At 39.2% G+C, this 144179-nt stretch overlaps 1 protein-coding gene across 1 annotated transcript; it reads right to left on the reverse strand.

The window, feature by feature from the left end:
* Positions 1-17438: 17438 nt before the first annotated feature.
* LOC149238287 (uncharacterized) lies at positions 17439-94327 on the reverse strand. The gene is made up of 4 exons (XM_089369520.1): positions 94110-94327; positions 19687-19892; positions 19462-19546; positions 17439-17519 (listed from the first exon to the last, which is right to left on the reverse strand). The coding sequence occupies exons 1-4, from the start codon at positions 94149-94151 to the stop codon at positions 17439-17441; spliced, it is 414 nt and encodes a 137-aa protein (XP_089225646.1). The 5' UTR covers positions 94152-94327.
* Between the last annotated feature and the right edge of the window lie 49852 nt (positions 94328-144179).

Consider the following 144179-nt stretch of genomic DNA (forward strand, 5'->3'; position numbering starts at 1 on the left):
AAGTCAAAGAGGAGGAAGATGTTGCCCTAGCATCTGAGGGAAAGCAAGAAAAGCGTAAAGAAGGATCTCTCCAAGATCAAGTGCTTCCACTGTGGAGAGCTGGGTCATTATGCGACCCAGTGTCCAAGGAAGAAGAGAAAGGGAGAGTCTTCCGAGACTAAGGCAGCGCCAGCAAGGGCAGAGAAGGAAGTGGAGACAGACGATGACTGTGCCATGAGTGCACATGCGCCACTTAAGAAGAAGTGGGGAGACATCAAGCTGTAGTCAAGCAGACTACAGGCGATGAGGGGCAGAATCCTCGAGGTACCCAGCCTCTTGGATTAGACCTTGCTACAGGAGCCTCGAAGAGAAGTAGCAGGACTGGCTGATGTGGGTAGAGATGGATACAGATGAAGCGGCAGAGAGAGCTATAGTGCAGGAGTCCGAGACAGCGCGAGGCTAGCAGGCTGCAGCAGTGCGAGAGGCACGGAGTGTTGCATTAGTGCAGGATGGCACAAAGAGGGGTGCAACAGTGCGAGATGCAGGGAGTTGTTGAAGCAGTGTAGAGGTCAGAGAGGGAGCACTTGTCAGCGGCAGAGGGAGCTTCAGCATCAGGAGGGTCTCTAACACAACAAAGAGGTCAAAGTTGGGAAATCAGTTACTTACTTCTCAGTAATTGAGTTGCAGTGCAGCAGTGGGCAGCACAATGCAGCATGATGAGAGGAGTTGCAGTGCGGATGCAATGTTGGGAGAAAGGACCAGCAGCAGCACAGATGCAGGAGCTGTCGTACAAATGCAGCAGTGGCAGTGGCAGAACCATGGGTAGCAGTACAGGATGCAATAGTGCAGAGGATGTTGGGCAGCAGGCCTAGCATCAGCACAGAGACCGATGTCGGATGATCAGAGTAATACTCAGTGAGGAGTATTGCTAGAGCACAGTCCTCGGTAAGAGGGAATGTTGATTTGTGGTAGCATTGGATGTGCTCTAGCCACGAAATTTGGTGGAGAGGTTGGGGCACATGAGATCTCCAATACCCAGAAAGGATTTGGGCAAATTCTAAACAGTTCAGGACATATTAAAATAATTAATATTTTTAATGGAGTCCCTAAGTCTAAAATTAGGGAAATTAAAATATTAATGTGGATTAATATAAAACTGTGTTAGAATGGTCCAAAAGACATGGATCAAGCCAGATGTAATCTTAGCCATTGATTAAGGACTTAATCTTGGTCGTTGATATGTCAACGAGAAAAGTATAAGAGGGCGCTTGAGGGTCACTTGGAGAGAACACCAAAGTGATCAATCATTCTATTCTCTAGAGCGGGGTTTGCCAAGAGAGATAGAATCAGTGATCGGAATTGCAGTTGAGGGGCATTGAGTACAGTGAGACAGAGAGGCAGAGATAGTACCGACGAGAGCAGCGCAGTAGCCAGAGAGAGTGACGCAGTAGCAGCCAGGGCTCATGCAGGGCCACGCTGAGGCAACTGGGAGCTGTGTAGAGCTTCAGAGAGAGACCAGCGTTGCTGATGACGCAGAGGGCCAAAAGGCTGACACAGGGCCTCCTAAGGCTAACGCAGACCCATTCAGGGTGACGCGGGGCCAGCGCTGGGCAGAGAGGGGCTAACGCAGTCCAGAAAGGACAGACGGGGTTTCTAGGGCAGATTGGAGCTGAGGAGCTGTCGGAAGGTTTATCTGGGGTTTCAGCTGGGACATTTGTCTCAGACTGAGAGGAACTACTGCCAAGGAAATTCTCTGTTGGGTAAGCCGGATTTGGCACCCAGATTATACTTTGAAATTTCTTAATAAGAAAACCCTCAGATAGCTGCACCGGTTTTCCCGCATTGGATTTTTCCAGGGACATTGGTCCAAAAATAACGGTGTCATTTGGTGTGATTGTTTCTGTTTCCTTCAGTTGCTGATCTGTAATATGTTGAGCATGCAATAGTGTTTATTTTCAGTATTTACATTGTAAATAACTTGTTAAATAACGAAACAAGTAGATAGGAATAAATCAGTAAAGTGCATGGAGGGTTTCTAACTAGTAGACTTAGAAACTTCAACAAGGTGTATATTCGACCTAAGGATTCTAGTACAACCAAGGTGATAAGAGTCAAAAAAGGTAACTTGTTCAAACTTTAGTTTGAACTAACACAAGCAATGTTGAGTGGCAGCCAAGAGTAGGGTGAGTTATGGCATACGAGGATGGCTCATTTGCATCATGGAGCACTCAATGTGCTCAAGGAAATTATGGCAAGACTGACATAGTTCAGGGTCAAGTAGCATGATGTGTGCGAGGGCTACTCATTAGAAAAAAAATGCCAAGACCACCTTTTTGAGCAGCGATACTAGGGCCAAGGGCATCCTGGGCATAATACGTTTAGATGTGTGGGGGCTCATGTCAGCAATGTCCTTAAGTGGATTCCATTATTATGTAACCTTCATAGATGACTTCTCTAGGAAGACTTGGATATACTTTTTGAAAAAGAAGGATGAGGCTTTTTGTTGGTTCAAGGAGTTTATAGCCCTTGTAGAGAACCAGAAATGGAGAAAGGTTAAAACACTCAGGACTAATAATGGAGGTGAATACACCTTGAACACCTTCAATGACTTTTGTGCACGTGAGGGTATCAGAAAAGAGATGACAATTGCATACAACCCTCAACAAAATGGGGTTGCAAAGCGAAAGAATAGGGCCATTATCGAAGTGGCCAAGGCTATGTTACGTGACCAGGAGTTGCCTATGTTTCTATGGGCAGAGGCTTGCAACATTGTCGTTTATTTGCAGAATCGGAATCCACATAAGATGTTTGACAAGTTGACACCTGAGGAGGCTTTTATAGGAAAGAAACCAGATTTGTCACACATTTGTATCTCTGGTTGTCTACTATACTGCCATGTTCCATCAAAAAAGAGAACCAAGTTAGAACCTACAGCGAAGAAGGGAATTCTTGTGGGGTACAACAAAACTTCAAAAGCCTATAGGATATACATTCTAGCACTTAGAAAAGCAGTGTTGTGGAGGGATGTGAGGTTTGAGGAGAACAAGGCTCTCAGGAGGTCTTGTAGTACAATGTCCTCTACAGTGGAGGTTTAGGAGCAAGTGACACCAAAAACAGAGATAGTGCACACACCCAAGGCTACTATGTCATAGACTAGTGTGCAAAGTGAGTAGGTTGATTAGGAGGAACACAACGAGGAGCAGAGTGCTCCTCTAACTCAGGCTCAAATTCCAACCACAGGGAGGAAGAGGGCCAAGTGGGCAGAGTAGACACTGAGAGATGCACAGGAGTACTCCTAGATATTCAGTCAGACAGAGAAAGGCACCACAAAGATATCCAGACAAATAATACTATATACATTTTATATATTAATAAAAATCCCTTTTTTAGGGGATTTTATTGTCAGTTATTTTTCCACCATATCATCCCTATTTATTATTACCTTGGTCTTATCATTTTTCCACATTTCATATTATCCTGAAGATGAACCACAGTTGAGGGTTTGAAACATCGATTATCTAACAAACATTATGCGATGGATCCCGAAAAATATTTGAAACGAGTGTGTTCATTTTTATTATTTAGTACAACTAAATTTGTAGGAAATAATATATGTATAATATTTCTTAGTTTATGATGGAATTGTCCGCTGCATAAGTGCACCATGGAACATTTTGTTTTATTTTACAGTGAAGAATTTTGGAGCTAGTGCACGGTGCACCTACTCCTATAGTTACCATACTTTATATTTTAAAGTTAGTCATGTGAACAACTATAAGATTGTTTTTCATTTTGAAATTTTTTAAATTTAGGATACTAAAGGATTTTTTGTAAAAGGATATAAATTTATGCTAAAGCACTATAGTGTGAGATAACCATTTATGAAAAAATGCATTTTTGCATGACTATTCGGTTTAAAACTGCCAATGTTTTTTACAACAATCTATACATTGCCAAGCCTACCCTAATCTATATGCTACCTCCAGTTATTTAGCATGATTCCTGCCTTAATTAACTAGTTAGATTAGGTAGATTAGGTACATAGTACAAATTTCAAACTTTAAAGTTCAAACATATATGGCATTTTTAATTTTAATTTTTTATTGTCTTCTACAAGAGCCAAATTAAATAGAAGGCACGACTCCAAATCTTAACAGAAGCCACAATTAAAACACAAATCCAAAACAACAACAATGTCGAGGGAGGACTTTGCTTGGGCTTATTGTGACACACTGACAAGATTTCCAGAGACCCCAAGCTCCTTTGTAAATTTTGCAAAGCGAAATGTAGTGGAGGCATTTATAGATTCAAATACCACCTTGCACAGATACTCGACCATGATATAGGTCTCTACAAAGACATTGACGAAAATGTCAAACACCAAGCAACCTTGGTCATTGATATGTTGAATCAGCTTAATGCCAAGAAAGCAAAGCAACAAAAAAGAAATAGGAACTCCTGGAATTGACGGTTTTTCTTCCACTACCCCCTTGTCATCTCCTTCTGTTGAATCCTCAATGTAGTTCCCAAGTTTCCCACACATGCCTCCAAGTCCAAGTCAAACTCAAGGCCAAATGAATCCTCTTGCATTCAACACTGGAGGTGGAAACATAAACACCTTTTTTGCTCCCCGCACAAAACTCGGTTCCCAACCTACCTTGGATGCCACTGGTTGGAAAAAAAATATCCATAGCCAGGCAAGGAAGGCCATTGCTAACTTTTGGTACTATTCTGACATACCTTTCCACTATGCCAAAAGTCCTTATTGGCAAGCTATGATTGATGCGATTGTTGTTGCGGGTCCAGGGTTCAAAGCCCCTTCATCAGATAGCCTTAGGGCAAATTTGTTGTTAGAGAGTGTTGAAGATGTCATGCTTGTGCTATCTGAGTTTCGTTCATGAGGGTAGAAACAGGGTGCACCATCATGAGTGATGGATGGACAGATCAAAGGAATAGAACTTTAATAAATTTCCTTGTATCTTGTCTAGCAGGCACAATGTTTCTCAAATCAGTGGATGCCTCAGACAAGGTTAAGACTGCCCAACTTATTTGTGAAATGATGGAGGAAGTTGTTCAAGAAGTGGGAGAAGAACATGTTGTACAAATTGTCACCGACAATGCAACTAATTATATGGTTGCTGGTAGACTTTTTGAGATTAGGCACCCCACTATTTTTTAGACCTCTTGTGTTGTCCATTACATAGATTTAATGCTTGAGGACATTGGTAAGCTTCATTGGATACATGAGGTTGTGGAGAAGGAAAAATCCATAACCAAATACCTATACAACCACACTATTTTCCTAAACACCATGAGAAAATACACTAAAGGTAAAGAAATTGTTTGACCTGCAGTGACTAGATTTGCAACAAATTTCATATCTTTGCAATATGTTGTTTAGCAAAAGATAAATCTGAAGAGGATGTTCTTGGGACCTAAGTGAATGGCATCTAAACATTCCAAGGCCCTTGAAGGCATTGAAATTGTTGATTTTATGTTTAATGACGGTTTCTAGAAAGATGTCGAAGAGATTATTGGTGTGACAGAATCCCTTGTTAGAGTTCTCAGGTACTTCAAGTCTTTTAACTTTTTCATTTTTAAGATTTCATTTCAAGTTTCTTTTTATTTTCAACGTTTCATATTTCCTTAAATTCGAAAGCTTAACTTTCAGGATGGTTGATGGTGACAAACCCGTTATGGGTTACATTTATGAGGCGATGGATCTCGCAAAGGAGGCCATCAGAAGAAGATATGGGGATGAGGAGGAAAAGTATATGCCTCTTTGGGACATTATTGATGCACGTTGGGATAGGCAATTGCATTCCCCCTTACATGCTATTGGGTAGTTCTTAAACCCACAGTGTTTTTATGATAAGAGCAAATTTAATGAGGATGGGAATGTTGGCAGAAGACTTATGACATGCATTGAAAGGTGCTTCCCTGATCCAGAATTTCAAAGTCGTGTCTTTACCCAACTACGGGATTATAGGGCGCCAACTAAATTATTTGCCTATACTAGTGTTATATGAAAAAGGTCTAAGATGTTGCCAGGACCCTTTGAGGCTTGAAGGCTTCATCAATTCATTAAATTTGTTTAAACTTTATTTTGTATGTTAAATATTTTATTAAATTTTGTTGTCTTTTTAAGTTTTTACTATTTGGTATTTAGTACTTCTACTCATGAACCCTTGCCACTTGCTAGGTATTTTGTGGCAAAACTTTGGCAGTGATACGCCATATTTGAAGAGATTCTCCATTTGAATCTTGAAACAAGGATGCAATGCTTCAGGTTGTGAGCGAAATTGGAGCATGTTTGAGAAAATACATTCTAAGAAGCATAATCGATTGACACAAAAGTGCTTAAATGACCTTGTATTTGTCCATTACAATCTACGACTTCGCAACAAGAAAATACTAGGTGAGAGCTTGAATTTGAAGGTTTCATAATCTGATTTAGACTTTAAAGTTTAAACTTTAAAGTTCAAACTTTAATTCACATTTCAATGTCTCATGATAATGACAGGTTTGGATCATTCACCAATCGACCTTGAAGAGATAGATTTACAAACTACAAATGCAACAGATTGGGTCCAATTAGAGGAGGCTCCTCTTTTAAGCCTACATGACTTGGAGAACTTTGAGAGTCGAGCAAGTGAAGGAGTGGGGGGAATCACTTCTAGTTCTCACTCTTGAGAGTCTTAGACTCTTAGTTACTGATTTTTGTCTTATTAGTATGCAGTTTTTTGTAAACATTTAGAAGCAAATGCTTCTGGTTCTATGTAGTCACTGGTTAGGAGTCAGGACTCGGTACTTTGGATCATGTTTGGACTCATAACATACATGAGATACTTAATTCATTAATGATATTTTGGACATCTATTGATATTATGTATTGTTTGTACATGGCTTTATTGAATATCAATGAAAAATGTTTTTTTAATTCAATATATGTGCATATTTTTATTTATTGAATTCATCGATTTTTTCCCGATTTTTTGCTGATTTTTTCCCGATCCGATTAAAACTCTTCGCTCTTTTGCCTCATTGATTTATTGTCGCTTCCGAGTCTGGTAACAATGCTTTGAATCATAGAGATTCTTGTTTGGGAGATTAATCATTAGATTGAATCCACCCTTATTAAAATCATTATGATTAAGGAACCCCAATAGGTTCTCTATAAAACCCTAGCCTAAGGGTATACTAATGTGAAATACCTAGTCTACTTAGGGTTACTGATAAAATTAAGAAAATACTATTCTTTTGATGTTTGGGGTTTTGATGAGAATGTCATTATTATGGAAACCCTAGTCCTTTAGGGTTGGATGGTAATGTGTTCCTAGACCTTGAGGTTTTGGTAAATTAGGGTTTATGAGTAAAACCCTTATATATCGAGAGTAAGCTCCTAAGAATGAATCCCTGGGTGTATGTTTGTATGTCTGATCAAAACCCTAGCCTAATCGAGATTGTTATATGTCTGACTTTAAATGTATTAATATTTGCGTCTTAGATTTACCTAATGGATATTGTTGTGATATGTTTGTGCATGATTATGAAATCCTAGATATATGTGCTAACCAAAATTGTTGGTGTTCATAAAGTTCTAGGGTTTGTAACTAAGCCCTAGTAGAAGTTTAATATTCTAGGATATGGCGATATTGTTTCCATTATGATAAAATATAGGCTTTACAAAAAACCCTAGTAGAAGTTGGTCATATCATTGAAACCTTAGACTGTGATGTGCTTGGTTTTATTTGTTGACATCTAAGGCTTAGTGTCTCATGTATGGAATCTAGTGTTTGCATTAAATCCTAGTAGAAGTCTATCATATGAATTCTAAAGTTGTTAGATGCATTGTAAATGTACTTGTTTGAATTGCTTCAAGGGTTTGCAATACATTGTAGTAGAGTATGTCATAATGAAGATTGTTATCCTGATTTAGTTGCTCAAATGTCTTAATGATGAAATCTAGGGTTTATGACAAAACCCTAGCAAGAAGTTGAAGTATAAAAGTATGTGTCTCTTGTTGTTTGTGAGCCTAACTAAGTTTAGGTATTTGTTGTCTGAAGTCTAATGCTTTCATTATTATATGATTCTGATATAGTTGAGTTCATGCTTCTATATATGTATCTGGTTGTACTTGCTATCTAAGTTGTGCAAGTACATAATCTTCAAGATGCTGAAGATATTCATAAGTAAAGTTGATTTGGTTGATAAGCATGATGATGATCAAGATGACTCTGATAAGAAGTATGGAAGCCAAGAAAGATTCTCCAATGTTATAAAAAGAAGTTAATCTCCTTAAGTGAAGAGGGAGACAAGATAAAAGGAAGGATATCTCCCAAGTTGAGAGGGAGGGCATATTATAGTCATGATGGATACCTTGAAGAAGAAAATGGAGAATGCATATTGAGGTGCTGCTGAAAGAAGGAAAACAAGATTTGATTGTTGCATTTGAAGTAGGAAAGGAAGTTTTAGACATCCCGAAGGTTTTTGTTTACTCATGAGTATTTGAAAGGTTGTTATTGGTTGGGGTTGTGACTGTTCAAGTAAATCTCTCGAATTTTTTTAAAAGCACACTTGAGGTTACAGAGATTTGATGTGTTGAGGCATTGTGTGTGTAAAATGCCTAGGAGGACATCTAGTCGGCATATGTGTTGATGTCTAGTTCCTGAAGTAGTAGGGAGAGTGGCGTTGGTCATAGAACTCTGACCTTACATTACGCACCTAGTTCCCTAGGTTGTTGATGGTTAGCAAGTAAGCCTAATGGTACCTAGAAAGGCTAAAAGCTTTAGCCCATCTTAGTCCCACCCGGATAGATTACCCTGGTTAGTAATCTAGTCTGTGGCACTGTAAGTGCCTAAACTCTTCATGGTTCATGTGTTTTGAGATCTTCCATGTACTTATATATATGAATACCTCCCTAGTTAAGAGGGAGTGTTGAAGAATGTAACTAGGTTCGGTCTTCATAATTGTATTTGAGTCATAATGAAATGTATTTATCAAAAGAAAGAAAAAAAAAGAAATTATTATTATTATGACTTATTAAAGCATGGGTTTCATGCTTGGGTCATCATGTTTTAGGTCAAAGTCCCCATTGAGGACTTCTAGGATTTATACTGAGTCATTAGAGTCATTGTCCATTTAAAGAGACCCTTCTTGGGATTTTGAATCATGTAAAAAGATTTATTATTGAGTCAAATAAGCTATTTGTCACCTCCACACCAAGTCAGCCTCAAGGAGATCAAGTCGGCCTCAAATAGGGTAATTCGACCTCACCAGAAGCCTATATATACAAGCAGTTCGAATTCATTTGGAGACACATCTCACACACAAGTTCGATATCCAAAAGGAGGCAAAAAAAGTGTGAAATTCCAAGAGAAGAAGGAGAATTGTTGGAAAGGACAAGATCGAAGTTTTTGGGTCATCTCTCTCTCACACGTGTGGATTTTTTGGTCTACTATTGGAGGGTCGAAGTGCTATTGTTGGACCAAAGTCTTTCTGTTGGGTCAAAGTATTTGTTGGGCTACTACTGGGTCGAAATTCCGCTGGGTCGAAATTTCGCTGGGTCGAAATTTCGCTAGGTCGAAGTTGTTGTTGCTAGGTCGAAGTTGTTGTTGCCAGTTGTTGTTGCTAAGTTAAAGTTGTTGTTGAAAGGGTTATCATCTATAGAAGGAAGAAAGGGCTGACTTGGTGTGGAGGAAGTTTGTGTCTAGGTCAAGAGTCTTGGATCATCTCGTGAAATTATTAAGGAAGAGTTGTTGACTGGGTTTTCCCCTATATAGGGGTTTTTCCTTGGTTGTCCGCCTACATCTGGTGTTTGTGATCTTTGTGTTATTGCTTTGGTAATTGCTTGATGAACTAAAGATAAAAGAAGAACTTAAAAAATATCACAAGTGATTATCAATATAAAGAAAATATTTTTGCCTTTCTGATTTTCTAACAGAGACAAGCAGTGCAAATAGCCAGCTTATCTAGTGTGAGTTGTCAGAGAGTGGTTTCAATTGCCAGTTATCGAAACAATTTCCCGGAGGCAATGCAAGTTGGTCAATCGAGTTGTTGGAGGCAGTATTACTCACAAGATTGATTTCCCAAAGGTAGTTCGAGTTGTTAAGAAGGACAGTTCGAATTTCAAGTTAGCCAGTGCATGTTGCAAGAGGAAGTGTGAATTGCCTAGGAGAGGCCAAGTTGGTTTGCAGAGGGAGATTCTTGATTTCCCAATTCAAATTGGTCAACTATAATGAAGAGAAAAATTGTCAGAGCTTTACCTGTAAAAGGCACGCAGTTTATGTAATCTGTGATTTGCTGAAGAAATAAAATAAACCCACATCTACAGAACTAGTTTTCCCCTCCTGAATCACCACAGAGTACTGTTGATGAAGGGTGTTGGAGCAACAGGTTCATTACATCTCTGGACCCTCTGGAGACAGTCAATCAAAGGTGTAGGCCGACTAGGGAAGTTAACTAAGAGGTCCACTGGGCAATTGACTAATCAACATGACTAACTAAAAGGTTGTCCCAACTCAATCCACTGGTGCACAGGTCGAGGCAAAAAAGATGGAGATCTAGGCACACTCAAGCTGATCAAAGGTGACTGTCTTACTTATTTTATGGCAGTTAGTTATACTTTGGATTATATATAGATAATCCATGGATTGGTATATGATGGTGAAAAATCAAGTTTTGGAGTATTATTCCATATAGTGAACTACGCTCCTTGTGCTTCAAATATAACAGTGTATATCGACACCACAGTCACCACCTCTTCTTGGAATTCCTTGTTATTCACTTCTGTAGTTCCTTGGTTCTCCAACACAAGGTTTAGAGATTATATCCTTCACTATGTAATATAGAAAATTGCCTTCTACAATGTAGAAAACCTATGTGTACAACAAGAGGTATCCAAATATTTTTGTTGTTCAATTTAACATTGTTAAGTTTAGGTATGTTCTATGCTAAAGCAATTTATTTCAATTTTCACGATTAGAAATCACATCAGTTTTAAAGTAAATTGCAGATAGAACATAAATATAAATTGCAGAAGACAAGCCAAGACAAGAGGACACAAGATGTGGTGCTAGCCAGGGACAAACCCCAATGTGGGGAAACCCTTGATCAATTCTTCTTTTATGTTCTTCAAAGTTCAGCAGAGAGAGAGAGATAGTACATTTACAACAGAAGTCAACACTTTGACTTTCTATATCTATAGGAGATCAGTTGAAGACATGTTGCTTCAACTGATTCTCCAAGGTGACTCCTTCTCCTATCATTTTGTTGTATCTTGTCCATGTGTTGTAGCTCACCATGTTACACTGTGATGCACCCATCATCACAATGCTGGTCTTCATGCAGCTGCTGTCCCAGTGTTCATCACTGATGTACATGGTTCCACTGCCGCACCATGCTTACTGCTGTCCCAATGTCCTTGTTGCACTGTACTTACTGTTGTCTATGCTTTACTAGTTACATAAATATCATTAATGCAACAACATTTAGGAGCAGACTTCAATGCTTTCTTTTACTGTATAACTGAGGCTTATCAAACAATCCTTAAGGCATATGATAAGTACCTTCTTTTATCACAGAAAACTAGCTGTCCTAAGGACTCCTACAAGTTGCCCATCAAGCTGTCTCAACACATACAAGATACACTTCAGAATATGTGCATTAGCTCACTGTTTGAGGGTAATTAGGCTGCTGCAATTCTGGACTGGTTAGGGCACCCAACCATAGTCCCTAACAACCCTTAAACTAACCCAGAATTGCTTCTTCTTACTGTGGTTGTCCTCCAATAACGTGCTGCCCTCCACGCTACTCTTTAAAGGCAGTTTCAAGCCCAACACACAAACCTTTCACCCCAAAAATGACTGCGGCATTCTCTTAACAGAACTGTTCACCCTTCAACAATGCTCTGAGACAGTCCTTTCATTCTCGGCATTCAAGATCAAGACTGCAACCCGCAAGACAACACCTTGGCCTGCCTGAAGGCTGAAACAGCGTTCCATTCCTCGTTGTCCTATCCTTTGCTTGTTGTGCGTATTAGGGTCTATTTGCTGCGGAATTAGAGCCTCCCTCTGGCTATGGATTAGAGCCTCTTAGATCTACGGCTAGGTCTTCTTTTGCTGTTCCCTTAGCTGTGTCTTTAGGGCTCTTCTAGAATTGCGGCTAGGGCTTCTTTTGCTGCGTATTAGGGTCTCCTCAATGGCTGCGGATCTAGCCTTACCCAAGCCTTCCTTTGTTGCGGATAGGGCCTTCCCTTTAGCTGCGTATGAGGCCTCCTTTACTACGGCGAGATCTTCTTCAATTGCATACAGGTGTCTCTCCCTTCAACTGCGGCTAAGTGACCTTAGTTGACTGCGTCTAGGGCTCTCTTAGAAGACCCTTTCCACTACGTCCTCCTTGAGAGAGGACAACCCAAACGAGTGGAGAAGAGAGATCACATGAAGAGTGTGTCTCAAATGACTTCAAGTCCTCTTCTATTTATACTAAAACGTGGAGGTTGAATAGACATGACTGTTGGGCTTCTAAGCCTACACAAGACGCTGGCCGACTTGACAATTTGTCATATAACACAAATAAATTCATAACTTCATAAATACTTGTCGGAATCGGATGATCTTTAGATCAATCCTACACCTCTCGATGAGAGGGATCCAAGAAAAATATCAGCTGTCATAATAAGATGACCCACATGGAGTTTGGCCCTAGTTGCCAATTTTAACACTCCCTCTCAACTAGGGAGAACTCCATCCGCTGATCCATATGTCCAACTGTATTATCTTTGTCATCAGTGCCCTGCACTGCTCTGCTCAGTTCTGCTCTGCTCAGCTCTGCTCTACTCAGCTCATCTCTGCTCTACTCAGCTCTGCTTAGCTCAGCTCTGCTCAACCATGAAGAAGAAGAATTGGTCGAGAATGTCTCATACCATTCTCCACTGACCCGAAGTCAGTCTCAGAGTGTGTACCACTAGTCCCAGACCAGTCCTTTACTGACCCGAAGTCAGTTTCAGAGTATGTACCACTCTCACTAGTCCCAGACCAGTATCATTGATCCCAGATCAATGAAGGTCATCCTAGCATAGGGAGTACGGTAGATACAACGATGCGTCCATCGGTACTACTATGGTCCCTATCCTCATTTCCCTGCTCATTGATCAGATGAGAGGTACTTCCCATGAGTCTCGGACTGCATGGGTAGGATGCCTCGACAGGAGAACTAATCATCCTATCCACAGGAGAGTGAATCATCCTATCCAGTGGATGCCACGGAGAACTAATCATCCTGGCCTACAGGAGAACGAATCATCCTGTTCCACAATCGCCATGGAGAACACATCATCTAAGCCCTCATGAGAACTAATCATCCTGTTCCATAGTTGCCACGGAGAACGAATCATCCTGGCCCACAGGAGAACTAATCATCTTGCTCCATAGTCGCCACAGGGTGTCACAGGGGAAGGTTTAACCTGTCATTCTGTACATAGCGCACCACCAGGGGAGGGTGAGTCGCCCTGTCATCATATGTTGCTCCAGTAAGTACCCCAAGCCCCCCAAAGCTCCCAGAGCTCAATACATGCAACATGCAGGACCCTTATAAGAAGGTCTCTCAACAACTCCAAGTCATTCGGGAAAGTCACAGATTTGAGCTTTCCCTGGGGCTTTGACAAAATGTCTATGACCTGTACATCATCTCAGTGTGATGGAGCCTCCTTGCTCATCGACTTACCATATCCCAGATAAGGCAGTATCTAATGTCTATCTGTTGGAGCAATCATCCAATACAGGATTCCTACAGTGGTATTCATCATGTGTACAAACAGCTCACTTAAGAGCTTCTGCAATGCAGCTTCACACGAGATCATACTCATAGCTATGTATTTGGTCTTGGCGGTGCTTATAGCAACCGACTTCTTCTTCCTGCTCATCCATGATATCGAAGTAGAATCCAAAGAAAACCAACTCTGAGAAGTGCTCTAGTGATCCTCCACACTACCTGCCCAGTCAGCATTCGAATAATCCGGCAGTGTATCCATGAGAGATTGTGCCCTGAAGATATCTCAAAATATTCTTGGCATCAATCCAGTGAGGCTCAATCAAATATGAGCTCACCATGCTGACTGCAAAACATATGTCTAGACGAAAGTTTACAAAGAACATCAACGCAAATGAGTTTATGAAATTCAAAGGCATTTCCCAAATCTGATCCGACATCACTACCACATAACTTCTGAAAGTTAAGATCCATGAGGCAGCCATATGCTTGCAGTTTATCATTCCACATCCAGAATCCAACTCCCTCTTACTTCTGCAAATGAGAGGGTTTGCACCTCTCAGAAATAGGTCGTCCTCATAAGGTGCCAGTATGAGAAGTCTATCATCCACAACCTTCAAACAATGGTTTGGATCGGCTTCATTGTTAATGAATCTCAGCTTCATCAGACAGTTATCAATCCTCTCATATTATGTCCGAGGTGTTTTACTTCAAGCCATAGTGGGCTTTCTTCCACCTGCACACATGAGATCCCCGATCATGAATCTCAAACTCCTCGGGTTGTTCCAAACCTATGGACCTGCTACATAAGGGGAATGGTCCCCTTGTAAGATTTTCCTTTGGTACATCTCAGACATGTATCTTCACGTTCTTCTTGAATTCAGGCATCTGAGTCACCTTCTGACTCACATCGGGTAGGGCCCCATAAGAACCATTTTGCAACTTGATACAAATTTCCAACCCTGAACTCAAGAGCATCTTAGAAAATTTTATTTTTAAACACATACCTTTCCATCGATGAGTGCCAGCCACCCTGAAACCTTTGACTTCCATTGCTGAAATGGACACCAAGTTCTTCTTGCGATCAGGTACATAAAAGAGATTTTGTAAATGAATCGAGTTACCCTCATTCAATTGAGGGGTAACATTCCCTACACCATTATCGGGATAGCTGGCATCGGCTCCAAGTATAATCCCACGATTGTTTCCATCTCTACCAAATTAAAGAGTGCACCCATCTATCCGATGAAGTGCCTTGAAGCACTACAATCAATAAGCGAGATTCCCAAAGAATCTGAAGGAGAGGGCCAATACAAGATAACGCTTCTTTATCTTATCAGAAACAACATTTGATTCTTCATACCTGGGGTTCCTTGCTTTCTATGAAGAGTCGGCCATTTCCTTGAAGACCTGCATTACCTGTCATTCCTTTGATCATTGAAGATGTCCCTGGAATGATTGTTATCTTCATCAAGAGATGTGTCTCTACCATTCGGACACTCCTTCGCATAATGGCCAAACTAGTTATCTGCCTTTCCTTCCACCCTGAGATCCGGTCTTCCAATGAAGTGATCTTTAGGTAGGCCATATTCCGCTGCGCCATTCTGATAATATTCTCTGCTTCAACTTCACCCTTGGTAAATTTGAAGAGGGATGAGGAATCCACTGATCCTTTTGTCCTTTCCCAACTGTCTTCAGTGATTGCTCTTTCACTCTTGCTTGGGCATTGTCTTCACCTCAGCTCTGATACCATGTTAAGTTTAGGTATGTTCTATGTTAGAGCAATTTATTTCAATTTTCACGATTAGCAATCACATCAGCATTAAAATAAACTGCAGATAGAACATAAATATAAATTGCAGAAGACAAGCCAAGACAAGAGGACACAAGATGTGGCGCTAGCCAGGGACAAACCCCAATGTGGGGAAACCCTTGATCAATTCTTCTTTTATGTTCTTCAAAGTTCAGCAGAGAGAGAGAGATAGTACATTTACGACAGAAGTCAACACTTTGACTTTCTATATCTATATGAGATCAATTGAAGACATGTTGCTTCAACTAATTCTCCAAGGTGACTCCTTCTCCTATCATTGTGTTGTATCTTGTCCATGTGCTATAGCTCACAGTGTTACACTGTAATGCACCCATCATCACAATGCTGGTCCTCATGCAGCTGCTGTCCCAGTGTTCATCATTGATGTACATGGTGCCACTGCTGCACCATGCTTACTGCTGTCCCAATGTCCTTGTTGCACTGTACTTGCTGCTGTCTATGCTTTACTAGTTACATAAACATCATTAATGCAACAACATTTAGGAGCAGACTTCAATGCTTTCTTTTACTGTATAACTGAGGCTTATCAAACAGTCCTTAAGGCATATGATAAGTACCTTCTTTTATCACAGCAAACTAGCTGTCCTAAGGACTCCTATAAGTTGCCCATCAAGCTGTCTCAACACATACAAGATACACTTCAGAATATGTGCATTAGCTCACTGTTTGAGGGTAATTAGGCTGCCGCAATTCTGGACTGGTTAGGGCACCCAACCATAGTCCCTAACAACCCTTAAACTAACCCAGAATTGCTTCTTCTTACTGCGGCTGTCCTCCAATAGGGTGCTGCCCTCCACGCTACTCTTTAAGGGCAGTTTCAAGCCCAACGCACAAACCTTTCACCCCAAAAATGACTGCGGCATTCTCTTAACAGAACTGTTCACCCTTCAACAATGCTCTGAGACAGTCCTTTCATTCTCGGCCTTCAAGATCAAGACTACAACCCGCAAGACAACACCTCGGCCTGCCTGAAACAGCGTTCCATTCCTCGCTGTCCTATCCTTTGCTTGCTGTGCGTATTAGGGTCTATTTGCTGCGGAAGTAGAGCCTCCCTCTGGCTATGGATTAGAGCCTCTTAGATCTGCGGGTAGGTCTTCTTTTGATGTTTTCTTAGCTGTGTCTTTAGGGCTCTTCTAGAATTGCGGCTAGGGCTTCTTTTGCTGCGTATTAGGGTCTCCTCAATGGCTGTGGATCTAGCCTTACCCAAGCCTTCCTTTGTTGCGGATAGGGCCTTCCCTTTAGCTGCATATGAGGCCTCCTTTACTGCGGCCAGATCTTCTTCAACTGCATACAGGTGTCTCTCCCTTCAACTGCGGCTAAGTGACCTTAGTTGACTGCGGCTAGGGCTCTCTTAGAAGACACTTTCCACTACGTCTTCCTTGAGAGAGGACAACCCAAACAAGTGGAGAAGAGAGATCGCATGAAGAGTGTGTCTCAAATGACTTCAAGTCCTCTTCTATTTATACTAAAACGTGGAGGTTGAATAGACATGACTGTTGGGCTTCTGAGCCTACACCAGATGCTGGCCGACTTGACAATTTGTCATATAACACAAATAAATTCATAACTTCATAAATACTTATCGGAATCCGATGATCTTTAGATCAATCCTACACCTCTTGATGAGAGGGATCCAAGAAAAATATCAGCTGTCATAAATAAGATGACCCACATGGAGTTTGGCCCTAGTTGCCAATTTTAACAAACATGAAAGGATAATACATTTTGAAAATATACTTTGCATAGAGACGATATGCAAAAACTAAATAGGAGAAAGGGATTCCAGATATAGGTCATCTTTTGAACAGAAAATGCAATCTGATTCTCTTAAGAAAATGCACTTTGGAAAGGGTGTTGTCTAATTACCCAAAGGATTGCACCAAAGGCCTGCAAGTGCATCAAGATACTTATTCCCATTAGTATCATATACAAAAACACCCTGCATACAGTTCAGCCATGGTATGCTTATATCAGTATAACAGTATTCTTAAAAAATTTCATTGCTATAACACTAAAATACATGTTAGCATAATTACCAAGAAATATCTCTTTGACTACCAACATATATCACTTCAACATGCATTCATTAGATGTTATTTTTTTTCCAGTATAACTGACCTGGAAGACTAAAATTACTATCATACATTTACTCAAAACACAAGGAATCTAATCCAGTCCACTATCATTCTTTGCAGATACAAAAAATCTAAACTTATGATAATTTCATTCTAATAGCGATGTCATGGAGGGTGCCAAGGGACCATGACATGTTTTTTGAAAGCTAGAAAAGACTCATCAGCTACAAGAGCTGCTATTATTAGAGCCATAGTAATCCTCTGCTACCATGTTGGTTTTCCTATAATGAATGGAATATAAATTAAATTAAGTAAAGACTACCCTTTTACAGAACGAAGGTGTATTATGTTATCCACATTGTAGTCCAGGTGAGCACCATATATATAACAGACTACAAAAGATAATGACAATCCATAGGTTTATTTTTGACTATTATCATTTTTGTTTCAGACAAGTGCTTTTCAGAGAAAAAAAAACTATTATTATTGGTGTTGCAAGACTTGCCGATTAGTCAGTATGTCAAATTCAAAACAATAAAATTGGCAATTTGTGAAAATTTTGGCAGACTCCCAAATTATTTGAAAAAATGGCGAGTTCACCAAGTCACTCCCAAAAATTTTCCAAAAACGTCTGATAGGGCAGAAATTAGTTTAAAAGTTTACTTTTGGCAGTTCATTCTGCAACTTTACCTCAGTGCTCCAGTAGAGAGGAAAGTGGTGCTTAATAAATGCACAGGTACTTTAATTTAGTTGAAAAAATATTAAATTTTCTTCATTTTTTTAATGTTCAAGAATATTTTGCCAAGTTTGACAATTTTTTCCAAAACGTTTCCAGAGTCAACTATTTGGGACCACAGACAATTTATTCCTGTGTCCAAGTTCAACACTGATTTATAACTGGAAGCAGATAATCTATAACATAAACAGAAGAATAAGTAGCCTAAAAAAGAAGATAATCAATAGCATCAATGGAACAGCAATGATTGAATTCCAGAATATGGTAAAATGTAAATAAGAGGTCCAGCAGAAGATTATCTATGTCGGGCACCCTTGGATAGTCTTCGTAAGATCAAAGCAAAGTCGGAAGATTTAGTACAAAAGGACCTACTTTTTGAACTCTATTCATCTCTTGCTCAACCCAAAACAGTCCAAAAGCCATACATCAAGACATGCACTAAAAATTTTGAAGTAGATAGCATTTATTATTAGAAGAGTGAACCTTACAACATCATGAAAATGAAGTTCAAATCTAAATGCAAAAACAGCTGGCCCAAACCGGCTCATCAAGTGAATGAAAGTGCAGCTGAATAGATTCATGGAATACACAGTTGAATTACAAAAAATCCACTAAAAATGACTGAGTTTGCCATTTATTACAAGCAATTAAGAACATGCCTATTGAAAAATATTTCTTGATTAATGATACATCACTTTTCCCATTGCAAACAAGTTAATAACTGAAGGGCTCGAAGCATATTGAATTTGAGCATTTCTTGTTATAACAAAATAGAGAGGAAATATATCAATGTTGCAAACATCGGCATCGGTATAAAATTGGCAAGGATCCGCAAAAACCAAAATATCGTGAAAATCGAGAAAATATCAGTAAAAATCGGCAAACAAAGGCAAAATTAAGATACCACCAGAATATCGGTAAAAATCGCCAAACATCAGCTAGGCCAAAAAATCACAATTTCGCAATTTTTTCGCTATAAAATTGGGATGTTTACAACAGTGAAATATATCACCACAAACAAGATATAAGCAGACATAATATAATGTGTTCATTGCATTCATCCTATATACCTCAGATTTGTCAATTATCAATGGATGTGTATCTGAACTCTGCCTCCCTGCGGTGAATGGGGAAAGCATGTGATGTCCTTTGTATCTGAAATAAACATCCAGGTCTAATGAGTTGAGAAATCCACCACACCATGAACATGAAAAAGAAAACAGTGTAGCTTAGCAGCATTCTTTTGAAAAAAAGAACTTCATTATTAACATCAAATAGTAATGGAGATTCCATACTTCTCTTTTGGAACCTTTTGCTCCATAGAATCCGAAACTTCCTTCTGTGCCTTGGCATCATTCAGTTCCAGAACAGGTGCACCAAGAGAGTCTATCACGCCCTCCTGTGCAGATGCCACTGAACTGTTCCATCTGGTAGCCACCTCAAATGTTTGTGACTCTACCTCTCGAGCACCAATCACAATTTGTCTTGTCAAGAAAGGTAACTGGACAATTCCAACAGAAAAAAGGTTCTCAAGATTACATTGAACAAAGAACTAAATATAAGCACATCAGAGTTATAATATGAAGCATAAAGTATATTTTTTTTCATACTTCAAAAGTAAAGTTCTAGCCTGATTTGAGGATGTCACTCCTGTTTGAAAAAATAAAAAGAAATTTTATCGTTTTATTGAAGCTGCAAAATAAGTGAAAGAAAGCTCCTTCAAGCTCATCATCATTCCTTCCAGATGCCTTAGCAAATTAACTTCTCTCTCCATGCAATAATGACAACAATACATTATGTATTTGAATGTTTTTACTTTTTTCATTCAAGCTTAAGAGATAAAAGTATTTTCAATATCCACTGATTCTTAATGGTAATTTTTTATAATTAGACTTTTCCTTCTCTTTGTACATAGAAATAAAAGGCGTAGCTTCTAATATTAGCAACAAAAAATATATTTTAAAATCAAAATTTGGTCTGAACCATATGAATTGCAGGATCAATAAACATGTTTTTGCACTAGTTAAAACTATAAAGGATAGTTTTGAAAACTCAATATTCATCTACTTTGTGGCAATGCTTTCTTCAGTGGAATAATTTTGAGCAATTTCTTGTTTGAGATTAGAGGATATTTGATTAATTCAAAATCAATAGGAACAAGATAAACAGAATATCTTTGAGCTTTTCCAGGTAGACCTTTTCCTTAATCATACCGCATGTTCTCTAACAGGGAAAATACAATAAACCCTTGTAAATCTTGACATGAAATGAAATTATATTAATGTCTACCAACGACCAAAATTGGTCAATAGGACTGGAAAGTACAAATTGCCAAAATGGGCAAGGGGGCGGCGCAAAAATCATCACTCAAGGATACAAAAGAAAAGAAAAGCTATACCTAGAAGATCAAGAAGAAGAATCGTATTTATTGTAGGAACCTGGCGCTAAATACAATCTCAAAGTAGTAGAGAAATAGACTATAAGTAAGAAGAGACAATGGCTATTGTCATTAGAGCCAGGAATGGGAATGTCCACCCTAAGAACCTATCTAATAATGTCCCCTGGAGAATGGCTTGGACTAGTGGGCCACAAGGGAGTGATTTGTAGTGGTTTCCTAAATGTGCCAGTGCGGGTAGGAGAAGAAACTAGAGATGAGGTGGAAGTGAGGATGGAAGCTTTCATATCATCCAAAGACAAGAAGGTCCTAGTAATAGATAAGATAATTTTATTAATGTCCAACGAATAACCACAAAAGTAGGTCAATGGGACTAAAGGGTACATCTAGTACGAGTACAATGAGGGAGTGCAAATGCAACTCCTAGAAAATGCCAAACCTAAATCTAGGATAAAATGAAGTAAAGAAGGATACAAAAATAGCACAGCCTCATAAACATGTATGTAACTGAATCAAAGGCCCACGATCATGTAGAAGACTAAGTGAATAAGTCCAAGGCTGGAGGTCAATGATGTCAAGAAAGCTTGAGTCTGATAGCCGACGACAAGGGGGCCGACAATGGCGTTGGCTTGTTATCGAAGTCCTTTGGATCCAACAAGGTGTCTAGTGGTTCGATCTTGGGGGGATGTAGGAGTGAGGGTTAACCCTAGCATCTGAGGCCGAAGGAAAGAAGCATGGATAAGTCTCTACCTGCTCTAATGGGGCTAGGGAGGAGTCCGTTGGGGAGGGGGCACCCTGCTCGGGAATCGTCTAGAACTAATCCCACTAATGCTTGGGGTGTGAGTGAATTGATGTGTTGTTCGGCGCCTCCACAATGGTCTCGAGGATACCGGGTGGCTTCACAAAGGGGGGACTGAGGGGAGACCCGAGGTCTCACTATTCTACTATCTAAAATACTTTGGAACTCAGCTCATCGCTTGTTGCTTCGATCAGGCGAATCAACCTAAAAGTATGATGTGATCATCTGAATCGCCCCCGAGTGAGGCGAGGTATGTAGGATCTATTAATTCATCCCTTTGTAGGAGAATTGCATTAGTATCCCTTCAACTCCAAACTTGACCTGGCTTGGAGGTCAAGCACAACATGTCAAGGAGCAATGTCAAATGGATTTGTGACTATCACACTAGGGAACTCCTTCACTGTTAAGTCATTCAAGATATACCAATAGCCCTGGATCTTAGAAAGGAAGATTTGAGCCCCTTTGTTATAAGGAAAGCAAGACAAGTCAAAACAATGGTGAGCACCAGGAAGTGAAGAGTTTAAAAATGTTAGTGAGAACCTAAGTTCAACGATCCATAGCAGCCCTAAACAATGAGAAACTTAACATTGAAATTAAATTAATTTTTTATTAATGTCCTCAAGTAATCAAAAAGAGATCAATCAGACCAGTAGACAAATAAACATATAAGATAAGATAATTATATTAATGTCCAACAAATGACCCTAAAGTAGGTCAATGGGACTGTTGAGTACAATGATATCAATACAAAGCAGGAGTACTAAAAAGTCTCTTATATAAAGAACAAGAAGTAAAGTAGAAACATGAAGTCTATATGTGAAAACATGAGAAAACCCTTGAATCCAAGTGCGGGGAGCCACAATGGAAGGGAGATGTGCAAAGGGAAAGGATCTAGGGACTAGGTCATGATCCACTAGATCTACCTCTCCTAACATCCAGGCCAAATGAAGAAAACTCAAGATAGAATGATGTCGGGAATATCTGGACCCTCCACTATGCTACTACTTGTCTACGATAACTCATTGTTGATGTCTAGGTTATATAATTTGCCTGCTAGTAAGGGATCTAGTCTGGCAATGTTTTTGAGGTCTCTAGGAAGGGGAAATGGTCACTCTGGTCCACACCAATCAAGAGCTAGAAGCAATGATATTATCAGATTGTCTCTTATTGCCCCTAGTTGATGGGAGCATCGTAAAGGAGGAGGTAATCCACTGAACAAGATCTGGCTTAAGAGGAGGTTGGAGAGTGTGGGTACGAAGTGTGAGGGCCTTCTACATGTAAAGGGCTAGACATCTTTGGTCTACATACTAGAAGAGACTAGAAAGGGTCCGCATCTTCCTAAATAGGCAATGAAATCTCCCATGGATCTCAATAGTAAATGGGGCAACAGAAGATGAGGTGTTCCTTTGACTCAATCTCTTGGAGATGTCATTGCTTTGAAATCTGTCTTCTGTATCCATCACATCAATATTTTAGTTGGTGATACGTTTCGAACCAACCACTATGGTTCATCTTCAGGACGAATAGATCTTGAAGATGGCATTGCTAGAAAATCTTGTCTAAACAATCTATCCGGTAGTCCATCTAATTCTACAGTTGATGAGATCCAACTCTAAACTATCCTAAGGGAATACAAAGGGCGTGCATCCAATGATGAAGCATGTAATGGTGATGAACAATGAATCCATCCCTCATCATCATGAAGTCTCAGCATAGAAGGCCATCTTCAGACATAACCCACCCTAACACAACCCACCCTAAAGGTTTATCCAAGTGATCTGCACATAGTTCCTATAGATATCCTCACAAATGATTATATTTGTCTCCTGTACGGTAAAATCAAAGAGAGTGCTTAATCCATCTATCAAGAAATATACATTTAGGATTTAAATTTAGAAGAATATAAGAGCAGAGATAAGAAAACAACAAAGAAATTACATTAATGTCCAAAAATGGGACTTGTTACCCCTCATTTTACATGAGGCCTACATTAGTAAAATTCTTCACTATTCTTATGATTTTCATTACAAATACAGGTTTACAGGTTGATCTTTGGATCACCTATGGGTTGTGTTTCCACTTGATGAGATTATTAGTCATGGATAGCTTGATAATATTGATGCTTTGGTTATCTTGATGATTTCTTTCCTTTCATGCTAGTAGACTTGGTTATGGAGCCTCTGTGATCTTGTCGATGGTTCATGATACATATTGATGTTTGACTCCCTTTATGAAACACTCTAGCACTATTGAGCTAAGCAAACATTGTATTAGCATCTTCGTGTGATTGGTTTCATGATGGCATAGAACACTTGGCATTCTCCCTTTGCTATTTGACATTCTTCTTCGAGTGATTTAATATGGTCTAGCATGGTGTGATGCTAATGAGGTGAACATCGTTGTCGATATTGAGAGTTTGTAAGCATATTATGGTGTGTTATGGTATACACTACACCCTCATGTGGAGCACTCCCCTCTTCTACATATTTTTATGCACTATTGCTCGATGGCGGACTCTACCATGGGGAACCCCAACCTTGTGGTATGTTTTTACACTTGTCAAACTCTTCCTAGAGGACATAATTATTTGGCAAAATCATTGATGGTGATACATGACTTATTTGACACATTCTTCCCTAAATTTAGCACTTGCACACATGTTGAGGGATTACCTTATTTTATTGGTTGATGACGAGTCGCCCCCTTTCCTTATGGACTGTTACTACTCAAACTAGCAGGGGACCTAAAAGGGGATCCTAAAAGGCCAACTGCTAGGTCAAGGGCAACAATGGAGACTTAGCCCACTATCACCTCAGCTAAGGCTCCCTAGTCTTTATGGATTTTCACCGATGGGAGGAGACCCGATATATAGAGAATCACTTATGCAAGGTAGATCAAGCAAAATGGATATGAAGTGACTTCAATGACCCCTTCCTAGGAGAAACTCAAGAATGGGACTTGCTTGCTTCTTAAGCAAGGTACAAGGTTTTCTAGGATAGGGGGATAGGAATTTGGGAGCTAGGTTAAAGGAATATGACTTGTAAAGGAGCTTCACAATCCCTAAAATCCTTGCAAAACTTGGATTCCCAAGCTGTTTTTGAAGAATTGACTTTGATGAGAAATGGGACCACACAGGACCAAGTGGACCAGGTTAGGTCAAGAGGAGGGAGTTTGGAAACCAATGATGGTCTTGACCTATACAAGGAGGAGAAGGGGATCAAAAAAATAATTTTCACTCAAAGGTGCCAAAATGATCCCTATGAGGTACTAGCCTAGGAGAACTTAGAGCAAAAACCGGTCTCAAGGCTAGGGCTTGGGATATCTCGCAATCCCACCATCGAAATCTCCTCAGATTTGGAGGGTACATAGGAGACACACCAGTGCAAGAGAGGCCAAGATATCAAATTTTTTCTACAAGTGGTTTGTCAAGAAAGTGATGCCCTAGGAGGCCTAATGTGGCTAGACCTAGAATAAAGGAGAAGATGTGAAGAAAAATGATTCTTTAAAATTATCACCTTATGGTAGACCAGTGCCTAATCCTTTGGGGAGATTGGAGTCAAGAAGAATATGAGAATGGACTTCGTTTCTAGGTCAAGGAGACTTTAAGGACAACTTCGCTTGTCATTGGGGCAAAGGAGAGTGACCTTAAAAGCTTTTATACTTCGTTTCGCAAGGTAAGATGGCTTGTCAAGATAAATTCAACCATAGAATTATCCCTAGGAGAATTCGTTCAACATACATGGCCCATACATAGAGAGATGTTATATAGAAATGTAATTCCATAATTTCGCAGTAAATGCATGCAACAATTAGCCCTAGTATAGTGAAAATCTCGTCATCAATGCATGTGACAAAGTAAAAGAAGAAATAGCATTAAATTTGTACTTACATGTAAGAGAATATATCCAACCATCAATAAACTTGCCAATCGAGAAGCTCCAAGATAAGAAAAGATAATCCAAACATCAAAATTCATCCATGCTCCAAAATTTCGTCCACCAAGAAGGAATAGCTAAAATATCTAGAGAGATACAAGTCCAAACCAAGTGATGATTCTAAATGAATTCACATCACTTCTATTTATACACTTCTAATGAGTTCGATTTAGCTACTTGAGCATACATTAGCCCTTAAAGTAAAATAATGTGTAAAATAACTAACTTTTGGTGACAAGCCCACCAAACTAGCTCATAAACAAAATGATAAGCCTCTCAAGAGGTCGAATGATCAACACTGCATGTCATTGGGCCTTCTAAGAAGCCTGTTGAAGTCCATAAGTGCCACAATGATGAATAGGACTCCCAAGAGTAGTGGATAAGGGGTTGGCCCCTTGTTCTCCAAATAATGAACCTGCGGTGCTCCCAATGGGTGTGAGGGCACGCAAGTAACCTCATGGGTGTCCAAGTAGGACGAAGATACCTGTAGACCATTTGTAAGGGCTCAGATGATGGTGTAAGTGATGCCACATCAACATACAAGTCCTGGGTCATCTGCCAAGTGCATGGTACAACTGTGGGGTCGACTAGGCATGGTGAACCAAGTGCATCTTCCTCGTCCAATAGGTGAATCTCAAGCAATCTCTAAACATCTCTAGGGATCCATGGAGTGTTGTCTATTGTCGTGGAGGTCCATGGCTCTCAACACACACCCTACATGTGCCAATGTAGCCCTCTGGAAGGTCAGGACACTGTATAGGGAGACCAAACACAAAATGGAAACCATTTGCAATCCTGCATAAGATCCAATGCGGCCCCTAGCCTTCTAGTACAACAAGTCATTTAAGGAAATCGAGTTAAATAACTTACAAACCATGGACAACAGGTGGGCACTTCATGATGGCATGCCCTTCCATAGTGGGCTTTGATATGTGCTAATGTCTCCAAGCTCCAAATGGCGTTAACCAGGTACTCTATTAGGTGGTTCTACCTTTAAAGGGGATAGTATGTCCAAGGTACATCCTTTAAAGGGTGGTGGCATGTGATAAAGAGATGAATGGAGTAGGGAATGAAAGGGGCAGCTCTAGGCCACATGCTTGGGTACAAGGGTGGCTAATAAAAGGGAATCCCACACTTGGGAATATAATGTATAGGAGGGAGCAATCGTGGTACATGAGGTGCCTCGGCCTTGATTTTTCCACCCTTCTTTATATGTCTTTTGCCTTTTATGATTTTTCTTTAATTAACTGCACGGGTTAACTGCACGGGGCTCAAGGAATAAGAGCATGATGTGTAAGATATAGTAGTGGATTCCTCCTTTAAGGTAGGGTGGTTCATAACTTCATTGCCTACCAAGGGTTGGGACAATCATGGGTTCCTAAATGATAAAGAAGGCTCATCTAGGGCCTATAGGAACCAGGGTGATGGCCATGATGATGGGGTGGAGCTCATGTATTGGCTTTTGCCCACGTGCTAAATGTTTTTTGTCCCAACCATCTTTTGCATTTTGTGGTACATCTTCCTGTTGAATGTGGCCATTTATGCTTTTACTTTTCTTTTCAGCTGCATAAACCTCTGGGGCATCATTCCAGGCCTGACCCAAGGTGTGGGCAAGGGGAAGGGGAAGGCTAACCCTATGTGGACCCGGGTGGGAAAAATGATGAATGGGGTTATAATGAGTGGGAGGGGAGTGATATATGTGGATGAGGGAGCGAGCCACGCAACCAAAATCAAGGTTTTCCATGTAATACCATCCCTAAAGCCCAAAGGTCAGTAAAAGAGATCCCACGGGACTAGGGTCCAAGGTTAACATCCAAAAGAGGTCTAGGAGACAAGAGCACAGACCTAGCCCACTCTTTCCATTGAATCCCCCCATTAATCCATGCCCAAAAGTGTCCATGATAAGCAAACTACAATACTCAATTACCAAATGAGAAGGCATACCTTTAGGTTCAGGAGGCCCACCTTCAAACATACAATCATAACAGATGGGTGAGGGACCACATGGTTGGCTCAGGTGGCGGAGAAATGGCACAATGAGCTAGTTGGTGGCTACAAGGGGTTATTGGCTGTCGGCTGAGGACCATGTTGGAGAAAAATGTTCTCCTAGAAATATCACCCACAAAATGGTGGGTAACATGGACTTAGTTGAGCATTGATTCTACATGTGTTCTTTGTTGATTTGGGGTAGCATCGAATGTTCTCTAGCCACGAAAATTGGTGGAGGGGCTAAAGCATATGAGATCTCCAAGACCCATAAATGGTTTGGGTAGAATCGAACCAATTTGGGAGATATTAAAATAATTAATATTTTTAATGGAGTCCCTAAGTCTAAACTTAGGGAAAATAAAATATTAATGTGAATTAATATAAAACTGAGTTAGAGTGGTCCAAAAGTCATGGATCAAGCCAAATCTAATCTTAGTCGTTGATTAGGGACTTAATCTCCGTCGTTGAATCATCAACGAGAAAAGTATAAGAAGAGGCTTGAGGGTTAGTTGGAGGACACACCGAGTTGATCAAGAATTCGATTTTCTGAGGCAGGGCTTGCTGAGGATATCAAAGGAGTGATCAGATTTGCAGCTGAGGGGCAGTGAATACAGTAACAGAGAGGCAGAGATAGTACAAGGAGCATCAGCGTAGAAGCCGGGAGAGGGTTGACGCAGAACCAGCTAGAGGCCACGCACAGGCAGCCAGGAGCTGCGCAGAGCCTGGGGAGTGCCAGCATGGGAGACACAGAGGCTCCAGAGGCTGACATGGAGCCCTGAGAGGCTGACGCTGGGCCAGAGAGGTTGACGTTGGGCTAGAGAGGCTAACGCAGACCCTAGAGGCTGACGCTGGGAGATTTTGTCGAGCAGATTGGAACTAAGAGTTGGATAGGGTGACGCAGTCCCTATCAGGGCGACAGAGAGCAGTAGAAGTGCTGCAGTGTTGTTGTAGGATCATTCATCTGGTGATTTAGCCGAAATATCTGTCTCCGACTGAGAGGTACTACTGCCGAGGGCATTCTCTGTTGGGTGAGCCATTTCTAACACCCAAATTGTATTCTGAAACTGCTTAATAATAAAACCCTCTAATAGTTACACCGATTTTCCCATATTGGGTTTTTCCAGGGACATTAGTCTAAAAATAACGGTGTCACTTGTGTGCTTGTTTCCTTTAGTTGTTGATCTGTATGTGTTGAGACTGAAATTGTATTTATTTTCAGTATTTACATGGTAAATAACTTGTTAATTAACAGAACAAGTAGGAAGAAATAGATCAGATAGTGCAGGAAGAATTTCTAATGGATAGACTTAGAAATTCCAACATTCTTCCTATACCTTGTTTCAAGGATCCACTTGCTTGGAAACTTATTTGAGGAGGATGTCCACCTTGGAAGACTCCTAATTGCACATTCTTCTATACCATTGATGAGAACGTCCACCTTGGATATGCCACACATACCACCTTCTGAGGGTTTTTACTTGGTCATTGGACTTTATTTCATGATTTTAGGAGGATAAATCACCATGAAGAGCCATATATCCGGTATTGGATGGTTTTACTTGAGCACTGCAATCATTTCCATGGCATTGATGAGGAAGTTTCACATAAAAGGAGATCTAGAAGGTTTTGAACCCTAGATCTAAGGTTTTGTTGCATACTTTCAAGGTGGCCTAGCTTTAGAAGTAGTTATCTTTTCACATAGTGGCCATATTTCCGTCAAACCAACGTCATTAGATGTAAACTGGCTGCAGGGTTTCCAAATTGAGGTCATAAAAGAAATTCCAATAAAAATTGACAAAGTTATGATGTTTTCGAAACTTGTTGCAAAATTCTTGCCGTATTTGACCATTGGTTTGAGGAGTACCCCACCTTTATTGCTTGAGTGCTTTAGTTATTTTGGGAGATCATTATTTGAGGTAGGCTGATAGTGAGGAGTGCCCTAGCTCTTGATGCCACATGACACACAATTTTATGCATTATTGATAGTAAATTTCATCTTGCAAAACACTATGGAGACTGTTGCATAACCAACTCCTTTATTTTATTATTGTTCACTCGTCTCATGGAGTTCAATACATGAGGGCATTGAATTGTTTTTCCTAGCATATTTTATTGATTCTTTTTGAAGAATAAAGTGGATCTTAACAAATCATTGCTACTTTTATTTATTGTATTCCTTGGAGAGATTAGGGGATCACGGAAAAAAATTACTATTTCATTGTAAAATGAGATGAAGCTAAACTCTATTCAAAGAGTAGCTCTCTCCATTTGTAATTATGGTTAGATTTTTGGAGTTTCCTCTCCCTAGAATTTAATGGATACATCTTTCTCAAATCAGATGTGATGTGTCAAGGTTTTCTCCTTTGAATGTGTGGCTTGTTGCCCACCAAAAGTGGGTACCCCTAGGAGAGCTTTTCTCCTATTCATCTTCTTCTAGTCGGCAGCCAGTAGCCCCTGACAGCCACCAAGTATCCAATGTGATGTGCCACATTATCTCTGCTCCCTTCATCAGTTGTATGTTTCCTCACCCATTTTTCAAGAGCATATGTTAAAAGGTGGGCAATCTGACCCAAAAGGTATGTTTTTCATTGTGCTTATACTTGTTTTTCATTTGGGAGTCTTGGGTATGGATTATTGGGTGACTTGGAAGGAGGAAGAGCTTGACTGTGATTTTGTTCCCTCACCCTAAATGGGGGGATTAATCTTCAATCATAGTCCTATGGGATCTCCCCTATTGGCCTATGGCTTTAGGAAGAGCACTACTTGGGAAACCTTGATTTTGGTAGTAGCATGGGCTCGTTGTCCCGTTCCACATTTTTCACTCCCCTTTACACATTACAAGCCCTATTTCACCATTTTCCTTCTTTGGGTCCACATGACCACTGGGTCCACAAAGCACTGGCACGACTCCTCCTCTTGTCCACATATCTGGGTCAAGCCTGGAAACGTTGCCCTGGAGGTTGATGCAGCTAAAAGAAAAAAGTATATCATGGCCACAAGCAAGAAACAAAAGAAAAAGAAAATCATAAAATGCAAAAAATGGTCGGGACTCGGGACATTTAATAATAGCACGTGGGCAAGAGTCCATGAGTGCCCATCACATCATTAAAGGAACCCATGCACGCCCCAACCCCTAGTGGGCGATGAACTGCCCCACCTTAAGGGGGTAATAACTGGTTTACAGCATTCACAGCATGCTCTCATTTCATGGAGCTTCGAGCAGTAATACAAAGAAAAAGCAAAATGCAAATAAAGAGGGGTGGAAAAACAAAGGTTGGGGTAACTCACGTAACCACAATTGCTCCCTCCTCACACTTGTATGCCGAATATGTGGACTTCCCTCATCATTGCTATCCTTGTATCCATGGCATTTGGCTTTGATACCCCTATATCCTCGTCCATTTCATCATTACTCATATGCCACCTAAGAAATCGGATTCGTCCTCCCCCCCCTTTCACGAATCCCACGTGTCGAACACGATTCTCAAGGGACACGTGTCTGATTCATGGCTCAAGTGTGTCCTGGCACGTGGGATTCATTGGGCACGTGAAATGGATTCAACGAGCCAATGAATCTCGATTTCGGGACATGTGTCCCTTTGAAAAGCGTGTTGTGCGACCTTTAAGCCTGATTTGGGCCCATTTCTCACTCATTCTTTAGTGTCTCTCTTGTTGTGGGTGTGTGGGAGTGACTAGCAAAGGGTTTGGGAGCATTTTGGAGGTGATTCAAGCAACAAGTATGTGCATTTTGCTTCTATTTTTTTTGCATTTTTGCTATAGCAATTTTTTTGTCCATTTTTTTTACATTTTTGTGCACTTTTTCTTTTTTTATAGAATCCATGGCTCAATCAAGGGCATCAGGGAAGGGGCAAAGGAAGGGGAAGAATGTCCCCATTGGAAATGCCCCTCCTGTTACAATTTCATCAGGGTCTGCAAGTGTTTCCTCTGTTGGAAGTGGGGCTGCAATAGCAGCTTCAAATGTTGAGGGCAGAATAAATTTAGAAAAATGGCAGGCTCAAGAAAGCAAATATCCCTTGTGGAAGTATGTCACAAAAGATCAAGGTCCGGGCAACAATTTGAAGGGGGGAGGCAATGTTTCTTGGACATGTAATAATTACAACAATCATTTCAAGAGCACTTATTTCCATGTCAAAGATCATTTGTTGGGCTTACCAGCATGTGGAACTAGAGCATGTGCAAATGTGTCTGTAGCTAAGAGGAAAGAAATGGAAAAAGAGGCCAATGTTGGTGTGGCAAGGGTGGTTGCATCATCTAAAAAAAAACAAGAATGAGGATCCCCTTCCATTCTTGAGGAAAAGCAACAACAAATTTCCATTTGAGAGTTTTGGTGGGGGTGTAGGTCAAGCAACAAAAAGAAAGGCAGTGGCACTTGGTCCAATGGACAAGATTTTTCAGAAAGAGAGACGAGAAGAGCTTGATATCACCATTGCCTTATTTTTCTATCTAAACTTCATATCCTTTAATGTTGCATGCTCACCTTTATTTCTTGATATGTGTCAAGCTCTAACTCAAGGGGGTCCATCAGGGTATGTGCCTCTTTGGTCAGAGAAGCTTAGAACCACATTGTTGACTAAGGCAAAGAAAGAGGTAGACAAAATGCTTGAGCCTAGTAAGTCAGCATGGCCAACATTTGGGGTTAGTATTGTTTCTGATGGATGGACAGATCCAGCATGCTGCCCACATATCAACTTCATGGTGTCTTCCTTGAATGGACTAGTTTTCTTGAAATCAATGGATGCACTTGGACAATACAAGGATGCACAATATATTGGCGAGTTGTTCATTAAAGTTATTGAAGATGTAGGTGTTGATTCTTGTGTGCAAATCATTACAGACAATACACTTGTTTGCAAGGTTGTTGGCATGACTGTGGAAGCTAAATATCCACAAGTATTTTGGACACCTTGCATTGTCCATTCCTTGAATTTAGCACATAAAACTATTGCTTTTGATGTGCCTTGGATTGGAAGTGTTATTGAGGATGCACGACATATCCGCAACTTTGTACAAAATCATAAAAATGCCCTCATAATCTACAAGGAGTACACTCATCTATTATTGTTGAAGATTGCAGATACACAGTTTGCCTCTTCATTCATCATGTTGAAGAGTTTGAGGGAGGTCAAGACCGCTCTTGGGGCCATGGTTATTTCATATTTTTGGTCTTTTTGGAGAAAGACAGATCAAGTAGCCTCAAAAAGAGTCAAGGACACAGTGTTAGATGATGCTTGGTCAGAGAGGGTAGATCTCACTAGTAAGATCATGGACCCTATCATTGCTTTGCTATGATTTGCAGATACAGACCAACCCATCCTAGGAGACGTTTATGAGGGACGGGATTCCATGATTGAGTCCGTGAGGACCATTATTTTACATAGTGAGTGCCCTGAGTATGAGACAACATGAAAGGCCTTCTTCACCACCATACAAGATATTCTTGTCAGCAGATGGGACAAGAATTACACACCTTTGCATTGTTTGGCTAACCCATTGAACCAAAAATACTACACCCATGAGTGGTTGAATGGTGGACCTTCCCGCAGATTCCCTCCTCACATGGATGGTGAAATTTCACAGGGGAGGAAGGATGCATTGAAGCGGATATTTCAGGATAGAGAATCCCTTGATGAGGTGGGGGATGGATTTGCAGAGCTTTCCACTAGCACTGGGCGATTTGCAGGCTATAATGTGATTAGAGATAGGGGGACTAAGAATCACTATTCTTGGTGGGCAACTCATGGGGCAGCAAGCCCTACTTTACAGCGGTTAGCCATGAGGCTCCTCTCTCAGGTGACTTCATCCTCTTGTTGCAAGAGGAATTGGAGCACATATGGGAATTTGTATAGTGTCAAGAAGAGCAGGGTTGAGCAGTCTAGGGCAGAGACAATGGTGTACGTGCACACCAACCTTCGTCTTATTTACAAGCAGAGGGATGAGTGGTTGAAGGGAAAGACAAATGTGGGATGTCTTTCCTGATGATGTGGGTTTGGACAACAGTGTTGAGTTGGCATTGGCCAACTTGGATCTTAATGACCCAGTGTTAGAGCCTGTCACTTTTGATGATGGTGATACTCTTAAGGGGTCATCCTCCACACTAGCAAATGTAGAGATTACATTGGATACAAAGGAGGAGGACGCAGCAGAGGAGAGCAGTGGTAACCATGACAGTGATGTTGATTTTGATGATGATGATTGATGAGCTACCTATTACCTTGTAGTTGTTTTGTATTTGCTATTTCTATTTGCCACTGGCATTGCTACTAGCTATGTAACACACATTTTGATTTTGATGGCTTAATGAGAAAATTGCAGTTTCTTGTCTTTCTCCTAGTGGATCATTGATGAATCTGTCACAATTGTATTTGTATGCATAATGTCACAGTGTACAACTTACAATTTTAGATTTATAATGTAGAATCTAGATCTATGTCTGAATTTATATCATGAATGAGAATTTGTGCAAGAAATATCTATTTAGTATCAATTTTTTATATATATATATTTAATAAAATATTATATAACGTGTCCTACGTGTCATGTTCCAGGGCGTTCTATGTGCCCCATGTCAGACACTCGAATTTGTGTGTCCTGCGTGTCCTGTGTCCCCGTGTCAGGTGACTTAGTATGCCACCTATTGATTGAAGGATGTACCAGGGACCTGTCTTTCCCCTTAGAGGCTGGGAGCACCTAATAGGATCCTCTATAGGCACTCCTACCTAGGGAGGTAACACTATTACGAGATCAAAACCCCGAATTTAGAAGGGAAGCCCCATATGAAGTCTCAATTTTCCCTTGACTAACAAGATTGGTTCACTTAGACCCACTAATGATTAATTATACCTGATGGTGAAGATGCAACACTAGACATTATATATGAATGGCACGTGGTTTTCATCATGGGTTGGGCAACTTAACTGGGGCCCAAGTCCACTAGAGGAGCATATGACACCCTACAGGTGAAGCGTTAAGAACCATGGGACTCCTATTGCATGCAAAGCATCATTCTATTCCATGGGCACCTACAGCAGTCTGCACTTTGCCCCACATTATAGTGTGCCCCAACTGGCTTAGCAGTGATCACATGGTTTGGTAGTTGATCCAAGGCCCAAATGAGGTTTGTCTCACCCCTTGAGACATGGGAGGGCTAGCACCATCCTCTGAGCCCTCAACATTGGAGCAAAATCAGGTAATTTTATCACTAGGAGACCCATGAGACCCATTTTGTGCCCCAAACACAAAATTGTGGTCCACACAATGATTTGCATAAAGATCTAGGGGCCAACCCCTAGAGGATGAATTTTGGAGCCCCGTTCACTCAACATGGCACCAAGAGTGCTCAACGCATGCCTCCAAGAGACTAACGCATGGATGACATCATCATTTCAGCCCTCTTGTGGGTATTTTCTTATGTTATTACATTGGCTATGAGGTTGGCTTGTAACCTCAATTATTTTTTTCCCATCATTTGACAATTAAGACAGGCTTTAGGCTAACATTAGACTTGATTGAAAATGTATAAATAGAAGAGACCTCATTTGAGTCTCTCATCATCATCACGCTTGAAATTCGACTTCTTAAGAAGAACTTACACTTGTTTCTTTTGGCTATTAGAGATCTTTTGGATGCATTTCGATGTTTGGAAGCTAATTCAATCTTGTCTTTGGAGCTACTTATTGAATTATGGATGGATATATAGAATGTTATCTTGTAAGTGCTTTATGTTGATGAGATTTTTCTCTTGAAAGTGTTTAATGTATGGAATTGTTGCTTCTAGAATATGCTAAAACGTGCCCTAACTGTTGAAAATCAATTTTTGAAAGGCTTTCTAGTTGAGTATTGCATATGTTATTCATTGTATGACATGTAATGAATGTTCCTAGTGGAGGAAATCCTTGAACTCTCCATCAAACTCCATTATCTCTTGAAGTGGGTAAATGCTAGGAATTGGTACCTAGGGCATCAATTCTAGGCCTCCTTGGAGACGATTTAGCTCATCTTGAGCCTCCTAAAACTCCATATGCCCAAAGGACAAGGCACTAATCCAAGTCCTTGGTGGTCAAACTCATTTCTTATCCATAAATTCTCTCTCTAAAATTTCAGTCCTCTTAAGGTAGGGCGGCTAACTAGGGCTTAGAGTGAATTGCTTAGGGAGAAGTGTTGTGGGAATCTAAGAGCCTAAACATCAAGCTTAGGGTCTTAACTGCTTAACCTCCAAGTTTGGTTGGCATCCACTTGGATTTTGTCCATAAAATCTCTTACCCTAGGTATCGCCCTAAGAAGGAAACCCTAGCTAGTTGTCCTCAACTTGGGGACTTCTTTGAGGGTTCTATGAGCTTAGTAATTGATGAAGTATATCATCAAAAGCCCTTTCTTCTCATTGCCTTGATCTTGGGAGTACATTTTATCCACGCAAATTCACAAAACCCTAGGTCTTGAGCAATCTATTTCCATATCTCTCATAGGAAGCAAAGCACCTTTTGAAGCCTTATATCACAACTACAAGTGTTCCTTGAGAGATCTTAATCCATCACCTTGCAGTGACTTGCACCTCTAACCCTAGAATATATTTTATATAGGTAATCCTAATCTTACCGAGACTCCTCCCATCGGTGAAAGTCTGTAAAAAGCAGGGGACCTTGGCTGTGGTGATAGTGGGCCATTGTCCCATTGTTAACACTTAGCCTAGTTATTTGTCTTGTAGGGTTTCCCTCCCCAAGGCCTACTATATTTTGGTGGTAACATGGTTTATGGTTCTAATGCTTCTAAATTGTTGCTTATGGTTATAGAGTTGCTAGAACTCGCTTTGTAGGGCCAAGAGAGAAGGGTGTATCGACCTTATTATAAGGGTTTTATGTGAGGATTTTTCTCCCTCTTTTTTCCTTTAAATTGTATTCACGAATGTATTATCCTAGTTGAATCATCTTCTAGAGTTGTTGCTTGTGATAGTTCATTGTGTAGGCAACGCCCCTTTAGCAATGTTTTGAAGTAACAATTTCAAGATCCTCCTACCACTTCTTCACTTCCATTCTTTAACAATGACAAGTTCTTGTGACATGCATGTTGTGGTCCTTATAATCTTAACCATTTGATGAGTTTTCCCTCTTGGATTGGCCTCTTGACTCCATTTGCCCTTGTTGGATTGGCACTGATCTCTTGATTTCTCCATCAGTATTTTACTTCTTAAAAAACTACAAAAACATCGTTTTACTAGAGATATCTCTTCAAATCACCTTTGAGCTTAATTAATTATAGCTTTAGTAATTCTACTACCTAAGGATGCCCCCCCACGAGTTGGAGAAAAGATAATGTAAAGTGAGAGGATAGGTTGATTAAGTGATAGTGGTGACCATCTTAGTAATTCTCTCTTGGGTTGCACCTTATGGATTAGGGTTTTTATCCAATGTTCCACAGGGACGCATTCCCTAGGGTGGGGTACATGCACCCCACACTTCCCACACACCTGAGACGGGGGGATGCCTAGGGAAACGTTTCCCCACGTCCCCCTTTTGGGGAGACGCAAGGGGAAGGGTTTCCCCGGTGTGGGGGATGCGTTTCCCCAAAAGGGGTGCTTCTGGGTGCACCCCCTCAAAAGGGGGACGCCCAAAAGCAATTCTTTTGAGTTTGAGTTAAATCAATTTCCTATTCTAATCTTCAGACTTCAATATCTACTATAGTCTATTTTTCTTAGTACTAATTAGATTCTAGAATGATGAATGATGAATTTAAATTTTAAATCAATTTACACTCTAGGATGATGAATGACGAATTTAATTTTTAAACCAATGTAGATTCTAGAATGATGAATGATGAATGACGAATATGGATCAATGTATTTCATTATTGAATCTCGTGGTGTATGGATGAATGATGAGTATGAATGATGTATGTATCAGTATGAATGATGAATATGGATTAGTGTATTTCATTACTCAATTCAATTATGTATGGATAAATATATTTATGATTTCATTATTGTATATGTATTTGAATTTGAATTTTATATATATATATATATATATATATACCCCGACATCTCCATGTTCCCCTTAAATTTTCCTAAAATTTGAGGGTACTCCAACACGTCCCCCTTGTGTGGCTCCCCGCACTCGTGTGCCTTCGTCCCAAAGCCTTGGTGGAACATTGCTTTTATCACTAAGTGTAAGTCGGGGGGGTAACAGGACTCAATAGCACAACTAGCCATAGTAACAATAAAAACAAAAATAAAAAGTACAGTGGGGTAAAACGAAGATCCCATGTGAGGAGAGAAGAAACACACTAATCAATACAAGAATCATGTGTCAACTAGCTCGATGCATCTCTCAAGAAATATATATTTAGGCTTTAATTTTAAAAGAATATAAGAGAAGAAATAAGAAAAAAAGAAAGAAATTACATTAATGTCCAAAAATGACCAAAATAGCTCAATGGGACTCAAAGGCACAACTAGTCATAGTAAGAATAAAAATTAACATAAAAGGGACAAAGGGACAAAATCAAGAGGTTGATCCTAGACGAAGTAGAGCAAGATCTCATATGAGAAGAGAAGAAACACACTAATCAATAGACGAATCATGTGTTGACTAAACCATATGACTATAACAAAGAAACAAACAATGCATTATACATTTTAGATAAACTCCCAAAGCTTATGTCAAAATTCTAAAACAACCTCTCTACCTATGTCATGGGGGTTGTCCTACTCATTTTTGGATGAATCCATTGTTTCCATGTCACCCTTGGTCCATAAGTGTCGCACATTCAGTACCTTCCCCTAGGTGCCCAAATAAGAAAATAGGTTTCTATGCCTTCTATTGTGATAGCAATTCTTCTAGATTTAACTTGGATATAGGAGTGATTCATCCTAGCATTGAAAATGTGGGCATAAAAAGTAGCATTATATTTATAAGCTTGTGCCTTGCTTGTCTGTATGAACTAGAAATAATGAATAACGTATGTTATGTTGATTTGGGGTGGCATCGGATGTGCTCTAGCCGGAGATTGGGGCACATGAGATCTCCAATACCCAAAAAGGGTTTGGGCAGATTCTAAACAGATCAAGAGATATTAAAATAATTAATATTTTTAATGGAGTCCCTAAGTATAAACTTAGGTAAAATAAAATATTAATGTGTATTAATATGAATATATGTTAGAGTGGTCCAAAAGACATGGATCAAGCCATATCTAATCTTAGCCATTAATTAGGGACTTAATCTCGGCCGTTGATATGTCAACAAGAAAAGTATAAGAGGAGGCTTGAGGGTCACTTGGAGAATACACCAAAGTAATCAATCATTCTATTCTCTAGAGCGAGGTTTGCTAAAAGAGATAGAATCAGTGATCAAGATAGCAGTTGAGGGACACTGAGTACAGAGAGACAGAGAGGCAGAGATAGTGTCGGGATAGCAGCAAAGTAGTGAGAGAGAGAGACGCAGGAGCAGCTAGTGCTCACATAGGGCCACGCAGAGGCAACTAAGTGCTATGCAGAGCACCAGAGGGGCCAGCGTAGCTGACGTAGAGGCTTAGAGAGTTGACGCAGAGCCTCCTGGGGCTGACGTAGGCCAAGATAGGCTGACGCAGTGCCAGTGCTGGGCTAGGAGAGGCTGAGGCAGTCCAGATTGGGCAGACGTTGGGGTTTCTGGGGCAGATTGGTGCTGAGTAGCTACCGGAAGGATTATCTGGGGTTTCAGCCAGTAGATTTGTCAAAAACCAAGAGGTATTACTGCTAAGGAAATTCTCTATTGGGTAGGCCAGTTTCGACACCCATATTGTACTCTGATATTGCTTAATAAGAAAACCCTCAAACAACTGCACCGGTTTTCCCACATTAGGTTTTTCCGGGGACATTAGTCCAAAAATAATGGTGTCATGTGGTGTGTTTGTTCTTGTTCTTTTAGTTGTTGATCTGTAATATGTTGAGCATGCACTAGTGTTTATTTTCAGTATTTACATTGTAAATAACTTGTTAAGGAAGATAACAAGTAGGTAGGAATAAATCAAATAAAGTGCATGGAGGGTTTCTAACTAAGTAAACTTAGAAACTTCAACATGTTAAGGTCTAATTCATCAGAAGATTTTTAGTATAGATAACCACATTGCTCATCAAAGATTCGACTATTTAGGATTAGCTTGAACCTTGATCCAATTGTCTTAGTAATGGTTTTCTATGAAGTATTGCAACGAAAAACTAGTCCAAAGGAGTAAAAGATAGAAGTTGTATTTTCATTACACCATATTTCACTACTCCACCTCCTACACAATACACACCAATACAAAAATCATACCGGACCTTTTTCGACTACAAGAAACACCCCTTCATAACATAGAGGAGATGAGAATTGTGTGTCTCACTTCACCACTCCCCCAAAGCTTTATGGAACACCATTTCTCCACATCACTCTAGCATAACAATTGATCTTGACCCTCATCCATTCAACCATATTTTTACACTTTAAGATTTCCTCAAACAACTCGTTGTCGTTGTCACCTCTTCATCATGCTCTTGCTACATATTCTACTACATGCATATAAGTCAGGTAATCTGGAAGACGGATACTAGCAAGGCTACTAATGAGGAGGGCTTCCGAGCAAATCTTTTCAAATATGGCACTCATTAACTAATGCATCACATTGTTGATTTATTTAACCATGTTATACATTCAAGGTTTCCACTAGATTGGCCCCACCATACATCCCCTCTATTTATAAATCAGGTTCTAATGTGGATTTGAATAATTACAAGGTGATTATGGTTGAAAATACATTCTCAAAGCTCTATGCCATGGCACTTCATTTGCAACCATTCAAGGAGCTCAAGAGGAAACACCTTTAGGGGGGTGTAATGTCCCCTTTATATATATATATATATATATATATATATTGATGGTCTTAAGGAACAATTTAATGTCCCTTTTCGAGGAGGAGAGTCAATGAATGGTGACAAGGTCAGATTTCTCGAGGACAAGTAAAGAGACTCTAGTAAGTTAATTATTTCATGTCATTTCTATAGCGATATTAAGTAATTAGATTAAAAAGTGGCTAATTAATTAAGGAATAAAACCTTATAAAGTCACTTTAATAAAAAAGGGGAAAAAGGCACCCATGGTATTCAGGTGACTCATGGTAATAACCAATGGTATTTTGATTACTCATGACATTAAAAGGAAGATTGGGGCCCACTCTTGGATATGTTGAATTGGTTATTGATTTGTTAATTGATTTGAAAGCTCGTGGAGCTTGAAGAAGGGTGAAAGCCTAGTGCGAGGAGGGTAGTTTCAGTGGTGTGAGATCCACCTTAACTTATCTGACCAAATTGGTTTCGTTGTTGCAACGATATAGCCTAGCCAATCGATAAGGATGGATTGCTTCAAATCACTCATTTATGCTTACATCGAAGGAGAAGGAGGAATCGTACAGATTCCTCACAGAAGCTCAACGGAAAAATTTATTTGTCAATGATCATGGGAGTTGGACTCAGAATTATTCATCACTGCAACAACTCTATTTAGTGGAGGCCGAGTATTTCTAGTTTTGGAGTCGAGTGCCCAAACTACAAGAAAACTCGTGAAGGGGGTGCAAGTAACTAGGGCCAAGTGCTCAAGCTGCAAGCTAATTCGTGAAGGAGGGGTGTCACCAAGGCCGAGTTAGAGGCTCGAACTAAGTAAGGGGGCATGGTTATTTCGTGAGGGTTGAATCGTGTAGAGAAAGTCGAGTTCGTTGGGCCACTTTGGATGAAGGTAACGAAGGCCAAACAATTGGGGTCAAGCTCCAAGTTTGTAATACATGCTCAAGCCCTAGTTGATTAATATTCCTTTTTATTTATTTAATTAAAATTCCCAAAAAATGTCTTCAGAATTTACAACATAAATTTTTGCCAAAACTATTAATGAAAAATGCAACTCGAAACCATAGAAATTGCAGATAAATTTACTACAAGAAACCCCAATAGTTTTATTAATAAATTCTAAGAGGAAATTACATCAATAATTGAGGAACCAACCTGGAAATATACCCTCAGTCCCTCGCTCTTTGATTCTACAATTCACCCCACCTCCTCCCCCCCCACAAGATGGCAATTCGAATTCCTGGGTTGTGTAATTCAACCCCCCTAATAAGGAAATTTGACTCTTCTAGAAAATAATTCTATGGCCTTCTTAAATTTGTCCCTCCGGCATATTGCAACTCTGCTTCTCCAATTTACCAATTCGTCCCTCCCAAATGCCACAAATTCAGCCCCTCTGGATTTATATAATTCAGCCCTCTTAGAAAGCCAATTTAGCTACTACTGAAAATTCGTCCCTTTTTAATAACCAATTCGACCTCCTCTTGTAATTGGAACTTGGCCTCCCTGGATCAGTAATTCAGCCTCCATCTATAATTAGGAATTTGGCCTCCCTGAGGAGACAATTCAGCCTCCTACCAAAACTGGTAATTCGGCCTCCCTGGGGAGATAATTTGGCCTCCTCCTGAACTGGTAAATCAACCTCCTTGGAAAATCAATTCGACCTTTTTGCAAATGATCAATCTCCAGATTAGCTAGGGTCGTTGTGCAACCACCGAAACCAATCACCACTGGCTAGGGTGTGTATTTCAACACCAAAACTGGGAATATTCAAGGGTTTATCCCTCACATAGTAGTTACTTGAGCTCCTTGTCAATTCATAAATAAAATCTCACATATATCTTTTCCTCAAGTCTCTTCTTCTTTTAAAACTTTTCCTCCAAAATACCATGGGTGGCATAATAATACCATGGGTCACTTATTTTTCTAAAGTGACTTTACCACCTTTAATTTAATTATTAAGATAACATCTACTAATTAACTTGTTGACCCCCTTTTTCTTGTCCATAACCTACAGGGATCATTGTAGGCTATGACTTCAACTCTCTCCGTAGTTACGAATTGGCAAGGGACATTACAGGAAGGAACTAGCAGGATTTAGACCAAGGTAACAAAATATGGATCATATCCTCATCCTATGGACCATTATTAAGGAGGCGAGCGCTGCTCTTCAAAAGTCTTACGCTACTTTATAGAATTTCAAAATGTCTTTGACCCAGTTTCAAGAGAGTTCATTTTCCAAAGTGTTTGAGACATTGGTACCTCAAAGATTTTCATTGTTGCTAGTACGCACCTCTATGAGGTCACTCTTGGTTGCCTCCATACAAAAAATGGGTTGTTAGAACTCATCAAGAGTGCAACTAGGGGGAAGCAAGGGTGCCCTCTCTCACCCACCTTCTTTCGGATCTACATACACACGCTACAATCATTCTTGCACAAGCACATCTAGCCTGTCTCCTCCACTGTGTCCTGATCTTCGTACTCCTTTTATTGAGAATGTAATCTTTTGAGCCTCCCCCATTAAGGGTCTATAGAGACAGTTGGATGCTCGAACAAGGCCCTCTCAAATTTTCACTTCTACATCATGGGGGAGGAGGTCGAAATTACCACAACATGTATCTATCTATGGGTTCAATTTTTAGGGCATAAGTTCAAGGTTGAGGCAATATCTCCAACACAAGTTAATGAGGGATATGGATCCCTTTCCTTTTTAGAGAGACTATGTTTCCCGCACCATTTTCAACATATCTTGTTCAAACTAGACCTCATAGACTCTATCAAGGTGCGTGATCCTAGCCTTCTTGATTTTATCAAGCCCATACCAAGAGAATTCAAACCCTCTTGCATCACCACATCATCAGATACAAGAGGTCATTTCCGCAGTGCATCATTCAAGCAGATTTTTCGACACCCCCTACATATCAAGATCAATCTTCAAACTAGTAGAATCATTTCATTGTCTCCAAATATTTACTACCTCGACTAGTAGTAGGGATCGATATCCAAATCATGCCTATCATTCTTTTGAGGCCACTCTCTAGACGCCTCCCCCCTGGCCAAACCCCTCAAGGAGAGTGCAACTTTAGTTCTCAAAGGTATCTTATTTCCTATAGCTAGTTATCATATCAATGGAGTGCCTTCCCTCACTCAAGTACTTTATGGATGCTCCTAGCCTACCTGATAACTAGGAGATGAATGGTATTATCAAGGAGAATATTTATAGGCAGTATGTCCACATCCCTTAGATCACCCCTCTTGGAGGGTTGAGACCCTAGATGGCCTTTTATGCAGAGTACTTCATGGAGTTAACAAATGACATCATAGTTCAACCCCGTTTACATTCTTTGACATTGGATGCATGGGCTCAGGATACCTTTGGGGGAAATTTTGAGTGGGCTCTAATCAACTTCAAGTGAAAGTTGAGCATTATTTTCCATAGGAAATAAATTATATCATATTTTCCATTGGCAGAAGACAAAGACAGAGGAGCACGTTATATCCAAAGTCCCCTAATTTTATGAGATACACAAGGTCGATTCCACAAAATGGTCAAAGAGACTCACAATTCACTCTCTACTTTTTTCCAATATTTAGATTAAATATGCCATGGCCCATGACGTTATATTAGGAAGATGCCCACGAGATCTTAGATATTACATCCTATAACCACCCCCTTAACCGATCATTATTATGAGTATCACATCTTTCTTCCCAGTGTTCCTCGTGGACAAGGGCATCAAGAGGAAGACAGAGTAAAACACCATTTTAGTGCTTAGATCCATCAAACTTGGAAGCAATTTGGCCCCTGATAGCAAGACCCCTACAAAAATGACGACTTAGATTGTAGAACAGTTTACACCAAACTACTAGGAAGACCCCCTTCACAAGTTCCCAATAGCGAGCCACCTCTTCTATAATGGGAACTATAGCTCAAACAAGAACTTCCACACGTGTACAGGGTGAATGTGTGAAAAGTAGTTCAATATTTTTTCGAAAAGTAATTCTATTTTATAATTCACTTTAGTTAAATATGTTAAAAGTTGTATTTTAGTTGTTAAGTCTAAAAACATGAATCTCATGCATGCATGATATAGATTGGGAGTAAATGCAAAAATAGATTAATGTTTTTGTTTCAGCTAAAAGTATAAAAACAAGTCAAGATAGAGGGTTTACATAAAGTTAAAAACTTGAACAATTGAGTAGGTTGAGAGAGAGAGAGCGAGGATTCAAGCAAAGGCGAACCTGGATAGTAGGCAAGGCCATATGGTATAGATTTGTACATCCCTATAGACAAAGTCATACAACTAGTGTGTATAATCCAAACAGTCGTACCACACAATTTCAGTGCAATTTATTCATCATGCAGCTACTAGTTTTAAGCAAACTATGGAGTTTTCCTTGGAAGTTTTTCGAAGGAATGAAAAGCTTATTTGAAGAAGAAATTACATGTGTATGCATGACACTATGTATTACCCCTTCTATTTAATCTCCAACTATTGTGTGAATGATGCCATGGTATAAACATAATTTTTGCATTAATTAAATTCAACAATTTACTTGTTTAATTGAGATCATAAGGACTTTAGTCACCTAGGCTTGGAAGTTTTTACATGGTATCAAAACTATTTCTTAGATTGAGATTCCCAAGGATTTGCAACAATAAATCAATTGCACGGAAGAAGGACCATCAAGTAGAGGATTTCAAAACTAACTTTCGAATTTGGGAGTTCCGTAGATCTCAAAAATGGCTTTAGCGAGACTTGGGTTTGAGGACATATTGGATGGTGCCTCGAATTTCTTATCATGGAAACTGAGGGTTACACTCTTACTAGAAGAGAATGATCTCTGATTTATTGTCAAAGATGTTATGCCTTCACCTACATATCCACAATAGTTGGCAACTCACAAAAAGAGGAAAGTAAAGGCCAAGTAGATGATCTTCGATGCAATAAAGGATCATTTGATCCCTCATATATATACGAAGAAGACAACAAAGGAAATGTTTGATACCTTTGTAAGTTTCTACTAAAACAAGAAGATAAACAAAAAGATGATTTTACAAAACAAACTTAGATCCATATAGATGACTAGATCAGACTCAATCACTAGTTACCTTATGAAATTTACACAGGTTTGTGGTCAACTTGCAACAATTGAGGAGAACGTTGAAGATGCAAAACTAGCAAACATTGCACTGAATGGTTTCCTACCTTCATGGGAACCACTTTTCAAAGGTATTTGTGCTCAAGAGAACCTTCCTAACTTTCAAAGGTTGTCAAATGACTATATCCAAGAGGAGACTCAGATGGAGCAAAAGACCCGCAAGAAGGGTGGTCATGAGAACCTAGCTCTATTTGGTCAGGCAAATAAGGGAAGAGGTAAAGGACCCAAAAATGGTAAGGGAAAGAATGAGGACTCAACCTCATAGCCAAGATAGAAGGACTTGTGTAAAATCAAGTGCTTCATTGGTCACAATCATAGTCATTATGCATCACTGTGTACGAACAAGAAGAAGAGCAAAGGGAAGCGGCAAAAAAAAAGCAGGGACATTATGCATCACTGTGTACAAAGAAGAAGAAGGGCAAAGGGAAGCAACAACAAAAGCATGTACTAGCCTCTAAAGAAACTCATATGAACGTTTTCTTCCAAGTTCAAGAAGGATTTCTCAATGATATCATGACTTTCTACAAGCACAATTCAAAGGGATGCACGGTATGTGGACAGTAAGGCATCTCGACATTAGCACGACAATGGTTTTCTAGTTTGAAGAAGTTAGACTTCGACGTACAGGTTGAGCTTGGTGAAGATGCCAAGTACCCACTAGCAAGAATTGGTATTATTCCCTTCCAGCTCAAGTTTTTGTAGATTTTAACGATGTCTTGTTTGTTCTAGGTCTCAATGAAAACTTGTGTTTAGTGTCGATCATGGAGGATAAGGGATTTGCGATTGAGTTCAAGAGCCAGCAAGTCGTCATCAAACCGAAAGAATCTAGCCCATATACAACTCAAATAAGAGGGGTTAAAGAAGGTAATTAGTATAGGTTGCAGCATGAACCTATTCAAGCCCTGGTGCATAATAATGACAGCTTGTGATAGTTGTGGCACAAGAGGATTGGGCACCTACATCACAAGATGTTGTCTCTTCTCAGGATGATAGTCAAAGGTTCTCCAAATTTCAGTACTAAGCAATATGGTGTATGTAGAGGGTGCAAGCTTGGAAAGCATGACAAGGTTGCTTTCCCAAGCAACGAGCATAGGTGTAAGGGAATTCTAGACCTGGTACATTCAAATGTCTATGGGCCAATGTCAATGGCATTAATTATAAGAAGCATGTACTATGTTTCTTTCACCAATGACTTCTCTCACAAAACATGGATCTTCTTCCTGAAGACCAAGGTTGGGGTCTGGGTCTTTAGCAAGTTTCAATGGTCAAAAGCTTTAGTTAAAAACTAAATAGAGAAGAAGATCAAAGTCTTCAAATCCAATAGTAGTTCGAGGGTTTATACAAGGAGGTGGTAATCAAAAGGGAGTTAATAGTTTTGTACACCATTGCCCTTCAGGTAACTCCCGTAAAGAAACACTCAATTGGTGTGTTGCTTTGACGAGATTTTTGCTTATCAGCCTGGACCCGCTAGTCCCCATCCATCAGTTGCATTCCTATGATCATCAGTCATTCACATGCAGTGGTGTATCACTTCTTATGCCCTTCATCTCTGATGTGCTAAATGATATTTCATGTTGCTGCAGTTACTAGTTGGTATGGTGTCATTGCTTAACTTCCTCACCTAGAAATGATGCTAAGGTTTTAATTTGTTGTTTATATGTTACCATTAAATGGATGTTTTATCACTTTTAACTTATTAAGATGTTACCTTTTTGCTATTTCCAACAATCTAGGACATAATTGCTTTTGGATAAGTCAATAGTGGGGGTGACTTCTCATAGAGACGAACCCCACTCCCTTGATTGATCAGCAAGATCAACTTAATAAGGTGCATATTTCACACTCCAGTGAGGGTGAAGTAAGTTTGGAACATGGTATTAATCCAACAACCACTTTATTCTTTTAAAAAATCCAAAACTTTTTATTTTTTGCATTACTTTAGGACCTTTTTCACTTGTTGATTTTAAATGATTTATCTTAGCAAGTTAAAACTCTTGGAGAAATTAAATTTTATTAATAGACCTAAGTCCAAGGGTAGATACATGTTTTATATGATATATTTTATACTTGTATCTAGCTGATATTTTGCAGATCTAAGTGTGTTTTGTTTGTTGTACCTGCATAAATCTGCAACAAAACCAGATATTTCTAGCGTTTTACGGGTAAGTCATACTCTAGCAATCTCTCTAGTCACTCTATTTGTTATTTGTAGAGTGATTTTTTTTTATTTCCACCTATATTTAAAGATTATTTTTAGATCAAGCCCACAAGGTGTAGAATATGTGAAAATTCAAACACTGGAATCCTATTGCAGCAACTAGAAATTATTCTTCTAATTGTTAATTAATTTAACAATTTATTTGCTACGAAAAACATTGAATAAATCACGCTGCAACCTTTACAAATAAAACTAAGAAATAAATAGCACTAGAAACCAAGAAATACTAGCGCACACAGTAAAAATGACACCGTTATTTTTGGACAAAGTCCCCGGAAAAACCTAACTTGGGAAAATCGGTGGAGCATCTGAGGGTTTTATTATTAAGCAGCAGTGAAAATCTGAGTACAATCTGGATGCACAAACTGGCAATCCACTACAGGAGAAAATGGCCACAAAAATTAGTGAGACAAATTTTGTCTCACCCGGCACTGATCCAACTCCAAAACTGGCTCTCAATGGGCTCCACGAAACCCCTATGTCAGCCTCTACGTCAAGCCTACGCAGCGATTGGTACGCTCTGCCTGGAACTGCAATTGATCAAGCCATTTACCCAATCCAGCCTCTGAAAATGACTCGTTGATCCCTTCCAGAAATCTTCTCAACCTTCATCAACTGAATCGACCATCTGTCTGGCCAAATCGAACTGTTGCCTCTGAAACTTTTGCACAGCCTCACTGAGGAAACTCAGCGCTCCTATAGCTGACTCTCCAGATCTAGAAAAATGTCCTCCGAACTCACTGTCCCTACCCCTCACTCACTGCTTCGATCTTTAGCTCTCCAGCAACTGACTATTTCTGCTCTGGAAATCGATCTGCCAAGGAAATCGAACTTCTGGTATTCTAGTGTGTCTTTTCCAAGTGCCCATCGACTTCCTCTTATAATCCATTGTTGGAGCACCAAAGGCCAAGATTAAAACTTAACCAATGGCTAGGATCATCTTGGAGTCTATCCGTGTGAGTTTCTAGATGATTCACACCTTGACTTAATTAATTTTGATTAATTAACCATATTCCCTAAGTTTAGACTTAGGAAACATTTAAAAACTGGTTAATAATCTAATTAAGCCATCTCTAGGTGGAATTTCCAAAAACGATTTTGGGTTTTGGAGATCTCATGTATTCTAGCCTCTCTACCAAATTTTGTGGCTAGAACACATCCGATGCTACAGAAACTAACACTCCCCCTTAGCGAGGATTGTGTTCTCTCCTAAGTGCTGCACATCCTGCCAAAGCACCCTGTCTCTGTATCACCTTTGTCACATTGTTGATGTCTGGCTGTTGCTGCCCACCAACTACTACGCAACTTTGATGATGCATCTATGCGGCTGATGACACTGCCATACTGTTGCCAACAATGCAACTCCCTCTCATTTGTTGTTGCTGCAACTGCAACTGCAACTACTGCAACTGAGAAGCATCTAAAATACTGAATCATTTGTGTTCAGTATGATGCATCTGTCTCCCGAGTCTCTGACTGCTACTAGCATCTACATTGTCATTGAAGACTCTGTGTTGCTGCCAACTCTGCATTGAGCCCCCTGCTCTGTTGTTAACACTGCATTGCGCTTGTCAGCATCTGACGCTACTAGTCTGCAACAATCACTCTAGTACTGACTGCATCAACTACCACTGATCCATACTGCTACTTAATATGGTGGGCCCCCGTAGCAAGGTAATGATCCATGAGGTGGACTCCTTAAGGACCCTGCCAAACTTTGTAGCTCTCTGGGGCTACAACTCCAAGTCACCCCACCTCACTCCTGGAGGTATGGCTGCCATCATCGCGAAGTCTTCCTCCAACCTGGAGGACAGCCTATCTATCTCAGCATGTGTTGTTGCCTGGTCCTGCTTCTCCTCCTTGTCCTTCTTTCTAAGAGGACACTAGGTACTGTAGTGGCCAAACTCGCCACACCTGAAGCACTTGACCTTAGATAGGTCCTTCTTCTTCCTTCTTTGTTCCCTCTGCCCCTTACTGGGACCCTTTGAAGTGAGGGCCAGATTTTCCTCCTCCTTCACCACCTTCGATCTGTTGTTACTGCTACCACTAATGGAGCTCTCTCTAACAGAGCTCACCTCAACTCTTCCTGTTGCAAGTTTGACCACATCCTGTCCCATTCTAGTAGCTTGTCTCTGCCCAATATACTTTGGACAAAAACCTATCATTCCTTAGAGACATTGTTCAGTGCCAATCTCACTAGCTTTGTTGGTTGAGGCGCTGCCCCAACAGCTACAAGCTAGTCTCGGACCTCCTGAATCCTGGTGAGGAAGGGATCTATGCCTTCCCCCTTCTGCATCCTGATGCATCTCAACTTTTCTTCCAAGAACATCTTTCGCTGCTCGGAAGTACCCTAGTATAGCATGGAGAGAGCATCCCATATCTCTTTGGCAGTATCCTTGCCAGCTATGTGTGAGACTATATGGTCCCGAACTCCATCCAGGATCAACAGCTTCGCCTTCACCACCTCCTTCCTAAATTCTTTTAGTTGATCCATATCCCGAGGAACTGCCACAATATTGTCTATGTAGAGCATCAGTCCATATTCATCCAATAGGAAGGACACTCTGGCCTTCCAGATGACATAGTTGGAGGAACCCTCCAACCTATCCTGATCACTGAGTCCAGTTGTGGCCATCTCAAAAACTGTTGAAAACTCCCTCTTTTCCTGTGCTTGGTTGTTGGTCTGCTACACACACTCCCTTCTGGAGCAAGAAAATCTGCACTCAGGTACTACTAATCTACTACTAGAAAAATCGAACTTCTGAGACTCTAAGTTCCCTAAGAGAAATTTTCCCTCTGTGTGTGCTTTTCTCTTCCACCCGACACTAGTTCTGCAGTTGCAAAACCCTCTGCGTCCAACCAAGGAAGCTACTTAGCGAAAATCTGAGCTGCAATTGCTCCCTCTGACTGCTGGAATCACTAACCCGGGCAACTTGACTTTTCTGCAACCCTACCACTGAAAATCGAATTCCTGCCCCAACAATTTGACCTGCCTGTCTGCTGCCTCTATAAGGATTTCAACCTACTACTCCCTCTGACCAACGAAATTCTTTACTTCTCTTATGACCTTCCCGACTGATCACTCACGCTCTGATACCATGTGAAAATTCCAAGACTGGAATCCTATTGCAGCAACTAGAAATTATTCTTATAATTGTTAATTAATTTAACAATTTATTTGCTACGAAAAATACTGAATAAATCACACTACAACCTTCACAAATAAAACTGTGGAAATAAATAGCGTTGGAAACTAAGAAAATACTAGCGCGCACACAATAAAAATGACACCGTTATTTTTGGACAAAGTCCCCGAAAAAACCCACCTTGGGAAAACTGATGCAACAGCTGAGGGTTTTATTATTAAGCAACAGTGAAAATCTTAGTACAATCTGGATGCACAAACTGGCAATCCACTACAGGAGAAACTGGCCACAAAAATTAGAGAGACAAAATTTTGTCTCACCCGACACTGATCCAGCTCCAAAACTGGCTCTAAATGGGCTCCATGAAACCCCTACGTCAAGCCTATGCAGCGATTGGTATGCTCTACCTGGAACTGCAACAGATCAAACCATCTTCCCAATCCAACCTCTGAGAATGACTTGTTGATCCCTTCCGGAAATCTTCACGGCCTTCAGTAACTAAATCGACTCTCTCTCTGGCCAAATTGAACTACTACCTCTGAAGCTTCTGCACAACCTCACTAACGAAACTAGGCCCTTCTGTAGTTGACTCTCTAGATTTGGAAAAATCTCCTATTGACTCATTGTCCCTGCCCCTCACTCACTGCTTCGATCTTTGGCTCACCGATAACTGAATGTTGCTACTCTGGAAATCAAGCTTCTTGTGCTCTGGTGTGTCTTCTCCAAGTGCCCATCGACTTCCTCTTATAATCCATTGTTGGAGCACCAACGGCCAAGATTAAAACGTAATCAATGGCTAGGATCATCTTGGAGTCGATCCATGTGAGTTTCTAGATGATTCGCACCTTGAATTAATTAATTCTGATTAACTAACCATATTGCCTAAGTTTAGACTTACGAAACATTTAAAAACTGGTTAATAATCTAATTAAGCCATCTCTATGTGGAATTTCCAGAAACGATTTATGGGTTTTGGATATCTCATGTATTATAGCCTCTCCACCAAATTTTGTGGCTAATAAACATCCAATGCTATAGAAACTAACAGAATAGACAGTGATGGGGTGTATTGTTAAGGCACTTCGTGATGTGAAGGTCACCAGTTCCAAACTCCGTGGGAAAAAATCCAGCCATGTCAAGGGTTGGTGATACCCAAGCCGGATGCAATCCTCGGGTGATTTTGACGGCTTAGATGCCCCTAGGCCATTGTTTCTCAAGCCAAAGGTTAAGCTTGCAGTCATCTCAGGACTCGCACAACACTCACACAACTTAGCAAACAACAAAAAATACTTTTAGATTTGAAATTCTTGGGTAACTTGCCCAACAGGGTTTTAGCCCATTTTTTGAAAAAGCAATTTCCAACTGTCTTTTTCAATTGTCATAGATTACGGAGAGGTCTCTCAAGCCTCAAATTATTTCCTCAAACCTTCCCACCCCTAGATATAACATATAGGAGTGTTGTAGCACTTATAGAGTGGCTGATTTGAGCTCTACAAGTTGTTTCCCTGTGTTTTACATAGACTTTTACAATCTAATTTACATGACAAGAAGTTTTCTTGACCTATAAATCCTAAACCAATACTCCAAACAGCAAACTAATTACATTTTTGGTTAGGATAAATTTTGTACATCAAAAACAACTGATCACACAACATCCTTTAAGTAATTTGGTGTCTATTAATCCATTGTTTAGTTCTTTGTTGCACAGTTATATCACAAACAGCTAGATAGTTTTCCAGAAATAGCACCTCCACCTCACCCTGTTGACCACCACGGGTCAACTACCCATAGTAGTACCCCCCCTTTTTCTTCGCAAAAAAGGGATAGTGCTTGATCAACATGTCCGTGCCATTCGACAGTCATCATCGACTTGATCATATTATGTTGTAAACCCAATCTGCATGTATAAATTGTAAATAACCTTAGCAGATATGAGTCATGTATGTAAATTGCCTAGGTGGACCTAATTTTCTAAGTGATAATCTACGTTCTGGAAGGTTTTTCGTCTCACCGATCCATGATCGGCAGAGTTTTCCTTCAGCCTAACCCCAAAGCCGGAATGGATTTTGTCATTAGAATATTAGGAGAATCCTAGTGTGTTAATCTCCTAGATTATAGTTGTGTCGCAGAACTGGGTGGTTTATGAGGGTCTATGTCAAATGGGTTTTCCCCCTTGAGATGTAAAGTTGTAAAAGTCATGATGTGAAGTGTCTTGAGGGTTAAAAAATGTTTTAATCCCCTCATTAGTCCTAAGTCCTAGGTCCTAGGTGATTTTTCCAAAGGCTAAGTTCGAGGATCCATTTAAAAAATAAATTAAAAAAATAAAATAAAATAAAATAATAACTAAATAAAATAAAATAAAATAATAAATAATAATAATAATAAATGAAAAATAAAAAAGTAATTAATAAAATAATAATATTTTGAGTAAATAAATGCAGAATTTCAATTTTTTAATGCATTAAAAATTCGACGGATGAGATTAAGAGATATCTTGATCCTCATCGACTGTCGAGATCATTTTGACATGGATCACTCGAACTAGCTGTTGGGGATTTTTCCCTTAAATAGGGTCCTAGGGGTCATTTGAGATCATTCGATCTGTGAGTCTTGTGCTGAAGAAGCTCTCTTGTAAACTTGTCTGGTGCTAATAAAGAAAGACTTTGGGGTTGAAATCTTGCTGGTGTTACTCTCTGGAAGTGCTGTGAGCTATTTTATTTTCTGCATATTTTAATTTTCACTCATTAGTAACAGCTTCTTGAAGAGTATTGTTGAGCATAGGTATCTTGTTCACTTGCTAGGGTTTGAATGGTATTAGATTTCCAGAAGTAATGGCAGGTATCTCCATTGTTTTTGAGATCTAGTACTGCTTTTTCTCTCTTTATTTATGGTTGAAGTGAGTTGTGCAGGAAACCCTTATCAAAGAAAACCAGTGGGCATTTGGGGAAGTTCTCGGCTGAACCAGCCAACTCCCGCAAGCATTTCCTTGCAGAGCCCAGCCAGTTTCGATCCTGGGTTTATTGCTTAAGTTTGTTTTCTGATTTGCATGAGAGATTTCTAAATTATTTTCATAGTAAATCTGAAGTTCTAAAAATATTATTGATGATAACTGACAAATCTGGCTATTGTAGAGCTATAATTTTTGTAATTTTGGACCGATTTGTAGGGTTTCATTTTTAATCTTTGCATATACTTTCCGGATTTTTGGGTTTTCCATTTGCAGGTTGCAGGTCTGAGATAAATTCTTGTGGAAAATTAGTTTTTGTAGGGTCTCTGTTTTGGCTACTCAAGGGTTTTAAATTTTTTGTTGCCTTCAGATATGGAAATCTATTGCGAGGGTTTCATCTGCAAAAAACTGAAGATAAGTTTGTGGCTAAAGTAATTTCATCAAGGTCCCTGGAAAGTATCTTCTTGAATTGTGGGTTGCCTGGTGGGATTTGCAAAGAAAACCCGCAGTCTTTTATCAGCCTTCACGTAGCCGCACTCTTCCATCTCTCCTGCAATCCAAGCCATCATTGCAGCTACCCACGTCCATCCTCACCACAGCAAATCATATCTCCCATCGCAGTTTCTTTCCCCACCTGTCCTGGCCTGCATCTAATTTGTGTTTTCTCATCAAGCCTCCCAAACGCTGCACGCAGCTTATTCCCCTTGTGTCTTTCCCATTTGCCCTCTTAAGCTGACAACGCTCTCACCTGCATTATCCCTCAGCAAGCTTCAATCAGCACATAGTCTTTCAATCATCCTCATGCCGTTAGCCTGCAGAGAAAAGCCAATGAAACAAAGTCGATTCTGATCTATGCGTGGGCCTGCGTTCCTCACTGCAATAAACCTCTCCGCCCCTCCAGCGTAAGCTCTTCACGCTGTTGTTCATGCATTGATTTGATGCTCGGTTAGCTGGTTTCTCATCTGCGCATACAGAAGCGGCGGACCAAATACGTGGGGTAAGCAATGAACGAAGTGCGTGGGTAAGCTGCCAAGGTTACATAATTCTTTTCAGGTTTTCGTTTTGATCCCTAGCTTGATATGATTATCGCTTCTTTTTATTTTATTATCAAGCTTTAATTCCAATTTCGAAATTTAAGTTTAAATTTAGGATTTTCTAAATTGTTGTATAGCTTTAGAGTGTAAGCTTCAGATTTCAATTTTAAAGCTTTGTATATGTTTTAATTATAAAATACGTTGTTAGATGTTAGTTTTTTGTTTAGATCTTAGGATAGTTTTAAAATTAGATATTACTTTTGTTTAGTTTCATTTTGAGCTTTATAAAATTAAAAATTATAAAAATTATAAAAATAAAAAATCATAAACAATATATAAAGTATAAAAAGTTCCTTTTTTTATTTTAGTTTAAAATTTAGATTAGATTTTAAGTTTTGTTTTGGTTTTAGTTTAGATTTTATTTTTAAGTTTTGTTTTAAAAAATATAAATAAAAAAATTCATAAAAATTATAAAACTTTAAAAAAAAAAACAAAAAACAAAAAAGGGCATAAAAAATCATTTTCTTAAAGTTTAGATTTTGATTTAACATCATTTAGATTTTTGTTTAAAAGTTTCATTTAATTTTGCTTTATCTAAATATATATATATATATATATATTTTTTGGAAATTTTTTGCCAGATTTAGTCTTGGCTCGGGGATTTATCACGTTTTATCTTTTTCTGCTAAGGCTAAAATTTTGATGTGAAACTAATGTTTATACGATTTAACATGCTTGAATGATCATGAGTGTGATATATGGTTAGCGTTTAAAATTTCGTGGTTTTATATCGAATTTCATCTTTCAAAGCTTTAATCGCTGGAATTTCATTTAAGCATTTTCTCTCATTTGGTAAAAGTTAGTCTCTGTTCGAGCTATTTGATGATAAATGATTGCTCTACATGGTTTACTTTTCTGCAGCATTTAGTAAGTAATCATTTAAAAATTAACTTTATAAGGCACTGGTCTATTTATTTAACAAATCAATTTAGTGCCTATTCCTTCGTGTCTCCCAACCCAACTGGTTCACAGTTGGTCATCCATTTCCTTACAGGGTCTACCCCCCTTAGCCGCGGGAGACAGGCTTAAACGGAGAGATCGGGGATCAGAGTGACAGCCCCCGGTCTGAGCGTTGTCGTGACAATCTGTGCGACAACATTTTTTGGCGCTGTTGTCGGGGATAGAGTTTTTCTGTCCTTGGTTCTTTCATTTCGAGCTTTTCCGTGTTTCACTTCTTGTTCAAGTGGTGACTCCAATTCATATATTATCTTCAAGAGTGTGTACTAGAAGACATCCAAGCAGTCTGTGCAATCCTACTCCTGATCCTGAAAAGGTCCTCAGGGTACGATTACACAAACTCTCTTCTCGTACACTTCTTGTTAACCTTGGACAAGAAGCCCTCTCTGATATCCATTTGCTTTTTACTAGTCAAGATAAGCACAGCATCATGGATATGTATGCCCCTTGCAATTTTTCTAATATTCCAGGGTATCCCAATGCTCTTCCATCAGTTGGGATAGATAAGTTGCCTAGCTTTCAAGGAGATAATGCGATTAGTGCAAATTCGCATCTGAGGAATTTTAGTATATGGATGGCTAAGTACGCGAGGTCTCCTGATTTCGATCATGAAGATGTTAGAATGAATCTTTTCATTTTAACCTTGGGAGGTGATGCTCATGAATGGTTTACTGAAAAACCTCAGAATTCATTTGACTCCTTAGAATCGATCATTAATGCCTTTAAAGAAAAATATGGAGATAAGAGAGAAGGTAGACACCTCGTAAAAGCTATTAGCCTAATAAAAAAGAGAGAGGATGAAACTGTTGAAGAATTTAATAAAAGGTTTAATGGTATTGTTAGAGAATTACCTCAAGACTATAAACCTACAGACAAAACTCTCCAAGATTTTTACATTGATGCCTTTAGTCCTAAGCCATCTTATGAATTAAGGTGCGCTAAACTTAATGATTATAGAGATTGCCAAGCCTTAGCTATAGAGCTTGAAAAGGACAAGGCCGCATCTGGGAAGTCTGAGATCCCAGGTTTCGATAGGGTTGCCACGAAACTAAAGGAACCTAAAGGAAAAGCAGTTCAAGAACCTGAAAGCGAGCTTGTTCTCAAATTGCTTCAAAAGATTGAAACCATGGAAATTAATCATACTAAGGAGATAACCACTTTGCAGAATAGGTTGATCCAAATCAAAAGAGCGCAACCGCAGAATTTTCAACCTCGAAATAATAATAATAGAAATAACAATTGGCAAAGGAAGGGTCAATCTAGTGAGCAGAGACCTCCTAATCCGCTAACTAATTTGGTTGATAATGCTCCTCCTTACTGTCGGGTTTGTGATGCTCTTCATGAAGAGGCCACTTGTCCCATCGTTAGAAGAATTTTAGATAATGGAATGTTTGGAACAGGTGATCAAATAAATGTAGTAGGCAGCAAGTTTCCTTTCTCTATGGATGATTGGATAGAGGTCAAGGAAAAGAGTCATGATGTTATGAATCCTTCGTCAGCTTTTAGTATAAATAACCTGGAAAATGAAGATGACATTTTGGCTAGGTTATATGGTGAAAAACCCTCTCTCGAGCAAATCTTGGAAATTGCTAGAGATAAGGGTTTGACCTATCAGAGAAGGGATAAAGATCAAAGCGGGAATCAAATTCCCCCTCGAACTTTTAACCTTGGTGTAAACTCTGGATTAGATGTCGATTTGGGAAGTTGGTTTAACAATGCAAAAATCTGGGTTCCTGTCTCCGAGATTGCTAAAATCCCTTCCCAAAGAGACAAGTTACTAAAAGTTATTCAAGGTCCTCAAGTAAATACTTCTCAACAGAAGACTCGGGAAGTTGACTATCATGATGCTCCCATATATTTGCAAAGCTTAGATGTTGATAACAAAGATCACCAGCCTTTCTTTATCACCTTGTTAGTTAATGGATATAAATTGAATAATTGCATGTTGGATTCTGGTGCATCAGCTAGTGTAATGACTAAAAGAGTCATGGAACAGCTTAACTTAAGAGTTTCTAGACCCTACTATAACATATGCGCCATGGATTCTAAGAAAATCGAAGTGCATGGTTTAATCAAAGATTTGCAAGTTCATCTATCAGTTTACCCAGACATCATGGTTGTCATGGATATTGTTGTTGTGGATGTGCCTGATGCCTGGGGTATGCTGTTATCCAGAAAGTGGGCCTCTGATCTAGGAGGAAGTATTCAAATGAATTGGTCATATGCTATGATTCCTTCTCCTAGGGGTGATGGTTTTGTAAGACTAAATAGAGAGCTCGAAAGAAAATTTCATGTTGAAGATCCTAAGAGACCTCACAATGAGATAATCAAAGAGCAATCTGACATTGGGAACTATGCCATCATGTCTAATGTTATAATTCCTCCCGATGATAAGATTAAGGATCTCAAGGGGAAAGTTTGGTATATGTACTTTGATGGTGCATCGTCTAGGCATGGTAAAGGTGCTGGAATAGTGCTTAAATCTCCCCTTGGTCACATTTTCAAGTTTGCCTATCGATTAGAATTTGAAGCAACCAACAATGTCGCTGAATATGAGGCTATATTGTTGGGGCTTGAGTTGGCAAAATCTTTGAAGGTTAAATTGCTTAGCATTAAGGGGGATTCTGATTTAGTTATCATGCAACTTAAAAATAAATTCACATGCAGAAATCAAAGATTGAGGAATTATCGAAATGTTGTGTGGGATACTATGGAGCACTTTGATGCTCTTGATCTCAAAGTTATCCCAAGAGAACAAAATAGTTTGGCAGATGAACTTGCCGTAGCTGCTACTACTTTCCAGTTATCTGATGAGCTAATTAATGATAAGATCAAAATGGAAGTAATATTTAGACCATATGTTCCAGATAACTCAGAGCATTGGCAGGTCTTCAATGATGAAAAGAAAGTCATTCGTTTTCTTAATAGTTTGGATGAGTTTGAGGATTTCCGGATAGTCTCTGAGGAGGATGGATCTTTAAATCATGAGCATATCATAAATCCTACTCCTAGGAATGTGGTTGCCTTAGAGCAACATTTTGATCGGCATGATGCCACGAAGTTGAGAGAAGAAAACAAGATAGACCTAGGCGAATATCTCGAGATAAAAATTGGTACTTCTGAAAACCCGAAAATGGTTAAAATTGGTAGAGGTACTAGTGTGGAGGAAAGAAAAAAGTTAACTGATTTACTTCGCGAATATCGAGATGTTTTAGCTTTTTCTTATGATGAATTAAAGGACTATAGGGAAGATGTCATGGAACATACTATCCACTTAAAGGATGAAAATGCTAAACCCTTTCGCCAGAAACTTAGGCAAATTAATCCTAAATTAGCCCCCTTGGTTCAGAAAGAGCTTGCGAAAATGCTTGCAACAGGGATTATTGCCCAAACAAGGCATTTGACATGGTGTTCGAATCTGGTGATTGTTAGGAAAAAGAATGGTACCATAAGGATGTGTGTCGATTTTCGAAACCTTAATCTAGCATGCAAGAAAGATAATTACCCTTTGCCAAACATGGAGACTTTGTTGCAAAGAGTAACCGGTTCTGGAATGATGTCGCTACTAGATGGTTTTTCTGGGTACAATCAAGTATGGGTTAAGAAGGAGGATCGTCATAAAACCACATTCACCACACCATGGGGTACCTTTGAATATATCAGAATGTCGTTTGGATTAACAAACGCTGGGGCTACATTCCAAAGGGCTATGGATTATGCCTTCAAAGGATTAATCGGGAAATTTATTGAAATTTACCAAGATGATCTTACTGTTTTCTCTAAAGATGGTATTAGTCATGTAAATCATCTTAGGCAGGTTTTCGATAGATGTAGAGAATACGGAATTTCTTTGAATCCAGCTAAGTCTGTTTTTGGAGTGACGTTAGGGAAATTACTTGGCCATATCATTTCTAAGGAAGGAATCAAAATTGACCCGGAAAGAATCGAAGCAATCCAAAAGATTCCTCTCCCTCATAATCTTAAATCCCTTCAGTCTTTCCTTGGAAAGACAAATTTTATTAGAAGATTTATTCCAAATTACGCAGAAATAGCTAAGCCTATTCAAAGTCTTCTAAAGAAAGATGCAAAATTTGTTTGGCAAGAGGACAGCAAAAAGGCTTTCCAAGAAATCAAATGTGCTATTGCAAGAGCTCCTGTCTTAGTTAGTCCCGATTATTCCAAGGATTTCATGATTTTTTCTTTCGCTTCCGAAGATACCATTGCTGGTGTCCTGCTACAAAAGAATAAAGATGGTCACGAGCAGCCTATCGCTTTCATGAGTAGAGCACTTCAAAATTCCGAATTGAAGTACAATACCATGGAAAAGCAGGCTTATGCCTTGGTCAAGTCTCTTAAGCACTTCAAAACTTATGTGGGTTATTCTAAAATCATTGCTTTTGTTCCACATTCTGCTGTTAAAGATATATTAACTCAAACCGATTGCTTAGGGACTCGTGCTAGGTGGGTTACTAAAATACAAGAATATGATTTAGAGATCAAACCCACCAAGCTAGTCAAAGGCCAAGGTTTGGCTCAGATGTTGACTGAAGATAACGAAAAGACTCTTGGTTTGTTTTATCTTAGCAATCTATCTTCGCCGGAGTTGCAAAGATTAGGAGAGCATGAGTGGTACAAGGACATAGTTTATTACTTGATGAATCTTGCATGTCCTAACCATTTAGTTGCTCATAAGAGAAGGGCTCTTAGACTGAAAGCCACTAAGTATTGCCTTATGAAGGATGGCCTTGGGTGGAGAAATCCTGAGGGCATAGTGCTTAGGTGTGTTGATGACGTTGAGTCCAAGAAATTAATCTCTGAGTTTCATTCAGGATTTTGTGGTGGTCATTATGCTGCTAGAACTACCGCCCACAAAATCCTGAGAGCTGGCTATTATTGGCCTTCAATATTTTCTGATGTGCACAAGTTTGTTAGAGCCTGTCAAGCCTGTCAACTATTCACTGGGAAACAAAAGCTTGCTCCCTGCCCCTACAACCTGTCATTGTAGAGGCACCTTTTCAGCATTGGGGTCTGAACTTCATAGGGAAGTTCCATGAAAATTCTAGCAATGGCTACTCATGGATTTTGACTGCTACGGATTATTTCGCTAAATGGGTTGAAGCCATTCCTGCTAAGAATGCCACTGAAAAGGTTATTATGGATTTCATTGAAAATAATATCATTACTAGATTTGGTGTCCCTGCTAAGATCACTACTGACAATGCCAAAGCTTTTAGCTCCTTAGAGTTTTCATCTTTTTGTTTCAAGTATGGCATTGTCTTATCTCATTCGTCAAATTACTATCCTCAAGGTAATGGTCTGGCTGAATCAAGTAACAAGAATCTCATAACCATTATCAAGAAGATAGTAGGAGATAATAAGAGATCATGGGACAGCAAAATCAAGTATGCTTTATGGGCTGATAGAATCACTAAGAAGAAAGCTACTGGTAAATCTCCCTTTGAATTAGTTTATGGCTTGGATGTAACTTTACCTGTGCACCTCAAATTCCCAGCTTATCAGCTCCTCCATAATTTTTCTACTAATAAAGATGTGGTTCAGAATAGAATAGATCAGATTGTGGAGTTAGATGAAGCTCGTAGGACAGCTTTTGATGCTATATGTAAAAATCAATCTAACATTAAGAAAAGCTTTCATAAATTCTCTCGATCTAGATCTTTGCAGGTGGGAGATATGGTACTTCTTTGGGATCGCAAGAATGAGAAACCAGGAAAACACAAGAAGTTCGACAGTTTGTGGCTGGGACCATACATCATTCGAGACATAGCTGGACCAAACTCATTCCACTTGAGCAGATTGGATGGTGAACCACTTGATCTACCTGCAAATGGCCAAAGGCTCAAGTTGTTCTTCAAAGATGACATCTGATGCCATAAGGCATCCTTTGTATTGTATTTCTATCCCTACTCCTTGTCATTTCAGCATTTCATTTCTGTTTTAGGATTAGATTTACTTTTCATGTTACTAGATAGTTAAAGAGCTTCTATCTTTTATGTGCTTAAATGTTATATGATGATTTTTGAGTGGATGCTACTTATTTCTGTTGTGTTTTGCGTGGATGCAGATTCTGGATTCTCACATTCTTACAGTGCAGCAACGTGTCCCCAAGTAGAGCCAGATGTTGACCACCACGGGTCAACTACCCATAGCAGTACCCCCCCCTTTTTCTTCGCAAAAAAGGGATAGTGCTTGATCGACATGTCCGTGCCATTCGACAGTCATCATCGACTTGATCATATTATGTTGTAAACCCAGTCTGCATGTATAAATTGTAAATAATCTTAGCAGATATGAGTCATGTATGTAAATTGCCTAGGTGGACCTAATTTTCTAAGTGATAATCTATGTTCCGGAAGGTTTTTCGTCTCACCGATCCATGATCGGCAGAGTTTTCTTTCAGCCTAACCCCAAAGCCGGAATGGATTTTGTCATTAGAATCTTAGGAGAATCCTAGTGTGTTAATCTGCTAGATTATAGTTGTGTCGCAGAACTGGGTGGTTTATGAGGGTCTATGTCAAATGGGTTTTCCCCCTTGAGATGTAAAGCTGTAAAAGTCATGATGTGAAGTGTCTTGAGGGTCAAAAAATGTTTTAATCCCCTCATTAGTCCTAAGTCCTAGGTCCTAGGTGATTTTTCCAAAGGCTAAGTTCGAGGATCCATTTAAAAAATAAATTAAAAAAAATAATAACTAAATAAAATAAAATAAAAAATAATAATAATAATAAATGAAAAATAAAAAAGTAATTAATAAAATAATAATATTTTGAGTAAATAAATGCAGAATTTCAATTTTTTAATGCATTAAAAATTCGACAGATGAGATTAAGAGATATCTTGATCCTCATCGACGGTCGAGATCATTTTGACATGGATCACTCGAACTAGCTATTGGGGATTTTTCCTTTAAATAGGGTCCTAGGGGTCATTTGAGATCATTCGATCTGTGAGTCTTGTGCTGGTGTTACTCTCTAGAAGTGTTGTGAGCTATTTTATTTTCTGCATATTTTAATTTTCAGCCATTAGTAACAGCTTCTTGAAGAGTATTGTTGAGCATAGGTATCTTGTTCACTTGTTAGGGTTTGAATGGTATTAGATTTCCTGAAGTAATGGCAGGTATCTCCATTGCTTTTGAGATCTAGTACTGCTTTTTCTCTCTTTATTGATGGTTGAAGTGAGCTGTGCAGGAAACCCTTATTGAAGAAAACCAGTGGGCATTTGGGGAAGTTCTCGGCTGAACCAGCCAACTCCCGCAAGCATTTTCTTGCAGAGCCCAGCCAGTTTCGATCCTGGGTTTATTATTTAAGTTTGTTTTCTGATTTGCATGAGAGATTTCTAAAGTATTTTCATAGTAAATCTGAAGTTCTAAAAATATTATTGATGATAACTGACAAATCTGGCTGTTGTAGAGCTATAATTTTGTAATTTTGGACCGGTTTGTAGGGTTTCATTTTTAATCTTTGCATATACTTTCCGGATTTTTGGGTTTTCCATTTGCAGGTTGCAGGTCTGAGATAAATTCTTGTGGAAAATTAGTTTTTGTAGGGTCTCTGTTTTGGCTGTTCAAGGGTTTTAAATTTTTTGTTGCCTTCAGATCTGGAAATCTATTGCGAGGGTTTCATCTGCAAAAAACTGAAGATAAGTGACTCAAGTAATTTCATCAAGGTCCCTGGAAAGTATCTTCTTGAATTGTGGGTTGCCTGGTGGGATTTGCAAAGAAAACCCGCAGTCTTTTATTAGCCTTCACGCAGCCGCACTCTTCCATCTCTCCTGCAATCCAAGCCATCATTGCAGCTACCCACGTCCATCCTCACCACAGCAAATCATATCTCCATCGCAGTTTCTTTCCCCACCTGTCCTGGCCTACATCTAATTTGCGTTTTCTCATCAAGCCTCCCAAACGCTGCACGCAGCTTATTCCCCTTGCGTCTTTCCCATTTGCCCTCTTACGCTGACAACGCTCTCACCTGCATTATCCCTCAGCAAGCTTCAATCAGCACACAGTCTTTCAATCATCCTCATGCCGTTAGCCTGGAAAGAAAAGCCAATGAAACAAAGTCGATTCTGATCTATGCGTGGGCCTGCGTTCCTCGCTGCAATAAACCTCTCCGCCCCTCCAGCGTAAGCTCTTCACGCCGCTGTTCATGCATTGATTTGATGCTCGGTTAGCTGGTTTCTCATCTACGCATACAGAAGCGGCGGACCAAATACATGGGGTAAGCAATGAACGAAGTGCGTGGGTAAGCTGCCAAGGTTACGTAATTCTTTTCAGGTTTTCGTTTCGATAGCAAGCTTTATACGATTATCGCTTCTTTTTATTTTATTATCAGGCTTTAATTCCAATTTCGAAATTTAAGTTTAAATTTAGGATTTTCTAAATTGCCGTATAGCTTTAGAGTGTAAGCTTCAGATTTCGATTTTAAAGCTTTGTATATGTTTTAATTAAAAAATACGTTGTTAGATGTTAGTTTTTTGTTTAGATCTTCAGATAGTTTTAAAATTAGATATTATTTTTGTTGAGTTTCATTTTGAGCTTTATAAAATTAAAAATTATAAAAATAAAAAATCATAAACAATATATAAAATATAAAAAGTTCATAAAAAGTTCCTTTTTTTTTATTTTAGTTTAAAATTTAGATTAGATTTTCAGTTTTGTTTTGGTTTTAGTTTAGATTTTATTTTTAAGTTTTGTTTTAAAAAATATAAATAAAAAATTTCATAAAAATTATAAAACTTAAAAAAAAAAAAAAAAAACAAAACAAAAAACAAAAAAGGGCATACAAAATCATTTTCTTAAAGTTTAGATTTTGATTTAACATCATTTAGATTTTTGTTTAAAAGTTTCATTTAATTTTGCTTTATCTGATAAAAAAAAAAATAATAATAATAATAATAATATTTTGGAAATTTTTTGCAGATTCAGTCTTGGCTCGGGGATTTATCACGTTTTATCTTTTTCTGCTAAGGCTAAAATTTTGATGTGAAACTAATGTTTATGCGATTTAACATGCTTGAATGATCATGAATGTGATATATGGTTAGCGTTTAAAATTTCGTGGTTTTATATCGAATTTCATCTTTCGAAGCTTTAATCGCTGGAATATCATTTAAGCATTTTCTCTCATTTGGTAAAAGTTAGTCTCTGTTCGAGCTATTTGATGATAAATGATTGCTCTACATGGTTTACTTTTCTGCAGCATTTAGTAAGTAATCATTTAAACATTAACTTTATAAGGCACTGGTCTATTTATTTAACAAATCAATTTAGTGCTTGTTCCTTCGTGTCTCCCAACCCAACTGGTTTACAGTTGGTCATCCATTTCCCTACAGGGTCTACCCCCCTTAGCCGCGGGAGACAGGCTTAAACGGAGAGATCGGGGATCAGAGTGACAGCCCCTGATCTGAGCATTGTCGTGACAATCTGTGCGACAACAGACCCCACAAAAGGCATTGATTTTGCTTGAGATTAATTGAGGTTACATTTGCAACGCCTCCCTTGACAACTTAGGAGGTTGTTGGGTCTAAACAACGGGGTATTGGGCTGAGGTGACAATGGGTCCCTTCACTATCTGTGCCCATCCAACAGGCTTGTCAGGACCTTAGTGACCCCACCTATCGGATAGGTAACATGACCTTCAAGTCGTTCATCATGAGGATTAAAGATAACTTTTGGAAGGCCTAAAATATGCATGGAATGTGTTAACTGGGGTTAGAGAAGGAAGGGTTTTACTAAATTTCGAAGTGCACTAAATTTGGCAGAAGAACCCGCATGTGAAGCTAAGGTGCAGTCTTACTTTCTCTTAGTGTTTGACTTAGGAAAACTCTCTAATTTTCCTAGAGTCAAAAACAGTAAATCAAACTCGGCATGCATGGACATTTTATCTTCAGTTCAATGAGGCAGTTTGACTCGAGTTCAAAAGGCCAGTTCGCTTGAGTTCAAGATGTTAGTTAGACTTGAGTTCAGTGAGGCAGTTCGACTCTGGTTCAAGGAGCCAATTCACTTGAGTTGAAGAGCAGTTCGATCTTATAAAGGAAGAGCACAAACTTGGTGAATCATATCATTATGCACTAGCGAGAATTTGTGTTTTGAGCTCGGGAAAATAGTTCCAAATCAACACGAGACATCAAGGATAGTACATCACTTAAGGAGGTCGAGATACCTTTCACAAGGAGGCAATTCAGCCTATACGGTTGGTACTATTGCGCAAAAGAGAGGTCAAATTGGTCTAGGGTGTGCGGGATATTGTGTTGAGGAACAGAGAGTAAGAAGGGAATTTTTTCCCAAGTGATTTGTAATTAATCACTGAGATTTTTCTGAGCAAATCAATAAAAACACAAATTAGTAGGTTTCCCAGTTGGGGTTTCCTAGGCATTTTGGTGTTTTGTTAATTGTATGTTTGTGTCTTTATAAATTTATTTTCCACTGCAAATTCGTTAGAATACTCAGTATATTTGAACAGTGAATTTCGTAGTTTAGTTTTCTAGTACTTGCATCTCATAACACTGTTCAAATTAGTTGTTGGGTATTACAAAACTAACATGGTATCAGGGCTACAGATTGACTGAAGAAAGAAACTAGTATATTTTTTCCTCGGAAGCAAGTGACAATAATAGTGCAGGGTGCGCAATGTCCATAAGAGCAAAGTCTTTTCTAGTGAGTAGGTGTTTTTTCTAGTAGGCTTGCACAACAGTGATTCAAAGCAGTTTGACTTAGAACATGGCATATCTGGGTCTAAGATTTGAGGACCACCTTGATGGGGCCTCGAAATTCTACTCTTGGAAGGAGAGGATCGGTATAGTATTGGAGGAGCAGGAGTTTGGGAATTTATGGAGAGTCCACCAGTCGCACAAGCAAATCCTCAGCAGTCGACCCAGCATAACAAGAAGGACACAGGCCAGGAGAATGATTCTTGAAGGAGTCAAGGATCACATGATACCTCACATTTTCGGAAAGAAAACAGCTCATGCTATGTGGGCAGTTATCTTAGCGTTGTACCAGGGTACAAGTGAGGCCGGGGAGCTGGTACTCCGAGACAAGCTCAAAAATATCAAGATGACTAAGTCAAAATCCATGATTTCTTACCTGACCAGATTCACCCAAGTGAAGGACGAGTTAGCCAGGGTTGAGGAGACAGTCTCAAAGAGAGACCTTGTCAGTTTTACACTATTGGGATTTCCCAAGTCATGGGAAAATTTTATAGATGTTATCAATGGCAGAGAAAACCTACCAGGATGGGAGAGGCTATGGAGTGATTGTGTGCAAGAGGAGATCCAGAAGAAAGCAAAATCTAGGTCTAATGTGAAGACTAAGGTGGAAGAAAAATTTTCCCTAGCTAGCAAAGGGGGCAAGAAAAAGCCAGGAGGGGTCGAGTCCAGTTCAGGTGGCATGAAGAAGAAAGATCTCAGTAAAGTGAAGTGCTTCTCTTGTCATCAATTTGGGCACTATTCCACCAAGTGTCCAAATAGGAAGAAGGAATCCAAGAAGGATCACGTGGTAGCATCAACAGAGGTGGAAGAGTTCACTTCTCAGTTTGAGAAGGAGTTTTCACTCATAGCTTGCATGGCAAGCTTAGTGGTTAGCAGCATATGGTATATTAATAGTGGAGCATCCTTTCATATGACCGGGAACAAGAGTTACTTCAGCCAGTTGACAGAGAAGGATATGCAATTTCATATAGAGATGGGAGATGATGGCAAGTACCTAGCGCTGGGTATGGGTACAATCAAGTTTGAGAGGGAATCCTGAAAACCTCTCTACCTTAAAGATGTCATCTATGTCCTAGGGTTTAAGAAAAACCTTGTTTCAATCTCAACTTCGGAGAGCAAGGGGTATGATGTTATATTCAACAGAGGGAAGGCCTTCTTCAAGCATCTCAACTCCAGAGCAGTTAAGCAAATTGGAGTTAGGGTGAAGAACCTGTTAAAATTGGCAACTAGGGCCAAACTCCACCTTGGACAACTCATATGATGGAGATGATATTTTTATTGGATTCCTCTTTCCAAGAGGTGTAGGATTGATCTAAAGATCATCTCATTCTGACAAGCAGAAATGGAATTATGAATTTATTTCTTCTATGGACAAATTGTCAAGGTTGGGCAAAAGTTTAATATAGGCTCATGAAGCCCAACGGAGGTGTCTCTTCACCCTCAACATTGTGTATAACTAGAAGAGGCATTTTCCTCATTTGGACACACTTCAATGCACATCTTTCTCTCTCTTCTTCTCATGGTTCATACAACAAACAAGAGCATCTTCTTCTCTATGCGTTCACTGAAATTGCAGGCCGAAAATTTCAGACTCTGTTTTGGGCAAATTACAGGGACATTGACCAAGGGTCAAACTCACTCCTTTGATTGCGTTTTTCAAGCAGGAAATCCGATTTCCTTAGGCCGCATCTCCTGGCACAAAAATAGAGGAATTTGCAGTTGTTTGACCAATGTCGACCGCAGGGTCATTGACTGCAACGTTGAATCTACGTTGACCAGGTTTGACCAAGAATTTCAAGATTGTTTTGGGCTGATTAGGACTGTCTTTGGAGGCCGAGTTAACTGGGTTTGACCGAGCTCATTTGGAGGACTTTTTCTACTAGTTTGACCAACGTTGACTTTCTAGTTAGGGCATCCTGTTGACTGTTGTTTGACTAGACTATTTTACAATGATTGGGCAAGTAAATTTTGTATGATGTACTCTCTCTCTGTGCTGAACTTTTGAAGAATAATAAGAAGATTTGATCAAAGGGTTTTCCCCACATTGGGGTTTTTCCCTGGCATCCGCCAAATATTGTGTCCTCTTGTCTTGGCTTGTCTTCTGCTTATTGTTTATGTTCTATCTGCATTTAATATCAATTTTAATGTGATTGCTTATCTGGAAATTGATATTGGACTAATAAGAAAAACTGAAGTAAATTGCTCTAAATCATAGAACATACCATTGTTATCTAAAATTAACATGGTATTAGAGTTGAGGTGAAGACAAAGCCCAAGCAAGAGTGAGAAAAGCAATCACTGAGATTTGTTGGTCAAGGACAAGATTCAATGGCCTCCTCATCTTACTTCAAATCTAATGACAAGCTCAATGATAAGTCTGATTATCATGCATGGAAGATGTCTCTTGGCTTGACTTTGGAAGAGCGTGATGCTATGGATTGTGTGCAGGGAAAGATTGTTGAACCTCCTTCAAATGCACCAACTGCCGCTAAGACAAAATACAAGAAAGGTGAGGTCAAAGCTAAGAAAATCATCAAGGATTCTATTTAGAAGCATTTAGTTGCTTACATCTCTAATTTGGGCACATCTAAGAAGATGTATGACAAGTTGGTTAGCATGTTTAAAGCTAGCAATGCAAACCAAGTCCTCTTTCTCAAGAACAAGTTGAAGGACATAAAGAAGGGAAGAGGAGAAGATATCCAATCCTACTCCATGAGGATCACCAAAATCAAAAATGATCTTCTATCAATTGGAGAAGTTATTGCTGGCAGGGAGCTCACTCTCATTTCCCTTGGAGGTCTCCCTCGTGAATAGGATGTGTTCAACACTACTATCCTCAACCATGACCGAATTCCAGTTTTTGATGAATTGTTGACTAGATGCACTCAAGAAGAAACAAGGATGATAGAGAGAGACATGCCTTCAAATAGGAATGATCGTACTACATTCTCTGCTCATGCTAAAAAGAAGAACAACGCAAGTTCAAAGAAGCAATGTCAAGGAAGACCGAGATTCAAAGATGGAAGAAAGGGTAGATGCTTCATTTGTAACAGGTTTGGCCACTATGCTAGGGAATGTCCTAATAAAAGGGATACACCTCGGGATGATGACAACAACAACCGCAACAATTTCAGGGGAAACAACAATCAAAGGAATGGCAAGTTCATCAAAAAAGGAAAAAGGAATGCTCCCGCTACTCAACATGGAAATTATCGACCTCCCAAAAGATCAAGAGACTCCACGTATGATGAATCTAATGTTGTAGATAACACGAAAAACGAATTTTATCTTATATCTACCCTCTCTACTGCCTCTCCTTCAGATACCTTGGGAAATTGGTTGATTGATAGTGGTGCCTCAAGGCACTTCACTGGGTATAAGGAAGCTCTTTCAAATCTAATAGAAAATGATACAAATTTGGAAATCATTCTTGGAGACAATGCCACCTATCCCGTAAAAGGAGTTGGTAATGTTACTCTTCAATTGAATCAAGGCAACACCATTCATCTACAAGAAGTACTATATGTACCTGATCTAAAGAAGAACCTGGTATCTATTTCGTCAATGGAGGACAAAGGATTCAAGGTAGCATTCATTGACGGAAAGGTACGTGCTTGGAAAAAAAAAATTCAAAGAAGCATTTACTCTTGGATTCAAGGTTGACAGCCTATATCAAGTTGGAGGAAGTCCATTGGGAGCTATCTCTTGCGACACGTCTCTTCAATCCGAATTATCGCACCGAAGGTTTGCTCATCTTCATTATAAAGCCCTACCCGATGCAAAGAAGATGGTGATAGGTATGCCCGAATTTAAAGTAGAACATGAAGGTGTTTGTCAGGGATGTGCCGAAGGAAAACATACAAGGGGACCATTCCCCTCAAGTGATAGCAAGACTACCGATATTTTGCAATTGGTTCATTTTGATCTATTTGGTATGTTGCCCGTGACATCTTTGGGAGGATATTTATATTATGCTATCTTTGTGGATGACTTCTCTCGCAAAACTTGGATTTATTTCTTGAAGAAGAAGGACGAAGTGTTCACATGGTTCCGCTCTTTCAAAGCCTTGGTCAAAAATCAAACAGGGAAGAAGATCAAAATATTGAGGACCGATAATGGAACCGAATATGAATCAAATGAGTTCAATGACTATTGTAGAGAAGTTGGCATTAAGAGGGAGACTACTACCGCATATACTCCTGAGCAAAATGGAGTTGCTAAAAGAAAGAATCGTTCCATTATAGAAGCCACTCGTGCCATGCTTCATGATCAAAGCCTTCTGAAGTTCCTATGGGGAGAAGCTGCCAACACTGCCGTGTATGTTCAAAATAGATGCCCTCATCAAGCATTGGACTCCAAAACCCCCGAATAAGTTTTCACCAGTAAGAAACCTGATGTTTCTCACTTTAGAATTTTTGGTAGCCCTGTGTATTCTCATGTGCTGAAAGAAAAGAGAAGCAAATTGGATGCATCTGGGAAGAAAGGAACATTTGTGGGCTGCAGTGAAACTTCAAAGGCATGTAGAATCTATGTGCCAGTTCAAAGAGAAGTGGAAATAAGTCATGATGTCACCTTCGACGAAGATGTTGCCCTTGGGAAGATTAGGAACCTTCCTATTCCAAGGAAGGACAAAGAAGAAGTTACAAGAAAACAAGGAGAACTGCAAATGAGCCAATGCCTAATGCTGAAGGGCCAATGGATCCCATTAATCCACCTCCCCATGAGCCCTCCTCCTCAAAAAGGAGACCCTCATGGCTTAGGGACACTCTTGAAGATGCCGAAAGACATATTGCACCAAGGGGGACATTTCATGAAAGTAAGAAGCTGAGTAGGTACCAAGGGTATTATCTACCATGAGCACCATTGCTCAAACTGAGCCTTGCACATTCAAAGACTCTGTGAAGCACCAAGTTTGGAAGGATGCTATGAACGAAGAGTATGACTCGATTATGAAGAATGATGTCTAGGATGTGGTCCCTAGACCCAAGGACAAATTTGTTGTCACCTTGAAATGGCTCTACAAGATCAAGCATGGCGCTGATGGAAGTGCTAAAAAGTTCAAGGCTAGGTTTGTTGCTCGAGGCTTCTCTCAAAAGGAAGGTGTTGACTATGATGAGATATTTGCACCAGTTGCCTGATATACCACCATCTGTTTGATCATTTCCCTTGTTGCCTCTCAAGGATGGAATTTACATCAAATGGATGTCAAGACCGCCTTCTTGCATGGTTCACTTAAGGAGGAAGTCTATGTAGAACAACCCAAGGGGTTCGAAGTTCTAGATTGAAAGACACATGTATGCAGGTTGAAGAAAGCCCTCTATGGGTTGAAGCAAGCTCCCCGGGCTTGGTATGAGAGGATCAACAACTATCTGATGAAGCTGGGTTTTACAAGAAGTGAAGTTGATCCGAACCTTTACTTCAAGGTTGAAAATGATAAACCTCTCATCTTGGTACTTTATGTGGAAAATCTCTTTCTGACAGGTGCAGACCCTCTTATTTATCAGTGCAAGAAGGAGTAGGCTTCTGAATTAGAGATGAAGGACCTAGAATTGATGCACTACTTCCTAGGCTTGGAGGTCTGGCAAAAGCCAGGTGAGATTTTCTTTTCCCAAGGAAAATACATTGTGAAGCTGCTTGAAAGATTTGGGATGGTAGATTGTAAGTTCGTGACTACTCCAATGGAACTTAACTTCAAGAAGTTATGTGGAAGTGTTGTTGGGCCGGATTTGGGAAATCCTTCTGAGTATCATCAACTAGTGGGGGCCCTAATGTTCTTGGTGAACTCCCATCTGAAGATATGCTTTGTAGTGAATACATTGAGTCAATTTATGGTCGAGCCATTGCTGCCAAGAATCTCTTGAGATATCTCTGGGGCACAATCACCTATGGACTGAGATACACTGCTAGGAATTTGAGGCTCCATGGTTATTCTGATGCTAATTGGGTTGGTAGTGTGGTGGATCGTAAGAGCACATTGGGATGTTGTTTCTCACTAGGTTCTGCTTCGATATCCTGGATGAGCAGGAAGCAGAAATCGGTTTCGTTGAGCACCGTCGAGGCCGAATATATTGCTGCTAGTATGGCCTCCTGTGAAGTTGTTTGGTTGAGGAAGCTCTTTAGTGAGCTTTCTAGGCATGTGCTGGATACCACCGCGATCTACTGCAACAACCAAAGTGGGATACGTCTTTCTGAGAATCCCGTGTTTCATGACCGCTCCAAGCATATTGATATCAGGTACCACTTTATCCAGGATATGGTACAACGTGGAGCAATAGGCTCCATCACATTAGCACTAATGAACAGGTCATAGATATTCTTACGAAGCCCCTTGGGAAGGTCAAATTCTTAACCTTTCGTGAATGACTTGGAGTCGTGAAGAGACCCTCTTATGAGGGTCCCGTTTGAGTTGGGTATTGAGCTCTGGAAGCTCTGGGGGCTTTGTGAAAATTTGGAAGCCCTAAATTTCTACTGCAGCAACTGATTAAGTTTCTCCTACTTGTTAATTTCTGAATCAAGTTACTTATTGTTTCCTACAGTAAATAGCGAAACTAATACACTGCAGTCTACACCATTTAAATTATGAGCGAAAACAAGAAATTGAACAAGAAAGAAATATAACACATCTACAAAGTTATTTTTGGACAAATGTCCCTGAAAAACTGAATGCGAGAAAACCGGTGTAGCAACTCTGAGGGTTTTATTATTAAGCGGTAGTAATTCTGAGTACAATTCGTTGGATGCCCAACTAGTTATCCTATACTGAGAGAAACTTGACAAAACAAGTAGTGAGATGCTCTCACCCTATCATTGGAAGAATTTGACCCTGACCTCACTGGAAAGAGGCTTTGCGTCCCTTCTACGTCAACCTCTGCGCAAAACTACGTCAAACATATGCAGTCTCTGCGTCACCTCTGCTGGGGACTGTGTTGCTCTTCCTTTTGATCCTCTGCTACCCAGAAACTTCGATTTCCAGCCTCCTGGTCTCACACCCCGGCTCCCGGCTTCTGAAACTCAATTTCCTCAACAGGAAATTCGATCTCCCTCTAGGCTCTACGCTACCACTACGTGGGCAGCATCAGCCTTTCTCTGGACGTCGTTCTGTCGTCCTTGTCTTGTACTCTCTGGCCCAAGAAAAGACTCCTCACCAGATACTATCCCTGCCCCTCTTTGCAAAAGATCACTATCGAAAATCTCTCCAGCAGTTCCTCTGCTTCAGAAAATCAAACTTTTGATCTCCCTTCTGTGTGTTCTCCAAGTGCCCCTCAAGCCTCTTCCTATATCTTTCTGTTGGAAAACCAGCAGCCCAGATTAACTTCTAATCAATGGCTTAGATCATTTTGGCTTGATCCTCATCTTCTTCTAGAAGTTACACACACAGTTTAGATCAATACCCATTAATTATTTTAATTTCCTAAAGTTTAGACTTAAGGTCCCATTAAAAATAATTAATTGTTTTAATAAAACTGTCTCTGGGTGGAATTTCCCAAAACGATTTCTAAGTATTGGAGAATGCATGTGTCTAAGCCTCCCTGCAAAATTTGAGACTTAGAGCACATCCGATGCTACCATAAATCAACAAGCTTGGGGTACTTCTTGGAGCTATGAGAGACCATAGGGTGAGTGGTTCACCTTCCCCTAGTGTTGTGCTATGTACAGGGTGAGTGGTTCACTGATCCAAGTCCAGATGTGAAGAAGGACCCTTCCAAGACCTTTTACTTTCGTGATGTGTTAAAATTGCTTTTTAAAGAACATTAACAATTACAGCTATAGACTGTAAAGAAGAGGAACATAACAATCATCAGCACATGAAAACAAAAGCCGTTGATAACGGAGTTCGTCTAGGAGGGACTACGTCGCCGGGCCCCCGTGTTAAGATGTTGTAGGCCGCTGCATTATGTGTTGTCAATGAAGATGATGTACACAGAGATGACGTCTCGATCATACAAGGAAGAATGCCCTCATGCAAGAGTGGCTCTAAGAGATGTTCCACAACTAGAACTCTCAATCAAATGACTCCTATCAGTGTGACACAAAAACAAGCATGGTGTGCATTCCACCAATCATGGTACAAATTTCAAAAGGGATGTCAAAGCAAAACACATGCATGACGACAACAAGAGTATCCCAACTTCATACAACAAGGGATCTCAAAGCATAACATAAAGAGTTATGACAGAAAGTACATCACCTAGAAAGATTCCTTATCAAATCAAGCAAGGAATCATGACAACATGTAATAAACAAGATCCTGCATCAACATCAATCATGGATCTATACAACATAATGCAAAAAGAAGAAGTACATGAACACATCATATACCTCACCACCAAGGGCCATCTGAAGCAAAGGCTATCAAAGTGCTGAAGCTTGCTGAAACATCGATCTCACATCATCGATCGCAAGAAGAAGACTGTTCGCACATGAAGATGGACATCTGCACTGGCACTTAGAAAAGTGACTGAAAGAAGAAATGAGAGAAAGACAAATCTGAATACACCATCAAATTTGTGGCATCGAGTAGTGCTGAAACGACTGTCCAAAATCCGAATTCTGAGAATTTGAAAATTCGGAGCTCAAAGAATCTTTTAGATTCCCTCGGGATTCCTCAAAGATTCTGTTTTAGGGATGAGCTGAAAATCCGCTGCTCAGATGTCAAATCTGATTTCACCATTAGGATCCCTGCGAAAAACCATGAAAAACAAGTATAAACTCGACCATATTCTGACAAAGTGAAATTTTACCTCCTTGGGAAAATTTCATGGCTCATGGTTCCGCTCCCTGTTTTTGCTGAAATCATGGTTCCGTGTGCATTCTGGAAATCACTGGAAGATGCAGACTTCTGATGAAGAAACGAACAACACCATTGTGTTCGTGGCGACGAGAGGTGTAAAAACCATATAAAACTTGTCAAATTCTTACACAGTGAAAATTTTGCCCCCTGCAAAAATCATGGTTCCTGCATTAAAAAATTATTAAACTGCCTCAATTTGCGTGCCCGCTCTTGTCTCGAAATCCGTGCAATCCTCCTCCTCAGCTCTGGCAAAACTGAGTTCTTAAATAAATTCACTGGTGGAGTTACCAAGAAGTTCGTTTGGTGTAATGGTAATACTTAGAAATTGGTTGAGGGAGGTCAGGAGGTCAAACCCTGCCCCCTCTAATTTTACCATATATCAGTTTGATTGAACCATCCTTTACCATGCGCACTTCCCAAAGCTCACATATATAGGATGGTTTGTTTTTTTTTTTTGATAAACAAATTTCATGAAATTTCGGGCACATTATATATATACACATGGTTTTATATTATAACCCAAACTTTTTCTATATACGAACTTTGATATAACCACAAGCGCTGGCTTTGAAATAATGACGGCGGGTATGGTGGAGCGTTGGGTGGCGGGACCACATACATGGCCGCCTACCCAAGCCCACCATTAATGTGTTGATTCGTTTTAACCATACCATATATGGTTTTTCCAAATTTATAACCATATATATATTAACTTTTGGATTTATGAATTCGTGCCAAGGTTGAGATATATGGGCCGATTTTTTTGGGTTTTGTTTTATATATATATATATATATATTTTATATAATTTATATATTAACTATTTTCTTTTCAATTTTAGTTAATATATAAATATATTTGGTTTTGATATGATTTATATAGTTATTTTGATAACTATATTAAACCATTTTTGTTATATGGTTTTTTTAACCCAAAATGATTTTTGTTGCTTGTGCAGGTTTAGGAGGCCACTGGAGGGATGCCAAGTGTCAAGCTGCCATGTGGGTCCCACGTGCTGACTGGGATGCCATGTGGCGCACTGTGGGCCCCATTTTTCCCCTGCCATACCAAACTTTGAAGAGCTCTATCTTTTGCATACGAGCTCAGATTGACGAACCGTTCGCACCACTGCGATCAGGAAGACAAGCCCTACGCTCTGGTCCTGGGTCGAAGTCATTCCGATGACTTTGATTTTTGAGCATCCCTGAGTCCTCCTTGGCCTGTGTGTGTTCCTAAAGATCCACCTGGATCATTCACCTTCCCCTATGATACCCCATGATGGTTGATATATGCATAGGATGAGTGGTTCACCTTCTCCTGTCGATACATCCCACCCATGCAATGCGGGACTCATGGGAAGTACCTCTCATCTAGCCAATGAGTTGGGAAATGAGGATAGGGACCACAGTACCACAAATGGACGCATCGTGTACTACCGTACTCCCCATGCTAGGATGTTAGATATTGATTTGGGATCAATGGAGATTGACTTCGGGTCAGTGGAGAGTGGTATGATACACTCCCAATCATTTCTTCTTCATTATTTCTTCATGGTTCAGCATAGCAGAGCAGGGATGACAAAGATTGGACAAATTGTCAGATGGTTTGGCAAGTGGATTTCTCCCTAGTTGAGAGGGAGTGTTAAAATTGGCAACTAGGGCCAAACTCCACCTTAGACAGCTCATATGATGGAGATGATATTTTTATTGGATTCCTCTTTCTGAGAGGTGCATGATTGATCTAAAGATCATCTCATTCTGACAAGCAGAAATGGAATTATGAATTTATTTCTTCTATGGACAAATTGTCAAGGTCGGGCAAAAGTATATATAGGCTCACAAAGCCCAACAGAGGTGTCTCTTCACCCTCAATGTTGTGTATAAATAGAAGAGGCATTTTCCTCATTTGGACACACCTCAACACACATCTTTCTCTCTCTTCTTCTCAGTGGTTCGTACAGCACACAGGAGCATCTTCTTCTCTATGAGTTGACTTGGGTTGACTAAAATTGCAGGCCGAATTTTTCAGATTTTGTTTTGGACAAATTACAAGGACGTTGACCAAGGGTCAAACTCACTCCTTTGACTATGTTTTTCAGGCAAGAAATCCGATTTCCTTAGGTCGCATCTCCTGGCATAGAAATTGAGGAATTTGCAGTTATTTGACAGTGTTGACCGCAGGGTCGTTGACCAGGTTTGACCGAGAATTTCAGGATTGTTTTGGACTGATTCATACTGTCTTTGGAGGCCAAGTTGATTGGGTTTGAACGAGCTCATTTGGAGGACTTTTTCTGTTGGTTTGACCATCGTTGACTTTCTAATTAGGGCATCCTGTTGACTGTTGTTTGACTAGACTATTTTACAGTGATTGGGCAAGTAAATTTTGTATGATGTACTCTCTCTCTTTGCTGAACTTTTGAAGAATAATAAGAAGATTTGATCAAAGGGTTTTCCCCACATTGGGGTTTTTCCCTGGGATCCGCCAAATATTGTGTCCTCTTGTTTTGGGTTGTCTTTTGTTTATTGTTTTATGTTCTATCTGCATTTACTATCAATGTTAATGTGATTGCCTATCTGGAAATTGGTATTGGGCTAATAAGAAAAATTGAAGTCAATTGCTCTAAAGCATAGAACATACCATTGTTATCTAAAATTAACAGAACCTCTATGGGCTATAGTTTGAGATAGAAGCGGCCTTGAGCAGTAGAGAGATCAGTGTGTTGAAGAATCTAGGACAATTAGGTTAATAAGATTATTCTTTTAATGATAACTATTTGTGAGGTAGTTTTTACTTTTTCTTATTAGCACAATCTTCTCTTATTATTATTAGAGTGTGTATTCTTACTTCATCAGATAGTTACCAAAACAAAGAAAACAAGAACACAAGACGTTGGCTTTCTGCCAGGGCCAAAACCTCTCACTCTTTGAGAGGAAAACCCGCACAAATTTTTCTTATCAAGATTCCAATTAACGAATACCAAGACCAAGACCAAGACCCTTGACCTAATAGCCACTCCAAGACCAAGACAATGTCTTCCCTTACTCTCTTCCTCTTTCCTTTGATCCTTCTTGTCATCGCAACTTCATCATAGCACCAAGATCTTCTTACTATAGTTGCACCGAGACTATAATAGATCTGAACCGAGTCATAGCACATAGCTCATCAAAGTACTATTTTCATTATAGCTTTGAACAGTACCTTGCATCATCTAAAGTCTCTGCAATGTCTTCATTGTTCCTTCATGACAAATCTGAGATCCTTCTAGTCTTTATCATCCGAGTTGTCTACTCTTGTAACATTGTCCATCAAAGAGGCATCTGAACTGTCTATTGTAGATCCTCCTTGCTTGTATCTTAGTTGTCCCTTCATCATGAAGGATCTTCGCTATTCTTTCATCGCTATTCCAAGTTCCTTATGTACCTTGACATATGAACAAGGACTCCTTTCTTATCACTGTGACTGTGACCTGAATTCAAGTTTATTTGACGAAATGTAAAACCAAAATATCCCTTAGCACAAAGATCTGAACGTTGTACCCTTCACTGAATTTATCCGAACTTGATGACTGTGATGCTCATCGAAATCTCTGAGAATGATAAGTGTTGTTACTGTAATTACCTATTGTAATTACCACCGAAGTTGCAGAGGTATCCGAGTTCTGTGCATTGTGGACAGACCTCCGAAGTGACATCTGAAATCCTTCATGTCACTGCCTTCCGAAACATCAGATGAATCAGATTTCTTCACTTCGTTGCCCAATTGAAACACTGAACTTCTCACTGTAATTGTAATGCGGAAATCTCAAAGATAGATACAATTTTTGTGTCTCTATGCGAAGAGTCCAACTGGGTATTTGTAGTAGTTCAACCATATATTAAGTCGACCTTAACATTCAAATAGATATGCCATTTCAAGTGAGCCAACATGAGTTTATTTAATTCATTTTGCAGGCCGACATCAAGAGGAGATTCGTGCTTGTATTGTGGAGGGCTATTTAGACATATCTATAGACTTATATACATTGACTTATGCTCAAGAAGAGCTTCTTCATACATGACATTGACTCTTTGACTCAATTATAAATCCTAAGGCTCTCAATGGGAGCCACTAACAGTTAAACCTCTTGCTCGTGAAACCCATGAAGCAAGGCATACAAAAATAATTTTATTTCTTTTATTTCATCATTTACAAAGATCATGTCATTATGAAGACCGAACCTAGTTACATTTTACAACACAATGCACAAAGATGTGACCTTGGGGAACTTTGGCATAGGCATATGGGTCACTTACACCATGGCGTGCTAAAGTTTTTGAGGCAGATTGCCATAGGGTTACCACAGTACAGTGTAGATCAGCACGACATGTGCAAGGGTTGCACACTTGGCAAGTATGCCAATGTGAAAATTTTAACTATTGTAGCAACTGGAAATTATTCTTCTAACTGTAAATTAATTAGCAACTTATTTGCTACGGCAAACAACGAATAATCCACAACTGCAATTTTCACCAAATAAAAACACTGTAGAAGAAAAACTAGAAACTGAGAAAATACTGGCACACGCACACAAAAATATGACACGTTATTTTTGGACTGAAATACCTGGAAAAACCCAACTTGGGAAAACCAGTGCAACAGATGAGGGCTTTTATTATTAAGCAACAGTGAAATAATCCAAGTACAATCTGGATGCCAAAAATTGGCTATCCACAGCAAGAAAATCTGGTCGAAATTATCTGAGGGAATTTCCCTTCCTTCACAAGCAACCCCGGCACAACTCGGCATCAGAAGCTTGTCCTCCTAGACCCCTTGCGCAGACCCTTTGATGTCTAGCCCGAAACTGCCTTTGATCAAGTCATTATGCCTGTCTCTGTTGTTGAAAATGATTCTCCGGCGTTTTGGAAGACTTTCCCAGCGTCTGGATGTTGAATCAATTTCCCAACTAAATCAAATTGCCCTCTAAAGTTTCCCGCGTAGACCTCTGCGCAACCTCACTAGAAATGACTCAGCCTCTTGCTGCTACCTCTCTGGAACTGGAAAACTTCCTCCAAATCACTGTCCCTGCCTCTCACTGTCTTTGCTTCCCTTCTCTGGCTCGAACTCTTCCAACCACTGTTGTTGCTCTCTGGAAAATTGAATTGCCCGAGGAAATCAATCTCACCTGTGTGTTTCTCCATCAACCCATCAACCTTCTCTTATAATCTCCAGTTGGGACTCCAACGGCCAAGATTAAAACATAATCGATGGCTGAGATCATTTTTGGATCGATCCATGTCAGTTTCTAGATAATTCTAAGTTTAGACTTAGGAAATATTAAAAAAATTGGTTAATAATCTAATTGAGACACTTCTAGGTGGAATTTCCAGAAACGATTTCTGGGTTATGGAGAACTCTTGTGTTTTAGCCTCTCCACAACGTTTCGAGGCTAGAACACCTTCGATGCTACAAAAACTAACACTCCCTCTTGTGTTTTAGCCTCTCCACAAGGTTTCGAGACTAGAACACCTTCGATGCTACAAAAACTAACACTACTACAACACCTTGTCTCTGCATCACCCTCAATATACAATGTTGATGTCTGGTCACTGTGTCTGCCTACCACTGCCCACCAACTACTGCGCAACTCTGATACTGCATTTGTGCTGCTACTGACACTACTATACTGCTACCAACTCTGCATCTGCACTGCAACTCCTTCTCATCTGTTGTTGTTGCTACTGCAACTGAGAAGCATCTGAAATACTAAATCAACTGTGCTTTTGTGTTAAATTTGTCTCCCAAGTATCTGACTACTACTAGCTTCTACACTATCCAGTGGGGAATTTGCACTACTGCTGACTCTGCAACCGAGCCTCATGCTCTACTGTCAACACTGTTTTGCACTCCTCAGCACTTGACTGCAACTAGTCTGCAACTGTCACTCTGGAATCTGGCTGCATCATTGACACTGATCCATCCTACTACTGAATACTGTGGACCCCCGTAGCAAGGTAATGATCCATGAGGAAGACACCTTAATGGACCCTGCTCATCCTCTACAACTCAGGGACTATAACTCCATATCGCCCCACCTTACTCCTGGAGGTATAGTGCAAATATGGCAAAGTCTTCCTCCAACCTGGAGTACAACTTGTCTATCTTTGCAGACATTGTCGCCTGGTCTTGCTTCTCCCGCTTGTCCTTCTTACTGAGAGGACACTGAGTACTGTAGTGGCCAAACTCGCCACGCCTGAAGCACTTGACCTTAGATAGGTCCTTTTTCTTCTTCTCCCCCTGTCCCTAACTGGGAACCTTTGATGCAAGGGCCACATTTTCCTCTTCCTTCTCACCCTTCGAACCCTTACTGTTGCTTCCGTTGATGAAGCTCTTTACTAGAGCTCGCCTCATCTCCTACTACTGGATGTTTGACCATATCCTGTCCCACCCTAGTAATGTGTCTCGTCCCAAAATGCCTTGAATGAAGACTTTCCATTCCTCAAAGACATTGTTTAGGGCCAAACACACAAACTCTATAAGTTGGGGCGCCTCCCCAACGAATGCAAGTTGATCCCGGATTTCCTGAATTCTAGTGAGGAAGGGATCTATGCCTTCACCCTTCCGCATCCTAATGTTTCTCAGCTTCTCTTGCAGTAACATCTTCCACTACTCGGAAGGATTCTGATATAGCTGAGCAAAATCATCCCACATCTGCTTGGCAATGTCGTTGCCAGATATATGTGAGACTATATGGTCCTGGACTCCATCCAGGATCATCCGCTTCGCCTTTGTCATCTCTCTCCTGTATTCTCGAAGTTGATCTGCATCGGTTGGTACTACCACAACATTCTCTGCATAGGTCTTCAAGCCATGTTCATCTAACAGGAAGGACATCCTAGCCTTCCAAATGACATAGTTGGAGGCTCCCTTCAACCTATCCTGATCTCTAAGCCCAACTGTGGCCATCTCGAAAGTAAAATGAAAATCTCCCTCTTTCCCTTGCTCAGTTGTTGAGTCTATTATTCGCACTCCCTTTTGGAGTGAGAAAAATTGCTTGCAGCTACTGCTGGCTAAAACTGGAAATATGGATTTCTAAACTATAAACTCTCTGAGAGAAATTTCCCTGTGTGTGCACTTTCTCTTCCACCCAACATTGATTATGCTACTGCAAACTGCTACAAAACCCTTCTGCACCCAAACAAGAAATCTGCACAGCAAAAATACTGAACTACTGCTCCCGCTCTACCCGCTGGAATCACTCTTTCTGGCAAGCCGAAATTTTCTGCCAATCCTGCATGGAATGTGTTAATTAGAGTTAGAGAAGGAAGGGTTCTGCTAAATTTAGAAGTGCACTAAATTTGGCAGAAGAACCCGCATGTGAAGCTAAAGCATGGTCTTACTTTCTCTTAGCGCTGACTTAGGAAAATTCTCTAATTTTCCTACAGTCAAAAATAGTAAATCGAACTCAACATGCATGGACATTTTACCGCAGTTCGACTTCAGTTCAGTGAGGCAGTTTGACTCAAGTTCAAAAGGCTACTTCGCTTCAGTTCAAGATGTCAATTAGACTTGATTTTAGTGATGCAGTTCAACTTGGGTTCAAGGAGCCAGTTCACTTGAGTTGAAGAGCATTTTGATCCTATAAAGAGAAGAGCACAGGCTTGTTGAATCATATCATTATGCACTAGCAAGAATTTGTGTTTTGATCTCAGGAAAATAGTTCCAGATGAGCGCGAGAGGTCAAGGAGAGTACATCACTTAAGGAGGTCGAGATACCTTTCACAAGGAGGCAATTCAGCCTATACAGTTGGTACCATTGCGCAAGAGAGAGGTCGAATTGGTCTAGGGTGTGCAGGATATTGTGTTGAGGAGCAGAGAGTAAGAAGGCAATTTTTTCCCAAGTGATTTATTATTAATTACTGAGATTTTTTTGAGCAGATCAATAAAAACAAAAATTAGCAGGTTTCCCCAGTTGGGTTTTCCTGGGCATTTTTGGTATTTTATTAATTGTATGCTTTGTGTCTTTATGAATTTATTTTCCACTGCAAATTTGTTAGAATACTCGATATATTTGATCAGTCAATTCCGCAATTCAGTTTTCTAGTTTTTACATCTCAAAATATTGTTCAAACTAGTTGTTGGGTATTAGAAAACTAACAAAATGGGTCTAGACTCTAAAAAAATGGTTGTTGCATATTCACATCAATAGAATGTTGTTATGGAGGAAGTGTTGTAATAATCCTACATATGGAACAAAACACCTCACCATGAGCTAACACAAACATCACCATTGCATCATTTCACTAACATAGAATCAGTGTTAGGTCAACAAGGGAGAAGATCTTCAATCTTTTGATAATCCCAGAATTAATAATATAAAAAAAAATTGACAATATTTGTTGCCAAATGTTCTTCTTCACTTGGAATTGTGTTCATATTATTGTTAACTAGGCACTTCCATGTTTTTTGATGGATGTCCAAGGTTCTATAAACAAAATATATAAAGCAAGACAATCTTGTTGGTTGAACTAAGGGAGGGTCTAATTGCATTTCCCACAAATCATTCAGTTAATGGGGTTGTTACATGCAACCAAAAAATTGGAAGTTCTTGGCATAACAACTATTTTCATAGAATCTTAAGTTGTTGGAAACATAATCTTAAAAATAACTTTTTTCATTAAAATAATTATTTTATGTATTTTTTTTAAAATTGAGTCATCAGGTCCGATTCGAAACACAATTTGATAGGTGGTCGAGTCAAAGTCTGGTCCATGTTTTAAAACATTGAGTACAACAACATTCAAGTGAAGAGGAGACACTATCTCCTTCCACTTTTGTCATGAAACCTCGATGATTCACTCAAATATTGAGGGATGCTCAAGAGTATGTTAAGACTCCTAGGAGCATGTTAAAAAAGAGCATACCTCTGAAGAAGTTTTTAAACTATGTGGCATTGATGAGCAACATTTTAGATTTTGAGTCTTCAATTTTCCAATTATAGCAGTTCAATAGGTATGGCGAGATGCCATGGTGAACGAGTACACCTCAATCATAGAGAATGATGTTTGGAACTGTTACCCACGAAAGGTGGGTAACCCCATAGGAGAAAAAAAAATCTCCCATCGTCTCTTCCAGCCAACCAACTAGTAGCCCCTGACAGCCACCACTAGCCAACGATGATGTGCCATTCATATCTTTGCCACCTGCATCAGTCATATGTCTTCTCGCTCACCTTGCAAGAGCACATGAATGAAGGTGGGCTTCTGATCAAAAGGTACTTTATTTATTTTGCAATCAGGTACTTTTGTTTGTTTGTATTTGGCCTTTTGGCATGGATTATTGGTTGACCTGGAAGGAGGAGTTTTGATTGTGATCCTGTCCCTAACCTTAAATGGGGGGTTAATCTCCGACCCTAGTCCAGTGGGACCTCCCCTAATGGCCCAATGGGTATAGGAGGGTCACTAATTGGGAAGCCCTAATTGAGATAGTGTGTTCAATTTATCCCCATTCCATACTTACCACTTTCCATCTTACATTACAAGCCCTATATTCCACATCCATTTTTCGGGTTCAATTGACCATTGGCTCTCTAGGATCTGGCACCCATACATCTTCATACCTAGGTAGGGTCCGAAACTTGGCCCTAGGAGGTTGATGCAACCAAAAGAAAAGGAAAAGCATATAATGGCCACAAGCAAAATAAAAGAAAGGATATCAAAATGCAAAATATGGTTGGGACATACACATTAGCACATGTGCAAAAGCCTAGCATGAGCTCTACCTCATCCCTTATGGCCATCACCTAGTTCTTGAGCACCATATTGCTCCTGTACATCATGAAAGGAACCCTTGCATATCCCAACCCCGATGAGCAATGAATTGCCTCGTCATTTAGGGGTAATACAACTGCTCTACATCATACAAAGCAAGTGCTAACTCTTTGAGCTATGAATAGTAATAGGAAGAAAAATCAAGAAAAAGTAAAAGACACACAAGAGGGGTGGAAAAACAAAGGTCGGATTGGTATCTCATGCATCCACGATTGCTCCCTCCTCACATCTATAAACTCAGGATGTGGATCCCCATCATGTTGGTCCCTTTGACCATGGCACTTGGCCATGAAGCAAGCCTTCTCCTCTCCATTACCATCATTATTCACAAAACACCTATTGATTGAAGGGTAAACTGAGGAAATGTCACTTCCCCTTTGGGGGTAGGAAACACCTAATAGGGTCGTCCTTTAGCCACTCCTACCTAGGGTGGTAACAACATTGCAAGTTTAAAGCCCCAAATTTGGAAGGGAATCTTAGTTTGAAGTGTCAAGAAAAGTCCATTACTTTCAAGCTTGGTCCACTTAGATGCAGAATGATTATTGTAACTGATGTTTGGTTGCTTTCACTAGAATTTGTGATGTGCTCGTTAGGTGGTTCCACAACCAGGACCTAGCCACCTTAATTGGTACCAAGATTCCAGAGAAGCATATTGACACCCATAGGTGAGGTGTTGAGAGCCATGAGACTCCAAGTAGCAACAGAGCATCATATACACCCTTGGGCACCTCCAACACCCATAGCGTTTTGGCACTTTTCCCCACATTTGATGACTTTTGGGATGATGCACCTAGACCCAACATGACCGCAGTTGGCCTTAGCACTTTGTGAGGGATGGCAGCTAATCAGGGGCCCATATGAGGATGAAGATGGTCTCACCCGTTGAGACATGGAAAGGATAGTACCACCTTGGAAGCCCTCAAAGTTGGAGTAGAGATAGGCACTTTGGCCATTTGGAGACCCATGAGACCACCTTTGGTGCCCCAAAATGAAAATTGGGGTCCATAGAGGAGTATTGACAAAGACCTAAGGGCAACCCTTAGGAGGTGATTCTAGAAGGCTTCTACACTCAACTTGGCACCAAGAAGCCTCAATGCATGCTCTAGAAGGGCCTACGTGTTGATGACATCAGCAAAAAGAGCCCTACGGATCACACGTGTGGGCAAATTTTAGAGTTTTTGTCAAAGCTAGTAGGTCAGCTTGTGACTTAACTTGTCATTGTGGCACAGTTTTATTGTTTTAGGGGGCTTTTAGGCTAAAATGGACATTAGTCCTCCTCGTATAAATAGAGGAGAGGATTCATTTGTATCTCATCATCACACACACTTGGAATTTCAACCTCTTCTGTAATTCGTCCTTTTTGTCTTGTGGAGTAAATCAAATCTATGAATGCATTTTGACATTTGGAGCAACTCATTTGTCTTTGGAGCTATTGTCTTGGATCAATGGATGGAATTGTATTCATGTTATCGTAAGTGAGCTTATTATTGAATAATTATTTTCTTTATGTCTAATGTATGGAATATATTGAATCTAGGGTTTGCTATTGTGCCCTAATTTGTTAAAAATCTATTGAATGGTATCTAAATGTCATTGCATGCATTACTCATGAATAACATGTGAATGAATATCCTAGTGGTGAACTTTAATTAGTTCTCCCATAAAGCTCTTTGATCCATTGCATAGGTAATTGCTAGGGTGTATTCCTCCTTAGCAACCTTTTGATCATCCAATCAAATCATAGACTCCATTCTCCCAAGGAACAAGGCATTGGCCCTCCTTGTTGGTGATCAAACTCGTTTCTTATCCACAAACTTTCTTTAAACCTAATTCAGCCCCTTTAAGGCCAAGCTCTCAAACTATGGCTTTATGTGAATTTCTAGGCAAGGCAGATTTGGGGAATTTAAGAGTATAAATGCCAAGGGCATAATTGGTTGCCTCAAAATCAACTCTCTTGGTAGGCATTCACTTCAATTTCGTCCATAAGTTTTATTTCCCTAGTTGTTTGCCCTAGGGTAAACCCTAGCTTGGTGTTGCTTCAACTTAGGGGCTTGTTTGAGGGTTCCATGCACCTTTGTATTGTTGAAAATCATTGTGGGAACCCTTTTTTTATCATCTTGACCTTAAACCTTTCCAACTCTCAATGAAATAATCAAACCCTAGGTCATAAATTGCGTCTTTTAGGCCCCTACAAGGAAAGAAAATTACTTTATTCTTGCGTTGAACTGTGTATCTAAGTCGAGCCTTTCCTTTGGAAGCCTATTGGTCACGTTATACCCTAGCCTTAGAATACCTATTAGGTGACCTTCTCACATATCGAGACTACTCCAATCGGTGAAAATCCGTAAAGAGCAGGGGGTTTTGGATGTGGTGACAGTGGGCCACTACCCCATTGTTCTCTCTTAGTCTAGTAATAGCCTTGTAGAATACCCCTCTCCAAGGCCTGCTAGATTTTGCGGCAATAAGGACATAGTGCGAAGACTAGAGAGGAAGTCCATTGTGAGTTCTAGGTGGCTCTATGAGATTAAGCATGTTACAAATGGCAGGATTGAGAAGTTCAAAGCGAGGTTTGTAGTGAGAGGGTTCTCCCAAGAGGAGTGGATTACAAGGATACATTTTCTCCAGTAACCAAGTACACTTCCATTAGAGTAGTTATGTCCTTGATTTCATTTATGGGATGGCGAATACATCAAATTGATGTGAAGATAGCTTTTCTTAATGGGATCATTGAGGAGGAACTGTACATAGAGTAACCTCAAGGCTTTGAAGTAAGTGGGAGGAAGTCCCATGTGTGTAAGCTTAGGAAAGCCTTGTATGGACTAAAGTAGGCACCAAAAGCATGGATATTCCAAGATCGATGGATATTTGCAAAGTATGCCTTCACCAAAAATGAAGAAAATTCTAACTTATATTACATATATGTTGGGACTGATCTACCATTTTGGTGTCATATGTAGATGACTTGTTTCTTACAAGTGTAGAGAAGCTCATTACAATGTGAAAAGCAAACATGGCAACAAAGTTCGAGATGAAGGACATTGGCACAATGCATTACTTCTTGGAATTGGAAGTTTGGTAGGAGACCAAGGGAGATTTTCCTTAGGCAAGGTAAGTATGCAATCCAAATCCTGAAGAGGTTTTAGATGGAGGATTGTAAACCTATGGCCACACCCATGATCACTAATTTAAAGAAGGTGATAGCTTCAAATTCAGAATTGGTAGATCCCACAATCTATAGGCAATTAATAGGTTCGTTGATGTATTTGGTCATCGCTAAACGATATATATGCTTAAAGTGAACACCTTGAGTCAATACATGGTGGAGTTAAGGCAAGAGCATTAGGTGGCAACAAAACAAGTACTCAGGTATTTGAGGAGAAGAGTGGAGTATGGTCTGAGATATCTTGGAGATGGTGAAGTAAAGTTGCGGGGTATTCAAACTTAGATTGGGTAAGCAGTGCAACAAATAGAAAGAGAACCTCTTGATGTTGCTTTAGCCTAGGATCAATGATGATATCCGAGTTCAGCCAAAAGCAAACTTTCGTGGTGCTTAGCTCATCAAAGGTAGAATACATGGTAGCCAGTACTGCTATTTGTGAGGCCATCTAGCTTTGCAAGTTACTTGTAGGATTGTTTGATCACGACTTGGATCCCACAATGATTTACTGCAATAAATATAATTGTATCAAACTCTCTAAGAATATAGTGTTCAATAATAGATCCAAGCACATAGAGGTCAGATATCACTTCATACAAGACAAGGTTCAAAACGAAGTAGTGAAGCTCCAGTTTATTCCCACGAATCAGCAGATAACCGATATTCTAACCAATCCCTTGGCAAGAGGGAAGTTTGAGGCATTCAAAGATAGACTTGGATTGTTGCAGAATTCCTTCCTTGCTAAGAGGAAATGTTGAGAATTATAGCTCAAACAAGAACTTCTACACAAGTTCAACATCAATGTGCAAAATGTAGTTCGAGGTTATTTTTGAAAAGTAATTATATCTTGTAATTCATTTTAATTAAAAAAATGAAAAGTCTTATGTTTAGTTGTTAAGTCTACAAAATCATATCTCATACATGAATGACTTAGACTAGGAGTAAATTCAAAAATAGATTAGGGTGTTGGTCTCAGCGAAAAGTACAAAGACTGGTCAAGATAGAGGGTTTACATATTATCAAACACTTGAACAGTTAAGCATTTTGAGCAACCGAGAGAGAGAGAGAGCAGGGATTCAAGTAGAGGCAAATGTGGGTAGTAAATAAGTTCATACAATACAAATCCATATAGTCATATGAATCTATACCATTGCAATGAACGATTGGTACAATCATTCAAGTACTTAGTCAAACTTGCAACTCTTCAAGGCGTGAGCACAACTAGAGTGTCTTTGAGAAAATACACTCTAAGAAGTGCAACAAGTTAGAAATGTTCAATTTTTTTATAATTTCATTAATTTTAATTTAAGCACATGGTAAATCATCCTCTAATTACAAAATGGCCCTCTTATAGGTTAGATGCCCACCACCTTAATGACATGGTCTATGTCCACTGCAATCTCAAGCTATGGGTAAAGCAGATTGACAAATCACTTGAGGATGTTATTTCATTAGATGTAATTGACATCACAAGTCCATGGAGGGTGGAGACCAAGATGGCTATCATAGAGGAGGCACCTAAGTTTTGCAGCATAATGTCGATATGTTAGAGAAGAGGAGAAATCAAAGAAGGATGTTCGACTTATACTAGAGACACATTTGGCACTTCTAGTAGAGACATGTTTGGAGGGGGAGATTGAGAGTCCATCGCAACCACCACCTCCACAGTGGCAAGCAACTAGGGAAGAGTTAGAAGACATCCCACTAAAGCTTCCACCTTGGCCCCAGCACCTACCACCTTAGCCCTAGCAGTTGCACCTTCCACCTTAAGCTTAGCCTCCCCGCATCCACCTACCGCTTACAAAGGAAGAGTGATGACCTTTGCCCATAAAAGGGGTAGAGGGAATTGTTGATTCCTTAGTGCATTATCCTCGTAGTATCTAGATGCCTCGTGATGATTTATCTCAACTTTCAAGAGATACATTTATCTCTGTTTTGATGTGATTTTGTATCATCCTATCAAGATTTCTGACTCATGATAGATATCATATTTCAATATCAATGTGTGATGTACCAGTTGACATCTTATACAGCTTACATATTAGTTTTGTTTTCATATTTAAGCAGCAATGTGTTTGCTTGATGTTGTTGCTGCTTGAGATGTTTAAAAATTGGAAAAAAAAAATGAAATTTTTTCTTATATTTTTTCAAGTTTCACAATATTCTCCAATATTTTCCCTGACAATGCCGATAAATTATATTCTGAATTTTTTAACACTCAGTGATAAATTCACCAAGAGGATAAATGTAACATTGTTCTAACTTCTGACATACCATTGTTCTTGTCTTGGCAATATGCAACTGTCATATGAATTTGCAAAAATATGCAGCAGCAGCATGTCCGTAAACAACTACACTTTGAGACTTGCAGAACCTACATCTTTTCCTTTCAAATTTCCCATTTCCAAGCTTCTTCCCTCGCAACTTAACTTTGTAGGTTTCATTCCTCCACAATTTATTTTTGTGCTTTTTTGCCCTACATCTAGTAATGTCTTTCCTCTATCTGTCTCTATGGGTTTCTTTCCTCTGCAATCTATTTTTTGCAGGTCCCTATCATCCATAACTTGTCATTACAGGTTCTATCCTCCAAAACTTACCTTTGTAATATAACTTTATAGGTTAAGACTTCCAGGACCTTGATGACTACCATAAACCATTCCCTTCACTCCACCAGCTCTTCACATTCCAACATTTACATCACAATATGCTGAATGACAATCTTTAAAATTATGATATATTATTCAATGACGTATTCATCAAGAAGAATCTTGATATGAGAAAACAGTAATCCAAAAAACACTTACACAGAAGAAGGAAAACCCAATCGTAAGTATTCAAGTGACCAAGGCAATTGAGCATATTAGCTACATGATTAACTGCATATTATATGTACACTCTATGTTGTAGTGGTTATTTATACAAGCACAATTTTGGTGGAGAGTGATAATCTTTGACCAATTTGTCCTAGTGTTCCAATAAAATATTCATATTTACGTGAACAGTAATTTTTACTAACATATGAATTCTTACAATGAATAAAAACAATGCAAAAGATAAAGTACAAAAGTGTAAAATGCAGATATAATACACGCCCGTGCATGTTCACTGGACTGAGTCCTATCAATTCCTCTTTGTTTGGTGGAAATAGTCCCCACTTTCTACAGAAAGTGGAAACTATTGCTCAACTTTTCACTAAAAGAGCCACTTGGCCTGATGTGGTTATGTGATGTTGTCTAGTGGATCTGATTCGGACAACAAGAAGTGTGGTTGCGATAAAAGGAGGCTGAAAATTAATAATGGTTTCCGTCAATTGTGTGATTGAAAGTGACTCCTCCAAGGTAGGTGCGTCACACTATTGATGCTTCCTGGGCGGAATAGTGGCTAGAACGGAAGGAGTTAATGGCCCACTATGTGGTAATGTGATGTTGTCTAGTGGATCTGATTCGGACAACAAGAAGTGTGGTTGCAATAAAAGGAGGCTGAAAATTAATAATGGTTTCCGTCAATTGTGTGATTGAAAGTGACTCCTCCAAGGTAGGTGCGTCACACTATTGATGCTTCCTGGGCGGAATAGTGGCTAGAACGGAAGGAGTGTCGGGCAGTTTTGGAACCAGGGTCTTTTAGCTGCCATTGTCCATGATAAATTGTCCATGTTTTACCCAATCTATAAAACGTGAGTGAAGAGAGCTTCCTAGACAAGATTGGTACAATGCTCATACCATATCTGATATTGCAATAGCTAAAAAAATTGTTCGTAGAATAGTCTGATTGTACAGCCCGAGACCCAGCCCCATATGAGTGATATGAGTGAGATGTGTAATGTCTGTCCTCAATGATAAGTGGCATTTTTAAAAATTATAAAATAATTAATAGCAAGTCAAAATTTCAACGTCAGCTAGGCCTCAAGTAAAAAAGTAAAATGCATACATATATATAAAGAAGGCCCCATGTATTAACTTAATCAGTTGAACCATCCACCCCAGGCATGTTGCTAAAGGGGAGGCAACAATTCACAAGTTCAAATTCAATTGAATCCTTCAGGGTTACCAACGGCTATTGTGGCAGACAGTTGAGCCACTCTCCATCTGGATATTCCAGAGAAGAAAGGGGGATCCTGCAATGTTTTACTAAGGGGTATATATTTATAAAGATTATAAAGAGATTGATGGAAAATAATTCAAATCAAATTTTATAAATCATTAAAACATCTCAGCAACCAAAGGGAAATTAATAAGCATTGTGTTTTCAGTGAATTTTTTGATAGAGAAAACTTTGAGGAAAGTTTGCACCTTTAGGGATTTGATGTCTCTTAATGGTAGATAGATCCAGGATTAAGATGAATTCAGCTGTTTGATAATGCACACATGATATACATGATATTCAGGGATATCCATGGAATATGTATTTCGTTAACCTTCCCAAAAAACAGTGCTTCTGAGTTCTGCTCAAAAATAGTACCCTATTGTACCCTATTCTGTACTGGCAAGTTCTGAATTTCTGACAATTCATGGAGCACTTAAATTGACTTTCCCATACACCGTTCCATGGCCTGCTGTCAATTTTCAATCTGTATATCAATGTTGCAAAACTTGGCAGCATATACTCAGCATTGGCATAAAGTAGGTGGGGATAATTTAATCTGGAGCTCGCAAGATTTGCGAAAAAAACCCACAAAACTCTGAAAAGGATAAACTCAGACTTGGAAAACTTAGAAAAATCAAGCAACTTCAAAAATCAGACTTGGAAAACTCAGCAACTTGAAAAATCAGAAAAATCAGGAGAAATCGAGATTTTGAAACACATGTCTATAAGCCATCCAGACACGAGATATTCATGTTGGTTAAATAGGAAGAATATAATTGTATCTGTGTCAACACAAGTCCTAGTATGTATCAAAGCTTTTGCCAATCTGGAAGTAGGCTTTCAGATGCAAGTCCATTGGTTGATTTGTTAGTGGCCCTTCTCGATCTCTCTTTGGCACGAACATCAATAGACAGTTATGCATGTCAAGCGGATCCCTCAGGCTTTAAGGCTAATTTCCTTGCTTGTAACTGCAAGTGATTGTCAAATCCCATTGGGTTACCTTGCATAACGTTGGCAATACACTGAAAACCGCTTTAATAATAATCTACTTTGAACACCACAATTTTAAGGTTACAGAGTTAGGTGCCAAATTGATGTATGACACTGCTTTGTTTGTGGGATGAGGTATGCCCTTCTGTGCAGCGATTTGACTATGTGTATGGAGGTGTAAATACTCCACCCGAAACATTAGAGTATGCCTTTCTGTGCAGTGATTTGACTATGTGTATGGAGGTGTAAATACTCCACCAGAAACATGTGAGTATGCTTTTGTGTGCAGTGATTTAACTATGTGTATGGAAGTGTAAATACTCCACCAGAAACATGTGACCTCATAGAGGAAACACATATTATTAACGATTAGGCCCACACTTATTCTACATACTTGCAGAAATCCATCGACAATCCAAAAAGACATGCCTCTGCCCTGACAATGGTCTGGATCAAGTTGATTAGGCCTCCCATTGAATCGATTAAGGAGACTCCATGGAAGTCGAATTCATAACTAACTCTACATAACTCCAATTATACCCACCATGAACTTTCCCACGACCTCTGAAATGACTCTATGGGAATCAAAGCCCCCAGATTCATCCCGCGTTTATACTGAAAGGGACTAAAATTTCATTCACCAGAAAATTGTTTAAAAGGACTCACCTGGCGGCGCATGGCCGATCGGAGGGCAATGCAGGGCGCCATCTTCACTGCCTTTCCCTTTCTGCGTTTAATGCAAACTTAAATGCTTGAGTATACAGAGTAATCAAAGATGGGTTTTTTTCGCTGCAAACATGATCTGGTCCACCACTATCGCCAAGGACATCTAAGTATTAAAGTTACAAGCAATCAAAACAAGTATTAGAGGCTTTTTCACCGAGACTCGCCGATGGATCCCCTTTCACTGATTTCTGCAAGAAATACAGAGAGATAATTAATAAGGATTGACACCGGTAGTAGATGTGGCAGACTAACGGAGTTGCAAAGTTCAAGTAACGATGAAGTGCCAAATCATATATTCCTACTCTCTAGGAAAAGGCTAACTTGTGACTGTACAAGTACTCCAAAAGAATCCTGGAGGATTTTCAATGGATTTAGATTCTGGCATCATAAAGCATAGGCATCACATAAAATAGAATTGCTCAGCACGCTGCGATGTTGATGGTTGAAAACACATCACCATAAATTGTAATTTATTCTTTTGAGTGGATGTCTTTTTTATAATCCTGGTAGCAGAAGTGTGATGTTATGCAATCAACTCCAGTATTATGATAGTTGTGCGATTTCCCTTGCTATATTTTTTTATTTTTTGGCATTTTTTTTTCAGGTTTCCTTAAAATTTGGTGAGAATTTTAATCAAATCCCATAGTGTGATTTGTAAAAGTCTAATTGTTTAACTATTTTTTCAAAGGTGTTGATTTGTAAAACTTGAAGTCTAATTGTTTCACTAATTTTCCAAGGTGTTGATTTGTAAAACTTTGACGGTTTCACTAGTTCTTCAAGTTATTGATTTGTAAAATTTTAATGGTTAGATGTTGGAAATTTTTAGAATTATAATTTTGGACTTGTGTTTATTTTTGTAAATTTTTAATTGTTTCTAGTTTCTCAAATAGATGGAATTTTTTAAAATTATAATTTTGGATTGTGTTGATAGTTGTGTGATTTTTTTTGGTTTTTTTTGTTTTTTTTTTTTTTTTTCTTTTTGATTTTTTTGGTCAATTTTTTTTTTAAATTTAATGAGAAGTTTTTAGAATAATAATTTTTAATGTGTGATTTGTAAAATTCTAGTGTTTAAAAAGCTTTTTTAAGATATTGGGATTTTTTTTTGTTTTAGGGGTGTAGTGTTGTTGGGCTAGCCATAAAAAGAAGTTTTGTGTAAACTAAGACATCTCATGTTACTAAAGTACAAACCACACAACCTTGATTTGGAAATTTTTAAAATCATAATTTATTTTCCACTATATAATCTATAAAATTCCAATTTTTCAAAAAAAACTCAAAATATTTTATTATTTAAAAATACATTTTAAACCACTAAAAATAATAATATTGCTAAAAATTATATCACAAAATTCCAATAATAACATAAAAAAATACTAATAATTAAATAATATTATATTTTTATATAAATACTATTTTTTTAAATTATATATTATATTATTATTTAATTTAAATAATTAAATATCTTCTAGTATCGTGTAAGAATATTCAAAAATGATTTTATATTCTTTATCTTTTGGCATATCTAATTGGAGGTTCTTTATTATAAAAAATATTATAAACTTTTTAATTCGTGGCCTAATATATTATAATATATTATAAAACCGTAAAAAATCTAATTTAGATAATAATAATAAAGCATTCTAAGGCATCTTGAATTGAATTCAAAACACTAAGAATTCATGGACAAAACAAACCATAATTTACTGCAATAAAATATTCACCCACAAACCCTTTACAATATTTTTAGCTTTATAAAAATGTTTGATAATAATAATGGGTGACTCAAGCATCATTGAAAATATATTATATTAAAATAGAAAATACAGATATATGATATATAACGTATCTAAAAAAGATTATTACAAATATATTAAATGATATTTTATGTGTGGACATAGAACAGTCAAAAACCAAAAATAAAAATTATTTAACTAAACAACTCGTCAATGTTTCTCGCTCTAAACAACTCGTCAATGAGTTGTCAATGTTTTATTGAAATAAACAAATTTCTATCAATGATATGATAGCGAAAGGCAATATGATTCATTAGTGGAGTTAGTGGAGTTGTTTTTAAGGTGAAAATTGGATTTTTTGGTGTTAGAATTTTGTCGAAAAATTTAAGGTGAAATTTTAATTTGTGTGATTTAAATTAGTTTTTTGATTGTGTATATAGATTTAACACTATGAACAAAATTTAAAACACTTAGATTATATAGAGATTATCTATCAAATTTATAATTTCAATAAATTTTTATCAAATTTTAAAAAAATTAGACTAGAAAAACTTTCAAAAAAATTTCATTAAAATCAAATTATATATTATTAACTTAAAAACCAAATAATTGGAAAATTTTCTTTATTACTTTGGAGAATATTCCACTCTTGTAGTAATTTAACTTTAATAATACGAAAGTGGCCTAGCACTGAAAACCTAAGGCCCATGCGCAACCCAAGACGTAATAAATTAAACCTTATATATTTTGAATAATAAAATATAACTTATTTTATAAGATTAAATATTTTATAAATATAAATATTTTGGAAATGTGGTTAAACGTTTTTTCTTATGAATATTATAATATTATTATATTTGATATAAAAATAAAGTTGATTTCTTTGAAATGTTTTTATTATTAAAATTTATATGGTTATAGTTTCTTTGTACGTCTATTAAATATTTTATAAATATAAATTATTTTGGAAATGTAATTGTATTTTTTTATTAAATTTATAATTTTATAAAATTATTATATTTATTATAAAAATAAAGTTAATATTTCAGAGTCTAAATTTCTGTGATTTATATGGTTTATAATGAGTTATTCAAATAAATTAGATTGATAATTTTCAAATCTATTTGTTTTAAATTATAGAATGTCGTTCATCATGAAAATATATATGGAAAATTAAAAATAAATAATGTAAAGATGCAACAACTAGCAAATATAAATTAAATATCGTAAAATATTTTCAATTTAAAATTAAAATCAATATTTTACTGAAGTAAAATTTAAATATTAAAAATTAAAAACTAAAAATAAAAATAAAAATATTTTTAATAACCAAAAAATAAAAATATAGAAACAAAAATTATTATAATAAAAAAAAAAATCAAAATTAAAATTATATAATAAATAAACCAACAAATAAATTAAAATAACTATATTACCTATATTTAAAATATTTTAATATGCCAAGAAAGTACCAAATACCCTTAAAGTACTAGATTAACAAAAAAAAAATTCTTAAAAAAAAAAAACAACAACATTAGGAATTAAAAGTAATAAAAGAGTAAAAACAAAATTGAACAATTATAAACCAAGAGATTAAGAGATTAAAACAAATCTTATTTAAATAATAAATGTTAATAAATATTAAAAAATATATTAATGTGTAAATAATTATTAAAAATGAAAAGACCCGGATGCGGGTGATAGTACGGGTGGCAGGGAGGAGCCACATGCTAGCCATGTGGTGCCCCAAGTTCAATCTTAAATGTTATTGCGTCTCTCGCCGCCGAGGATTAAAAGCTCAGGTGTGGGTGATGGGAATTCAATGCAGCGTCCGGTTAATTGGTGCGACTGCAATTTGCAGTTATGGAGAACAGGTCTCGAGGGAATGTTGAGGATATTAAGGTGGGTGATGGTATGGAGCAGGTTCACGCTCAGCGCTGTGGTTACAAGGTTCAGGCTCCTGCTTGTTGTTTTGTTCTACAGGCCACAGCTCTTGCTGTCAAGGCCAGTTTTCAAGGTGGTGAGGGTTGTCTCCAGGCTGGAAACTCTGCTGGTTGCCGCCTCTGCTCTGTTGAGTGTTGTCCCAGGTCTGCTGGGAGCGGCTCTAATTCAGTTGGGGGTTGTCTCCAGTTGGGAAGGTCTTCAATTGCTATACTGCTTCAAGCCGCCGGTACTCCTGCAAAAATGGTTAGACCCCGGCAAAGACTGCTCAGTCGACGAGGTTCTGCTCGGGGAGGGTCTTCTCGTCCTCCAGCTACAGAGCCCCATCTCCAATGTTGTCGTTGTAATTGCCACAGAAGGGCAGAGGCCAATCCCCTCCAAGCGAGCCAGTTCATGGACGCGAGCAGTCCAAGCTCTGAACCGGACCCTCTTCCTGCGTTTGGCTCCGCCATCTTCACTTTTGGCAGCTCGAAGAATAAACCCCGCATTAATGCTCACATTTCGGTCTTATTCATCGAGGAAACTCAGGATGGTGAAGGTGGTTCGCGCAGTAAGGAGGAGCTCCCAGATGAAAGCATGGAAGGTGACGAGGAAAGACCAGCGGGGGCTCCCGTGCAAGCTCCCAATCGCCCTCAGGCTCAGTAGGCGTCGACCTCCAAGGAGAACACTGCTGAAGACTGGGACTCCTTCCCCACTGCAGAAGAACGAGAGAAGTATGGATGGTGCAGAATTGTCGAGGAGAAGCCGGAGGACTAACCTCCACTGGTTCAACCTGTCGTCTTCCACAATTGTGCAGGTCCTGTTCCGGTCTTATGTCTATGTCTATGTCTCTCTGGTTTATGTTTCTGTCTATGTCTGCTATGGCTATGTCTCTCTAGTTTACGTTTATGTCTATGTCGGCTCTGGCTATGTCTATAACTCTTTTGATGCCCCTGCGAGGGATGTACTTCTCTGCTCCGGTGCCCCTGCGCGGGATGTTTTTTGTATGGTAAGGATTCACTGTCATATTATGATGTCCTATGAAGATAGTTTTGTCTGGTCGCGCTGCCCCTGCGAGGGCGGGTCTAGTGCTGAGAAATCATGCTCCAAAGAGCCACAGTCGGCCTTGGGCAATCTGAATATATGCCTGTAATGTTTTTTCCTGTACATAATACAATAGAATAGATTTACCGAGAAAAAAAAAACTATTAAAAATGAAAAGAAGGAATAAATAAAAAGAGAAAGGAAGAAGATCTGTGAAAATAAAAATATGTACAATAAGAGAGAGAGAGAGAGAGATATATATATATATATATATATATATATTATTTATTTATAAAGACTAGAAAATATTACAAGGAGTAAAGATTAAATAAACGCAAGAATGATAAGATAATTACAATCAATTAATAAGATGAAGAAAAATTATAAATTAAGACTCAAAATTCAAGCGAAAAAAGAAAAAGGAAAAAGACCAAATAAACAAAAGAAAATGGGAGCAAGAATGAAGACACTCAGGAGGACAAGGCAGGGATCCAACAACTACTAATGTTTCATCCATTGTCCCTACTAAGCGTATTGGATCTTCTCACAATTTCTAAGTCCTCCCTAAACTTTTGGTGATGGAAATGATCAGTCTTGGCAATGACATGAGACTCTTCTATACAAATTTGGTGTTTTGACTTCTCAGCATGTTCATTCAAAGTTGAGGAGTGAGTCCTAGAATGTCTAATGTCGGCTACATGCTCTGGAATCCTTTGTCTTATGGAATGGCCAGTTTCTCCAATGTAGGGGCTCCCACATGAACAAGGTACCACATAAACATCTTTCATGTATTTGGGGTCCACAAGGTCCTTGACAGATCTAAGGGAGCTCTAAACGGTGATCAAGGGTCTAAAGGTCGAATAGACCTTATGTTTGTTAAGAATCTGAGCAATCATGTCAATGGTTCCTTGGATAAAGGGAAGTTGAACTTTAGAAACCCAATCATCAGGCTCTTTCCTTATCCTTGGACCAATGCTCGCCTTTAAGAAATATTTGAGACTAAGGTGCCTATCATAACCATTATTTTCAAACACATTAAGAAGATGGGATTTCTCATTTTCTAGGTGACTTTCATCAGAAACCCAACCAACATGTTGAGAACTCCAAGCTTTTGGGTAGGGTAATGATGGGAACTTACATGAAGATATTGCTCAGTGTATGTCTTCTTATGAAATAACTAGTGAGAAAAAGAACCATTATCTTTCTTAGCAACAAGCACATCTAGGAAATGTAGGCTACCATTGACTGCTGACTCCATCGTGAACTTGATGGTTTCAGACTGGTTGTTAAGATGATGAAGAAAATGATCAAGCTTTTCATGCTTGTGGGGCTAAATGATGAAGGTATCATCAAAAAATATTTTCCATCATTTGGGCCATAATTGGGCTAAAGCCAATGTCTTAGATTAAAAATTATCCATGAACAAATCAGCTACGACAAGGGAGAGTGGAGAACCCATGGCTACTTCGCAGGTTTGTTCATAGAATTCACCATGATCCATATCTCTTCAGCTACCAAAATTAATCAAGATCTTTTACTTTTGTGATGTTAGCAGAATTGCATATGAAAGAGCATAAAACAACCACATGTGCATACTTTAAAGAAGATGAAACATAACGACAACCATCAAATCATAGGACACAAACACATTGATAGCGGAGTTCACCTAGTGTGGGTTACGTCTTCGGGCCCTGGTGTCAAAAGTGGGGAGGTCGCTTCATTAAATGCTTCAAGATGATGATGAGTACATAGTACATTCTTTGTCATTACAAGGATAGATTCCCTCAATCAGAGTGGCATGTCTCTCCATGAGACATTCTCCCTATATGAACTCTCACTCGAATGGGCCTTCCTTTAGCATGATAAGCTAATGAATCCTCACATGATGTGGCATACAAGTATCCCTCAAGATAGTGATAACAAGGATCTTGACAACAAAAACATCATCTCAACAAATCAGAAGAATAAGACATGGCATAACTGCATCATATACCTCCACTTTTAGGGATTGTCGAATAATGCAAAGCTCAACTGTTGAAACGGACATCACTGTTGAATTCATGGTGCGAAATCATGTCAAACGATTATAAACTTTGCCCCTTTCTGACACCATCAAATTCTAGACCCTCGAGAATATCGAAGATTCCCTCAAAGATTCTTCCCTGAAGATGGTCGAAAAATCCGCTACTCGAATGAAAATTATAAGCACACCACTGCGCTCCCTGCAAAATTTTATGAAAAATGACTATAAATTTGGCATCATTCTGCCTCTGTCAAAAATCAGCCTCCCAGGGAATCTTTTATATTCGACAAGATTATGTCAAGATCCCTTGCTACTAGTTGCCTGAACTTTTGCTAGTCAGATGGGGAAACGAACCACACGGTTGGAATTCTGATGAGAAAACATGCAAAAATGACTATAAACTTGTCAAAATCTAATACTGCCACCTCTAGCCTTCTAAGGGAATCTTTTTGGCATCTACAAGATACCCTCACTCATGGTTCCGTTGCCCAGGCCGCTCCTAGTTTCGTCGCTCCTCCACCGTCGGTCTGCCCGTCGAATGGGAAATCAGGGGATAAATATATGTTTTGAGGCGGTACAATCAAAGTGAGGGTCGTTGGCCCAATGGTTAAGTCTGACGCTCAGTTGGAGGTGGTTTTGGGGTTTAACCCCACGAAACCATTTTTGGTGTGTTATGTTATATATATGGTGCGTTGTTGTGATTCAACGGTTATATTAATTTAGAAGGTGGTTAAGTTGTGCAGTTATTAGACTTTTTGGCGCTATTTGAATAACGGTTATGTATTTTAAATGGGGCCGCCCGTTGGGGACCGACCCACGTGGGTCAGGCGGGTTCAACCCCCATCGGCTCCCTGCCGTGACATTTGAATATGGAATATGGTCATGGGTGGGGTCCATGTCACCCATAGCCCTGACCCACCACACTTTGTTTTTATATATAAATATAATATGACTATTGGCAAGGGTGGTAGCGCACCACCACTGCGCTCCCTGCAAAATTTTGTGATAAATGACTATAAAGTTGGTATCATTTTGTCTCTATCAAAAATCACCCTGCCAGGGAACCTTTTATATTCCACAAGATTATGTCAAGATTCCTTGTTTTTGGCTGCCTAAATTTATGTTGCTCAGATGGGGAAACGGGCTACACAGTTGGACTCAGGATGAGAAAACGTGAAAAAATGACTATAAACCTATCAAAATCTAGTAATGGCACCTTTGGCCCTCTAAGGGAATCTTTTTGGCATCTCTAAGATACCCTCACTCATGGTTTCATCATCCAGGCTGCTCTTGGTTCCGTCGTTCCTCCACTGTCGGTCTGCCCGTCGAATGGAAAATGAGGCGTTAAATATATGTTTTGAGGCGTTACAATCAAAGTGAGGGTTGTTGGCCCAATGGTTAAGTTTGGCGCTCAATTGGAGGTGGTTTTGGGGTCGAACCCATGGAACCATTTTTGGTGTGTTATGTTATATATATGGCGCGTTGTTGTGATTTGGCAGTGACATTAATTTGGAAGGTAGTTAAGTTGTGCAGTTATCAAACTTTTAGGTACTATTTGAATAACGTTTATGTATTTTAAATGGGGTCAGTCCACGTGGGTCGAGTGGGTTCAACCCCTGCCGGCTCCTTGTCGTGACATTTGAATATGGAATGGTCATGGGCGGGATCCAACACACTTTGTTTTTATATATAAATATGATATTACCGTTGGCAGGAGTGGCAACCTGCCACCCCATTTAATATTTTTTTTAAGTGGTTCAAATTTTCCCGTTGGAAAATAAGCGATATTAAACAAATTAAGTGGGCGATAACTTCACCCGTTCTGGTGGCTGGATTTCATGCGTCGGGATTCTGCCAATTTGTGGCCTCGTTAAGACTGTCACTTGGCTAAGTTTGACCAGCTATAACTTGAGCATCCGAAATCGGATTTGAGTGTCATTCACACCGTTGGAATCAGGGCGGTGAGAGCTACGATATATTCCTAGTTTCACTTCAATATGAGGACTTTCATTTTTGAGCTATTTCTGGATTCTGAGCATCTTTGGAGCCACCTAGATCACACCATCAAAGCTGAAAAAGGTAGAAGTAAGGCAGATCTCGACTAACTTGTTGTGTTGAGATCAGTAATGTGATTGATTACCTCAATGACCTCATTGATAGGGGTATTTGTGTAAAGAGAGACCACATCAAAACTCACAAGAATATCACTAGGTTCAATTTTAAGACCCTTTAAGTCGTTGACAAAAGATGAAGAATTTTTAACAAAGGATTTCGTGAGGCCAACAAGAGACTTACGCTTCTTAGCTAAATGCTTAGCTAGAATACAAGTTGGCCCACATATTATATTAACAATGGGTCTAAGGGGGACTCCCTCCTTATGGATTTTTGGAAGCCCATAGATCGTAGGAGTAAGAAGGATGCTCTTAATAAGCTTATGGTAAAGATGCAATATAATGTAACATATTGTAAACATTTTGACTTGGTCAAAATAAAATAAAATAATTAATAATTATAATTATCAATAAAACATTTTGAGCCTATCAAATTTTATAAAATTAAAATTAAAATTAAATAAAATATAAAATATAAAATTAATAATTATAATTATAATTGAGCCGAGAGGCTCATTCTCTAGTCCAATGTGAAGGTGATGTGTAAGTATGTTTGTGCTCAGCATGGAGTCAACATGTGTCCTCTTAAATAAAAATAAAATATTCTCTAAATAGAAAAGCAATGTCAATGATAATAAAAAAGAAAAAGAAGTCCTCAGGGGTGCAGCGTGTTGGCCAGGGAATACGCTGCTAAGGCGTTCGTGCCGTTGTGCCGTCCACAGGTTCAAACCCCGGTTTAATCACGCACTGTGCTTGGGGGTGGGTTCAGTGCACCTGGAGGTTATAGTGGCAACCGTCAGAAATCGACCCCGTGTCACATAAGTACGAGAGTCGGCATGTTACCGATTCTGCCAAATACAAAAATAATAATAATAATAAAAGAAAAAAGAATATGTTATGCATGTTTAATTAGCCATCCATATGACCTACTATAATTTCATGTAAAGTAATTAGAAGTAATAAAAATATGTGAGTAAGATGTTTAAGCGTTATACTTTTCAAAATTATTTTAATACATTATTTAAATAAATTATTTGAAATATATGTTCACCAACTTATATGAATATCAACTTCATATATATCTATATATAGAAAAAATGTTAAAAGAAAATATTTTAATGTCATATATAATAAAATATCCAATGTAGGTTATGAATAAAATATTTTAATATGAATTAATATTGACATATACTTAAATATATATATCATTCAAGAGTACAATTTAAACAATGAAAAATTATACATTGTTTTCTTTCACTCTAAGATAAGTTTGCACTTCAAGAAATTTCATCCCTCTCGGCTCAAAATCCACGCTTAATACATATTATGTCATATAGGTCAAAACTAAAAATTGGGTCATATAGGCCAATTACATACTAAGAAATATAAACAAAGAGCATGAAGGAACAAGATATAAAGAGATTAGTCATGGAGATTTTTCTTGCTTAGTTAGGGTACAACATTCTTACTTGTGGGGAGGCTCTTGAAATGATTGCCATGAAGATGAGATTTGTGAAACTGACAAGACACATCCTTGATTGGCTACCTTATTTGCAAATTTTATTTCCAGTTTTTATGATGTGGGTAGGGATGATCATTGGAATGGGAGGAAGGAGAGATGTTACTCATACAAGTAGGGTTTCAAGTCTCCAATTGTGAGATATTTAGGTGATTTAGGTGCCATGTAGGATCTTGTGGATCATGTTTATAACAATTTGAGAATCTCCCTCCACCATAAGTTTGGTATAGTCGTGTGTTTTGGAAACCAATAGTCCCTCTTCCAGGGATTTCAATTATGATGCATTGTTATTGTTATATCCCATAAAGCCTGAATAAATGTAGATACGGGATCCCAAATGATCTTTGAAGATACCTCCATAGCTCGCCTTGCCTGGATTACCTTTTAAAGTGCCATCAAAATTGAGCTTTAGAAAATTAAAGGGAGGAGGGCTCCAGGAGGAGGGAATATACATTGTAGCAGGGCAAAGAGATGGGGCAATAATGACTCCTAGAGTAGGGAACCAACTCTGAAGTAGTAGGGCCTCCTTGCCAGATGCCTGCCAATCTTGATCTAACCAAGATTGTGTAGCAATTGATTCCTTTACATTATTTTGAACTATGATTCAAAGGGATGCATGAGAGTCGGGGGGATTCTTGAATATGTGATCATTCCTCTCTTTCCAAATAGCCCAAAGGAGTGGGCCTATAAGGAGAGTCCATGTGTGATTCAAGATAGGATGTTTTTGTTTTGTCTTAACCAACGGAGGATTTTAACTTTGAATCTCATGTTTTACACAATACTTCATAACACGACGATCGTTAATTGACCTATCCCCCATGGGTTGTCCAAGATATGGTTATTAAAAGCTTAATCCCTCCAATTATTAATGGGTTGAGGGATATTGGGTAAATCACAGTCTGTTTTCTTCATGCTAGCTTCTAGATCGCTCCATATACGATTGGAATAGGGGAAATGATTAAAGAGGTGCTCCACATTTTACACTTCCCACAAACACAAAGACAATTGGAGGGACCCATATGCTTGTGCTTCTCAATGTTGTCGCATGTTAAGATTTTCCCTTGAACTAGGAGCCACGAGAAGATGGAAACTTTTGGCCATAGATTTATTTGTTAGATGCAACTCTAGATGGAATATTTTGGCAATTCTTTGAAACTTGCTTCCAGGCTATAGGCCTTGTGGATGGAAAAAGGAACAACTTGGTCTATAACCCCATCATAGTTTATCAACTAAGTTGGATATTAGGATGAGTCTTTGTTGAAGCTTCCACCAAAATTTTGACTAGGTTTCCTCCCTAGGCTTGGGGTTCCATTCCCTCGAAATTAATTGTTCTCTCCATGTTTAATCTGAGTTATAGGCATCCAAATGGTCTTTGACTTTGCGAAGGCCTTGGAAATTCATGTGGAGGCATAGATACCTTAAGTCATTTCGGTCTTGGAATTTTGGGAGTTATCGCCATGAGTCCTCCCAAAACATGGTTGTATATCCATCACAAATTTCCTAGAATTAGTGTTGTTGTATCAAATGCATTCCTTTTATTGTTGGATTCCAAATGGAGGAGCCTGCTTGGGAGAAGGGAATTATTATGAGCTACCTAATAGGAATTTTCTTTGCATATTTTCTCCTCAAGATACATTTATGAAGGTCTTGACCTCCTTAGAGCCAAGACCACTAGATTGTCTCCCAGAATTGTAGCTAAAGTTGAAGGATCTCTTAGCCTCAATCCTCCCTTCAATTTGGGTATGTATAACTTATCCCAAGCTACAATCCCCCATTTCTTTTCCAATTTTTCTCCTCCCCATAGGAAAGATCACTGTGAGTTGTTGATTGAACTGAGGATGGAGGAGGGAGACATCAAAGCCAAGCATAAATATATGGGCAAAGCCTATAAAACCAACTTGAGCAGGACTAATATTCCTACCATGTTTAATGATAGGAAGGTCAAGTTGGTTAACTTAAGGTTGAATTTGTTGATCAGATCCTCCCATAAACTAAATTTGAGGGAACTATCCATAAGCAGTGCTCCTAGGTTTTTTGTTAGTCGTTGTTTGATTTGGAAACCAAGCACCTTTGCAATATGTTTATGCATATCCATGGTCGTATTAAAGGAAAAAGTATGATATTTAGCTTTGTTTATTTTTGTACCTGAGGTAGGAGAGAAGTCCTCCAAAATTTGAGAAAATCCTCTAGCTTCTTGAATAGTTGGAACACCCATACTGTAGAAAATCCTATAGATTCACAAGCTAATGCAATTTGCTAAAGAAAGAGACAAGAATCTACTTCTACACTTTACAGCAAAAGCCCATAAACATTGAGCAAACAATAATCAATAGAGGAAGATAATCAAAGGCACATAACACAATAAATATCCAAGGAAAGCCACAACTCAAAACCCCACTATTTTTTTGTATTAATCGGGAAAATCAAGATGAAATTACAATGCGTGTTCTCTCTAGAACAATCCCAACACTCAACAAATTCAATCTCCAACTCATAAGCAAGCTCAAGGCCAAAGCTTAGCCAATTCACAAGCTCTCCAAGTCTCTATTCCAATGTGTAATTCCTATGGAGAATAGCTTGTATTTAAAGGGAAATAAAACCTCTAAAAATAGCGCAATCCCTCAAGGATCAATTCCTGATTGCATGCACTATCAGTGCAAATCATAAAAATATAAAAAAAATAGTACATTGCCCCTGCACTCTAGTCTCAATTGGGTCTTTCTTAGAATCGACATGCATGAGTTTCTGATGAGTAAATATTCAGTTAACTAGAGTAGCACTGGTGGAGTTCATTAGTGTCACCACTGACTGTTAACTCACTGTTAGTTCTCTCAATCAGTTTGAAAACTAATTTAACTGAACTGACTCATGAAACTGAGTCTTCTATTTTAAAACTCACAATTAAATCACATTGGACTCCTACAAAGTAAGGAGAACATATACATGACTTCCAAAAGACTTCCAACTCGAATTTCCTAAGTTAAGTAAGTTTAATAAACATAATTTAACTATTTTAAGTTGCTATGAGAATAGAATTCGAATTTAATTCAAGGACAAATTAAACTGGAATTTCTTGTTGCCATTTCTCAACACATACCCAAGGTATCATCCACAAATTGTTGGTGTGATAGAGATAGATCATCACCAAACATACGCAATCCTTTGAATTTTTTTCTCCTCAAATGTCATTTTGAATGCTTGTCTTAGACCCTCCACTGCTATAATAAAGAGAAAATATGACATCAGATCTCCTTTTCGAATACCACAAGAGGCCAAAAAGGGTGCAGTAGGTGATTCGTTTAGCAAAATAGAGAATAAGGATGAAGAGATAAGGCTCTTGATCCAATAGATGCATTCAAGGTTGGAGCCAAAGGCACAATGAATGTTGAAGAGATAGCTCCAATTTAGTTTATCAACCACCTTAGAGAGATCAATTATTTTAATCATGCCAAGTTTCTTAGAGGATATTAAAAAGTTAATGGTTTCATGTGCAATCATTATACCATCTAGAATTTAATACCCCTCCACATAACCAGTTTTTTCTGTTGAAATGAGTTGAGGTGGGATGGGTTTGAGGCAATTGGCTATTATTTTGGTGATCACTTTGTAGATTACATTACATAGAGAAATGGGATGGAAACCGTTGGGGTCCTTGAATTTGTCCTTTTTGGGAATGAAAGTGAGGAAGGTAGTGTCAAGAGCTTTTAGGATGGTTTTCAATCTCCTTGATTCCTCCATTTTTTGTCAAATATCATGTCCAATTGTTGACCAACGAGCCTAGAAAATGTCAATACTAAAGTCGACTAGTCAATGGGCCTTATTCAGGGACATATATTTTACTACCTCTTCCACTTATTTGATAGAGATCTCTATTAAGAGAGCCTTGTTCTACTATTTGGTAACCAGAGGTAGTATGTGCTTAATTATTTTGTGTATAGCCTTTGAACTATCTAGTTTGGGGCTGGATAGTAGCTCTTTATTATATTGAGCTAGCGCATTAGTCATGTCCTCATTATCCTAAAATTTGACATCTTCCTATTTTTTTGAGGAATAAATACGATTGTGGCGTCGATGATGAAGCATCAAATTATGGAAGAAATCAATATTTCGCTCTCCTTCCTTCAACCATCTAGTTCTAGAATTTTGTTTCCAAAGAATTCTCGTGTTTCCTTCTTTCTTCAAGTAGAGTGAGAGCACATGCTTCCTCCTTTATGAGGTCATATAATATTCCTTGGTGAATGACTTCCTACTAGATGCGCTCCGTTTTGGCTTTGAAGTTTTGTTTGTCCTAAGTGATGTTCCTGAATTTTTGCTTATTCCAGGTTTGAGCAGATATTTAATGTGCTTTAGCTTACTTTGTAGATGAAACATGGCCTATCTTTCCGAGTTGCCTAGTTCATCATACAATTCATTGATGATGGACTGGAAGTTGGGATATTGGAGCCATAAACACTCTGGCCGAAAATTCCTACTTTTGGGGCAGGACTTGATTTTGATGTCTAATTTGATCAGTTGGTGATCCAAACCATAGCTAAGGAGGATGAAAGACTCCATGAAAATGTCCCTGGAAATGATATTTTCAAATATTTGTATTCATATTTGAACCTATTTTTTGGGATCCACCTCTACATTTGTTCGAAGTATAAGTGTCATTGATGGTGTTAAGGTTGACCAAATGAGAAGAACCTTTGAAATTTTGGAAGACGTTGGATTCTACTTCTAGCTTTCTAACACCATCCTTTTTCTCTTCTAAATATTTTATCAAATTGAAATCCCCCCTAGGATCCAAGATTTCAAGGAGATGAGAAGACTAACCTACCAGATGGAGTTAAGAAAATGTAGCTTATCTATGGCAGTGAAGGGTTATAGACGTTTAAAAGAAAACAAGGTTCTAATGATTGTATGAATTTAAATTGTATAGTGAGAATTTTGAAAGAAGTAAACATGTCAAGGATGGATACCTCTTGAGAGTTATAAATGATAGTGAGACCTTTGGATTGACCTTGGGTGTCAAGGGATTTTTATTGGCGTCCTCAACCCCGTTTGTCTATCAACTTGCATTCAACTTCACATGAAGTTTTAGTCTCTTGAATCATCAAGAAGGTTGGATGTTCCATAAGCCACTTATATTTTAGAAGCCTCTTCTTGCCCTTGCAATTGAGGCCTCTAACAGTCCAAGAGATTATCTTCATCGTGGAGATGTGTTGGTGGAGGGATAAACTTCTGAGATCAACTTTATTCTACCTGAGTTGACAAGAATATCACCTAGTCCTTCCAGAATTTATTTATTACTCTTACAACCTTTCCTCTTCTCATCCTTGGGTTTCTTTGTAGTCTCCTTCATATATTGTACATGGACCCCTAATGGATTGGAACTGGTTTGTTCTTTGATACATTGGGGCTTGTTGCCCTAATTTGAGAATGGCTCTTCTTATTATTTGACTTGATTCTCTCGGAGCGAGTTTGGGTGTTTATCTTTCCATGCCTCAACAATGCTTGGGAGGTTAAGAGCATCCAAATCCATTTCTTCAACGCCCCCATTATTGTGCAGCAACATAGAATCTTTCTCTAAGGGTTCTTGAGGATTCAGATTCGGGGGTTGTGAATAGGTAAAAGGAGGAACCTGTGAGGATTCTTTGGGTTTGTTGGTATCAGGCATGTATATATTTGGGGGAAGGGGTTTGGAGGAGGGGCTAGGGATTCTATATTTGCAATTTGTTCAAATTTATTTCCGGTAACAGGGGTTTTTCCAAAATGTGTTTGTGGGAGTGGAGGCTTGGGTCGATGACCGTGATTAATTGGTCTAGAGAATCCATCCTAATTTGTAGCTTGGCCTTTATCTTGAGTAGTCTTATGAAACAACATGGCGCAATTTCTATAGAGATGCCCATATTTGTGACATATACGACAACAAAACTGGATGCATTCATAGCCCAAAGTTTGCTTCCAGATTTCATCTTGGTAGTAGATATCAATTGACTTGAGAAGGAACTTTGATATATTCATATATACGAATATGAAAGCATAAGATATGTATCTTTCTTGTTCAATATCTTCAAATACTTTGACAAAATGACCCAGCGCATGTATGATGCATGCTAATGTTTCTTCATCCCAAAATTCTCTAGGAAAAGAGTACATGTGAACCCAAACTTTGGTTGTCGTAAAACCATCTTTATCTGGAAGAATTCTCTCCATTTGAAACCTAATATATAATCTTTCAAAATTTAAGAACTATGGGAAATATTTGAAAACCCCTATGCAATATTCCACACTGGCAAAGATAATGGTGAAAAATCCTTTTTCCCCTAGGTCCAATTTGATCTATCACTTTGGCTTTCATTTGTGTTGAATCTAGTAGGTGAGGGATTTTTCCAAGGGCCAAATGCCCATGAATTTGTCAATTCAAGCATGATCTCTCATCTATTGAATTTACTCCCCAATTCAATTTGAATGAACCTCAAACTTTAGATATATGGCTACTTTTGGAAGGTATCTTTTTGGAGGTCTTCGGTTGGTTGAAGCTTGCAGTGAGGATCCTTGTTGTTGATCTGAGGTGGATTTTTTGCAACCTCATCAGAGCGAGGATTAACTAATTGACCATGACAATGGTCCCTTATAGTAACTCTACTATAGAAGGGAGCTCCACTCCCTCCTATAATATCGACCATGGTGGCAATAATTGTAGAGATGACATGAGTGGCAGGGAAGTTAATAACATGGTAGGGTAGGGTTTTTTCCCCAAAGATATAGAGCTCTCAGTACTCAATAGTGCATCAAAGAAAATAATATTGTTATAATTACTAATTGAGTAGGTTTAATGGTTAAGAACATGTGTTTCCTCATAAGAAGTCACAGGTTGAAATCCAAAGTGGGGTAGAGTATGTACATCTATGTAGACTTTAACAGTCAAATCGTTGCGCAAAGGAAAATCTCTTTTCCCACAAACAAGGGGGTATCATTGTTGTAAGTTTGGCTTGGTTGTGACCTTACAATTAGATTATATTATTATTATTATTATATAATTCTACTTATTGTAAATAAATATTTTTTATGAATAAGAAGGATTGTTATTATTTACTTATTTTTATAGGAAAATAATTAAGTTATATATCTATATATATATATATATAGAGAGAGAGAGAGAGAGAGAGAGAGAGAGAGAGAGAGAGATTTCCTCCATTTAGATGCTTTTAGAGTTTAGAAATGAGAACAAAACACCCCTCATCAGTTGGGAAATTGGGATATTTTTGGGAACTTCCACTTTAAGGAAATGAGAACTTGGGAATGAGCTTCCAATATTTGAAGATTAAATTTCAAATTCAAATTTTGGCAATAATAAAATACCGAATTTCAGTTTTTTTTTTTTTTTTTTTTTTTTTTTTTTTTTTAAATTAAAAAGTATATATTTTTATTCAGTTATTAAAAACACCTACTTTATTGTAAGAGTATCTTCTATTACTCATTGTTGTATCAAATATATAGATATTTCCTCCATATATAAACCTGGAGAAGGCCCAGTGTTAGCTAAATATAGATATGAAAATTGGGTGGATAAGAACCTACATGGGCTTACAACTTAGAATAGTTGGCTCTTTAGAAAATGTAGCATTGGAAAAGACCAACACTAACACACTCTATTAAGTGAAATGTATGGAGTAAGCATCAATAAATATTTGGCCACAACAAAAAGGCTTGATAAAGTACCCTAGGTACAAACTGTCATAAGAAAAGAAAAGGAGAAAAACACATAGGAAAAGACTCCTCTTCAAAAGAGAGAAAGATGCCAGTGATCAAAACATTGTAGTTGAAACTATAGATCCCACTGAATGGAAAGAATAGGAACCCTATGGAGACTAAAAAATCCAATCGGGAAGTACCAAAAATGTGGAGATGAGAGGCAATAAACCTCAATGAACTTGTTTAACATCTGAAATAGATGTTGCAAAGGCACAAGAAATACAAGCATTGAAAACTACCCCACGAAAGCTTAAAAAAAGGTGTTGGTAAAGAACCAAAACAAAGGCTTCAAATAAAAGAAACCACCATCAATCAAAAAATGAACAATGAGGCCCGAAAACCATTAAAGTTCCAAATAGTATGTATGGAAAACTCATAAACTCGGCTTGGAGGAAAACAAATTAAATACCATAACTTCCCCTCTCAATTTGTTATGACTGCAAAAGTTGATCAAAACATGTTACAACCACTCTTGAAGAAGTTTGAACACTATCACCATCAATGTTGATCAAACAAAAGTAATGAGATACTATCAAGGAATTCAACCACAAGAAAACATGGTCCCATTAATTAGCTAACTAGACAACAAAGCAACAACAACAAACTCTATCATCATCAAACTTCCTCCCCCACCAAAAAAACACCACTGAGGGAGCAACAAAAATGAACAACAAACAAGAGGAACATTGTATGACTACACAATAGATGACACACAATGATATGAAGTCCATAAACACCTTTTCAAAAGATTACATGACCATTTATCAAGCCAACCATAGTTGATCTTGACGGTTGGTACTGGTCCACTACTCAACCTTTCACATTGTTTATGTAATAAGTTGAATGCATAGTTATTAGGTCTTTTATTCCCGGGTAAACTCCTCTAATTCGTATGAGGGTGTTGATGTGGCTGAAATTTATGTTTTGCAAACTCAAATCTTGGCACAACAACATTGTCATCTATAATGACATTATCAACCATCTTATCAATGTGTGCAACACAATCAGTTGGGGGTTTTCTGTCTAGCAATGTAGTCAGAATTCCAACTACAAAAAATGACACCTTCCTAGATTCAACATAATTATATACACGCAATGAGTAAATATTAACAACATATGATGTTTTCACTTTAAGGGAAATAAGAAATTTAATTCCTTATTCATTCTTCACAACTCCTTCTCGAGTACATCCCATTTTACTTACATTTGAGATCCAACAACAATGGTGTGATTTTAGAAGCTAGGTGTAACAAATGCATGTGTGATATCCTCGGATTTTGAATTTATTTGTAAATTTGTACATGTTAAGCGTGTTTATTGTTTTGAATTCAATAATTATTTGAAAACTAGTTTATAAGTGTTACATCGCTTATAAATATTGTATGTAAATCTATTGTGTTATGTTGTCAATAAATAAATTTGGAAAATAATTATGAAGGCTACGACTACTGAAGAGAACTATGGCTGCAAGTTAATGTTGGAAATTAAATTACCCCCTGATGAATAATACATAGGCATTGAATTTGAGGAATAGATTATTAATGAGGATGAAAATTTATTGATCAATAACTTCTTAAAAAAAACAGGCCATTGTCTTTGGAAATTGGGGAAGTGTGGCTAATTAATGAGCCAAGTAACCACTTGTCACCTGGTGGATGAGGTGGAGGTAGTTACCAACAACTAATTGTATTGGTAGTGGGGGGTGTGGGGCGCGTATGTTTATGGCTCCCATGCTAGTTGAAAAATCACACAGTGCAAACTTGGGAGTGAGAGGCATTGGAACAAAAACAAAACAAAACAAAAATGAAAAGATAAATTAACTTGCAGACTCGAGAGCTTGGGGGAACCCTTTGAGGAAAAAGGTGTCAAGGTTGGGAGGAGCTTGATAGCTCCATACTTATTTTCTAGATCAGAATTTGTCAAGTCAATATCTTAACCTTCTGGTGTTATACTGTATGATAAGGCTAAATATTTTTATTTATGCAATTACTAAATAGATGTAAGTTTTTTTATGTGCATACATGCAATCAAAGAGAAAAAATATAGAAATCTTTGCATTGATTTTTTAGATAAGGTACATAAAATTGTATATTCAGAACAATGAACTTATGAATTACTTCACATATAAATAATAGTGGTAAATTGTGTATTTATCAAGTTGTTTTTCTTAAAGTAAATCTATGGACTAGTCTATTATTATTCACTCGATATAATGAGATTGAACTCAGAAATTTAGTAAATTGTTACTAGGTTTAAACTAGAATTCTCGTGTATTGAAGACAAAATAAAGTATAGGGAGAGTGAATTAAGCTAACATAACTTATTTTGTTCACAAGTACGTACAATTATACAAAGGTATAACCACAATGTGGGTGTTGGTAAAAAAACATCTAATATAACAATAAATAAAAAGAAAAACTGAGTTTGTATTCTTAATTCAGAACATAGTTCTTAAAGGATAGAACATAATTTATGAAAAGAATATTAAGAAGCTTTATTTAGGGTATGTAAGCCAAAAACCTATTATGCTACATAGTAGCTTAAAACCAATTTACAATCAAATTATAGGGCTTTCATATAGAAGTGAAAAGTCAATAATGGTGACAATATATTATAATGATTCTTTATAAATCTATAAGTGCTTGAAGTAAAATCATGACAACTGTCAAACATAATAGAAAAAACATGGTTCCATTTTATTAGAACTAAAAACCGAAAAATGGTTGCAATACAAACTACAAGAAGAGTTCATTAAAATATGAGGTTGAATAGATCGATAGAATATTACAATAGAATAATGTTTTGACAAAAGGATTTTGACCTTAGTCATATACAAATGAACAAGGAAATAACTATCTATGACAATCTAATTCCCCTAACGACATACATGCAAAGAGTTGCTTCCAGGTCTTAGAATGTGAACAAGAGAATCAACATCTTATAGAAGAAGTGACCAAGGTTGTGAGTCTGTCAACATGTATAGGAAGGAAGTTGAACCCATTAGAAATTGTATCTCCTAATCCATATTCGAGCTTATAGGAATAAATGAAAGTAAATACCCATTTTTTGCATTACATGAAAATATCAACAACAATACATGTTAGACAAAGCTTAATATAATAAAGTGAATCTAAAAAGGAAAACAAATAACTTGTGGAGAATAGCTTTATACATGAGAAATGGTGACAACGAGAAAACCCTAAACTCAATACTTGAAAACGACACGGGAATCAATCAAATAATTAATGTAAATAATAAAATTCAACAAGGGTAATACCCTATAAGCTTAATAAGCCCTGAAAAAAATTAATTCTAACTGCAGTTGGTTTTCATATAAATATATATGGCCAAATATCAAAGCTAGAACCATAGAAGAGAAGAACATAACTAAAATGTTTTGTAAAGGGTTTTAATAATAAACCATAACTGTAAAAAGATAAGGGAAAAATTAAAAATTGAAGAAAAACCACAAAATCCTTTATGAAGGTTTTAGCTTACTAGTTGAAGAAATAAGCCATTCCCCAAAAATGGACTTTTTTCATGAGAAATGTTGACCAAGGAAATGGACAAAGAAATTATAGTTTAATTATGTTTAAAAAAATGGTAGCTATGGTTGGTATTTTCAGTGGCAAATATAAGGAGAAATTACATATTTTGCATGTTGACCAAATCAACCTAAATTGTTCAAGTCATCCCCACTCAATGAATGGGTTTGACCCGAATGCCAAAACCCTCCTCAGATAACACATATAAATAGAAATTTGTTGACCCTCATTTGTTATCTCATCCATCATATCATTTGATCCGAAACAAAGACATTTGTCCACACGTGCAAAGGAGAAAAGAGGAAGAGTAGTTTTGCATTGACCAGCCTTCCTATATTTTGTTTTACTAGCATTAACTTGGGATCTATTGCTTCTATTTGACCGAGAATTTGACTGATTTTGGAGGTTGAAAGTTTTAGTGGTTTATTGACTTTGTTTGACTGAAAGTCTACTCGTGTTTTTGGTTTGTTGACCAAGGGTTGATCGTAGGTTAACATCTGCGCTTTGATCAATATTTGACTAGATTTGTTGACTAATATTTTGACCGATTTTGACCCTTATATTTAGCTACCTTAGGTCCAAATTCAGCCCCTCTGTTATAGACTTGACTTTGACTAGCGTTCACTACTTTCTCTCTCCTTTGATTGGTTTAACTTGGCAAATATTGAGGTCAAAAATTAGGATCTTGTTTGGAATATTCTGATGTACATTTGATGAAGTGAATTCTCTCTCATAAGGAGACTTTTTTGGATTTTCCCCTTGCAGGTTTTTCCCTAGCCACTGGCCTAAATTTTTGTGTCTCTTTTCTCTTGTCTCATTATTTACTGTGATCTGTATTACTCTATTGTAGAAGTGGATGGTTGAATTTTTTCATGTATAACTGCTTGATGATTGAAATGCTCTAAAGAAGAAATGTTTTATAATTGGAGGTATTTATTAGTTTGAACATTTGTACTAGTCTTGATTGCACTAGAAAATTAACATCGTATCAAAGCTTTGGTGAAGGGAAAGAGAATTAAGATCGCCTTGAAGAGAATTGACAACTTTTTGAAGATATTTGGGATTCCATATCATTTGTTTTGATTGGTTATATTCATCATGAATTCCTTCATGAAGGTAGAGGACAAGCTTCAAGGAGCTACAAATTTCATGGCATGGAAGCCTAGAATTGACCTAGTGCTTGCAAGGCCTAACATCTTGGGTATTATATTGGGAAAATTTATTGAACTAATTGACCAAGCAAGAAAATAAAAGTTTCAAGAGGATGAAATCTTGGTTAGGAGCATCATTGTGGAATATGTTAGTGATCATCTAATTCCCTATATTGTTGATCACAAATCTTCAAAGGAGATGTATGATGCCCTCATTGGATTGCACACCATCAACAACAACAATCAATCTATAAGTCTAAGGGGTCAACTTTGTGAGATAAAGATGACAAATAATGATATTGTAGCATCGTGATTTGTAAGAATATCTCAAACAAGAGATCAACTCAAATCCATTGATGAAGAAGTATTCGATAAAGAATTAGTAGTTGTGGCAATGGGTGGTTTTCTTGAATCTTGGGATTATTTTATAGCAAGCATTAGTGGAAGAGAAACTACTCCTTCTTTTGAAAATAAATGGGTTGCTTGCACTAAAAAATAATTAAGGTTCCTATCCAAAAGCAAGATTTCAAATCCATGTGAGTATTCTCAAGCTTTTGCAGCCCACTCAAAGAGTAGCAGAGGTAGAAGAAATTTTGGAATATTTCAAAGAATTTCAGGTAAAATACCTAATTCAAGACCTGCTCCTAGAAGGGAACTTTCTCCACAAATAATAGCTCCTCCTCCCTCTCAAGATAGCATAGATATGACAAATGTTTAATGCTATCACTGCCAAGCATGTCGTCACTATCAAAATAACTTCCCTCAAAGAAATGATCCTCGAAGGGATGGTGATGAAAAAGGAAAGAAAGACATCACGCTTGTGAAACTGATCTAAATGAACCTTCTCATAAGAAGAGGCCTAGAAAGAGAGATTCTAATGATGAATATTTATTTTACTATGCTTTTACAGGTTCCATTATAGCTCATGATGATATATGATTGGTGGACAGTGGTGCCTCTAGGCACATGACTGGAAGTCGTGAATGTTAGGGTCCCACCCTAACCCCCTTATTTATGTAATGGGATCGAGTCATAGTCAAGAGTCAATAAAGCCCATATTAATAATTGTAAGTGGTTAACCCGCCATTAATAACGGGACCACAGTTAGTTGCAAATGGGTCGTAGTATTAGATAGATGGTATTAATAAAACCCATGGTATTGATCCTTGGTATTGCATGTATGAGTCATATATAAAGGATAGAGACTCCCTGCGAGGGACATTGTGTCTTATTTTTGTATCGAGCTCTGCTCTATTGGAGGTTGCCCCCTCGAAGAGGCCAGTGAACATTGCTTCCTGAATAATAAAATATTTGTTGTTGTCTCTCACTATTCTATGTTCTGGGTATCTTTCTTCGCATATTCTGTAATTGGGTATCTTTTTGCAGGTTAAGAGCATAACAAGTGGTATCAGAGCACTTTCCAGGGCCGGTGGGATCTCCATTTCTTAGCAAATTTTTGTTTTGGCTAGAGACGTGTTCCGGCGTCTTTAAACCATGGGATCTGTCGTTGAGCGCATAAACCTGCGGATTTGGGGAGGCATGCACGCAGGAAATACAAGAGGTGGTCACGCTTGTTGGACTCCCTTGAAACCCCTGTGGGTACCCCTTCGAGTAGTAGCGTATTAGACAGAACCGCGTACGGACTGTCTTCCAAGTACCTTCTGGGTATATCAGAAGCCCCTTAGCTCCTCTGCAACCTCGCCATAGATAAACCGTCGGCCGTCTTGCTGCTACAGTAGACTGAGAACAACACTCGGAGAGATTACTCGCCCGTACGATAGGGTAGTCGGGTTGTACGGCTAAGGGTACGGTTGATCCTCCTTAGTTAGAGCCCTGAAACATTGGGCCGAGTACTACTGCCAGACCCTTATGTATATTGCGATCTGTAGCACTTGACACTCCTCGAGACGATAGTTCCCTTTTCTATCTTGGGATCACGCATCATCTCTGCCAGATCCGCTCGTGCAAAGGGGTACAACAGCAGCAGACATCAGTCCCGCAGTTCCGGGTTAGCAGACCAACCATTCCGATCTATTCGATCCGCCACCCAGAGCTATTCGATCCGCCATTCAGATCTCTCAGATCCACTAGATCTGAGTAGTTGTGTGGGGTTCCTATACCTGGGCATCATTTTCGCAGGGCTTTTGGCAACATTTTCATTTTGATGATTTGGCGATTGCAGTATTCCTAAGGAAAAAAAAATAAAAAAAATCTGAGATCTCCCAGGGCGCTTATTGGTGATCTAGCCCATCAGAATCAGGGCGACGAGCTGAGCACGGTGGTACCATTCAATTCTTACTGAAATTTTTTTTTGGGCGGTCCCAAATCTCAAGAACATCTGATCGGTGCATGGTAGAAACTAGAGCTCAAGCTATGGCCAATGAGAAGATTGACAAACTTGAACAAACCTTGCAATCCATCCAGAGTCAACTTGACAGACTATCTCTCCTAATCCCGAAGGGCAAGGAGGAAGCCCACAAGGAGGCGTATAATGGAAATGGACACAGTGAGGGTGAGTCTAGCCACTCTCCTCACGTCTGGTGCACCCACCAACAATCCCGTCAGCGACCTCCCAAGTTGGATATGCATAAATTTGACGGTTCTCACCCGGCAACATGGATAGCACAAATGGAGCAATATTTCAATCTGAATAACATCTTAGATGATGAGACTCAGCTTATGGTGGGGAGCATGTACTTGGACAATGAAAGGTGGCAATGGTGGGAATGGCATCAACGTTGCAATGGACCTTTTCAGGCTTGGACCAAATTCAAAAAAGCTCTTACAGACCGCTTTGACCAAGAATCTTCTTTTTTGGGTTGTCTTACTAAGCTCCGACAGACTGGCACAGTGCATGAATATATTACAGCGTTTGAAGCCTTAGCCTTCCGCACTTGGGGTCTCTCAGATGTGTTCTACACGGAATGTTTTATCAGCGGCCTTAAAGAAGCCATCAAAGCCCAAGTCCTACTGCACCACCCGCCCACATGGACGGAGGCTTGCAAGGTAGCTCGTAACGTGGAACGTGCATTAGCAGCCCAGTACAGTCGCCCAAATTTCTCCGCTAAAGGTCGCCCCCCACAGGCTCACAACACGACTCAAACACTTAAGGTCCAAAAGGTGTCACCTGCGGAAATGGCCGAAAGAAGAAAGCAAGGATTATGTTACTACTGTGATGAAAAATACTCCCCAGGTCATAAATGCAAGGAGCCCAAATTTTTTCAAATTGATGCCACTGACTACAGCTCAACAGAGGAAGATCCACCACTTGAGGAACATGAGGCGCTAGAAGAGGACAACCAAAAGTACAATGTCTCTGACGAACCAGTTATTTCGCTGCATGCTTTGGCAGGGATTTCTTCACCTCAAACTCTCAAAATCAGAGGTTTTATTAAACATCGCCCAGTAGTAGTCTTGATTGATAGTGGAAGTACACATAATTTCATCCATCAAAAATTCGCGGAAGCAGTGCATTGTTTTGTATGAGCAGTTTCTAACTTCCAAGTCCAAATTGCGGATGGGGGCACAATGAAATGTGAAGGCTGCTGTGAAAATGCCAAACTTCAAATGGGGGATTATCAGTTGAAAACCCACATGTTTGCCATACACATGGGAGGATGCGACATTGTCCTTGGCGCTGAATGGCTCTGCACTCTTGGGCCAATCACAATGGATTTCCAGGAGTTATATATGAGTTTTAAGCAGAACAACTCCACACATACCCTCCGTGGACTCCAGGCGGGAGCTCCCTCTATCATCAGCTCGCATAGGATGGAAAATTTGATAAAAAGGGGCCATCATGGAGTTATAGCTCAATTTAATTCCATCCAGGCAGTCGAAACCAAGTCTCTACCGATTCATCCTGAGATGCAACAGATTTTAAATAACCATCTACCGGTCTTTGACAAGCCTCATGAGCTTCCACCCTCGAGAGGGGAACATGATCATAGCATCACCTTGGTTCCAGGGGCCCAACCCCCAAATGTGCGCCCATACAGATATCCGTTCACCCAAAAGAATGAAATAGAAAAAATAATCAAGGAACTTTTGGAAGCAGGTGTCATTCGTCCCAACATTAGTCCTTATTCATCACCGGTGGTCATGGTGCTCAAGAAAGATGGGGAGTGGCGGATGTGTCCAGACTTCAGGGCCCTCAATAAGTTGACTGTCAAAGATAAATTTCCCATCCCAATGGTTGACGATTTGCTGGATGAACTCAATGGGGCTCAATTCTTCACTAAGCTGGATCTTCGTTCGGGCTACCACAAATTCGCATGAAGGAAGTGGACATTCCAAAGACTGCTTTCAGAACTCATGAAGGCCATTATGAGTTCCTGGTCATGCCATTTGGTCTTTGTAATGCCCCCTCTACTTTTCAGAGCCTTATGAACCACATTCTCAAACCATATTTCAGGAAATTTGTCCTTGTCTTCTTTGATGACATCCTCATCTATAGTTGCACTTGGGCCGCACATCTTCAGCATGTAGATCTACTCTTGCAACTGCTTCGCAAGCATAAAGTATTTGTCAAGATGTCCAAGTGTTCGTTTGGCATGGAAGAAGTCGAGTATTTGGGCCACATTGTGGGGCGTGAAGGTGTCAAGGTGGACCCCAAAAAGATCCAGGTAATGCAGGATTGGCCTCAACCTAAGACCTTGAAGAGCTTGAGAGGATTTTTGGGTCTCACAGGCTATTATCGTAAATTTGTCCGCAACTATGGTCACATAGCGAAGCCCCTCACTCAACTCCTGAAGAAAAATTCATTCTTCTAGAATGAGGTAGCACAACAGGCATTTACAGCTCTCAAAAATGCCATGTGTTCCACTCCAGTCTTAGCAATACCTGACTTCACCAAATCTTTTGTCATTGAATGTGATGCTTCGGGTACATGTATTGGGGCGGTCTTAATGCAGGAAGGGCAACCTTTGGCCTTCACAATCCAACAACTAAGTGGGAAGAATCTGGGCCAATCTACCTACGAGAAGGAAATGATGGCCATCTTACATGCAGTAGAGACCTGGCGACCTTACTTATTGGGGCGACGTTTCCAAATCTGCACATATCATCACAGTCTTAAATATTTTTTGGAGCAACGCCTATCCTCCCCACAACAAAATAAATGGCTCGCCAAAATGCTGGGATATGATTATGAGATCATTTACAAGAAAGGGAAAGACAATAGTGTAGCAGATGCATTATCTCGCCAATTTGAGGAGGAAAGTACTCTGCTAGCAATTTCCCTCCCCATTCCAGAATGGATTGAAGAGGCTCGCAGGGAATGGTTTTCACATCCCGGGCTCTCCCAGCTCATTTCTCAATTGCAGGTAGATCCAAATTCCACCAAAGGCTACTCGTGGCAGGATGAGATTCTTCGCTACAGGGACAGAGTCGTAATATCACCCACATCCACCCTCAAAAGTCGCATTTTGGCAGAATTGCACTCATCCCCCATTGCAGGACATTCAGGCTTTCAGAAGACGTATGCTCGCACCAGAAGATCATTTTTTTGGACAGGCATGAAAAAGGACATCCTTACTTTTGTAGCAGAATGCGATGTCTGTCAACACCAAAAAGGGGAGACCGTCAACACACCAGGCACATTACAACCGTTGCCCATCCCGACATCAATTTGGATGGGGGTTTCTATGGATTTCATTACAGGTCTTCCAAAGTCAGGAAACAAGTCAGTCATCATGGTGGTTGTGGACAGACTTTCGAAGTATGCTCATTTCTGCGCCCTACCCCACCCGTTTACACCAACTTTGGTCGCTCAATCTTTCATGGATCATATCTTCAAATTGCATGGCATGCCCACTTCTATTGTGTCCGATCGCGACCCGATCTTGACCAGTAATTTTTGGCAGGAAATTTTCAGGATACAAGGCACTCAACTAAAACTCAGTACTTCCTATCATCCGAAAACGGATGGTCAAACTGAAGCCGTCAACAAATGTCTGGAAACCTACCTTAGGTGTTTCACTTCAGAAAAGAAACATCTTTGGGTACAGTGGTTACCTCTGGCTGAATGGTGGTATAACACCAACTATCATGCCACCACCAAAATGACTCCCTATGAAGCAGTATATGGTCAACTCCCTCCTTCCCATACTTCTTATATCAAGGGGTGCTCAAAAGTACAAGCAGTGGATCAACTCCTACAACACCGCGCAACCATGCTCGCCCATCTTAGAGAGAATCTTCATCAAGCTCAAAACCGCATGAAGCAACAGGTAGACCAGCATCGCTTAGAGCGCCAATTTCAAGAAGGGGATCAGGTCTTTTTGAGGCTGCAACCATATAAGCAAACATCACTCAAAGACAAGGGTTGTCAGAAACTATCTCCAAAATTCTACGGACCATATCAAGTACTTCAGCGCATTGGAGAAGTGGCTTACAAGTTGGCTTTGCCACCTACTGCAAAAATCCATCCAGTTTTCCATGTCTCATACCTCAAGAAAGTGATTGGGAACAATTGCAGAATTCAAACCAGTCTACCTGAATTGGACGAAGAAGGGTCAATCTGGCTCCCACCTGAATAGGTCCTAGACACACGAGACAGGCACCTGCGTGGCCGCATGATTAGGGAAGTCCTCGTCAAGTGGAAAGACACCTCTCCGGAAGATGCAACTTGGGAACCAGCGGCTATTCTTCAGCAGTTTCCGCAGCTTCAGCCTTGAGGACAAGGCTAGTCTTAAGGGGGAGGGAATGTTAGGGTCCCACCCTAACCCCCTTATTTATGTAATGGGATCGAGTCATAGTCAAGAGTCAATAAAGCCCATATTAATAATTGTAAGTGGTTAACCCGCCATTAATAACGGGACCACAATTAGTTGCAAATGGGCCGTAGTATTAGATAGATGGTATTAATAAAACCCATGGTATTGATCCTTCGTATGCATGTATGAGTCATATATAAAGGATAGAGACTCCCTGCGAGGGGCATTGTGTCTTATTTTTGTATCGAGCTCTGCTCTATTGGAGGTTGCCCCCTCGAAGAGGCCAGTGAACATTGCTTTCTGAATAATAAAATATTTGCTGTTGTCTCTCACTATTCTATGTTCTGGGTATCTTTCTTTGCATATTCTGTATTTGGGTATCTTTTTGCAGGTTAAGAGCATAACAGTGAACATCTCTAGAATTGGTTGAAAAGAAGGACAACTCAAAGGGTTGAGCTTGGAGATAATGGAAAATATGAATTCAAAGAAATTGGCTTATTTTCCTTCCAATTAGAGTTAGGAGGTAATGTATCTATTAACAATATTTTATATGTTCGTAGTTTGAAGAAGAATATGGTGTCCATTTCATCTCTTGAAGACAAAGGATATAGAATTGTTTTTGTTGACAGGAAAGTTCTAGTATGGAAGAAGTAATTCTTCTTTGAATCTGCCAAGGTCATTGGTGTGCGAATTGGAGGCCTATATTGTCTCCTTGGATGCTCAATTCAAGCCTTCTTACACAAAACCACTGATCTTTGTGAGCTATGGCATGAAAGGTACACACATGTTCATTATAAAGCCTTGTCTAGAATGAAAGATTTTGTTAAAGGTGTTCCTGAAATCAAGATTGATCATGACGAAGTATTAGCAGTCAAAGGACGTTGTATTAGCACTGATAGTAGATCCAAAGGAATCTTGGCTCTTGTGCATTCTAATGTTTTTGGGCCTATGTCTGACAAGTCCTTAGGTGGTGATTTGTACTATGTTACTTTTATTGATGATTACTCTTGAAAAGTATGGATATATTTATTGAAATACAAGGATGAAGTATTTGATAAGTTTTGAGAATTCAAAGCACAGGTTAGAAATGTTACAGGAAGAAGGATCAAGAATTTAAGGTTTGGCAATGAAGGAAAATATGCATCCAAGGAATTATTATTTTTTTGTAGGGATCCTGGAATTAAGAGGGAGCTTATAGTTCCCTACTATCCTCAACAAAATGGAATTATTGAAAGAAAGAATAGAACTATTATGAAAGCTTCCAAGGCCATGCTCCATGATCAAGAGTTGTTGATGTTTCTTTGGGGAGAAGCTTCAAAGGCAGTGGTTTATGTTCAAAATATATGTCCACACCGAATCTTGGACTACAAGATTCCCAAAGAAGTCTTCACAAATAAGAGACCCAATGTTAATCATTTGAGAATATTTGGTTTTCATGTTTATGTTCATGTGCCCAAGCAGAAAAGAACAAAGTAGAAACCTTCCGAAAAGAAAGGAACTTTTGTTGTTTGTAGTGAAAATTCAAAGGCCTTCAGTGTATTTTTACCAGGACAAAGATCTATTGAAACTTGCAGGGATGTTATTTTTTATGAGGACGCTGCTTTTTGGAAGTCCAAGGGATCGCACTTGGACTTTGATGATGAGATGTGGGTGGCTCCAAAGAATGTGGAATAGACATATAAAGAACATGAACCTATGGAACAAGATCCTCGTGAAGAATCTAATGATCCACATGAATTTGTTGACTCACCAAGAGTCACTGTACCTGAGACTAGAAAAAGACCTTCCTGGCTTGAGAAAATTTTGAAGGAATATGAAGGACATGCAACACCTCATGGGACCTTCAGGGAAAGCAAGAGGCTGAAGAAGTATTTAGTTTATGCAACAATGATATGTAAAATTGGAACAACCATGGTCAAAAATCCATGTAATAAGGTTAATAAAAGAAAAATAATAACCAAGGTCATGGGACACGTATTCCAAGCTGAATTTTGGGAAAAACATAGTGACATGGATCACTTGTGAATAATTAATGGCTATGGAAATTGGCAAAGGTTTTGGAAAAGCATGAGGCATTTATTGGCATTTTATTTATGAAAATAATGGAAGATAGGAGAAAAGTAAGGTGAAAGTTCATAGGTTGCATGTGAGGAGGAAAATGAAGGAAAACAATGGAAAATTGAAGAAAATAGAGGCCTCAATGATAAAAAATTATTCTACTGATCAATTCACAACTCTTTTTAGTGTTAGATTTTGTTAGTTCAGTTTTGGGAGCTCTCTCTCTATTCTCTCTCTCATACTCTTGCACACTATTGACAGCGTTGGACCCGCCAACATGTCAAGGGGATCTCCCCGGTAAGAAGTCCCAATTAGACCTCAGACCGTTTGGTGTAGGAGTCCCAACAGTGGGTCATAAGGTAATGCTTTGACTGCAATGTCGCACAAAGGAAAGTAAGATAACTATGCCAGTAGCAAGGGTGTGACTGATGTAGTGAGTCAAGGAAGGTGTATGAGAGGTTCCAACTCTTCGAATGGAGAGGAAGGTGAAGGTGAGTTCCAGGTTGAAAGGGATCAATCCCAACTCGGCTAGGAACACACCACATAAAGGACATGCACAACTTCCAGATGCGGCAGTCACAACATACAAGGTAAGATAACACGAACAACACTCATGGATCAGTCCAAGACGAGTGTGACGGTTGATATAGCAAGGTTCCTGAGAAAGGCTTGTCTGATGTCTGACAGAGCAGTCGACACAGATGGTGACAACATTAACAACATATGCAACACATTAACAACAAGATTCATATGATTGCATACAAATCAGTTCATACACAAGTACGTAAGTTAAACAAAATATATCATTAAGGCAACCAGAACAGTCCAACTACAATAACAACATATGCATGAAAATGTGTTGGCTCTTATTATCACAATCATACAATACATCCATGTAAACCTACTAGCCCCAACAGCAGAACGTTACAACCACATCCGCCTGCTCCTCCAAAGAGATGTACTAGCTCCGTACAGTGGAGAAGCCAAGGCGCGTTACAATATTGTCCAAGGCTTCTTCAAAATAGTCTTAGTAGAAGCTTGGCTGACCAAAAGCCTATACAATGAGTTATGAGGGACTATTTATAGCAAAGGGTGGGGTGACCCTTGACATTCCCCTTTGTGACCATTCAACTCTCCTCATGACTCTTCACCTACTCTATGACTATTACATCCACTCTTGACACTTGACTTACACTTGACATTACTCAACATTACAATGAACATGTACCCATGTGTACAATGGCAAGCCAAACTAGACATCATTCGGACTTAGATAACCATAGAAGTCCAACTACTCGACATCCTCATGCTGATCAACAGTGACATAAGGATGCCAAGATTGATAGTCCTTGAGAATGTCCGTGTGTTCTGCTGTGAAATCCGTCTGAAACCTAAACCTTGCCTCCATAGCATCTGGGTACACTTCTTAGGCTCCTCTGTCCAACTCATCTGTGAGCATGCGCATCATTGTCTTTAGTGTGGCCGAACCAACAACAGACATGTGCATGATGTTTGCACTGATAGGCAAGTCTGGGCTGGTGGCGGTGTGCATCATGTCGTCGAAGTACGAGTCAAGCTCCCATTGGACCTGCTTCTTGGTCTTCACCTAAGTGAGGGTCCCAAGTGATGGGATCGCATGAGGGTGCACTATAAGCTCCATGCTTTTGAATATTCATGCATGGGAAGCCTGTATGCTAGTGATGAGCCGCGGTAGGTCTTCATAGTTTCGGATCTGACTCCGGATACGTGCTTGCACCTCGATTGCATTGGCCTTCATCATCTTTGGCAAATGAAGCAGGGCTCCCTTGTACTTCATCGTCCATGCTCACATGTTATCAACAATAGTATGCATGTTCTTCAAGATGAGTACTCTTCTTGCACATCGTTGCTTCCATCCTTGGAGATGAATGACTGCTTGATGCACGGTACCAAACTTGGAGTACAATGCTCGCATAATTGTGTCCAAGGACAAAACTTCATCCAGTATTGCCTTCTTTAGTTTAGCTTGGGCAGACATTGTCACCAAGTCTCCTCCCTGCTTGGCCACTTGTAGTTCCTTCACCATTTGCTCATTCTCAGCTATGAGAAAATGAACACTTGAGCTAGTGGCTTCGACATACACTCTAGTTGCATTGACCAATGCAGCTGGATGCTTGTGCATATCGGTCACGATCACTTGCTCTTAAAATTTCACAGGGGATGTTTGGTCTTTCGAATTCGGTACTCTTTGAGACTGCACAACTCTGTGATGAGATTCGTCAAAGGAGATGTTGTGCATCTCTGCTTCCATTTGACCACCAAGGATCTCAGTGCCTCCTTGGTCATCAGAGAATTGCTCATCATTTGGATGCATTGAAGCAGGTGAGTCGACCTCTCTTTGGTGAGGCATGATTTCATTGTCCTGTTCCAACTCCTACTGCTCCATGTTTGCATCCAACTGTTCAAGAGCATGTGCTATCTCATGAGAAAAGTCTTGCCCCTACGAGGGTTCACCCTGTTCGCCTGATGCCAGCTGTTCAAAAGAATCAACTACTTGTACGAGATCTGCTTCATCTGTCTGCACGTGATGCGCCCCCTACTGAATCTACTTCTGCTACAATTCCTTCTCCTGTTGGCACAACTCTTGTTCTTTCTAGAGTTGCTCCCTCAGCTCATGCAATTCCTTCTCCGCTTCTTCCATTCTCTTCTTATCCCTATGCCTTCACACAATTCATTTGTCGCACTGTTGCCTCTTCTGTTGGATAGCCATAGCTGCTTGTTCTACAAGTGGATCTGCTCGAAACTTGCAGCTTTGTTCCTCCTCCATGCGGTCAACAATGTTTCTCTTCCCTTTGTCGCGCATATGTATGCTTGGCTTTGTTGTTTCTGCTGTTGCTGCTACTGCTGGTGTTCTCCATGATGCTTCTTCATGCTGTTGTGCTAACCATTCTACGGTGAAACTGACTTGTTCATTATTTCTAGAGGAATTGAAGCAATACCTCCATGAGACCTCCTCGTCCCAATGAAACGCCCCATGGATCCAATTAAACTGAACTTGTTGGGTGTGGATCCTGATTATCTTCTTTATTTAGAGGTATCGCCACATTAGACCTTAATTCGTAATGTGGCGGCAACGCCACCCGTAAAATATACGCTGCAGGGGGGGCCACTGCGACCTTTGGGAACCCCCCCTGGTGGGGGGATCGGGGGCAGTGCCCCCGAAGCTAAAAATAGATGTAAAATTGCCTTGTAAAATGTTGTAATTTCATAGTCACTCTGGGCCGTTCATTTGGTGGAGATCTGAAGGTAGAAGTTATGTTTAATTTAGGGTTTTTTGCCCTAGAAGGCAACCCCTCGCTATATACAAGGGAATTGTATTGCGTCTATGTAGATCTGTATTCAATGCGAGAAGAGAGAGGAGATTGAGCGAGAGAGAAGAGGGAATTACAGCGGATCTGCTGTAGGTTGTATCTCTTCAATTTGCTGGATAATATAAAAGGAAGGACAAGTTGTTTCTCCATAGACGTAGCCCAAATTGGGTGAACCACGTATATCTATGTCTCTCTTGTTTTATGCGTTTTCTGTGTTTATATTTCTCCAATATTTTATGTGTTCCATTGCTCTGTAATATATAATTTTCTAACAGAACTCTCATGCAATGATCCTTCACGATGCAATGTGGGTCATACGGGTTGAAGCTTCAGAGGTCGAACGGGTACTTCTTCATCTATTCAGCTTCGACATCTACTTGTTTGATGCTTCGGATCTCGTATAACCCAATCCGCAATGAAAGAGTGGGCCAAGGTGCCTTCTTCTTCCACTGTAGCCTAGCTGTTAATCCTGCTGAGATATGATACGCTACTTCCTGCATGACAAGCATGTCCAAAGAAAACTTTGGCAGAACATGCGAAGGCTTCTCCGCACTGAACACTTTGATGAACATGCCGTCCAGTGAGGCATACCAATTCGCAATGCCTAACAATGCCTTCATCGCTTCTTCTGACATGCAGGGTGGATCCTGTTTGAATATCAACCTGTACATTGGGTTGACAAGATGGTCGAACAGCCGTATGATCACTCCTCTGAAGCTGCACTCGGACAATAACTTGAAATATGTGCTCACAACAGTGTCCACCGGTGACCATGCCTACTCTAAACCTGGGAACTTATGTCGAGTACAGACTGCATCTAGAATGTAGGCAGAAATGTAAATCTCTTCATGCATGCCTTCGGGTGACTGTCGAGCCTTCGTGACTTGCTCCTTTAGTTGATGAGCCAATATGCCAGACCAGTTGGATGGTCTTCCTTCTCTAGCCAGTTGGTCCAGTGATCTGATATGATCATATATTAAATACTGATGTAGAGTCGATTAGCCATTAGCGAATTGAATGAAAACCGAAAGCATGGAAAACGAGGAAAATCGCTGGAGCAGAACACTTTAAGACAGCTGATAAACCATAAGAAAGATGCAAAATAGAAGTATAAATAGTGAAAACACAGATATACCAGACAACGATATTGATTACGGAGTTTGTCCCTGATGGACTACGTCTCCGGGTCCGCTTTCAAGATGGGCGACCGTTTTATTAAGAAGGAGAAGAAGGTGTCGATTACACAGTGATTTAGTTAGAATGAACTTGCACACAGGAAATTTTGACCTCTATCATTAGATATCCCTTTGAACCAGCTTTCCAATGCCACTTACGGTTTCCAAATCCGACTCCCGATGCTCCCGAAACTCAGAAAACAAAATCCGCCTCTAACCTCTAGAACCTGCACATGAAAACTGAAAACACTCCTCCTTGTCTTCAATGAAGAATTCTACCTTTATAGGCCTGGAAATGCATCCTAACCTCTGTTTCCCACCTTCAGAATGAATGAGCTGATTTGTAGGGTTGAATAGGTTTAGTTTAGCCACCTTAGGAACACCTTAGAGCCTAGTCATGCTATTCGAATTAATTTAAAAATTAATTTACAAACAAAACCCAAAAATAACATTGGGTTAACTTGAAAGCCGCTAACATCTTACTAACCGGGCGGATGTATGGACAACTCATGTGAGCGCTGGACCAAGCCTACGGTCAGTGCGCTGGAGGTTCCGCTGCGGTTTTCAAAACTGTTAACTGTTTCCCCGTTCACATGTTGAAGTTCTGACGGTTTTGTAACCCGACGGCTAGGAACCCTGAAGGCTACCTCCGTCTGTTCACATGCTGACTGTTGCGGCTTTCTTCGATGCGGTTTCCATGTGCTTAATGCCTATGACTTAAGCACTTGACTGTCTTCCTACTCACATGTAAATGGTCCCCGCATGGTTTAGTCTAGCGGTCAGGGGACTGTTATCTGATTTATATTGTGTTTTGTATTGTTTTAACAATGAAATAGGCCGAGAGGTATTCAAAGGTTTAACAATTAGCATTAGGGTTTAGGTTTGAAGGTCTAGGCTTAGATTTTAATGCTTTGTAATGTATTAGCATAGCTTTTAGGCTAGGTTTTGATGTATAGAGCTTAGGGTTAGGTGTTTAGGATTTGAAGAACATGGTTAGGATTTTTATAACCATTCGAATGTAATGGTTAGATTAGGACTTAGATGTAGGATTAGGGTTTAGATCTAGAATTTCAAAAACCCTTTACAATCTTTCGTCACAATATGACGTAAAACCACATGTGACGACAAAACCTTGCACACATCGTCGACTCCAGCTGTCTTTGCAACGACAACCTTAACGACGAACTTATGCCTTAGATGACACCTTTTTCGACACATCAACCTCTGCTACTAATGGCACAACCATGTCGAAACCAACCCTGTTTGTCGAACAATAAAACACATGTCATCGACCAAACCCTGGGGAACTGTCGATGAACTCAATTCGACAACTAGGTGCTAAACCATCTCCGTTGAACGCCATGAAAACCTATGAACATTACCTGAACAACCAACACTGTCGATCTGTCGAAGCTGAACTGAAGGGACGAGGACATTGAACGACACCCATGAACACTGATGACGACACTTTGAACATCTATACAATTGGATCGATGGATCCTCCTGGATCATTCCTCTCCACTTGAAAGCTTTTGGACCACAAAAGTTTGACTAATTAAATAGTCGATGAGGTTAGAACTCCCTCTCTTTCCATATTGACCTGACGATGTACCAATACATTCGTTCAATCATCTGCAGATGATGACCCTGTTGTTGCTAACCATGATACCTTTTGATTCGGTGACCTGTTTCTTCCATCCGCAGTATAAACAACTTGCAACGATGGGCAAACAACCTGTTATCAACATGGCAATTGAATTCTTTCCACGAAGAATCATGAGTTAGTGATTCAGAAACATCTTTCAAAACAGTGTTTGTAGAACTTTGTTCAATACATTTGATGTGTATTAACAATCTACTTTTCGGAATAACTGAATTCAAAGACTCCTTTGATTTTGATTTTGTATCAATTACTTGACTTGATTTACTTTCCTGTTGACTGATTACTAAGTGAATTTGCTGCCCATAACTCATCCAGCTGTGATGTAAAGATTGCTGCAACTTAGTTTGATTTCGAAAGTATCTAAGTAATTGTTGATTTACTTGAATCACTATGTCTATTGACTGATATTTCCATTGACTAACACTTTCACTTATTGCATTAGTTTTCAAAACATGGTATGGAAACTTTAGATTTGCTTTCGAAAATTCTTTGTGATGAAAACTTATAGACTTCCTCTCCACTTGAAGAGAGGTTTCATTACTTCTAAAAGCATGAAATGATGATGCAATACTAAAGAAATGCGACACTCAATTTTCCCAATATTGACCTGCACCCTTGAAACTGAAATTAAACATATCATCTGAAACAATTCTCTGATTAGTCTCACATGTACCATTCCTTGCAACACACTGCTGATGATGATAGCTTCTATAATTCAGTTGAATGAATGAATTGAGATTCATTCTGTCTTTAAGAAGATGTTCATAGGACATTAAATTTATCTCATGTTGCTTATCCTGTTCAGGAATAAGATTTCTTGGAAAAGAATTAACCACCTTAACCAATTGATCTATAAACTAAATCTCGCATCTTGAACAATCAACCTTATGTTGTTCCTTAATAACCATGAGTACATATTTACTTGAACTCCAAGTTTGATTTGACTTTATGTGCCCTAACAATAAATTCAACCACTTCTTTCTTTAGGTGATATTTATGTTCTCTTCTGTAAAAGACTACATCTCTATCATAAAGATAAGGACTCCCTAAGACAACTCCACAAATGTCTACTGGGACCACATCTAATTCCACTTCATTAATGTACTTAGATGTAATTGCAAATTTTAACCCACACTACTTTGTGACATGTATCTGAGTTGATTTATTAATCCAACCTAATGGATATGGTCTTGGATGATTCTGTGTTTCCAATCCCAATTGATTAACTATATGTTCAGATATTAAATTTGCTTGCGACCCACTGTCAAACATTGTGTCAATATTTGTATGCTTAGAAGTTATCCTTACGTGGAAGAGTTCAACTCTTTTATCCTCATGTGGAGGATTTATGTTTGAAGAAGATACATTAGATTTCGAACTTGAACCAGTATCAGAAGTTTTACCTGTCGTAACCATGGCGGTTATTTTCCGTTCATCACTTGAATCTGAACCAAGGTCTTACTGGACTGCTGCAATGGCCTTCTTTTCATCCTTCGCCTTAAGGAACTTTTTGGGCTTAAGTTCTGGATGAAGTTTCCAACACTTCGATTCATCATGACTGATTCTTTGACAATGAGAACAGGTAGGTCTTTCCTTCTGAACGATCGCTGATTTCTTTCTCTTCGAAATGTTCCCCTTACTATCTCTGGATTCTCTGTTTTCCATCTCTTTGGATGACTGAGATGACAACTTGAATGGTCTGCCACCTGATTCAATATGTATGGCCTGAACACACACCTCGTCAAAATCATCAGGATTAAACATTAATAAAGTATGCTGCAAATATGAATGTAAACTGTCGATGTATTTTAACAAAGTTTCATGTGTATCCAATGGAATACCAAGCGCCAATGCTTTCTTTCTGAACTCCTGAACACTCTGCCCTTTATATTGCCTCAGATGTTTCCAATCAATAACAACTTTCTGCATGTATCCTAAAGGATAGAATTGTTTCCGGATTAAAGCTGTTCCCCCCATTCTAAGTGTAGCTAACTAAATTTTAGTTTTATCTTTAGAAATGTTTTGAATGCGAAAATACACTTCTAACTACTTTATCTAGTTATCTAACTTTTTAGGATTCATTTCACCATCATAAACAAGTAACTCAAATTTAACATCAAGTTTCAAAAGAGATGATTTCTTAGGTTTCTTATCCGTTTCAGATGCTGCACTGGAATAAGAAGAAGAAGAAGAGGATGATGGATATTATGGAGGTGAAGGTGGTTTATCATTCTTCCCTTTACCTTTGTCCTTCTTCGATGCCTTTGAATAAGAAGCTGCATCTCTTGCCTTCTTGTCTTCGTACAATTCTCCCAACATCTACTGCATAGTTAAGAACGCCTGCTGAAACTATTCCTCACTCATCTTAGTCTTAGTGTTTTCTCTTGCATCAGGTCTAGACATGGTCGTTTTCCGAATGACTCGTTGCTTTCCAATCTCTGGATCGATCTGCTCAAGGATTCCTTCTCCTCGTTGCGACTTTGACCTGGTTAACATTCAATGGCAACTCTACAAACGAAAACCTGCTCTGATACCAAATTATATGATCTGATATGATCATATATTAAATACTGATGTAGAGTTGATTAGCCATTAGTGAATTGAATGAAAACCAAAAGCACGGAAAACGAGGAAAACTACTGGAGCAGAACACTTTACGACAGCTGATAAACCATAAGAAAGATGCAAAACAAAAGTATAAACAGTGAAAACATAGATATACTAGACAACGATATTGATTACGGAGTTCGTCCCTGATGGACTACGTCTCCAGGTCCGCTTTCAAGATGGGCGACCGTTTTATTAAGAATGAGAAGAAGGTGTTGATTACACAGTGATTTAGTCAGACTAAAATTGCACACAAGCAATTCTGACCTCTATCATCAGATAACCCTCTGAACTAGCTTTCCAACGCCTCTTACGGTTTCCGAATCCGACTCCTGATGCTCCCAAAACTCAGAAAACAAAATCCACCTCTAACCTCCAGAACCTGCACATGAAAACTGAAAACACTCCTCGTCTTCAATGAAGAATTGTGCCTTTATAGGCCTACAAATGCATCCTAACCTCTTTTTCCCACGTTCAGAATGAATGAGTTGATGTGTAGGGTTGAATAGGTTTAGTTTAGCCACCTTAGGAACACCTTAGAGCCTAGTCATGGTATTCGAATTAATTTACAAACAAAACCCAAAAATAACATTGGGTTAATCCGAAAGCCGCTAACAGCTTGCTAACCAGGTGGATGTATGGACAACTCATGTGAGCGCTAGACCAAGCCTGCGGTCAGCGTGCTGGCAGTTTCACTGTGGTTTTCAAAACGGTTAACTGTTTCCTTGTTCACATGTCGAAGTTCCGACGATTTTGTAACCCGACGGCTAGGAACCCTGAAGGCTACCTCCGTCTGTTCACATGATGACTGCTGCGGCTTTCTCTGATGCGGTTTCCATGCGGTTAATGCCTGTGGCTTAAGCATGTGACTTTCTGCCTGCTCACATGTAAATGGTCCCTGCGCGGTTTAGTCCAGCGGTCAGGAGACTGTTATGTGATTTATATTGTGTTTTGTAATGTTTTGACAATGAAATAGGTCGAGAGGTATTCAAAGGTTTAACACTTAGCATTAGGGTTTAGGTTTGAAGATCTAGGCTTAGATTTTAATGCTTTGTAATGTATTAGCATAACTTTTAGGCTAGGTTTTGATGTATAGAGCTTAGGGTTAGGTGTTTAGGATTTGAAGAACATGGTTTGGATTTTTATAACCATTGGAATGTAATGGTTATATTAGGACTAGGGTTTGAAGAACTTAGATTTTAGTCATTAGGACTTAGATGTAGGATTAGGGTTGAGATCTAGAATTTCAAAAACCATTTACAATCTTTTGTCACAATATGACGTAAAACTACATGCGAGGACAAAACCCTGCACACATCGTCGACTCCAGCTGTCTTTGCAACGACAACCTTGACGACGAACTTATGCCTCAGATGACACCTTTGTCGACACATCAACCTCTGCCACTGACGACACAACCATGTCGACACCAACCCTGTTTGTCGAACGACAAAACACATGTCGTCGACCAAACCCTGGGGAACTGTCGATGAACTCAATTCGACAACCAGGCGCTAAACCATCTCTGCTGAACGCCATGAAAACTTATGAACATTACCTGAACAACCAACACTGTCGATCTGTTGAAGCTGAACTGAAGCGACGACAACACTGAACGACACCCATGAACACTGATGACGACACTTTGAACATCTGTACAATTGGATCGATGGATCCTCCTGGATCATTCCTCTCCACTTGAAAGCTTTTGGACCACAAAAGTTTGACTAATTAAATAGTCGATGAGGGTAGAACTCCCTCTCTTTCCATATTGACCTGACGATGTACCAATAAATTCAATCAATCATCTGCAGATGATGACCCTGATGATGCTAACCATGATACATTTTGATTCGGTGACCTATTTCTTCCATCCGCAGTATGAACAACTTGCGACGATGGGCAAACAACCTGTTATCAACATGGAAATTGAATTCTTTCCACGAAGAATCATGAGTTAGTGATTCAGAAACATCTTTGAAAACAATATTTGTAGAACTTTGTTCAATACATCTGATGGGTATTAACAATCTACTTTCCAGAATAACTGAAATATTCAAAGACTCCTTTGATTTTGATTTTGTATCAATTACTTGACTTGATTTACTTTCCTGTTGACTGATTACTAAGTGAATTTGCTGCCCATAACTCATCCAGTTGTGATGTAAAGACTGCTGCAACTTAGTTTGATTTTGAAAGTATCTAAGTAATTGTTGATTTACTTGAATCACTATGTCTATTAACTGATATTTCCATTGACTAACACTTTCACTTATTGCATTAGTTTTCAAACCATGGTAAGGAAACTTTAGATCTACTTTCGAAAATGCTTTGTCATGAAAACTTATAGACTTCCTCTCCACTTGAAGAGAGGTTTCATTACTTCTAAAAGCATGAAATGATGATGCAATACTAAAGAAATGCGACATTGACTTTTCCCAATACTGACCTGCACCCCTGAAACTGAAATTAAACATATCACCTGAAACAATTCTCTGATTAGACTCACATGTACCATTCCCTACAATACACTGCTGATGATGATAGCTTCTATAATTCAGTTGAATGAATGAATTGAGATTCATTCTGTCTTTAAGAAGATGTTCGTAGGACATTAAATGTATCTCATGTTGCTTATCCTGTTCATGAATAAGACTTCTTGGAAAAGAATTAACCACCTTAACCAATTGATCTATAAACTGAATCTCGCATCTTGAACAATCAACCTTATGTTGTTCCTTAATAACCATGGGTACATATTTACTTGAACTCCAAGTTTGATTTGACTTTATGTGCCCTAACAATAAATTCAACCCCTTCTTTCTTTAGGTGATATTTATGTTCTCTTCTGTAAAAGACTACATCTCTATCATAAAGATAAGGACTCCCTAAGACAACTCCACAAATGTCTACTGGGACCACATCTAATTCCACTTTATCAATGTACTTAGATATAATTGCAAATTTTAACCCACACTGCTTTGTGACATGTATCTGAGTTGATTTATTAATCCAACCTAATAGGTATGGTCTTGGATGATTATGTGTTTCCAATCCCAATTGATTAACCATATGTTCAGATATTAAATTTGCTTGCAACCCACTGTCAAACATTGTGTCAATCTTTGTATGCTTAGAAGTTATCCTTATGTGGAAGAGTTCAACTCTTTTATCCTCATGTGGAGGATTTATGTTTGAAGAAGATACATTAGATTTCAAACTTGAACCAGTATCAGAAGTTTTACCTGTCGTAACCATGGTGGTTATTTTCCGTTCATCACTTGAATCTGAACCGAGGTCTTGTTGGACTGCTGCAATGGCCTTCTTTTCATCCTTCGCCTTAAGGAATTTTTTGGGCTTAAGTTCTAGATGAAGTTTCTAGCACTTTGATTCATCATGACCAATTCACTGATAATGAGAACAGGTAGGTCTTTCCTTCTGAACGATCGCTGATTTCTTTCTCTGGATTCTCTATTTTCCATCTCTTTGGATGACTGAGATGACAACTTGAATGGTCTGCCACCTGATTCAATATGTATGGCCTGAACACACACCTCGTCAAAATCATCAGGATTAAACATTAATGAAGTATGCTGCAAATATGAATGTAAACTGCCAACGTATTTTAACAAAGTTTCATGTGTATCCAATGAAATACCAAGCGCCAATGCTTTTTTTCTGAACTCCTGAGTAAAATCCTGAACACTCTGCCCTTTGCCTTGCCTCAGATGCTACCAATCAATAACAGCTTGTTGCATAACAGCTTGCTACATGTATCCTAAAGGATAGAACTGTTTCCTAAGAGCTTTCAAAAACTTAGACCATGAAGAGATAACTTTTCCTATTTGCTTTACATCTAACTGAGTTTTGCTTTCCCACCAGATTAAAGTTGTTCCCTCCATTCTAAGTGTAGCTAACTGAATTTTAGTTTTATCTTTAGAAATGTTCTGAATGCGACAATACACTTCTAATTGCTTTATCCAGTTATCTAACTTTTCAGGATTCATTTCACCATCATAAACATGTAACTCAAATTTAACATCAAGTTTCAAAAGAGATGATTTCTTAGGTTTCTTATCCGTTTTAGATGATGCACTGGAAGAAGAAGAAGAAGAAGAGGATGATGGAGATGATGAAGGTGAAGGTAGTTTATCATTCTTTCCTTTACCTTTGTCCTTCTTCGATGCCTTTGAAGAAGAAGCTGCATCTCTCGCCTTCTTGTCTTCGTACAATTCTCCCAAAATTTGCTGCATAGTTAAGAATGCTTGCTGAAACTGTTCCTCACTCATCTTAGTCTCAGTGTTTTCACTTGCATCAGGTCCAAACATGGTCGATTTCTGAACGACTCGTCGCTTTCGAATCTCTGGATCGATCTGCTCAAGGATTCCTTCTCATCCTTGCGACTTTGACCTGGTTAACATTCAATGGCAACTCTACAAATGAAAACCTGCTCTGATACCAAATTATATGATCTAATATGATCATATATTAAATACTGATTTAGAGTTGATTAGCCATTAGTGAATTGAATGAAAACCGAAAGCACGTAAAACGAGGAAAACTGCTGGAGCAGAACACTTTACGACAGCTAATAAACCATAATAAAGATGCAAAACGGAAGTATAAACAACAAAAGCATAGATATACCAGACATCGATATTGATTACAGAGTTCATCCCTGATGGACTACGTCTCCGCGTCCAATTTCAAGATGGGCGACCATTTTATTAAGAAGGAGAAGAAGGTGTCGATTACACAGTGATTTAGTCAGATTGAGCTTGCACACAGGAAATTTTGACCTCTCTCATTAGATATCCCTCTGAACCAGCTTTCCAACGCCACTTACGGTTTCCAAATCCGACTCCCGATGCTCCCGAAACTCAGAAAACAAAATCCTCCTCTAACCTCCAGAACCTGCACATGAAAACTGAAAACACTCCTCCTTCTCTTCAATGAAGAATTCTTCCTTTATAGGCCTGCAAATGCATCCTAACCTCTGTTGCCCACCTTCAGAATGAATGAGCTAATGTGTAGGGCTGAATAGGTTTAGTTTAGCCACCTTAGGAACACCTTAGAGCCTAGTCATGGTATTCGATTTAATTTAAAAATTAATTTACAAACAAAACCCAAAAATAACATCGGGTTAACCCGAAAGCCGCTAATAGCTTGCTAACCAGGCGGATGTATAGATAGCTCATGTGAGCGCTGGACCAAGCCTGCGGGCAGCGCACCGGCGGTTCCGCTGCGGTTTTCAAGATGGTTAACTATTTCCCCGTTGACATGTCGAAGTTCTGATGGTTTTGTAACCCGACAGCTAGGAACCCCAATGGCTACCTCCGTCTGTTCACATGCTGACTGCTCCAGCTTTCTCCGATGAGGTTTCTGCGTGGTTAATGCTTGCGGCTTAAGTGCTTGACTGTCTTCCTGCTCACATGTAAATGGTCCCCGCGCGGTTTAGATCGGCGGTCAGGGGATTTTTATGTGATTTATATTGTGTTTTGTATTGTTTTAACAATGAAATAGTCCGAGAGGTATTCAAAGGTTTAACACTTAGCATTAGGGTTTAGGTTTGAAGATCTAGGCTTAGATTTTAATGCTTTGTAATGTATTAGCATAGCTTTTAGGCTAGGTTTTGATTTATAGAGCTTTGGGTTAGGTGTTTAGGATTTGAAGAACATGGTTAGGATTTTATAACCATTGGAATGTAATGGTTAGATTAGGACTAGGGTTTGAAAAACTTAGTTTTTAGTCATTAGGACTTAGATGTAGGATTAGGGTTTAGATCTAGAATTTCAAAAACCCTTTACAATCTTTCGTCATAATATGACGTAAAACCACATGCGATGATAAAACCCTGCACACATCGTCGACTCCAACTGTCTTTGCAATGACAACCTTGACGACGAACTTATGCGTCAGATGATGACACCTTTTTTGACACATCAACCTCTGCTACTGACAACACAACCATGTTGACACCAACCTTGTTTGTCGAAAGACAAAACACATGTTGTCGATCAAACCTTGGGGAACTATCGATGAACTCAATTCGACAACCAGGCGCTAAACCATCTCCGCTGAATGCCATGAAAACCTATGAACATTGCTTGAACAACCAACACTATCGATCTGTCGAAGCTGAACTGAAGCGACGACGACACTGAACGACACCCATGAACACTGATGACGACACTTTGAACATCTGTACAATTGGATCGATGGATCCTCATGGATCATCCAACGCAACGACCCAATTTTGAGGGAAGGTATTAGTGCTCACTTGGCCACTCAGTCAACATGCGAGTATGACCAAGTATTGGTATGCCTTCCTCAATATCTTCGTTTTATAGATCTAATTAGGGGTTATCTTAAAACCAGTTGGCTCCTTTACCCAATCCTTCAGAATGTCTCTGGAGTGGCCTATGCTATTGGGAAGGCTGAACGGGGGTGTCATGACAGTCGTGGGCTCGGTCATATGATACATCTCATCATAATCTCATGCCCAGAAGGTTGCAAGCTTCGTCCCACTGACACTGCTCAAGGTCATCGTCTCAGGGTCAATGTGAGAGACGATCCAGTGAATCATGTCCACGCATGGGAATGTGGGGTATCTGCATGCAATCCGGTACAAATCAGACTTATGAATGTTCACGTACACCTGATGATCTTCAAGGTATTCCCTAAAAGTACCTGCGAATGTTTCATTCACATCTTGCCAATTCAATTTGATGTCCTTGTCTAGATACAATTTCATATCTTCATAGATCGGCAGACTAGATGACACCTGCTCAGTTGCTGCTCCAGCTGCCATACCATCAGTGTCCTGAGATCTTGTTCTCTTGGAATCCATTGAGACAGATGAACACCTGAAAGATCTAGAAACAAGGAGCATGCATGGCAAGAAATATGTCAGTGAAAATAAAGAAAATCTGGGGAAGGACACAACACATACCTGGAAACTGATGAGCAAGATTGCACAAATTTCACTTGGAGGTTGAGTAGCTGGCTTCCAGAACTGCGCAAAAGGCAGTCTCAACTGACTGAGAGGCTAGACTAGCTGCTGGATCTGTGAAATGCGCAATCCATTTGGACAGTTGGCTACTGGGATTGTGCAATGCGCAGTCCCAGCTGGGAAGGACTGCTGGCCCAGGGACAAATTTGCTTAAATTCTTGGGCCAAGCAGCCATTGCCCTCCAGGAATGTGAAAATCAGTCCAGGAGCCCAGTGCTGGGCCAGAATGCACAAATCCAGGAAGGAAGGTAATCCTTCCTTCTCCATATTGCGCAATGTAGCCTTGGTGAAGGCAGAGACCGGGCCAAGGTTGGCCCGACTCGCCGACGGGAAACTGAAAGCAAGTAAATCAATGGAATGCATGGCGACACTAAGTGATAGCAGAAGTGATAAATAATGCATGCAAAACATGAATGGAAGATTCAAAAAACATATCAACATGCATGTGGGTGAGGCTGTTTGCTGGTTGGACGAACGTCCGTGCAAAGCAGTTTCATGCATGCTCCAATAGTGAGATAGCAACACAAATTGAAAAATAGCTAGGATAAGTTATAATATATGTAAACGACAGCATGCATTCAAAGAAATCAAGCAATTAACATTCACACAAGCAAATACACAAAAAGCGACAGAAATGCTGAAAAAGACAAGTTGAGGCCACTTACCCGTGAATAGCTAAGCCGGATGTGTCGAAGAGTCCTAGATGTGCTGTGGGATGTCAGAGCTCCATGATTGATGTGAATGAATGAGCTCTGATGCATCGAATAAATAAGTTTGGTCTCATGACTCACATGCTACAAATCTAGGAAAAAGCGACACTTGGAGGGAAGCTTCTAAAACAACTTTGCATGTAACCCCAATTGCTAAAAATAGCTCCCTAAATCATGGGATGCATTTTGCATGTTGTCTCTTACTATTCCAGGAAGATCAGGTCATGCATGCATGCACGTCAAGTTTCCTTGGTCTCGGGTGGAACCAGTCAACCAGACTGTCCATGCATGCCAATGCTCAACTGCTTGGGAAAAATGCGCATTCGTGACTGTAAGCTGGGTTGACTGCCCAAGGGAATTGCACAATTTCTGGCATAGCAGCTGACTGTTGCCCAACTTTGCACAAATCCTAGGCTGAATAGCCTGCTATTGGGAAAATTGTGCAAATCCTGCTAGGAGGGTTGGCTGGCAGGATTGCGCAATCTTGGAGACCAACTGGCTGTCAGAGAGGATTGCGTAATTCATGGAGGGAAGGTTGGTTGCCCTCCGGGAATGCATAATTTTCAAGTGGAAGCTGCTTAGCCTGCAGTTGGACCAAGTCTGGGTAAGCAACTTGTGAGGAGAATGGATCGACTGTGATCGACAGGCTGCCTTTGTGCGAGGAAAATACTGAGGCTTGAGTACTTGATGAAGCAAGACGAAGTGTTGTGTAAGGTTGGCAAGGGAGGATCCAAAATAGGCTAAGGCAAAATTTTGGAGGGTGGTTGTAGCCGCTACAACACTTGGTGACACACTAGTAGAACTCCAGCTCTCTGAGTGGACCTTGTTCGTGAAAAACAAGTCTAACACCTTCGGAAGTATTGTTCAGCCCTCAGCTCATCTTGGCTTCACACTAACTTGATGTAAGATGTAGCATCTGCTAGACTCTTTGTCAATTGACACACATTCCAAGCCAAGGCAACACAATTGTTTCGATTGGGGTTGAGGGGTATATAGGTGCACAAGTAGTATAGTCGTCAGAGCCTTAGTTTTCATCTTTGGTGTTGCTCCACTGCAAGCAGGCCTGGACATTCCCCCGGTGGAGTCACATAGGAACACAAACATTGCTCCGCTTCTAGTGAGCCTGGTCAGTACCCCTACGGAGTTACTTGCATCAACTCCATGCACAAGAAGCCTTTCTCTTCTTTCACCTTATTCATTTTTCATTTTGAATTTTTTGACATTTTTATTCTTTTCATTTTCATTTTCACTGTGCATAACACTTATTCATTTCAGAGGCGAAAGAGGGATCCCGACTTATTGAGAGCAGAGGAGGTTGTTCCAGCAGATAAATAGTTTATTATATCTCTGACATGCCTGCTAAGGTTTTCCCCCTTACCTTACTCTACTTGACTGAGCTGACAAGGGTTAACCCAAAAACAACCAACTAGAGAAGGTGACACAAGTTAGCGCGCAAGCGTTGTGCTTTCACCAAGGTTCACTTCGAACAGTACGTATTTTCCTTCGACGTATCATGGACTAAGAGTAACAAGTTCATCATACAGAGGCAAGATGATAGATAACCAAGTAGCGATAGCTGTACAAACCCTCTTGTACTTTACCCAACTCGTTTCATGAGTCACACATGGTTTCATGCGAACTAACCTACGAACAAAACAAGTGAACAAACTAACAACAAAGCCAAGAAAAAACAGAAGAAAAAATGAGAGCAAAGCAAGTAAACAAACAAGCAAGCAAGCAATCAGGCAATCAAAGCATGAAAATAAGCAAGCATGCAAGCAAACAACTGAAAGCAAACACTACTCCTACTCCTACACTAACGGTGCATCGGCTTGATGACGTGGAGTGATACTTCCAATGCATCGACCGATGCATTGGTAGACCCATGTGGGTGAAGGCTTGGTCTGCGAGTAACCCATTTGTGCGGACCAGCA

Source organism: Pinus tabuliformis, chromosome 8, assembly GCF_031772625.1.
Source record: "Pinus tabuliformis cultivar Carrire ecotype Pingquan chromosome 8, CPIR1, whole genome shotgun sequence".
NCBI classification, from domain to species: domain Eukaryota; kingdom Viridiplantae; phylum Streptophyta; class Pinopsida; order Pinales; family Pinaceae; genus Pinus; species Pinus tabuliformis.

What these genes read in the sequence shown, in the direction of transcription:
- LOC149238287 (XM_089369520.1), bottom strand. Translation starts at nt 94,151, where the DNA reads ATGGCGCCCTGCATTGCCCTCCGATCGGCCATGCGCCGCCAG. An exon ending in GATCGGCCATGCGCCGCCAG is followed by an intron (nt 19,893 to 94,109) that starts GTGAGTCCTTTT and finishes GGAATTGTCCAG; the next exon opens with TTACCTTTCTTGACAAGACA. An exon ending in CAAAAGGTTCCAAAAGAGAA is followed by an intron (nt 19,547 to 19,686) that starts GTATGGAATCTC and finishes TGTTTATTTCAG; the next exon opens with ATACAAAGGACATCACATGC.